The 121,911-nt window shown below is 25.9% G+C and overlaps 3 protein-coding genes across 4 annotated transcripts in view; 1 reads left to right on the top strand and 2 right to left on the bottom strand.

Moving 5' to 3' along the window:
- Positions 1-28,815: 28,815 nt before the first annotated feature.
- LOC145829620 (inhibitor of growth protein 5-like) lies at positions 28,816-67,737 on the bottom strand. Of its 2 annotated transcripts, XM_082937465.1 has the most exons (7): positions 67,620-67,737; positions 56,632-56,711; positions 50,235-50,399; positions 40,385-40,465; positions 34,736-34,829; positions 32,540-32,694; positions 28,816-29,176 (listed from the first exon to the last, which is right to left on the bottom strand). In XM_082937465.1, the coding sequence occupies exons 1-7, from the start codon at positions 67,633-67,635 to the stop codon at positions 29,087-29,089; spliced, it is 681 nt and encodes a 226-aa protein (XP_082793591.1). In that variant the 5' UTR covers positions 67,636-67,737; the 3' UTR covers positions 28,816-29,086. The 2 variants fall into 2 exon arrangements, with proteins under 2 accessions (XP_082793591.1, XP_082793592.1); XM_082937466.1 differs by lacking the exon at positions 40,385-40,465.
- A 16,781-nt stretch (positions 67,738-84,518) lies between these two features.
- Positions 84,519-99,994, top strand: LOC145829795 (transcription initiation factor TFIID subunit 10-like). The gene is made up of 4 exons (XM_082937662.1): positions 84,519-84,668; positions 88,125-88,189; positions 98,291-98,413; positions 99,338-99,994. The coding sequence occupies exons 1-4, from the start codon at positions 84,549-84,551 to the stop codon at positions 99,417-99,419; spliced, it is 390 nt and encodes a 129-aa protein (XP_082793788.1). The 5' UTR covers positions 84,519-84,548; the 3' UTR covers positions 99,420-99,994.
- Positions 99,995-109,631: 9,637 nt separating this feature from the next.
- Positions 109,632-121,911, bottom strand: part of LOC145829812 (uncharacterized) — a 20,326-nt gene continuing 8,046 nt past the window's right edge. Inside the window, exons 3-5 of the mRNA XM_082937679.1 lie at positions 113,082-113,158; positions 110,280-110,400; positions 109,632-110,226 (exon numbers count right to left, since the gene is read on the bottom strand). Of these exons, the coding sequence (XP_082793805.1) occupies positions 110,078-110,226; positions 110,280-110,400; positions 113,082-113,158 (347 nt within the window). The 3' untranslated portion in view covers positions 109,632-110,077. The remainder of the gene's footprint in view (positions 110,227-110,279; positions 110,401-113,081; positions 113,159-121,911) is intronic.

Below are 121,911 nucleotides of genomic sequence, written 5' to 3'. Positions count from 1 at the left end.
AAATATAATCTTGCTAAAACAAAACTAGATTTTTTAGGTCATTCTGTTAGCATTGAAGGACTTTATGTCTTAGACTCAAAGGTTGAGGCTATTCGAAAATACCCTATTCCGAAGACACGAAGAGACCTAAAACGTTTTTTAAGTCTAGCGAATTATTATCATCGTTTTGTTCCAAAGATTGCTGAAATAACTGCATCTCTAAATGAGTTATCTGGAGGTCCAAAATCTACTGATCGTGCTAAAATTAAACTTGTGCCACTCTAGTGGTAATTGTCTCTTTTTTACTTTCTTCTTTTCTCTCAAGCGAGTATAAATTCAACAATCGCGCGTAATTTTGACTTCGTTTTAGTTTCTACTGCATTGCAGCAGACTGAAGTCAGTGCAGCTTTTCGCTGCACTTAAGTTTTAATGGTTTCAATCTTGTTGTCGAGTTGATTTCGATTTTAGAACACTTTTTGAGTTTGGTTTAAACATTTAGTTTTTAGTTTCTTTGATTCGAGTATTGTCGTCTTTTAAAAGAATTGATAATTTGATTTATTAGTGTAATGTTGTGCAGTATTTTATCATCTTTTCGTTTCGCAAATTCATTGTAAGTATAATCATTATCACAGATTCGAACTAAGTTTAAATTAGTATAAGTAACTGATTTATTAAACCTTTAGTAAATAGTAAGTAAGTCATATTAGTTTATTTAAGTCAACTATAATTTAAGCGTTATCTTGGGGCATCTACTATACAAGTTAGAGCGCACGTTGCGTTTTAAATCAGGCCAATAACAGTGTATAAGTAGAAGCCGGCGATAGCGACAAACTCAAGGAAAGTCATGTTCAAGCCTTTAAAAACACAAAATCTATTTCAGGACATACGACTACCTTGTCTTATGAAGATCATAACAAACCGCTAATTCTATTTTCAGATGCATCTGATACCCATGTTGGCGCAGTTCTCGAGCAGGAAGGCGAAAATGGGGAGATGCGCCTTTTAGCATTTTTTTCAAAAAAATTTCCACCACTTAAGACTGTTAGGTCAATTTTTTATAAGGAACTTCGTGCTCTTTATTTAAGCTTGAAACATTTTCAATATAGAATTCTTGGCAGGAGGTTGTTAATAAGGTCAGATAACAAAGCATTGGTTGGGGCCATGAACAATAAACTAAAAGATCAGTCACCTATGGAACAACGATACATCATGTTAATAAAAGAGTTTGATCCAGAAGTAGCACACATAGCCGGATCCAACAACACAGTTGCAGATGCTCTAAGCAGGCCACCTCAGATTACAGCCATGCATGTGAGAGCACACTAAGAGGATCCGGATTACTCGTGTAGTTCGGAATCTGAGTCTAGTGACAGCGAGCTGGACATAGATGTTTTCGATAACATAGAGCATTTAATTACTCCAGAAGTTTATGATTTGGATATGTCAAGCTCATATGTACAATCTGTTAGCCCTAAAACTTTGGATAGGGAGGCAATTGCAATTTTCCAAAGAAGGGAGCCAGGGCTTATTGACCAAGCACGCTTCTTAAAGAAAAAAGTCCAGTTCACAACAGACAAAAACATGGCCTTCTTTACAGAGGATGAAATTAAACGTGTGAAATTGCCTAAGCCGTTGCGTCTGACTGCGTACAACGCAGTCCATAACAGGCTTCACTGGGTATTGAGAAGTCGATAGAAGCCATAGCGAGAACTTTCTGGTGGCCTAAGTTAAGGGACGACGTCAGCTACTGAGTCAATAACTGTGCCACGTGTCAGCAGACAAAAGTTTCTAGACATAACAGGCCAAATATAGTTTTTTTTCCCAATAACACCCAATGTTTTCAACTTTTTACATTTAGACCTTATAGGTCCATTGGATAAGTCAATTGACTATCAATGTGTTCTAATAATAAAAGATAGAGCAACTGGGTTGTTGGTAACGGCTCCCATACCAGATAAAACAGCGATAACTGTTAGGAAGGCCTTTATACAAAACTAAGTAGATCATTATGGAGTACCTCAGGTTGTTCTGTCAGATAACGGCAAATAGTTAAAAAAAAGTTATTGAAAGAGGCGTGTAAACAATTGGGAATTGAGCAAAGGTTTACCTCTTCAAGAACGCCACAGACAAATGGTTATGTCCAAAGACAGAATAGAACAATCATTGTGGCTTTTCGGCCACTTGAAGACAAAACAAATTGGGCTCTCCACCTTCCATTAATTACTAGCCCTATTAACAACTAATTTATTGAAGGTTCCCCCTACACCCCGGCCCAGTATGCATTTAGATGTTCTTTAAATTTAATTGGCCGAGTTATTTTTGATAAAGTTGATGAAATTCATCAGATAAACAGACCATCTACTTTAGAATGTGCTGTCTTCCATGGCTGATATCAGCCGCAAGTTCAAAAAAACTAAAAATGATGCACCATTTTATCAGCCATGTTTTTTTAATTGTAAATAAATTTGGCTGAAAAAACATAACAGGAAAAAGTTAGACAAGTTGTATGAAGGACCATACAAAGTGGTAAGAAATAAATCAACAGAACATTCTTTGCACATAATAAAAAATTGCTATGTTGTTAAAGTATCAATTAGAAATGTTAAAGCTAAAGTTGGCCCTTTAAATCTTATTGATGAAGTGGAAGGTAATAATAGTTATAATTTAAGACCACATGGACCAGTTAATTATGCAGAGACCCATAGTTCAGAAGAGTAAGACATGTTTAATGGCATGGTGGATTATTTTGGGTTTGGACTGTAAAGATTTTTTGTTTTTATTAATATCCATTATTGTTGTTTTTTTTTGAGCTATTTTATCCTTATAATTATTTTTAATTTTTTAAAATCAATTATATCTATGTTGGGATAAAATTAATTATTTATTTTTGTTTTTTCTGTGTTTTAAAAAAGATTTGTTTTTGAGTTGATTTGTTTATCTAAATATAAACTAACTTAAAAAAAGTTAAAAAAACTTTATGGCCAGCAGCATATATCAAATTATCTTTCATATTTTTACTTTTATTTAATTTATTTATGTTTTTTGTATCTAAGTTGAAATTTTATTTAATTGTTGCTTATTAAATTTAAGACAAGTTTTGAAACAAATACTAAAATTTTGTTTGAAGGTTATTTTATTAACACACGAAAAATAATAAACACATCAATGAATCAAAATTTCTTCTAACATTTTATTTCATAAGAAAACTAATTTATGAATTTTGATAATTATTTGAATTTTGTGTTGGTTTTAAACATGAAGTTTAAATAACTAATAAAATCTTTCTTTTGTAATTTACCGTAACCAAGCAAATTTAACAATAATTGTAAACATTAAAGAAAATTCCCTAAAACACAACTCAATAAATGAATAGACTATTAATTGCTGTTCTATTGAACTGTTATTGATTTCTGTTCAGAGATTTGACAATTTACATAACTGTAATGTTACATGGAACTATATATGATATTTTAATGGGTTTTTTCGCCATGATTATTATTACTATTTAATTTTTTTTTTCAATAATTTATAACAGTTTATAAAATCTTATTGAATTTTTTAAACCTGAGTTTTTTTTTTATTGTAATTTTTGTCTAGTTTTAGCTACTTTATTAATTTTAAGTTTTTTATATTTTATTGCAAATTGGGTTATTTTTGAGTTTTAAGTATATAAATTTATCCCAACTGATTTGTATTTTATGTTATTAAACAGTTTGTGTTTTAGTAAATTTAAGTTATGTCTCGAGTCAGTCCAAATCCAAAGTGTCTTCCAGACACTATGGTTCAAACTCGGGCTAAGAGTGCTCGCATTCAGAGCCAAAGGCCTCTTAGCTATGAGTCAATCTTTAAACCCCCTTCCCTTCTAAACAAACCCTTGGAAGTTGGTGTGCCAACAACCTGTGGTTTTAAGTACTTAGTTTCTTATGTATAAAATATTTCGTTATTCATGTTAGCTTAACAATGAGATTTTTACATTGCCAACAAAAAAAGGACTTAGGTTGATTAAAACTCCAATAAGAAAGTCTAGACACGCCTCTAGAACCAAGATTTGCCAAGATAAACGGAAGGTACGGAAAACCGCTTGGCCTTCAAATTGAAGGGCCATAGCATAGACCTTTTTGACTTTTTTTTTTGCAGAGGCAAAATAATACAAAGTCAGCAATATAAAAGATACTTTTAAAAAACTTCGTTAGTATAAACATTGTATACGATTCATTGAATTTTCTAATAAATAAAAAACTAACCAAATTTAGATCATACAACAGTATTTAATTTAATGACTTAATAATTTTTAACTAAATTTACTTCTGCAACAATGGCCACTTTCATTTCCCATAAACTTTATGAAACTATAAATTTTTGAATTAAACTTAGTAAATCTTCACCATTTTAGTAACTAGTTTGTTTCGGTGGCTAATTAAAAACTCTGATAATACTTTAGTTATCGTTTAAAATGCTCTCTACTATACTTTGAAAACTTTTTTGCAATGTATTGGTTAATATTATCTGTAATTCTATTTTTATATGATACAACGTGATCTTTTCATAGTGTCGAAACTTGCGATAAGCCTTATCATGCTTGAAAACATCTTTAGTTCAACCAAACTCCATATTATTGAACTCTCCAGAGATGACAAATTAGGTATCGTAAAACAAAAGTTATTGAAACAACGATATCCACTTAAAGAAGATATAATAAAGGTCTTTAGCTATGTAGGTTTTGATATCATTATACACACAGGTCTAACCAAAATTAACTTTCTTTATGTTTCTATTAACCAACCGCCACCATATGTTTTCCAAGCCTAACACCAAGATAACCTACATCATTTAATACTCAAACCATCCATTATCTATAAAAAAGGAAACACCAAAGTTTGTTTGTAAGAAAAAGTTTGGTTAAAATTATAATTCCACTAGCACCAAAAGATGAAAAAGCAATTAACTTAAATAGAGCATCTTTCAAACTGCACTAAACAAACCCAAATATGGAATTTAGTTTATCAAAACTGATGACAACAACAACAACAGAAAACGAAATTGTATCTACTTTATCTCTCCGTACAACCAAACAGTTAAATGAAGTTAGCGCAAAATACCTCCAATCAATATAAAGCACGTTGGCAATAATACTGTTTATGAAAATATAATCAATAAAAAAACGTTAAGATTTTATATTGTTCAAACATTTAGAATTTAAGACCATTATTAATAGACTTTACAAAACATATTAGTCGATAATACAGAATCAAACTACAATTGCGGAGTCCCAAACGACTGGCTATAATAATGCAAATTTTCAATTGAAAAGTTAGGACTATGAACAATTATATAAATATCATTTTAAGTTGTTGAATTATATTTATTTACTTCATAAATGAAACTTAATATATATAAATATATAGCTTTTACCATACTTTATCTCTTATTCTATAATCTGTTTGTCTCCCTTTTATCTCATACCATAATGTTTCCGTATGTTAACTTTTAAATATAATTGAAAAACGTATCAGTTCCTGATTTTAGAGCCTGTATTCCAATTCCCACCAGAATCAATTATGTACATAATTTTTTACACAGAGAGTAGTTTTTGCATAGATGTCTATTTTCCACGACTCATCACTCTTCTATGAATTCACTTTTGCACAAAGCGTTATGTTTGCATAGCGTGAATTTTTATTAGGTGTAATTTTTTTCGCCAGTTGCCACTTTCGCACGGTTGACTTTTTTAAAGTTAAGATAAAATTAAGTTGATGAAATTTATCTAAACACAATTATTAAAAAAAACTATAATTAAATTAAAATTATATTATAGTTAAATCTAACCTGTTTAAAATTTTATTACGTTTTAACGTAAAACTAACCTTCAATGAAAGTTTAACTATGTTTGACATAAAATTAAACCTTAATATATTTGAAAGACTAAGCAGGAAGACCATAATTAAAAACTAAAATTGGCCTAATTCTCAAAAAATATTAAGTTTATATAAAAACAAGGACACTGACCAATATAGTTATATCAGTAAACTAAATTTGAAAAAAAAAATAGTTAAAAAGTATATGTATTTTCTGAGATAAGTTCCGAAAACGTCCCACGTTTTTAAGGGCTCTGGTACTAACCCAATAAACTCAAACTTTAAAAAAATATTTTGTTTTAGCTTATACCATTTAGCTACTAATTCTGTAAAAAATATAATTTATGAACAAAGAAGTTGTTGTGTTTTAAGTCAAGGAAAAAGAACTAAAATTTTCTCTTATTTTAAAATGATTGTCATAAAATTGAATGATTAACTACCATTTTATTTTAATCGTTTTAAATAAATTAGTTTTTTTTTTGTTTAACAAAAAAATCTACAAATTTATTAGTATTCGTTATATTGCCTAAAGTACTTTCAAATTCTTCTTCAGTAGGCAATTAGAACTGAATTATGTAATTCAAAATTTTCTTAAATATAAAAAGTTTAAAAAAAGGATATTATGACGTAACTATAAATCAAGTTTTAAAGTAAACTTTGTTTTAAAATGCCTGTCTTTGAAAAGTTTTTCAAATAGTGAATCTTATTAATATCTCTAGTTTAAACTCGCAAAAACTAAATGAAATAAAATAATAAAATATGAAATCAAATCAAAGACAAAGGACTAAATGAAATTAAATTGTTAAATTTTGATGTGTTTGATTTAATGCTTTATAATACTTAAAAATGTAAAAAGAAAATAAAAACAGTAATAAAAATAGTAATCGAGCTTATTGTTGGTTAAAGTTAAAAAATCAAAAATAAATAGAACAAATAATCATAATAAATAAGTCGATAAAAGTAGTAGTGCGTATTACCTTAACCTGTTAAGATATTTAGAAATGTATAATCAAAAAACTTTATAAACATTAAAACATGTTAGATAATAGTAACCTAGTCAATTATCTGTAAAGTGGTAATATAATTTTGTTTATATTTATTGTTGCTTCGAGTTTATTGAAACATTTACTTTCTAAAAAATCTAAGTCTGAATAATTATTAGTGGTGTCTACAAAGATAATTGAAAAAGCTTCTTTTAAATCTTTTTTTGATTTTTTGTGTTTTTTGGCGTAATGTAGTTTAAGTGCTGCTCTATCACTATCATCATCTGTGATTGTACTCTTCCAGATGTGTCTGTGAGAGCACCACCTTTGCGAAAAGGACGTGATTGTCTGGCCGACATAGAACTCTTCGCATTCACTACATTTCGCCGCATATATCCCAAAATTTTTGCAATTTAAGTTTTTTTTCAATTTTATCGTTTTTCTGTTTTTTAACTTTACTAAGCTTGTTTTTTTTACCATTATATCTTTGCAAAGCAAACATTTACCACAAGGGGATGAAATTCCTTCTTCATTATTAACTTCATGAGCTAATTTCTTGTAGTTAGTTAGTAAAGTTGCAATAGTCTGCGGTCGTTTGTATGTTATCATCACGTTTTGATTCAATTGTTTTTCTCTTTCTGTTAATTTAAGCAAGTTTGGAAATATTGTCGTCCAAATGCTTATGTTTTTGTTACTTTCCTTCGTTCTTTTTGTTGGTGGTCTGAACCGATCTTTCCATTTTTCTGTTTTTTCCATCATCTCTACAACTAAACCCTCGCAAAAGTATGATTTTATGCACTTATCTTTCAATAGTTTCAAAGCTTCCAAATATTCACAATCCCGTTCACACAACCTTCTTAATCTTATAGATTCGCTAAATACAATAGATTTGTAAATTGAGCGAGGATGATAAGATCTTCCATTGATGTAAACCCTATTAATAGCGGTAGGCTTTATGTAATTTCTTACATAAAACCCACCTTTTTCTTCTTCAACTATGATGTGATTGACATCTAAAAACTCCAACTCTTTGTTTTTATTTTGGTGAGAAATTTCTCTAAAAATAAGTTTTAAATCATACTTTTGAAACACAAGTTTAAGTTTGTCTTTGATATTATCTGTGGCTGTTCTTGTTTGGGTAAAAAAGATAATGTCATCAATATAACGCTAGAAAAGTATTGATGTTTGTAAAATGTTTTAACTTGTAATATTATATGATGTAGCGCAATATTGGCAATTGAAACAGAATTGTTATCTCCGGTAACAATTCCGTTTACTTGCGAATAGAATGATGTTCCGTTTTGCACTACTACATTTTCTAAACAAAACATTGTAAGATCGACTAAAGTTTTATTTACTTGTTTTGAATAGTTTGTGCACTTTTCGATTGCATTTGACAAACTAATTTTAACTAATTCTCAACTTATGTTAGGCCGTTAGGGTATAAGCCTTGTACATCTGCAGCGACTAAAATTATTTTTTGTTTATTTTATTACTATTTTTATTTTCTTTTTACATTTTAAAGTATTATAAAACATTAAATCGAATACATCAAAATTTAACAATTTATTTTCATTTAGTCCTTTGTCTTTGATTTGATTTCATATTTTTTAATTTCATTTAGTTTTTGCGAGTTTAAACTAGAGATACTAATAAGATTTACTATTTGAAAAACTTTTCAAAGACAGGCATTTTAAAACAAAGTTTACTTAAAAACTTGATTTATAGTTACGTCATAGTATCCTTTTTTTAAACTTTTTATATGCAAGAAAATTTTGAACTACATAATTCAGTTCTAATTCGCGTTTAGCCACCAAATCCTTCGCTCTACTGAGCACGAAAGATAGCTTTTATCAAGAGAGTATTCAACGTTTTTAAAAAGCTAACTGTTACCTAATATGAAAGTTCATTATCGTAAATACTTAAATAACGATGAAACCAATGCGAGTTGGATAAATTAAATTTAAAAATCTTTTGAACGGGCTAATTTTAAAGTGTTTTTACTGTATTTTTACACTATACTTTATCTAACTTTCACTATTTATACAAATTAGTTTTGTTGTTTCTTAGGTTACAATAACTAAATAAAAATAGTTTTATTACAAAATTTCATGTTAAAACCAACGTTATCTATTAAAAAATTAATTTATAAATAAATAAGATATTAAGATAAAATGAATGTGGTAAAATAAAACTTATAAGAATAATTGAAAGTTTTAAACAAGCAACTTTTATAATTTTTGTACATTTAACGTAAACAAAATTAGACGATTTAAAAAAATATTTTGGTAAAAGCATAATTTAAAATTTTATATTTAAAAATGAATCTACTTACACAAAGGGATGATGAATTAATTTATTAATTGTATCTATTTCAATATAAAATAATAAAAAGTAGCATTTACTTACTTATAGTATGATAACAAATTGCATATGGAAAGAATTTAGAATTTAAGATATAAATTTGATTAAAACTGGTAAACGAATATACTTTTACTCTTAAAACTAAAAAGAAACTGTTGAAAAGAAATAAAACAAAATTATAGATTAAAAGGTTGGATTTGATCAGTTTTAACTAAAAAATAACATTAATAAAATTTATTTTAAAACCAAACAAAAAGTCTTTTTAAACGTAATAACTATAACTCATTTTTAGTTTTTATAAGTGATAACTTTAAAAGTTTCAACTAAATGTTTTCAATACTTATTCTTTCAATTAAAACAAACACAAAAAACCATTAAAATGTCCTTATTAGAAGTGTAGAACCCTTTTTGTACATAATAAACGTTAGTAATTTGTCGAGGCATGGCTTTATAGTCAATTTAAATAGATAATATGAGAATAAATGTACTTTTAAGGTTTAATAGACACGAAAACAAAGTTATAGCATTCGAAATATTGTTTTTGTACATAAATTAGATAGACAGTTTCAATGGTAAGTTAATAGTTTTATTAAAAATATAAATAAATTTTATTTCATTAACAAAAAACATAAAAACGCTTTTAGGACAAAATTACATAAAATAATAAAAATGTAGTTTAAGCAGGTATACTATATAAACTTACAATAAATAAACTTTTTAACAGAAACAAAAACACAATTAAAGCGTCTTTGAAGATATTTTAAACAGGGCTTTAAAAAAAAAATTAATTGCTGTATTTAAAAGAAGCTAAACTTTTATAAAAATTTCTGTATACAATCCTTATTGACAACATACATAACAATTCAGATAGTTTCATAATCCGTTCGGCAGTTAAACTTCGTAACAGTTTGTATAGGTAGTATAATTTCGACAATAAACAATTTAAAATTGTTTGGTAAGCAGTTAAAAAAATAAGTCTTATAAAAAACAAACTTTTTGGTAAAAAAAATAAGAAAAAGTTTTTAGTAGAAAAATAAAAAAGAGTTTTTGGTAAAAAAAATACTAAAAACTTTCAAAACAGTAAGTAGAGGTTTTCATCACATAAATTAGAAAAATAGTTAAAAAATGTAAGTTGAGCATGTTTAATAAAAAAATTTACAATAAATGAACTTATAGGTTTAAGAAACCACAAAAGAATATATAAAACGACTTTAAAGTTGTTGTAAACAATTTATTTTAAAAATAAACAAGTCTGTACTGTATCTTATCTTATATTTGTTTGATGAATTAATTAATTTTTTTTTATAATATTAGCAAAATAAATTTGTAGTTAATTGTTTTATCATAAATTTATTAAACTTACATTTAAGAATATAACTGCAGTGCAGAAATTTTTGAAAAATTTCTTTAGTTATGAAATTTATAAAAGCTAAATATGAAAATCATAGCAAAGTCCAATGGCCGAGCAGTTGAGGCGCCAGGCTTATAATTATCACAACCTCACATGTCTAGGTTTAGAACCCATCACGACCAAATTTTTCATCATTAATTGGTGATCCGCTGGACCTACTTTTTAGCATCCGACCTGGATCCTAAACATTTTATGTTTAATGTAATTTTGATAGAAAAAAAAAACTTATAAAAATTAACTATAAAAATTGTTCTATATATATAGTATCTTATAGTATATATATACTCTAATTTTACAAAGAAGTTCAATGTTAAATAAAAAAATAAAAATAATAACTCCCTATGGCCTTAAAAAATAAATAGTTTGGTCATAAGCTTCTTAATTTTTTTATCAAACTGTCTTAATAGGATTTTCTCTACTAGTGCATTAATTACTTCCTGAAAATATGAGGTTAGTTTATTAAAAAACTAAGAAGACTGAATTTCAGTAATTTTCTTTTTTAATTTAGAGGAAATCACCAATGAAAAATTGTTCTTCTATATTTCTATGAAGTTTTTTATACAAAAGAGATCATCACAAAAATTAATTAGCTATTTTTTATTCTGTGAAAATTATCTTATGGCATATAATTTTAGCTTTTATAAACATAAAAAATGGATAAAGGGTTAAAAAAGCATAAGAGTGGTTTCGGATTCATAAAAAAAGTTAGTATGTACTCACCTTTAGATTCAAAAAGTTTTGAGTTTCTTAAGTTGTTTCTAAAAAAAGTCAGTATAGAAATCACATTAGCTCTGCTGATATAAAACAGGGCTGATTGAAATTACCTTATTAAAATTTTAAGATACTAATAATAATGTATAAGTTCTTCCCAATAAATGATTTTATTTTTATTTATGTGATAAGTCAGAATGTAAGCGTTTACAACAGTGTTTAAAAAATAAACAAAGTTATAAAAACTACAATCCTGAGTTTCCATGAATTGAAAAAAAACTTTCAAAAAATACAGATGGACTTAAAATACTATAATATTTACATTATTATAACATTCTGAGATTAGGCTAACATCAGTTTTATTTATTTATGTGCTGTTAACTGTGTCACCATTACTACTGTCTATAACAGGGGTCGGCAAACTGCGGCCCGCGGGCCAATTGCGGCCCGCGGAGGGTAAATCTGCGGCCCGCGAGCACGTTATTTTTTTGAATGGAATGCGGCCCGCGAAAGAAAATTTTGTGGCCCGCGAGCATGTAAAAGTGGCCCGCTGAGCAAAAATATATTTCAAGCAAATTTTTTTTCGGTAGTTCGTTTTAATTTGTTTAGTTTGGTTTTAAGTCTCTGTATAACATTTAAAAATAATTAGAAAAAGTTACTACTTTAATTTAAAAATGTGAAAAAGACAGATTAGCATTCTAACAGAATGTTTTTCTGAGTTTCATAATAACTTCTATTTTACAACAGCAAGTAATTATCTGAAAAAAGAGTGCTTGAATTTAATAAGTTAGTTATATTATACCTATTTATCAAATAAACTAAATGCAAATGTTTTCCATTTTGTACAAAAGTAATGCACAGTAATTAACTAAAGTGTCACTTATTTATAGCTTAGATATTCTTTCCAATATTTTTTATACCTAAGCTTCTTTTATATATCTTTTATTTGTAAATGTTATGTTTTAGTGTAAAAACATTTAAAATAACATAATAATAAGAAAAAAAGGTTTATTTAAATTATGTTTTGAAACCTATTAATTTAAAAAAATTTTTTTTTGCACTTGAACTAATTTATATGAACACCAACTTAAAAAAATGCTCATATTTTAAACCACTTTTTTTGTAATACTTTAGTTAGTTTAAGTTTAGTTTATGCATAATTTTCTAAGTTTGTTTTTTCTACATGTAATATCTAAATTTGTAGAGACACAATTAAAACAATATATATGACATAAACTAAAATAGTTTTTGTTAGGTATACATTTTCATTTTTCAAACATTGATTTTGTCAAACTAAGTTAACTTTTATGCTTTGCATATCAATACACACATTTGCTGTTTTTTGAAGCTCCTATTTAATATAAACTAGACTTAGAGATAGACTCAGACTATCACTATTTGAAGACTTCAAATCTCAGGCCAACTAAGTCATTTTATAAGTTTTTGGCTAGAATTGTTTTTTGCATACAAAAATATCAGGAATGTTTCGTTAATTCAGGCTGGCTTTTTTGCTTTAAAAAGTGGCAAATTAAATTTATGATGTAAGTTTTGCTTAACCCAAAGTGTTAGTTTCAGTTATAATATATGTTATAATATATCAAGTTCAAGCCATCAAGTTCATTTATGCTTAAAACTTTTGGAAAAAAACTTGAATTTGGGAATTTTTGAAAAAGCCTGGAGTTTCAAACAATTTTTACATTTAAAGTAGTGAATTTTCGATTTGACACAAAAAATTTAGCAAATAAACACTTATTTCTTAAAAAATATACTAAAGTAGCTTAACAGTGTTTTTTGATATACTTTATAAGACACTTTTTAAACTTTAATTAAACTTTATACTAAAAATAAAAAAATGAATTGTACTTCTAAAAACTTTTGGTGCATTGCACCTTTACTTGTAAAACTTCACCGATTGTTGTGCTTCGTGTTTGAACTAAACCAAGAAATTATACTAAAGTGTCAAAGTTAAAAAAACAACTCTAGAAAAAATTCTCAAATGAGCAATAGTTTTTCTATCAGTGCTCTCATCTTAACATATTGATTAAAGTCATAATTTGATTTGTGCGACTTTATAACCTTAATGCATTTCCTAAATAGGGCTTTTTGTTGTCATTGAAGAAATAAACAAAAGTTTTTCATTACTGCTAACAAAAATTCTTTAAAAAAGTTTTCAATTTTAAACGGTATCTCATTACTAATAATAAACTTTTTACTTTATAACTTGCCTTAACAACTTTTTTGTGATAATTCTGTAGTTACTGAAGATAATCATGTGCTTTGTTGGAACTGACTTTGGTGATTTGTTTTTTTATTGTTTCTCGCAATAACTCCTAACTAACGTTTTTTTTTTTTGTTGCTCGTCTTTTATTTTACAACTAATATATTTAAATTCTTGTTGCACATAAAGAATTGCTGTAATGCTTAAATAAAAAGAGGTTTTTCTCTTCGCTAATGACTCAATTAAGTTTTATACTTTTGTTAAAAATCTTTAAGAAAGTTAATTGTCCATTCCAGCTGACTTATATTTTTTTGGCATGTAATTTGTTTACTGTTAATAAGTTTCGTTATTTCTTTATGTTGTGAACTTTGTTTTATCTGGGTTGCTACACAAAAAGGCTATTTTAAAAGCTTGTAAACTCAGATGTGTGTAAAACTTTTATTTCAAACACTTTAAATAAATCTTAGAATTCCCAGAATAGGTTTTATGACTGTAGTGTAGTTTACTAATTGCAGTTTTTTTTTGTTTTTTTACACTTTGTGTACTTTTTAATGATGATGATATTTTTACTAGGTACTAGCTTGATTTACAACGATTTACTAGCTTTTTAAACTTTTAATGAACTTCGGCTGGTTTGATACAACTCAGACGTTTTTGCTTTTTAAGTGACAACCATGTAAAAGACTAGTTACTAATAAGATATTTTATTTAAGTATTCGAGAATTAATTATGTTTAAGAATTTGTTCTAGCTTTCTATAATAATAAAAGGTATTAACTTTATTAAATTAAGTAATTACTAATTTTTTTAATGAATGTAAACTATTTAACACGTAAAAACTTTTTTTTGAAGTTAATATTCTTAGAAATATGAAAAAAGGGGTTGATAATATAACAAATATATAAAAGTAACTAATAAATTGTCTTTCAAGTTTGGTTTTTATAGAAAGTTAAATTGTGTGTAAAATTACAAAAGTATTAAATTTAACTTAGTAAGTGCTTATGAAAGTACTCAGTTTATTAACACTTCAGTATATTATTCAATGTAAATTTTATTCTAATTTCATTTAATTTAATTTAAATAGTCATTCTATGTATAGCTTAAAGTTATTTAAAATGACAAGGTGAACAAAAGTAAAACTTTTCTCTAGTGTGACTAAAACTAAAACCAAAAGATTATTCAAATGTCACTAAAACTAAAACTGCGGCCCGCGAAAACTTTGTAAACTTGAAATTTGGCCCGCGACCACCAACTGCATGCCGACCCCTGGTCTATAACTTCAAATATTATAAGATTCTATTGTTTCATTCAAAAAATTTTATGTTTCACTGTTTAGCTCTTAGCATCAACTTATACTGTTGAATGACTTTACCTCATTGAAAAAAGCTATCTTTCGTGCTCAGTAGAGCGAAGGATTTGGTGGCTAAACGCGAAGCCACCCCTAATTGCCTACTGAAGAAGAACTTGAAAGTACTTTAGGCAATATAACGAATACTAATAAATTTGTAGATTTTTTTGTTAAAAAAAAAACTTTTTTATTTTAAACGATTTTGATAAAGACAAAAAAATCACGAAGAACAACACACAACCAAGGGAAGATTTGAGATACTTAAAACTATAATATTCTTACATTTTATTTTAAGTTAGTTATTTGTAAAGCTTTTTTGATTGGAGTATATTTAGTTTTAATGTTATTGTAATTTTTAGTTTCTTTTGTAGTGATCTACCGTATCCAAGATTCAGACTCAGATTTGGCCGAATCCTAATTTCAAATTGTGATTCGGATTCGGCCGAATCTTAAATTTTAAAACAAGACTCGGTTCCGGCCGAACCCTAATTTAACAAAAAGTTTCTAAAATTTTGTTTTGGTAGACTACTTTAAACTTTTTGAGTTTTACTCAATTGTTTGTCGAAAGTTAAACGAAATGTAAAACTAATTAATGATTTCACGCTTAAGTTGACAAAATAGTGCTTTTTCACACTTATAAAAGCCTTCTCAACCAGACTTGTCAAATGAAAATTTTACAATTCATTTTTTACAGTATATGAATATCTCTCGTAGGGGAATACCCTATTTTTAAAAATATATGAATGACATTTGCTTGGATACAAAATCAAACAATTAATAAAATAAGAAGGAGATAATAAATCAAAACAACCATGTAAGTTTTTCATTTATGAGGTTTTTGTAGATAAATAAAAAATGGTAAACTAATCTTTACTAAAGAATTGAACAAAACACTTCAATTTTAGAAAATACTTTAAATGAATGGTGTTGTGTAGTTTAAGTCTAATGTAAAGTTATGGTTCCATTTTAGCAAATTAAATAAAGTTCAGAACTTTTTTTCCTGTTTTGTCTTTTTATTAAAAAATTAAATGTATTTTGCTTGAAATAATATATATTTCCTATTGTTAGTTTTGATAACAAAAGTATTTTTATAGTAACTTGAATCTACTTCTATTTTTATACTCAAAGTTTATGATTGTTTTCAAATATACTTATAACACCAAATATTTTTTTAAATATTTGGTTATTTTTTATTAATTAAATTATGTAGTTGTCATTTTGGTTTTTAAGTTTAAAAGAAGGATAAGGGTTTTAGTCTATTCATAATAAATGTAATATGATAACATTAGTTCATTAGATATGTTATAAATTTTTATCTTTCCATATTATTTTGAAGTTACCACATATCTAAGGTAATAAAAAAATTCAGTTAGACTACTATGTGAAAAAATAAAAAAGATGGAAGGGTGGGGTAGTTAAACATATTTTATTGATACTGATAAAAGTAGTTTTTTACTAAAATTAAATCTATTATGATTATAGAGACTTAGGCTGCTGTTAAGTAGTAAATGTTTTGAGAACTTATCTACTGCAATATGTTAAAAAAATAAAAAGCTTAAAGTCATTTTCAGTGCACTGCTTAATCAGCAGCTTGATCTTGTAAATTTATAGAATAAAAACCAACAAGAAACTTTGACTACTTTTAATTTAATAAACTTGTTTATAAAACTAGAATTTGCTAGTCTTTATACAATTTTTAATAACCATTTTAAACATGTATCTCTACACATTTAAACTATTAATTACCAATATACTTTTTATTTTCAAATAATATGAAGTAAAACTCTAATACACATTTAAATGAAATATTCCAAAATTAAATACTAATATTTTCCGATCAACTTGCAAAGCCATGGAGTTTTATTGCTGAAAATTTTCTATTACTTAAAGTATGATAAAAGAGGTTGGAAGAGAGTTCAAGCTTTTTCAACCCGAAAAACAAAAACTGTTTTTGTGGAAATCAATCAATGTTTAAATTTAACACATTATTATGTAGAACAGTGTTACAATAGAACTAAACAAGCTATATTATAAGGGTAATAATGTTTATTTTCATATGTTTTTATTTTGTCAAAGCTGTTAAAAGGGTTAACGTTTTAGATATTGTTTAAGAATGTTTTAAATTTTTCCTGTTCATATTTAAAAATTATTACTTCAAGTTAAAAATATTAACAAACAGTAATTATGTTTTAGATTTTTTTTAATCAATATCATACAGAACAATTCTTGAAGCAAAAGTCATAAATTAATTTTGTTAAAATTTTAAGTTTTAATGTGAATATTACAGTTTTATTATATATTAAACTTTTTGTGCTTTGTAAAATGTTTATTAAGTTATAGTAATTAAGATGAAAAATGCATTAGTTTAAAGCTGATAGATATGAAAGTTTTTTAATTGAAACATTTACCCCTTATATGTTAGTTTGTAAATTTATAGTTTTATATTGTTTAAAAAAAAAACTATGACTAAATTTAAATGACATCACTTATTTATTCTTGTTAATAATTAATAGTCATAAGTTAATTTTGTTAAAGTTTTTAGTTTTCACTATAAAGTGTTCCTTTAAAATTTTTTTCAACTATTTTGTTTCATTAATTAAAAAAACTTAATTTTTTGTAAGTTTAAAGGTGAATATTACAGTTTTATTATATTTTAAACTTTTTGTGCTTTGTAAAATGTTTAATTAAGTTACAGTAAATAAGATGAAAAATGCATTTACTTTAACTTTAAAATTGTAAACATTTATCCTTTATATGTTAGTTAGTAAATTTATAGTTTTATATTGTTTAAAAAAAAACCATGACTAAATTTAAATTACATCACTTATTTATTCTTGTTTATAACTAATAGTCATAAATTAATTTTACTAAAGTTTTCAGTTTTTACTGTAAAGTGTAAACCTTTAATTTACTTACCTTTAAAAAGTTTTTCAATTCTTTTGTTTCATTAAATAAAAAACTTATTTTTTTGTAAGTTTAAATGTGAATATTACAGTTTTATTATATTTTAAACTTTTTTTTGTGAAATGTTTATCAAGCTATAATAAATAAGATTTAAAATACATTAGTTTTAAGCTTATAGATATGAAAGTTATTTAATGTAAAAATTTATGTCTAAAATTTGATTAAAAATACTTATATATTCTTGTTAAAAAAACTGTTTTGTAGAAATAAACCAATTTAAGCACCTTTTAAATTTATCCTTCATAATAATAATAAAATTTAGTTTGAAGTTGGTCAACAAATGTTAAGAATCGCGCTTAGTAGAATAAAATTATTTATAAGTAGGTTAACTTTAAATCAAAGCAAATTAGTTATAACTCAATTTAAGCAAGCATCTTAAAATGAAAATGTTAAATTTCCGAAAAAAAAAAAATTAATCCATAAAAAGTATTTCATTTTAAATGTTTCAATTATATTCAAGTACATTTTATTATTGAAATTAATAAATTTTTTATTTAATAAAAGGAATCATAAATAACAAAAGAGAACATTTTAATACACAAAAAGTTATTCAAACATTTTAAACCCCTAAACGTAAGGAAAAATATAGTTGAGAACTGCATGAAAGTGCATTGCAAACTTTTTCTTTAGCTTATTCTCTCACTTTTTAAACTTCTTTTTTCTTTAATTTTTACTACAACGCATGCTTGACAACTCTCGTTTAAACAGCTTTAATCAAGTTAAAAACAACTTATGAAAAGTCTGTTCTCAACTTTGATTTAAAGTTTTGCACACAGTGTAAAAACTATGATAAATTATTTTTGTTTGATTCTAAAATAAAATTGTATACATAGTTAAGTCGTTTAATATCAGATTTTTGGATAACCGCTCTAAGCGTTAACTTAGCTCGATAGGCAATTTTGGCAATTAAAAAATATGTCCAAACTTTAGATCTAAATATTTTCCTTACATTTAAAGTTAACGTAGATTTTCTTATTCTAGAGAACGCTCCTTTGCCTTTAATTTAAAAAAGAAATCCATTGGATTTGGGTTGAAATTTTCTTCGGCATTTCTTTTATGAGGGATTTCATATTCAAATAATGATAATTTTAGTAAAACGTGCATGGTATTGTCTTACATAAAAACAGTCTAGATAAAAAAAGCGTGGATCATTTAAAATAGTCATAATTAAGTGTATTAAAGTAAGTTAATAATTTTTTTGCTACAGTGACTGTTAGAAAATTGAAGGATTTTGAAATTTATAATCGGGCATATTTGTATATATTATTTAAATATTAGAAATTTGAAAAAAAAACGACTCTTGAGAACACAGCAATATAAGTAGAGTAAAAAAATATATATTTTGGCTTAAACATCCGTTGGAGTAAAAATTATAATAAAAAAAAACTTTTTTTTAAGGGGCCATCTCAAAAATTCAAACTCCAATTTAATGGATTTTTATTTAAATTAAAGGCAAAGAAGCGTTCTCTAGAAAAAAATCTAAGTTAGCTTTCAAGACAAGGAAAATAATTGGATCTAAAGTTTGGAAGTTTTTTAAAAATTGCAAAAAATAATTAATTGAGCTAAGTTAACACTCGTTCTTACTTATTCATCTTATGTTATTTCTTTATGTTTGCTCGTGAACCTATTTCGGTTTAAATAACATTTTCGCTTTTCTATTACGAGAATATAAAAATAAATATACTTGTAGGTAATTTAATTTATTTCATTTTAACAAGGTTTTCCTCAGGTCACTTGTTTCAGTGTAATTTTATCTGCATAGCTCAGGCCTTACAAGGATTATTTTCTAGGCATCTCTATCAAGTATATCTTTAAAACTTATGACATATACTTTATGAAGTTTTCAGTGAGGAAGTCTAGTTTACAAAGACCATGTAATCTATTAAAATATCTTTTGTTTTCTTAATATGGTTTTCAGTCTCCATCTAGATGTTATTTATTAAATTGTGTCATAAATGACTTGTGACAAGGATTGTAGGACTTATATATTCTATTTTACTTTTTTCTTAATTAAAATTCTTTAAATCATATACTTCTTTAACCGCGCATTGGTTGGTTGAAAAATTTGAGTGCAAATATCTTGTTTTATTTTTCATTGCCGGGAAATGGAGTGTGAGCACACTGGCAAAAACATTTGAATTATATCAGGATATGCTTAGTAATTGGAATATTACCTTAAATCATGTTCACAATTTTTTGTGAGACAATGCAAAAAAAAGTTGGTATGTAAAGTTAAAACCAGAGGAGGTTGGCACGCCAACTTCCAAGGGTTTGTTTAGAAGAGTAGGGGGTTAATGATTGACTCATGGCTAAGAGGTCTTCGGCTCTGAATGCGAGCACTCTTAGTCCGAGTTTGAATCATAGTGTCTGGAAGACACTCTGGATTTGGACTGACTCGTGACATAGTTTAAATTTACTTTAACAAAAACTATTTAGTAATATAAAATACAAAGCAGTTGGGATAAATTCATATACTAAAAACTTAAAAGTAAACCAATTTGTAACAAAATATAAAAAACTAAAATGAATAAAGTAGTTAAAATTAGACAAAAATTACAATAAAAAACTCAGGTTTGAAAAAATTAAGAAAATTTTATAAACTGTTATAAAATGTTAAACAATATTAACAAAAATCAAGAAAACACTTATATTTGTCTAAAGACAATTTAAGTAACTTGTTTATAAAAAAACTCAATAAAATTAGTAACTAGCACACAGGAAAAGGTGGATGATCCACTGGTGGATCTACTGGACGAAAATCAAATCCACTCCAACTTTTTTCCTCAGAACTCAGACTACTGTCTCTAACAATAATCCTAAGCTCACAGTAGTGATTTCTCTGAGTAATGACAGTTGTTATTGCAACAATTTCAAACTTCTTGTAGTATAACTTGTCAACATCTCATTTGTTGTTGCTTATAGCTTGCCCAACAACAAAGTGTTTCCAATTTAAAAATGGAAAATTGTAAATAAATAACGTATTGTACAAAGTCTTGCTTTTTGTTCAAGATGTGTATACAAGGTGGAACTCCACATATCTTATGCTGAAGAGACTGAAAAAGTTAAAACCAGGTGTAGGGTACTATGTGGCTAACTATAAAAACTATTAAGATTCGATTATTTATTATCAGCTAAAGAATGGCAACTGGTTATCACTTTATTCTACTACCCCAACCCTCTTTTTGTAACTAAGGAGTGTAGTAAAAACAATGCATTGGTCTCAAGCGTGATCCTGCATGCAAAATCACTGACGAAGTTTGTTAACACTAATGAAAATTCAGAAGACTATCAAATATTTGTAAAACTTTAGCCAAGACTATAGGAGAGGCTTGCGAAAGAAGATTCTATACTAGGGGTGGGCAACGTTTTTAATCGGGACGGATCCGGAAAACTTTTGTCTTTGGTATGCCGGAGCATTTCGAATTAGTGATTTACCAGATAATGCCTTTTTTAATCCGGATCCTAATTTAAAACATTATTTGGATCCAGTCGGATTCTAACTTAAAGTTTGGTATTTGATCGGAATATAGTTTTATAGATACGGTTGATCACTTTTCTGAATCCTTCTAATTAACAAAAAAATCTCAAATGACAACTTAAGATATAGATTGAAACATGTCAGATGTTTACGTAAAATCTACAAATAGAATTGACATGGTATTTGACAAAGGTTGGTATGTAAGATTTTAAAATTACTTTACTTTGGGTAATTTGACAAAAAGGTATTCCAACTAAGTTGGTACAACACAAAATGGTTTTATCATTTGACATCAATTTGAAAAGCCATTTTTAAGTTAAAATCTTACAGTTTTGTTTTGTTAAAATTTGCGGGCCAGATTCCATTGTATTTCAAAAAACGGTCGGGAGCTAGACATTGCCCACCCCTATTCTATACCAATAACAACAACTTAAACATAATTGACAACAAATTATACTACTCACAACAGCTGTTGATCCATGATATCGACTTCCGCCTTCCATTCTTACCTCAAAAATAATGTCAAAGAGCAGCTAAAATTTAATGTTAAAAAACATATCTCTCTCGAGGCTGATTCTCTTATATTGCCGCCAGAGAAACAAAAAGTCTCGGTAGATTTTGATCCGGAGAAGTTTCCAACCTACTAAGTATTTGTTTTAAATAGAATCAAACAGAGCTACACAGGAGGACGAGCAACAGGATTATATCGATGAAGAAATTGAAGCAGAAATAAAGAGCTTTTTTTTTTTTTGCTATGGAGAATTTGAATGCAGAAACTGAAGAGGAAAAAGTTTTAAACTGGCGGAACTTGAACAAGACAAAATACCCACATCTTGCCAGCTTTGCAAGGAAATATCTTGTTGCACAATCATCTTCTTTGTATTCTGAAAGATTATTTTCTGAATATGGTAATTTGTACGAAAAAAAGCGTAATTGATTGCTTCCAAAGACCGGCAAAGAACTTTATTTGTTACCACAACTTAAAAGAAAACAAGAATAGTCTTTTGTAGTATGAAAAAGATATCTTTTCCAATTGTAGTTCCTTTTATATTTATAAACAGTTGTTAAGGTTAGTTTATATTTCTTTCTTGAAATGGTTTAAAGTGTAACCCTAAGTGGAATTTAATAACGTTTTTTTAAAATTGTAATTCCTTTTCTTTTTTAGGCCTTTACTATAGTTGGTATTATATATATAAATTATTTCAAATTATTACAGCTTCATGTTGTTTTAAATTGCACTTTGTTTTATAAATATGAACACTTGCAAAAGTTTAAGTTCTAATTCGTTTATGGTCCCAAAAAACCAACTCTCAAGTTAAACGTGAAATGTTTTAATTTTGTTTTGTGCTTTAAGCATTTATAAAAGTCAATGATTTATTAATTTTTTATAACAAAAATACAAGTTAACTGTTAATGTTGCTTGCATGGATATCAAAATATTGAAATTAAGTTCTGGTGTATGTAGCTTGATTTTTTTTAGCGAGACATTCGTATTTTGTTTGCTTTTAAAATGATTAATCATAAATAAAAAATTATTTACTTATTAATACCTTAAAAATTTTGTTCAAACTTAATTTACCAATTAAGTATTAATATATTAAGTATTTATTATTAATAAACTTGTATTGTATTTACATAACAAGCAGCTTAAATCTTTAGGATTATAATTATTAAAGTATTGAGATTCGGCCGAATCCAAATTTCAAAATTGAGATTCGGATCCTAATTTGAAATAAGACACGTATTCGGTATATCACTAATTTTTTTATTAAAACTTTTATTTATTATTTCAAATCTTAACAGCTTTTAAGTTGTTTTAATATGTAACATATAACTTTTTATAGCACTATAGTTATATTCATTACTTGATTATTAATTTTACTTACATATTCTCCATTTTTGCACTGTAAATTTATATATGTTTTGTAATTACTATTAGTTATCTATATACAATGCTTATGTTTAATAAATACACATACTCATCTTCTTTATCTTTTAATTCTTGTTTGCAGTACTTATTTTTTTAGAAGTCCGTTGAGCTGTGTCAATCTTTTAACACACAGAGACGTGCGGCAGTTTAATAAAGCAAGTACTGTGAAAATTTTTGTTTACTCCAACAAAATTGTTTTGTTATCTTTGTTAGCAACTAACTTTTGAGGGAACGTGTCAAATATGCACAAAGGGACACTTTAGCACAAAAAAAAACATTTTGGAACGAGAGTGAAAAAAAGTAAATAAAGTTAAAACAAAAAATAAATTTATAAAACTAAACTAAAAAAAAGTTACCGACCGAGGGTAAGGGGTAAAAGTGATAGTAAAAATAAAAATTGTTAATAAAATAATAACAATTAATAAAAAAAACGAAAAAGTTACCGACCAAGGGTATGGGGTAAAAATAGTATAAATGAAAATTACCAAATAAAACTATTATTAAGAAATAAGTAATAAAAAATTTAAAAAAAGATTAAAAAATCAAAAAAGAAGATAAAAAATGTAACAAGCAAGGGTAATGCAGGGTTGCCACAGATCAAGCTGAGAAAACTTTCTTAACTTTTTACAACAATTTTTCTGACTTTTTTAAATCAACCTCTTAATTTAAACTTATTCTAAAATACACAATCTAACACTTGAAACTATATAAAGCTTCAATCTAATTTTAATACAGGTTAAAACAAGTTTTTAGTTGAATTCAATCATCAAACTTCCATTATATCACTTGAACCATCTGTGTATGATTGATGTATTGCAATAAACAGTTCTATCAGCAAAATACTTGTATTATTACCTTATAAACATAGCTTGTCTGAAAAAAGACACAATTTTTTAGCATTTCCAAACATAAATGTTTCTAAACAAGCTAAACGATAAATAAGGAAATTTTACAATTAAAACCTTAAATTAGTTACGAACTTTCACAACTAAAACCTTAAAACAATAAAGAACTTGTACAATTAAAACCTTAAAAAATAAAGAACTTAATCAAACACTGTTTTTTTCTTATATGTACTTCTTTTTTTTCTCCGTTTTATTATTTGCTCTTCAACCTCTTCATCTAATGAATATATGGTTTCCTTCATTTGGTCTGCATCCCACTTCATTTTCTTGGCAGTTAAAACCATTTGCCTCATTTTATTCAAATCGCTCTCATCTGCTGCCCCTACACTTGTCGAAGAAAATCTTTTCTTTAAATCAAGCCACAATTTGTGGGCTTCATTTCTTTTATTTTTGCACTCATTTATTTTTACCTCCAATTTTGCTGCCTCTGATTCCTCCTCATCCTCCATCTCTTCCTGCCTTTGTTCTTTAAAAAAAAAAATTATACCTGTATAAATAAAACACTTGCTATATTAAAAGTATGCTAACGCTAAAACGTAACACTCTAAAAAATACAACGTAACTGGATCTTGCGGCGGCTACCGACATCTGCATATCTTTCGAGACGTTGACTTGATATGGTTCTAGTTTGTAAGCATACGTGTAATCTTTAATTTTTCTGGATGTATTAGTTTCTCTTTTCATGCTATTTTCAAGCAGAGCTTTCTTAATACTAAATCCTCGTTCGACCTCAGCCTGGCCATTGTGCAACACAAATAATGATTGCAACAACTTTCCAAAAGAAAAATTGGTAGGAACTACCAATGTTTCAAAATAAAACTGGTTCAAACGATGTTGACTTCGGTTGAAGCTCTTGAACTCTAATGCATTCATTGGAAAATTTATCAAATTCTAAATTGATCAATGCTAGCATCACATTCAGTGTTGAAGCACATTTTTTGCTTTGTTAAGGAGTGCAAAATATTGGCAAAACGCTTAACAAAAATTGTAACTCCTAATTTTCCAAGGCTATGCGGATTTCGGCTTAACATATATTTTACAAATGTAGTTCCAATAGCCATTCTGCTCCGGAGATTTTCAACTGCTTTTATAACAAATACTCTACATTCTTTATTGAAATTTAAGACCTTTTGTTCCTCAACTAGGTCTTTTTTCCTCAAATTTGCAAGCAAATTGGTTGCATCACAACCAAGATCAAAGCACAGTGGGCTGAAAACGGGGATCAAGCGGTCATTGACATAAAACTGTCATAAAAAGCAGTATAATACAATTTAAAGTTACACTTAGTGTTACAATATGAATAATTTTTGTTTTTAATTAAAAAATAGTTAAAATTTTAATTTCTAATAAAACTTTAATGAAAGAAACTTAAAAAAAAGAAAATAATAATTGGCTACCTCAAGAGAGTAACATTTACTCCCATTTTAGTTTAAATATGAATGAATTTTCATGTCAAGCCGGGTGAAACTATACTCTAAATACAGTTTATTTTTAATTTAAGGCTGTTCTCTGTATGTCAAAGTTTGTATTATTAATAACGTTACGTTTGTACTAGTCTATCAAAAGAAAAAAAAATCGTAAACATTTTGAACAATAAAAACATTTATTCGTTGCAAAACAGTGCAAAAAACAAAATAGTTTAGCCTATGATTAAAAAAAAAGTACTTTAAATTTACTAGAAAATATAAGTCAAACAGTAAGTTCTTAAAACTTCTTTAAAATTAAGTTTCTAAAATAAATAAAACACTCTATTCAGTAGCACAAAGCATATGTAACAACGTTTCCCATTCTGAACTACATGATGAAATTTTTTCATCTAGCTTCAAACAACTTTGCGCAGTATGTCCAACTTCTTTACAATAAGTGCAATTCAGTCTGTCTAAAGTGTTGTTAACATCGTAGTCACTCTTGTTCCATAATTGATTTAAACAATCTGTTAAATTTTCATACTGAGAAGTTTTTCTTGAAAAGTTCATTCTGTACTGTCTTAGAAACTTGTTGTTAGCTTCCAATCCACTTTCGGTGTAATTTAGCAAACCTCTACCGTTGTTTTGGTCAATTAGTTCAGCACTATGTGCAAGAACAGTATGCGCAGTTGGTGTAAAGCGAATCCATTTAACCGAAATGACCAGCATAATTGTTTTTTGACATAAAACTGAGTATTTCTCTACATTAATCTTTCTGTTAGAATTTATGAGGAATAAAATAATGAAAACATACAAAATAATTTTTTCAATGTTGTCTTTTAAACTAACATCAGAAATATGCTTCGTCAGCAGAGTCCTATTATTGGTTTTTAGTAAAGTTTTGACTACGTTACCTGTTGTAGAAGTTCCACCATGGCCTGTTGGATCCGGTTTTTCGAGAGCAACATTAATTTATCTATTTTCTCGACTACATTTCTATCTGTGCTATGTAATTTTTTATTGTTTTTTTGGATAGTTTTGTATTCTTTGAATAGCTTATCAAGATCTTCTTTAACTTTAGATTTGCTAGATTTTGAAAGTTCAAGCTTGTCTATCACTTCATCAGCAACAGCGTCAAAGTTAGGCTTAGTTTGAAATTGTGGTTTGTGGTTTTTGAACAGTTTGTATATTTCGATGTTAGTTAAACTATCCATATTACTGCTAGGTTTAAATAAGTTATAGTAATAAATCTACAAAAAATATATTAGTTTTAATCAGATGCAATACACTGGCTATCTTGTATCATAAATAAAAACACTACTTTTACAAAAACTACTATAATAACTTCAGTACTACAAAACCTTAAATTTGCTAAAATAGTAAAAAAAAACTATTTCAATAGCTAAAACATATGCTAAGCTACCATGTTTTTACCAATACTAACTGTTGTCATCATTATTGGAGCTTAAATGATCTGTAAACAAAAGTAAGTGAATCTATACACATTAAGAACCTTCTAGAACATACAAAATGGTCTTTTTTGTCATAGTGAAAAACCAGGGATAGAATATTATATCAAATTTTTTAACAGAAATATCGCTTGTAAAAACCTAAAAAATAGTTATATTCCACATGATAGATTTGTCTGTAAATTTGTATATAGAATCCTTGTCATTTTTACTAAATTATAAAAAAAAAAAATTTGTTGGTTGTACGGTGCCGAATTGAGAAAATTAACCCTAAAGAATACCCTAAATTGCAAGAAAAACATCGATGAATTTTCGACGAAAATAGAAGATTTTTTAAATGAGAAATAATATACTTTTACTTTTAAAATTCAAAGAATTTTGACTTTTTTCAATTAACACCAAACCAAAGAAATGAAAAAACTTAAAAAAAAGTATTTGTATAAAAGCTTTTAAGGTGTTTTTTAATAGTAGATGTAGACCTTAATTTTGAAAAAAATTTAAGCATTTTTCGAGGCATTTTTAAACTTAAAAAAAGCAAACTTTGGCTACATTTAAGCTTACATAACTTTTAGTATACTTTAAGTAGAACAGAAATAAACCCAGTTTTTAAAAGACGAAACCCCGCTCTAAACAATTAAATAAAAATCTTGCTTTAACTGTTTAGTCGCAGAAATAGTCAATGGCCACTTGCCAGCCCACTGTGCAAAGGCAGGTTTTAGGGAAGCTTGATCATTCAGTTCAATCTTGAATAACTGAGGAAAGCTGAGGTTTGAAACTATACCGTCTTTCATAAAGATTCACAGCAATTCAATTACCAAGCACAAAATGTCCTCATGCATAAAGGCAACAATAGGCTGGGTACTATGGTACAATGTCAAAAAAGGTTAAATGAAAGATGCTACCTAACTTAAGAAATGCATCTTCACTAAGAAAAGATCATCAACCACAGCATCCCTTACAACTTAAAGTTTACAAAAACTGCTGTACAAAAAAGTAGGGTACTTGTTCAATATGTTAATAGAAAATTTTTGCGGTTTTATAAAGGATATTTTATTAATTTATACCAGATGAAGGCATTAGAAATTAAATAATTTTGTAAATTTCTAGGAAAATTTTGCAATTTTTTCTGACTTAAAAGGATTTCTAATAAACTTTTTACTACTTAAAGGCTTTGAAAAACAAGGAAATTTGTAAACTTGAACTGACATAATCTGATTTTTTTTTTGTCAAATTTCCTGACTTTTTTTTCAAAAATCCCCATTTTTCCTTGACTTTTGTATTTTTTTTAGTTTTTCCTGACCTTGTGGTAACCCTGGTAGTGTTAGGGATAACAGTGATAGTAAAAGTAAAACAAAAAAAATTATTTTAAATAATATAAAATAGAATAAATCAAAAAAGTTTCAACCCGTGCAAAACTGATCCTTCGTACAAAAATGTCCCTTCGTGCACATTTGACACCTACCAAAAACTTGAACATTTACATACAATATATTTTTCCTACGTTAAAACTCATTAATACACTTCGTTGTACTAATTACTACAATTTTTGTAAACTTCGTAAAACTTATGTTCTATTATCTATGTTTTAGTTTATTTTGTGGTCAATTATAACCATTGCCATCTGTGATTTTATTGCAGCTTTTCACACTTAAATTGGTGCGTAGCACCAAAAATTAGTTGTTCATAGCCAGAAATTTATTCCTTTTTTAAGAACAGATTTGTTCCTGATTAAATACTTTTTACTGCAATATTTAATATGTGAAAAAAATATCTTCTAAGTGAAATGGTAGTAATTACAGTTTATTTCAAAATGAATGAAAACTAATTTTATTAAATTCAAGAAAAATATGCTTATTTTAATAGTTGCGTATTATAATATCCGAAATCTCATTAAAACTAATGTAACAACCTTATAGATAGAAAGTTAATTTTTTTAAGACTCATTTTATAAATATTGTTTTTTTAAGCTATTTAGAAAAATTTTTAACTGTTTTTCTTTTAAAATTAAAATGAATTCAGTAAAAAATATTGAACTAATAAGAGTTTTATCTTCTAAACAATTCATACTACTTTTTTGTACACTTGGGACAAAACCATTTACCTTCAGGTTGGGCTTCTAAACCAACGCATCCAAAGTGAAACCATTCTATAGGACACTGTAAATAAAGTCAACTATTTTTTTATACACTAAAGTTTTAAAAAAACTAAACATGGTGTTTATTTTAATTGATAGCTAGTTATGTGTTTAAAAATTTAAGAGATTTTAAATTGCACATTATTCTCTATCATTAGTGATTTGAATACTATAAGTTGTTTTGAATTTGACTATATTTATCTAATTGTTTTGCATTTGATTATTTTTGCCTTTAATATATTGCAACTCTTGAAGAATTATAATCAAAATAAGTAGTTTTATCTACATATGAGTTGTACAACATTTAACCAATAATTAAAGATTTTATTAACAAAAAAAAACATTTTATAACTTATTCTATATGGAAAGGTACTTTGTTACTTGATTTGTAAAATTTGTTGAAGTTGTTAATCCTGGATATTGATCTTAGTTACAAAATACTTATGTAAATTGGTATATACTCGATACATCGAGATATAAAGAATTCAAGTTGGGAAGTTCAATAGGTTCTCTGTATATGGAATGAATAAATCTAAAAAGGATAAAGACAACTTCATTGAAGTCTATATTCTTCCTTATTAATTAAAATTATACTGTCTAGTATTTGTTTTTTCATTCAAAATAAGAAAAAATTACGCATAATTTTCAAGAATTCATCAAGATATTTTTATTTAATATTTACTTTTAAACTTTAATTTAGTATATCAAAAGGTCCTTAGCTTTAAATTATTTTAATAAAATAAATTTTATAGAGATATAAAAACAAAGAAAAAATACGATTAAAAGTTGCCTTACATATACATATTGCGGTTACATAAGATTTTTAAATTCTTATAAAATCATTATGGGGTCACATCACAAAAAGTTAATAAAATCTCTAAAAATTGAAAAATTGCTTTGAAGATTTTGTTTATAGTAATAACTGATAGTAAAAAACTATAAAAGAGAATATTTATATACAATATAAAATTCTTACTATATTATTATTAATATTTAACATAAAAGTTTAAAATCAAATGAAGGTACATTTGTAAAAATTTCAAAGCTTGCATGTAATTTTAGTAGTGATAAACTTTTTTGTTATTTTGAAAAAATATTTCTTTTAAATCTTTTTGTAAAACATTTCTATAAACTTATATAGTATTCTAATACTTAGGTATCAATTAAATCACTAATGAGGGTTAAATATATTTTGCTTTTTATTTTGCAATAGTTTTATTTCAATAAATATATGTAAATTTATATGTATATTTAGTTTTATATTTTATGCTAATATTTGTTTTTAAAAAAGTAGCAAAGATACTAACTCTTCAATACAAAAGAGTTTTTTTTTTAATTAATTATTCTAAGGAAAACATCGGCGAAAGTCTACCAAAGCATAAGCCTGGGCTAACGCATATCGTAAGATAAGCTCAAGTTAACATAGAGGTTTGATCAAAGCGTTATGATCAAGCTTTTATGCTATTTTAATTATTACAAGTATTATTTATTATTATTCAATTTTTTTATAATATTAATATCCTATAGGTACAAAACCATCGTAAATTGATTTTATCGTTTGAGTTTAAGAGAAGTATTTTCATAAAATATATTTAAAAACAGAATTTATATTCAAATACACAATATTTACACAAGTGTAGATATTTAAAAAAATATTTTTTTGTTATTACAACTTTCACTAAGATGGTGATATTTTAAGATTACAATGACTTTGTAGTAATAAATTTCAAATTCATACTTTATTACAATAATCTATTTTATTTGATATACTGCAGAACTCTAAATATTCATAACTTAAAAGGTATTAACAAAGATTTTTAAATGTAGGTTTAAAAAGGTTTGGTTTGTGCAAAATCACGCTCAAAAAACTGCTTTAAAAAGACGCTTGAAGCAAAAAAAAGAAGATAAAAACGGTGCAAAAATGACGCTCGGTGATAAAGCGACGCCGTGCAAAAGTGAACCATCGTGCTAAAGTGACGCAGTGCAAAAGACACCCGCTGTGCTAAAATGACGTCTCGCAAAAATGACCCAACGTAATAAAGTGACCCATCGTGCTAAATTGACTCATTGTGCTAAAATGACGCCGAATAAAATGACACACTGTGCTAAAGTGACGCTGTGCAAATGTGACGCACCGTGCTAAAATGACGCCGTGCCTAAGTGTCGCAGTCCAAAAGTGACCCACCGTGCTATTTTGGCCCGCTCGCAAAAACAATCTTAAAATTTTAGTGATAATAGGTGAATAAAATTCTAAGACTCTAATCAACTTAGAGCTTCAAACGAATTATAATAAACTCCATCTACAACAAATCTATGCCAGTTTGCGCGAGGTCGTTAAGCGGGTTTTTGCTTAATAAAATAAGAATCACTCAGAAATTGAACCATGAAAAAAAAAACAATTTAAAAGAATACTTTGACATACAAATATTTTGTTCTTTGTTTTATAGCTTTGGAAAAATATTTTTTATTGTATTTTAACAAAGTTTTAACTTTTTTAGAAAAAAAAGTGATTATGATAGTTTTGCATTTTTTATGGTTCCTAAGCTGGTAAACCCTATAAGTTTTTGATAAAACAGCAAATAAAGAGCCTAATATTAAAAAGTTTTGATATAATAGATTTTAATAATGTTGACAGATAATGCTCCAAACATGTTTTTTTTAAACATTTTTTTGTTTTTTTATAGCAGATATAACTGTATACATATAAAAAACAAACAAATTAAGAAAGATTAAAATATCCTAGAACTAATTTACGTGACAATTTTTTTTATAAAGAGAGAAAATAATAAACTTCAGTGATTTTTTTGAAGAACTAATAAGTTTTTTAAAGGAAGAACTGAAGATAGAGCAAATAACTCAAAAGTATATTAGTGTTAGCGTTAAATGTGATGACTTTTTATGTAACCTATTGTTTCAAGTCTAATAAGTTTGGTTATAAATAAATTTTTCTCCTAACTATTCTTAACTTTAGTTAAGGTCGTTTTTGGCCCACTATGTGTGCACAGTAGTACTGTTAAAAAGCAAAATTTAAAAAAACTATCAAAAATTAACTTATTCCACTGTATTTATATTTAAACTATATTTTTCGTACTAATTGGTCGTTTAAAGTTTAATTTATATCAATAGAAATAGATAAACAATAATTTTTAAAATATTAAATACATGTGTTGAAACCTAGTAATCACAGAATTTTGAAAAGTTTGGGAACCACTGCAAGTCAATATCTAAACGTACAGGGGTCAGCAAACTGCGGCCAAAGAGTGGTGTTATATTTTAAAATAGAAAAAATAATCAAATTAAAAACACTTTTTTTTTAGCTTTCGTATAACTTAAGTATTATAAATAACTTTATAGCAAATAACTTCATTAAATTTAATCAACTAACTTCACTATTGTCACACATAACCATTTGTCCAAACGAAACCTGCCTACATACACAATATGTTGGCTCGTTAGGATCAACTGGCATATCCATTACATCTGGTCCAATAGAAGAAACAAAAGGTGACTGCCCAACATACGGTTGTTGAACACATGATTCTAAGTTATAATAGTGAGTTTTCTTATTTATATTTTTCAAACTGATTAATACTAGGTTATTTATATAGCTGATTTAAATTGGATTGTACACAAACTAATGAAGAAAAAAACAAAAAAATTTAGTAATACAATACTAATAAACTTTCTCAAGAAAATTTTATTATTATTCTTACTAAGATCCCAGTAGTACAACTTTGACTTAGTCATCAACTTGTAATACTAACAATTACATTTGCTTACTCCATACCTTTTAAAATAAATCAGATAGTTTTATTAACTTTTATAACAACTTATTGAACTAGTTATTTATGAAAATCATCATTTTAATTTATTTTATTAAGATTTACTTAACAAGAGTGATTAAACCATTCATTTTTGCATATTTTTTTACTTATTTCTTGACATGATTCTTTTAATTTAGTAAATTTAATTTCAATTATTCATGGTGTGGATTAAATTAAAAAATTATACAACTTGTTCTTGTATTTATACATTACTTTTATGCAATAAGAGCTACAAGCTTAAATAAAATAGTTCTAAATATACCAGTCATGGTCTAATATAAAATTTGACTATATTTATTTTACTTTCTCACATTTAAATTGTTTCTATTTAACAGAAGCTAGTTATATAAAACATACACCTTATGACACTTAAAAATTAAAAAAACAAACTCAACGATCTTATTAATAATCAATTAGTATCATATAATTTTTTACAAACATGTCATATGACTAAATGTAAACAAATGACTTAATGAAAATTTCTGGCAAAATGTTACAAAGAGTTCTGTAATTAAAATTTGTCGTTAAAGTATGTTAACTAGTTGAGTTTCAACATAACTATTCAAAAATTACTAGCTACTATTTTTTTAAAATAGATTCTAACAAACAAGTTCGTTGCAATAGACAATAAAAACAATTTCCACAGTACTTTATTAATTTAACTGGCATGTTTCTTGGTAATAAACAATTAATGTCATAGGAATTCCACCTTGATTTTTACAAGTTAATCTTATTTTGTAGAGTTTTATCTGAGCTGTTAGACATTTTTAACCATTAATAAAAACTTAAAGTAACATTTGAGATATAAGCGGTCAAAGTCGGGCTCAATAGGTTTCTAATTAAAGGCGCAACCAAAAACGCAAAAAAAAAATGACAATTTCACTAAAAATATATATAATTTCCTTCATTTTTTAAACAAACTTCTTCAAACTTTCACAGAAAATCTATTACTAGTATTTAAATCAATTTAAGGCATGAATTTTTTTTCAGTTTTCGATAATTTCAAAATCTCAACATTCAAAGTTTTTCTAACCATAAAAAGAATATTTCCTGAAAGTTTTAGGTCTCTAGCTTAAAAAATAAAGAGAAGATAGATTTTTAGTTACTTTTTAAATTTCCTAGAAAATTGACCCTGAAAAATTTTTGGTCCATACGTTTGTATCGGAAACTTTACAAATGTTACAATACAAAAATTAAACATATTTTTTTCATTCTATAAGACTGGCTTGTTGTTTATGTTGAAGAGCCAATGTTATTTTTTGTATAAAAAAAAATGTTGGACCACCCAACACTTTTCACTTTTTTTCTTTAACACAGTTCCACGGAGTTCTATAAAATATAAGAACTGAAAAAAATAAAAGGAGATAGAAAAAATAAATATATTTATTTACTATAATACAAGACATAATCATAATATATTAACACTAACAGTAGATACAATACATGTTAATTACTCACATTGTAAAATAAGTAATTCAATAAACAATAATTAACTAATTTAAACTATACTACTATGAAAAGCTATATGTTCATTACTTTATACAACCAAATAAATTTTAATTATAGTGCCTCAAAAAATATTATGTTTATTATTTAATACAACGTAAAACAATTAATTATGATATTTAAAGCCATATAAATTAGAAGTTATACAAAAAATATAATATTTAGAAGAATTAAAGTTAAACTACAATAAAAGTGAAAAAAAGATATTTTTAATTTTAAACATAATTTTTTTGTTAATTCAAAAAATTAACCTTCAACTATTTTTCTTTTCTTCCTTATTTTTTTAATGTTTTCGGTTGAAAGAGAATGCTTTCTACCTTTCTTTTTCTTTGAGTTAGTAAGTTTCTAGTAAAAAAAAATAATTTAAAATGCAAAACTTAAGACAAATTTAGATTCAAATTAAACGAAAATATAAAAAATATCCGTTGTAATAAAAAAATGAGTTACAGTAATTTTCAGCTGTATCAAACCTTTAAATTCATTCCCGTAGAGGGTGATATATATTTAAGAAAAAAAAAGTGACGACTATAAATGAGCGGGTTTTTTTTTTGGTTTATCAAAACCATAATTCGAATTTTATTTTCTCAGGTAAGTTTTAGAAAGACTCGCACTATAGTTATTTCTCTTAACTAAAAAATATTGCTCAATTTAATGTAATGTAAAGAGATTATTTAACAACACTATACATAAACAACATTGTTAAGTGCAGTTTACTATTTTATTATTCTTGACAAGGTCGTTCTTTTTTGCCATGGTAACTTGGTAGTAAATAAAATATTTAATTTGCACTAATATTATTATTTTAAAAAATTGCCGCAAAATAAAACAAAATGGTTATTACTTTACCAGTAATTTCTAAAAAACTAGTAAATTATTCCACAAGTATATGTTTTTAAATATTGTTTTTTATTATAACAGGGATGCCAAAAATTTTTTGAAATTTTTTTTAAGGCTTTTTAAACTTCTTCTAGATTATTGAAAGCACAAGTTTTTTGTTCATTTGTAGTAAAAAGATATTTTATATATTTAAATATATTTAACGTATATAATATTTAAAAAAATTCTAGTCTATATCACCAACAAAATTCTTAAAAGCGTAACACAAGCATTAAATTTTTACTCAAGTTTAGTACATTTAAGTTTTATTTTTGTTGTTAAACCATTAGCTCAATATTTTGTTTTTAATTTTGCTTTATTCATTTGATTTGTTTAAAAAACTTTCCAGATTTGTTTACAACAACTGAGGATCTCCTATATACTAGGAGTGAATCATTGGTTTGTTAGTAATAAACTGTTAAAATAAATATAGATAAAAATCTCCTTAAAGACATTTAAGTCGAGAACTTTAAATTGTTTGATTTAAAACAAGTTACGATATTATGTAAAAATTGTCTAAAATTCAAGGTTTTTTACTGATTTTTGTTCAAAATTCCAGTTTTTAGAAATTTTATAAAATTCTAGGGTTTTCATGATTTTAGGTATTTTGGCAACCCTGTTGTAAAAAATGTATCAGGTATTAGTCATTTAAAATCAAAAAGTTATAATAAATTCAATTAAATGTCATCTGAAGCAGATATTATTAGAATAATTAAGTCTTTTAAAATTTGAAAAACTTCAACAAAAGCTAGTATTATTTTGAAAAAGAAGGACAGAAAGTTTTAATTCACTTAAAACTGATACACTTAAACTAAAACAATTAACATGTAAAAAAAGTCATCAACCTAAACAAAGTTTTGTAAAGTTACACAAAGAAAATGTAAGTGTCATAAAAATTTGACACATAACAGCAAAGTCAATGCTTTTGAAGAAAAATTAAAATTTACAATATTTTTTATGAATTCAAAAATCAATTTACTTCTTAATAGTACTAAAACAATATTCTCAATTTTTGCTAAAGTAGGGCATTCAAACAAGTCAAAAGAACTTACAACAGACATAAATACTAAGCTGATGCAGTGGCTAAAAAATTAAAGCTGAGAATGAACAGAAGCTTGAAAATAAGCTCTTAATATTACAGTACCCAACATATCTAAAAACAATGGAAATTCTTCTAAAATTTTACTTGAAGCTAGTAAAATAGGTTTTGAAATTTTTCAAGAAGTTTTAGGAGAAAAAAAGTTGAAAAACTTTAACTTAATACACTTTATCAAGTTGGTTAGACTAAAAGGGACTAAATAAGACCCACTACAGTTTAATTATAAGAAACAGCCGCAAAAAGCAAACTATTGAAATTGAAAAACCTAAAAGTGCTGTATAGCTGAAAATAAACAAATATATTCATTAATCACGATAGAACTATGTTAAAAATAAAAATTTATAGAAGAATAAGAGGAGAAATAAAAGAAAGCACGCCATAGCAGAACAGAAAAGCTCAATTATCAGATACGTCAAAGGAGGCAACTAAATTGTAGAAAGGACAACTAACCTTTTTGTTGAACTCTGGGATTAATGTAAATTGTAAGTTTAAGTTATAAAGTAAAACTAATTCTTTTTGCAAAAAATCTTTTTTTAGTTCATCTTTAATAATAACAGCCGTACGATTTCTATAAGTAAGAGTTGTTTAAAATTGAACAAACTAATATCAGATCTATTTTAAATAAAGATTAATTTTAAGAAAAAGAAATATACATCATTTGTAACTTAGTATGAGTATATTTTTCTTTTTTATTTATAAACTTACAGCATTGCAAATCTACTTCATTCCTTTTCAAAAGTTAAATGAAAAGGAAAACAGTTTTAAAGATAGATAAATATTTTTAACTTAAATTAACTATAAAGTAGTTGTACAAAGTTATAAGAATATGCTATTCAAATTAAAAATGAACATTAAGTTAATATATTGTCAGTAGGGCTATCTTTCCATTTGAAGATACCTACAGAGTTGCCACTGGTTTTTGGCAAAATTTCTGTAGGTTTTCAAAAATTCTTCTAGGTTTTTGAAACTACACGTTTTTGGGTCTATTTTTATTTCAAAATTAAGTTAAAGGCAAAAGTTGTATAACACCATTGAAAAGATACTGCAAAACTTCTTAAAATGTGTTTATTATTAATAAATTTTTTTACTGATGAAAAAAAAAAGTTATCTATACGAAAGATTTTTTTTTTTATCAAATCGAAATTTTATTACTTTCGAAGTAAAAGTTGCTTAAGTTCTAGGTTTTTTACTGATTTTGTTAATAATTCCAGTGTTTTCTAGTTTCTTTTTTACAAAATTTCTCAAACTCCAGGTTTTTCCAGGTTTTGTGGCAACCAAATACATATGTATTTAATCGTTAATTTTAATTTGAATACCATATTTTTATAAAATTTTATAACTACGTCATAATCAATTTACATTATTTATCAATGTTCAAAACTTTTTTATATTTCATTTAACTTTTGGAAAAGAACCAAGTAGATTTTAGAAGCTTTAGGTTTTTAAAATAAAATTAAAATACAAAGCATACTCATATTAAACGACAAATGTTATTCTAATAAAACAAAAGTTCTTTCGACAATAGTATATCAAAATGTCGTTTAGATCTCTCAACTCAAACATGGCTGACTCCAAAAGTTAGTGATGCAACAGTTTGTTTCTCTGACTATAATATCATCCGAAAGGATATATTGAGCAGGGATGGTGTTGCTGTCCTTCACAAAAGCTCTTTAAAGGTTATATAAACTACATTTAAAAAATTCTTAAATAAAAACTTAAACTTTGAGGATTCATGTTTAAACTTTTTTTTAATAAATCTAAGGTTTATCTGTATCTCTCTTCTTCCACAATTAGCAAAATATTCATCAAAATTAAAAAACCATTGTTTACTCTACTAAACATTTTTCCCCAAAACCTGTACTTTTTATGTTCTTTGAGACTTAAATTAACCACGTATAGATTTTACAATTTCCAGCACAACCTACAACTTATCCTAAAAAAATTACTTAAATTCTGTACTGACATTTTTATAGTTCAGATAATTAAATTTCCAACAATGAAAATTTCTTCGTCTTAAAATCTGCAACCATCTTGATTCAGATAGAATCATATTCCATTCAGTTATTCCCCTCTAACAGACACATGACAAGTTATTTTCACTTAAAATTGTAATTGGAAAAACGTAGTACTAAACCTAAAATAACTCAATACAATTTTTAAAATTTAACAGTATCCTTCTTTTATAACACTGACATATGTTTCATTGTGTTAAACGGGTCAACACACTTCAACTGAGCTCTGTAAAAAAAAAATACTGTAAGGAAAGAATAGAAGCTATAGTAGGTATACACATGTGTCTATTAAAAATAAAAATAATTGCTTTAGGTTTTTATAGGTCTACTTTAGCTTCTATTCTTTCCTTACAGTATTTATTTTTTACAGAACTCAGTTGAAGTGTGTTCAACGAAAAACGTCTATCAAAGTATTACTTAGATTAAACAAAAAAAATATGAAAAAATAATAAAAAATTGAAATTATGTGTAGGATGAAAAATAAAAATGTGGTAAAAAATAAATTAAAACTTATACTAAAAATATCATTCACAGAACACAATTAAAATCATTATGTTTTAAAGTAACCAAAAATTTAATTTCTTATTAGTATTTTAATAACTTTATTAAGACTAGTTAGTTTTGGCATGAAATCCAGATTAAAAAATAGAAATAAAACAAACAAGTAAAATGGGTTAGAAACGTTCAGGCTAGAAGTGATTGGGTTAGATATGATTGGGTTAAATCGGGTTAGAAATGATCTTGTTAGAAATAATCGGGTTAGAAGCGATCGAATTAGAAGTGATCGGGTTAGAATTGATCGGGTTAGAAGCGATCGAGTTAGAAGTGATCGGGTTAGAAGTGGTCGGGTTAGAAGTGAACGGGTTAGAAATGGACGGGTTAGAAATGATTGGGTTAGAAATGATCAAGTTAGAAATGATTGGGTTAGAAGTGATCGGTTTAGAAGTGATCAGGTTAGATATGATCGGGTTAGAAATTACCGAGTTAGAAATGATCAGGTTAGAAATGATCAGGTTAGAAATGATCGGGTTAGAAGTGATCAGGTTAGATATGATTGGGTTAGAAATGATCGGGTTAGAAATGAACAGCTCCGCCTTTCATAGCAACAGAACAAAAATAAAGTTTTTATTGGCATATTTTTAAAAAGTTTACAAATGCGTATTATGACGTATCAAATAAATTTGTATAAATTTAGATAGTCTATTAAACGTTTTAATTCATTTTAATTTAACACTAAAATTCATAATAATAAGAAAATACCTGTAACTGTATCTTTTTTGTTTATAAGTAAATTTTTACAAATATATAATTGTTTTTAGCAAATTGTCTTTTTTGAATGTTTAGCTTGACTCACTAACATTGATCCTATATATCTCAAAAGTTAGTCTGTACTTTCTTAATTTATAGAAGGTGAATGAAAACCGAGATTATTTATTTTTTAATAGAATCAAATTGTAAAAAATAATGTTGATTCCCTATGTCCTTAACAAGTTTGAATGCTTTAAATAAATATTAGGACTTAATAACTAGAAGAAAAAAACAAAGTTTTTGAGTAAAATTAAACTTAAGTCATTAAAATTAGTTAAGGATTTAAGAAAAAGTTCTAATAAGTCAAACTTTTCCAAACAAATTTTTAAACAAGATGGAGTCTTTTAAATAACTAGAACTAATTTTAGCTAGATTGGGTGGATCTTTTCTCTTTATACTAACTAGCCTGATTTCAGTATATGGCAACCCTGTTATAATTAAACATTAGCTACAACTGAATCATAAAATGAACTTGATAGTAAGCATGAAGGTTATAACTAAAAAATAAAACATTTTACAAATGTACATTTTATAGTTTCAATATTTAACTTCTGCATTTCTTTATCTGAGTGGTACAACTTAATTTTGGTAAATAAACAAATTACCAGTACATTTCCATCAATTCTTTTCTTTCTAGATTCAGAAATGTCTAATGAATTATCAAGCTGTCGAACTTGTTTATCCACCTACGTCAACAATATAATTTATTACTTGAAAATATAATTATCAATTTTCATACCAGTTTTTTAGTGATTTTTATTAAATATTTAATGGCAAAAATTATTTTAATTTAATATTTTAAGGTATAAATGATTTTAATTGAATATTTTACAGTGAAAATGATATACTTATTTATTAAAACTACAAGTAATACATTAAAGAAATATTTTTTGTTAAGTCTAATATTTCACTGATACTTTTCATAACTTTGAAACTATTGTCTGGTTTTAATCTTAAGTATACTAAAAAGTACTATTAACAGTATAAAAACTTGTTATCGGCAACATATTTTATTTAGACAAAAGTAATACAATTAGTTTCACAGTTTGTAAAGTAAGGTTGTAATCTTATTTTGTTAATTTAATAACTAAGCTAATGTTGTTGTTTTTTAATACTTTTTTTAAATTAAAAAAAGTTTTGATAAATAACTAGCAGCAATCAAAAATAGAGTTCAATGGGTTCCTTATGGAAAGCAACAATTACAAAGAGAAAAAAACTATTTAGCTAATAACTTTTTTGTCCTACAGTTTTTGAGCAACTGTTTTTAAACTTTCTTAGCCTAGTCTTTAAAAAATCATGACATATTGCAATTAAAGTACCTTTTTTTACAAACAAACAAAAAATTGATTTAAAAATGATAACATCAAAATTAAAACTTTTAAGTTTTCTTCTAACTTCTTGAATTGATTTATTTATATCAATTTATAAACTTTACTTTCTACAGGATTCTTAATTAACTTTAAAAATGCAATTTGAGGGCATATACGCTCAAAATATTTGGTCGTAGGACCTAGTACACGAAAAAACCTTTCGGTTATCAAGTCGCACACAAGGGATACCTTATAACGTCTTATTCAGGACGTTATAAGTGTGTCAACTTTTTTACATATTTGTCTAAACTTTTTTACAAAATTTAAGGCCATAGGACGGTAAGGATGTTTTTACAAAATTCAAAATTAGCTCAAATACAGAAGCCAAGAGTATAAGCCAGGTTTTATAGAATATTAATCTTAACTAATTGTTTATTAAAATTTTGAGATATAGTAATTTTTGTAATAACTTTCTGATAAAAACGTAAGAACCGAAAATTTTTGATTGTAATTTTCCTGCAAAATTTTGAATTTTTTTAAATCTATCAATATTAATATTTTTATTGGCTAAATATCTAAAACTTTCAGGAAAAATTCCGAAAATATTTTAAATAAAATAGTATGTTAGAATTTATAAAATACTAAATGTCAAATTTTATAATAAAAGAATCAAAACAAGGAGTGAAGATATTGGTGCCTGATTTTCAATTTCAGACTATTCAAATTCTCAAAGAAAAAAAAAATAAAGGCCCACCAATTAAAAAGTTATATATATTTCAAAAATATAAAAAAGCAGCAGTGGGTATTATTATCTGGTGGAAAGGAATTATTATCAAAATTGCAGAAAGACAAAATTTCACGAGGGGACTAAATTGCACGAGGACAATTTTGCACCAAGGGTCAATTTTGCAGGAGTTACAATTTTGCTCGGAAGGTCATTTTTGCACAAAAGTAAAAAGAGAAAAAAACTAAAAGATAAACTAATAAAAAAACAAAAAGATAAAAAAGTTTACTGACCGAGGGTAAAGGGTAACAGCGATAGTAAAATAAAAACTAATAAAAATTATTTAAAAAAAAAAAAAAAAATAAAAACAAGTTAATTAAAAAGAAAAAAAAAGCTACCAATCGAGGGTAAGAGTTAGGGGTAACAGTTATAGTAAAAAAAAATAACAAATAAATTATACAATAAAAATTTAACCCGTGCAAAAATGTCTTCTCGCAAAATTGTTTGGTCGTGCAAAATTGTCTTCGTGCTATTTTGTCTTTTTGCAAAAGTGTCTTCGTGTAATTTTGTCTTTGTGCAAATTTGACACCTACCCCTTATTATCACCTCCAAAAACTTTATTTTTATTTTCACAAAACTTCAAAACTTTTAAGCTATGGCTATAAAAAAGGTTTTAAATATAGTAATTTTTAGTAATTTATAAAATTATCTTCAAATACTTTATATTTAACTTCTTATAATATTTTAATTATTTCAGTTAGACCTAAAACCCTTTTTCTTTTTTATTTTAAGTATATACACTTTATAAGTTATGGTCCTTTAAAAAATTAAAAAAATTAACTTTTTGGAATTTTAATTATCATGTAATCTGTAAAATATTTTTTATTTCAAAATTATAAAACTCTATCTCTTAAATTATTATAATATTAGAAACGAATTTGAAAGTTATTGGTAAAAAAATGAAGAATTTATATTACTAATGAAATAGTTTATTTTGCTTTTTTAGTTTGGGCTTTCCATAAAAGCCTTTTGGGCTCACCGAATTTAATTACATATATTTAAAAGTTACTTCGAAATTTTTTAGGCGGATTTAAGTGTTTAGTAGCTAACTTAAAACTCTATATAACAAAATCAATTAAAAAACAAAGTGGACCTATGGCCTTAACATTGGCTCTTAAATGAAAGCTTGAAGTATGAACTATAAGTCAGTTAATCAGGGTTGCCAAAAGTTTTTGGCAAATTTTCTTTAGGTTTTCTAAATTTCTTCCAGGTTTTTAAGGTTACACGTTTTAGGGTCTATTATTAGTTTAAAATTAAGTTTAAGGTAAAAACTGTGTTAAATAGTATAACGACATTAAAAAGATATTTTGAAGTTTCTTTAAATGTGTTTTTTAATAAATAAAAAAGACTGATGATGACAAAAACATTTTATCTATACGGTGGTTTTTTTGTTTCAAGTCGAAATTTTACTACTTAACATGTAAAAGTTATTTAAAATTCCAGGTTTTTTAGTGATTTTTGTTTAAAAATCTAGACTTTTTTCAAAATTTCTCAAATTCCAGGTTTTTCTAGCCTAAATTGTCAAATTCCAGGTTTTTTAACGACCCTGGTTAATATAAAATTCTAGATAATATCTTATAATAAAGTAATTTTTGTAAAAAGTTTCCGCTGTAGACCAAAACTTTTATAATGTAGTTTTTTAAGAAACTTAAGTAATATTAACTTTTTTTTTTATTAAAATAAATCAGGGTTGCAACTCTTGGAGTAAAAATAAATGCTTTAAGTGACCAAAAACTGCCCCAAGTCATCCTGAGTTTTATTCAAATTTTTAAAAAATGTGTCCCCTCTCGCGCAAACTACTTATACTGCATGTTCTTTTTTCTTCTTAATAATTAAAAGGAAGGTTGTATGTGTAGTCTACTGCATTAGATGTTTACAAACTGAAAAGAAATACTTATTTTGAATATTAGACAACACTAGTCTATAATATCTTTTTAGCTTTTTTTACTGAAAACAAGTATTTATAAGTTATAACAAACAAATTTATCTATGAAATAAGGATTTACAAAACAGAATAGCTTTACTAAACTATATAATTAACTAATTTATGTATATTAAATTTCTGTTGTTGTATTGCTAAACTTTTATGTCTCTTACTGTTTTGTTTAATATAACTCAAATCATGAAAAATATTAATTTTAGATTAAAAACAAAAACCACAATGTTATTTCTAAGTATAATGATGAACTAGCAGCACGGCTAAGAAATTTTTAAATAAGTATTTCAAAATCAATAAAAATTGTGTCCTTGAACGAAATTAGTTGTATTTTACAACAAAATAATGAAACTCGATCAACTAAATTTCATTCTAGATTTAGAAAAAAATTTGTCTAGATATTTTTTAAAACATCAAAAAACTATCCTGAAATTTTTATAAAAATCATAAGCGCTTTAGACATGCTAAGTTTAAAAAAAAATCAAAATATCCTGATTTAACCAGAGTCTCTCTGAGATTTTCTAAAATTTCAAAACATCCTTAGTTTCCCTGGGTACTTTGAATGCGTGGCAACCCTAATAAGTAAACAAACAAAAGTACTTTTCGTCCATGCTCATCAGTGGTTAACTCGTAGTTGAAAATTGCTGTAATAATATTCAAATAAAAAGTTTAACTCTTTAACAAGTTAATAAAATTAGGGTTAAGGGGGGGGGGGGGTCCAGCACATTTTTTGGCCATATTGTAAAATTCACACTTGGACATGATTTGGATGTGTTTTGGCTTCAATAAAAAAAATCTTAAAAATAAAAACTCATTTGCAAAAAAAATATCTGCCCAAAAAACCAATTTCAATCCCAAAATTACATTTGTTTTGATTTTTCGACTTAAGTAGTAATTAATTCACTTATATATGTCCTAGACTTATAATTTATATCTTAAATGAAGGCTTATAACTATAGACATACATTTAAAAATATATTAACTGCTTTTAATATATTTTGACGACATAATTACAAAAATATGCAAATTTTGTCTGTAAAATTGTACTTTTTTTAGTTTCTTTGATTTTGAATGTAAAATGTGTAGAGTCAGTCAGCAAGAAAAATATTACTAATATAATGTCATTTCAATTGCATGTTTTATATATAAAATACATTTAATTTTTTTTCAGTTATTAGATATTATGAGTAGTGAGACCACCCGACTAAGAGTATAAGAATTAGACCTATATATCATAAAAACTGCATGTAAATCTATTAAAATTAGTGTAATTTTACTATCGAAATAAAAAGAATTTTTATTTAATTCAAGAATAACTATTTATTTGTTTCTTTTTAAGCTAGCTTTAATATGGTATTGTTTTCACCAAACTATTAGTTAGTTAGTAACTAACAAGTTTTGTTGAGTATTTTACATTTAATTTGTTAGTTTGTTAAAATGTTTTAATTCCCTAATTTAAAAGATTTGCACCAAATATTTTTAACTTTAAGCTCAAAGAGGTTTATCATCATATTTACTTTGTATTAAGGGCATAAGAGATTCTACCTTGATTTTTATGAGTTGATTATACTTTATAGAGTTTTATCTGAGGTATCAGACATTTTTAACCGTTTGAAAAAACTCAAAGTGATTTTTGAGATATGAGCGATCAAAGTTGGTGACCTCAATAGGTTCCTGATGGAAGGCACAAACTAAAAATGCAAAAAAAAAAGACCATTTCAATAAAAATCTATCTCCTCCTTCATTTTTTAAGCAATCTTCTTCAAATTTTTACAGAAAGTGTATTATTAAATTTTAAAAAGATGCAATTCAGGCGTTTTCTGATTTTAAAAAATCAAATTTTATTAAAAAACAACCTTTTTTTTTTGTTTTTTAATCTAAAATTTTAATTTTTTAATATTTTTAAAATTCTAACATTTAGAGTCTTTTAAACTATAAAAAAAAATTCCTGAAATTGAGGTATCTAGCTTAAAAAATGAAGGAGATAATAGATTTTTAATTTTTTTTTTAATTCCAAGAAAATTGACCCTAAACAATTTACGGTCCATACGTTTGAATCTCAAACTTTTTATAAAAATTACAATATCTCAAAAGTTAAATGATATTTTTGAATTCTATAAAAACTAGCTTGTAGTTTGTACTTTAAGCTTTCATATAAGATATAATGTTATTTTAAGTAGAAAAAAAATGTTGGACCCTTCTATGCCCTTAATGTTATTTACAAGACCTAGCACTTAGCAAGGGGAACGGGTCTAATTTGCGCGAAGACAAAATTGCACGAGGTTACTAAATTGCACGTGGGGACTAAATTGCACGAGAACAAAATTGCACGAGTGTACAAATTTGCACGAAGATACTTTTGCACGAAGACTAGTTTGCACGCGGGCACAAATTTGCACGAGGGGACAAAATTGCACGAAGACTATTTTGCAAGGAAGCTCAATTTTGCACGAGTTACAATTTTGCACGACAGACAGTTTTGCACGGAGGGTCAATTTTGCACAAAAAAATAACAACCTAAAATAACTAAAAATATATATATTAAACCTTTATATTTAAAAATAATAATAATAAAAATGTATTAGTGTAAATAATTTTAATTTATGTAGGTTTATATTAATATTATTTATAAATTGTATTTTAATTTTTTAGTTTTTTTTGAATTGAAACTAAATTATTGTTTTTAAAAACTATTATTAATTAAAAAATTTCTTAATAAAAATTAAACAAAATTTTATTTTAATAAAAATATCCCTCATTAAAGAATAAACATGTATTGATGTAAACTTAAATTAAACTAAAGTTATACTATACTTCAACATGAAATAAAACAAATTCAAAAATAAAAATAAATAAATAATATTTACATGGGTAGGTGTTAAAATTGCACGAGCGTACAAAAATGCACGAGGGGACAAAATTGCACGAAGATACTTTTGCACAGAAAAAAATGAGCATGCAAAATAGTGAGACAACTAAATAAATTTAGAAAGGAGAAAATCCGTCTGATGAAATTTTATTGTGCATTGTACAGAAAGATCTGTTATGGCTGTGTACTTCAATAAGTTATACTTAATTTTTTTTTTGTTTTATATAAAAGTTTTAAACATAGTTTATATATCATTATTTTCTATTTGTCTAAATTTAATCTTAGTTGCATCACTATTTGCACGCGTTTTATTCTAATTAGCTCTTAAATTTCTCCTACTCTGTTTTTCCTCTTTATCTAACCCAGACTTGCAAAAAACACTGTCAGAAGCAATTTTCTTCTTACTTTTTTAGAAGAAAAAGGAGATACAAGCTTTTGACTAAAATAAAACAAACAAAATAATACAACAGCTACAATTAGTTAATTTCTATTATTAATAAAAAATAAATTATTAATATAAACAAAACTCTTTTTGGTAATTATATTCTAGTAACGGTTATAATCTCATTTTATAACCTGATTTTATTTTTATTTATATAAAAAAAAATTTAATTGATTTTTGTTTACTCTTTAAATAGTTAATTTTGACTTTTTTAATTATTATAGTTTCTTTTAAATGTATTTTATTATTTATTTCATATATTTTGACTTTTTTTTTATGTTTATTTTTATATATTTTTTAACTTTTATTTAATTTAATTATTTTTCAATTTATTAATTTTAAAAAATCATATTTATTTTTTGATTTTTTTAAAGTTTATTTATTATTTAGTTATTTGATTTTTTAAGTTTTGACTTTTTGTATTATGTATTTTAATCTATTCAACATTTAATTTCTATTTTTTATTTGATTTTTTTTTTCTGGAAAATATTACACACTTTTTTTCTATTTAGTTAATAAAATTTTTCTATAGTTTGATTTGTTATTTTTTACTTAATATTTACTTATTTATCTATTTTTTATTGATTTTTTATTTTTTACTTAAAATATTTTACTAGTTTTTTTTTTTTCTAATTTTTATTATTTAGTTATTAAATTTTATATTTCAGATTTTTTTTTAAATATTATATAATTTTTTACGTATTTTCTTTTATTTAGTTATTAAATTTTTTAATTTTGAATTTTTATGTTTAAAATATTATATAAATTTTTTCGTGCAAAAGAGAGTCTACTGGTGCAATTTTGTCCCCACGTGCAAAAATGTCTACGCGCAATTTTGACCCGTCCCTGGGAAGGAAATTAAACCAGTGCAAAATTGACCCTCCGTGCTAAAATGTCACTCGTGCAAAAATGACCCTTCGTGCAAAAGTGTCTGCGTGCAAAAGTGTCTGCGTGCAAAATTGTCTGCTCGTGCAAAAGTGTCTTCGTGCAAAAGTGTCTTCGTGCAAAAGTGAACCTTTGTGCAATTTTGTCTACGTGCAGTTTTATCTTTGAGCAATTTTGCACTGTTGTGCAAATTAGTCTTCGTGCAAAAGTATCTTCGTGCAATTTTATGTTTTCGTGCAATTTTGTCCCCTCGTGCAATTTTGTACGCTCGCGCAATTTAGACAGCTACCCCTTAGCAAGGTATAAACTTTTATCTGTACAATAGAAAAAAGCTTATACCTTGCTAACAGCTATATTACACACATAGTAAAATTTAATTTTACTATGTATTGAGATGATATAAAACATAATCTAATTTATTAATAACTAATAAAAAAATTTAAGGCCTTGGGGGGTCCAACACTTTTTTTTACAAAAATAAATTTTGGTTTTTAAATGAAAGCTTTAAGTACAAACTACAAGCCAGTTTTTATAGAATTCTAAAATATCATTTAGCTTTTGAGATATTTTAAATTTTGTAAAAAGTTTCTGATACAAACGTATGGACCGCAAAATTTTTGGGGTCAATTTTCTCAGAAATTTTAAAATTAACTAAATATTTATCTCTTCCTTCATTTTTTAAGCAATCTTCTTAAAATTTTTAGGAAATGTTTCTTATATTATAAAAAAATTTACTTATGAATTTAAATAATTTTAATAAATAAAAAATTTTATGACAGATATTAAAAAAAAAAGTATTTTTTTAAAGAGGTATTTTTACTTAAAAATTTTTAAAGTTCAAAGTAAGGTTTTTTTTTTGTTATTGCAAAAAGATTAGACTGTGAAATTTTGAAGAAGATTGCTTGAAAAATGTAGGAGGAGATAGATTTTAAATAAAGTAGTCTTTTTTTGCTATTTTAATTTCCCTTTCTAAAAGAAACCTATTATGCGGCCCGACTTTGACCAGTCATATCTCAAAAAATAGTTCGAATTTTTTAAAGCGGTAAAAAGCAACTTGAAGCTTATTAAAAACTGTATAAAATATGATTAACTTGTAAAAAACATGGTATACCCCCTATGACCTTAACTAAAAGCATATCATAGTAGAAAAACATTATAAGATATCTGAGTTGATAGTAGATGAAATTTACTTTTTTGTTAATATAGTATTATACTGTTTCTTGGGACACCCTTTATTTTTTTGGAATTGCTCCAAGTGCACTTTATTAAAGTCATTTGAAATCATTTACTACTACTAACAAGTTTCGTTTTACTTTGTTTTTTGATATAAAATATCCTTAACCAAATGCTTTGGATCTTGGCTATTAATATCTTCAGCATTTGTTGTACGCCAAAATCAAAAGAGATGCAAAATTGTGTTTCTGCATGTTTATAGGCCCTCAATTTACATTAAACACAATAATCTAAATCATAAAACTGAAAGAAGCTGATTGCAAAAAGCCAAGATTTAAAATAAACTGAATCCGGATCCAACCGGACTCAGATCGTGATCTATATTAAAATTTAGAATCTAGTCGTATCCCTATAGATTTTGAAATTTGGATCCAGATCTTGAATCTAGCCAGACCTGGTAGATCACTTATTTTAATACAATAAAACTTAAAATTTAACTATTATAAGTACAATAAAAATAGTTGCTCAATTCAGGCTTATTAAAAAAGCATATGTCCATTTTATTTTTTTTTAATTTTAAAGTTTCAACACTTAAACATTGTTATGTAATTGATAATTTTTTTGCATTACAATCATTTTTTAAGATAAAAACTTAAATGGTGTATCTATAACTATAAATTTTGTGCATATTTTTTACTTTAAAGGTGGCAATCAAAGTTCTCAACTTAAATAAGAGGAGAATGATCAATAATAAGTTTTAAATTTTATTAACAATAAAATGTTTCACTTGTTTGAAAACGAGATCTTCAGTTGTTTAAAATCTTATTAAAATAAAATCTTCTATTTGAATAAGATTTTAAACAACTGAAGATCTCGTTTTCAAACGAGTGCAACATTGTATTGTTAATAAAATTTCAAATTTATTATCGACTATAAATTTAGTAATAAAAGAAGCTAAGTTTTAACAAAAACTAAAAACAATATTTCTAATTTTGTAAACAAACTTTTTTAAAGTGACGTAAGTAATATGAATAAAAAATAATAAAATATACATACCGATTCATACACTTGTTTTGCTATATTTATTTTGCTTTCTCCTAAATCTTTCTTTGCTTGAAATATATTTGCGATACTAGCAAGTAAATCATAATACTCATCATGGTCTCTTTTAGGGTCATCCATGACTTTTTTGCATTTTTCTACTTTTTTTTTTAACTCGATCTGATTAATAAAAATATATCAAGTAAAAAGTAATGTGATAAAATTACTTAAAAACAATTATGATTACAAACTAAACTTCATAAATAAAGTTTTATAAACCTATAATTACAAGTTAAAAATGATAAACATTATAGTTAAATCTTTTGAAATAAATATTAGGGTATCAGCTTCATTCAACAATAAAAACTTTTTATTTGATATGAAATATTTAGAAAAAAATTGTTTATAATTTATATTATAAGCAAAATAATTATCATTGATTAGATGTAATTATCATAGTTGTACAAAACAAAGGTTTAAAATAATAACATATTGGGATTATTTAAAAAAATTTAAATAAAATTGATATGCAAAAGCATTTTGTAACATTTGAAACCGAAAAAAAAAAACTTCTTGGATATATATTAAAACAATTTGTTGTTTTTTTTTTCCAAAAAGAAAAATGTTCTTTTAAATTTGTAAAGCTAAATGATAATTTTAAAATTCAAAATTTTTTAAATATTCAATAATAATTTCAACAAATATGAAATTCAACAATTATAAAAGATAATTTTATAACTATTCTAATTATTTAAGCTGCAGAGTTTAAGACGATTTTAAAAAGCTTAATGGAGATCTTTCCTGATTATATGCAATTTTTATCACTTTTCGTAAGTTTTATTGAATTTTTGGTCTTTTTTTTTAATCAAGAATTGCCTCCATAAAGCTTTCTTTAACTTGTTGTAAATTGTTCAGAACGTGTTTTCATTATAATTGTACATATAAACTAATTTTCAACTAAAAACTTTAAGGTTGCATATTTTAGGTCCATAACAATTTGCTTTGGGTGGTTTTCATAAAATCATCACAAGTTTTGCAAACAATATATTTAAGATATTTGCCAAACGTAAAAAAAATTGAGCAAAAAACTCAAAGGTTGTCATTTTTATAGGTACCCTACATACTACTGTTCATACTCTACTCTAACTAAATTATTATATCATTTTATATGTTTATATTACTGTATTTTTATCATCAGATGTTTTGCAGCACATCTAATGACAACTTTTCGTTTGAACTAACTATCTTTATTAAAATCTACTTTGTAACTACCATCAAGATTGAGGTAAATTACTTTAAACTTTAGAGCAGGGTAAACAAACTGCGGCCACAGGCCAAATACCACCCTCAAATTCAACATCTGCGGCTTCAGGTACTTTTAAGCTAAAAAGATACCTTTTCAAAATAATAAAAACAAAAGTTTTTATGGTAAAAACTTACAATTAAGCTCTTAATATATTTAGTTTAAAACAGCGTTAATTTATTACGGTATACTATCAAAATCCACCCGCGTTCAAAATCCACCCGATCAAAATCCACCCGCATTCAAAATCCACCCGATCAAAATCCACCCGGTTCAAAATCCACCCGGGTCAAAATCCACCCGGGTCAAAATCCACCCGATCAAAATCCACCCGAGTCAAAATCTACCCGATCAAAATCAACCCGAGTCAAAATCCACCCGATCAAAATCAACCCGGTTCAAAATCCATCCGATCAAAATCCACCCGATCAAAATCCACCCGAGTTAAAATCCACCCGATTAAAATCCACCCGATCAAAATCAACCCGACTCTAAATCCACCCGTTTCAAAATCCACCCGATCAAAATCCACCCGATCAAAATCCACCCGGTTCAAAATCCACCCGATCAAAATCCACCCGGTTCAAAATCCACCCGATCAAAATCAACCCAACTCTAAATCCACCCGTTTCAAAATCCACCGGATCAAAATCCACCCGGTTTAAAATCCACCCGATCAAAATCAACCCGAGTCAAAATCCACCCGATCAAAATCCACCCGAGTCAAAATCCACCCGATTAAAATTCATCCGAGTTAAAATCAACCCGAGTCAAAATCCTACCGACACAAAATCAACCAAAGTCAAAATCCAACCGAATCGAAACAAGCACCTTGTTTATTTATTTCTTTTTAAATCAAGTATCATTTAAACAAATCTCACCACTCTAAAGTACCAATCTTAAACAAGTTTTATTTAAAAAACACTTATAAAATCTTGTATTTTTGTCCCTTATAAATTGACTTAAGAATATAAAAACTGTACTACAGATTAAACTTCCTTTGTGAGGTTTTTTGAGTTGTTATTTGGTATTTTTGCTTATTATAAGGAATTTTTGACAAAAATATTTTTGTTTTTTTGATTACTGAATATAATTTTGAATAGCTACAGCCGGCAAGCAGCTTTTAAAAGTACTGTTGTTTTTGATATAAGTATAACTATAAGAGCTAATAAAAGTTTAACAACGTCAGGATAAATAAATTAAAGTTTTACTATAAAATATGACTATGTTAAAACTTTTAGAAAACTAAAAGATGTGCCAGAAAAAATAATCTTGTATTATCTCAATCACAATTACACGACAAACTGTTTCTAGGTATAAAATTTAATAATTTAGAACTTTTAAGTAATTTTTAAACAAGTACGTCACACGATATAATTTTTATAAAAACTGAGTATTACAAGTGAAAGCTACCATTTATACTACAAATTAATCCATTTAATTTAGGGGTCAGCAAACTGCGGCCCTCGAAGTGTAAATATGTGGCCCTCGAGCATGTAAATTTGGTCAACTAAACAAAACAAAATTTAAATTGAAATTTTCAAAAAAGAAAAAGAAATTATAATAGTTTGTTTTTAAGTTTCTGAATATCATTTAAAAATCATTTATTATGCTTAAGCCTTAGATGTGAAAAAAGACAGATAGTAAATCTAGAAGTTTTTCTTTAAAGTTTAGACTTTACTTTTCCTTTTAAACAACAAAAGCTTACGTACTTTGATAAATTACTTATATAATATTGCAAAGTTTTTTTAATTGGCAATTTTACATGTTTTTAACTTTTAAAAACACGGTGACTGTTTCTATGAATTAAAAAATATCAATTAACAATATAATATTGAACAGTAAATAATAATTTATCTTACTTAATTACAATTTCTATGCAACTTTATATTTATAAAAAAACATAAAACGTTTACAACTAATTAATTAAAAACATGCAGTTATAGCTTTTAACTTAAATTGTCGGAAATTAATTCAAGAAAATTTATCGCATGTAAATTAAAAGTTTTAGATTAGAAAATTTTAAATTTAAAATTTAAACGTTAACCAAAAGAGATTAAATTTTAAAAAACCACTCAATTAATTACTTTCAAAACTGGCCTTAACCTATTAATAAAATTAATAATACGATTGTTTAAGTTGATACAGTCTGGTACAAAAATTCATAAAAATGACTTATACTTGAATTTAAACTCTCTTGTCTGAAATACATACTTTTTTTAATGAACCTATGTAAAAATAGAACATTTTAATAATAAATTAAAAATGTTATAAGTTTTTTTTTCGTAATATTTGTTATAAATATAGTGTCATTTCTAAAAAACTCAACTTATTTGTTTACTACTACAATTCTAAAGTATATAATTTCCCTAGCTCAAGTCTAACTACTAACTTTTTTAGTTGCAATTTACAAGCTATTTGAGCAAACTCAATGAATTGTAGAGTCGATATTTGTTTTATGTAAAGGACTTTAGAATTCATAGAAAAATGTTTAGCTTTTTAATTTGTACTATTAGTTAAAAACTAGCAAATTAAGTTGTTATCTAATTAAAAATAACTTATAACTTTAGTTACTTTAGACGAAACAATTTTTAGTTATTTTCAAAAATAGATGGTTTATAAAATAAACATTTAATAAAATAAAATTCAATTAACTTAAGCACTTTGAAAAAACGATAATAGCAGCTAAAATTATTGTATAAATTAAAAAAAATAACTAAAAAATATTTGTAACAAAAATTAGATAGAAAACAATAAAATTGTTTTAAAACAGTTATTGATTTCTTACATATTCCTCATTTATATTTTTAGTAAATTAGTTTTCGTATTTTTATATTAAAATTTATGTTCTGTTTTTAAAAATTACTAATAAAAGAAACGTCAATAAATTGTTTACTAAACGACAAATAAAAGCGCTCAAAATATTTGGTCCTAAGTCCTCTTGCACGAACATACCTTAAAGTTATCGAGTCGCACACCAAAAATATCTTTTAACGTCTTTTCCACGTCGAAAACAATAATGTTTAAAATATAATTAATAGGTGATAGTTTTTCCAAATTTAACAAAGGATTTTTATTTTATTATCACGTAGCAATTTTATATTATTCTTTATCTATATTTTATTTTTTATAAACACTGTTAGTTGAAATTTTTTATATAATAAAATATTGTATGTAATACTATTGTGAAATTTAAGTAAAGCACAAAACACAAAACTTTTTCCATCAAAAAAAAAAGCTCAAAAATTTTAGATTAATATTTTAATTTTCTTTTTGTAACATTTAATTAACATTTTCCATAAATTTACATTATTTGGTATTTGATTTTTGTAATTTTCTTTAGCTTAATAAATGTTATTAAAGATTCTTCTAATTTATAAACTTCTATAGTTTTGATATTTTAATTTACTATGAGTTATCCTTAGTAAATATTTTTATTTAATTATGATTGACTTTGAAAAATTAAATTAGAAGGAAGTTTAAATGGATTGAAACTGAGCGTAATTCTTTTTTTATTTTTTTTTAACTTCTTTTTTTAAAAGTAACACCAACACTACTAACATTAATAAATTATAAACATTTTAAATACTTGTAAAGCTACTATGAATTTTTTTTTTAATGCTGTTTAATTATATTGTTTAACTTATTTTTTTAATTATTTTATTAAATAAATTAAAATTTCTTTCTTTATAAATACTTACTCTTTTTTATACCAATAGTTGTTTAAACATATAACTTTATTCAATATTACAAAATTCTATTAGAAATTAATTCTTATTTCGAAAAAAAATGAACTCGGGTTGATTTTGATCGGGTGGATTTTGAACCGGGTGGATTTTGAACCGGGTGGAATTTGATCGGGTGGATTTTGACTCGGGTTGATTTTGAACCGGGTTGATTTTGATCGGGTGGATTTTGAACCGGGTTGATTTTGAACGGGTGGATTTTGACTCGGGTGGATTTTGACTCGGATGGATTTTGATCGGGTGGATTTTGACCCGGGTGGATTTTGATCGGGTGGATTTTGAACCGGGTAGATTTTGATCGGGTGGATTTTGACCCGGGTGGATTTTGATCGGGTGGATTTTGACTCGGGTGGATTTTGATCGGGTGGATTTTGATCGGGTGGATTTTGATCGGGTGGATTTTGATCGCGGGTGGATTTTGATTGCGGGTGGATTTTGAACGTGTCCCTTATATTACTTACTACAACCATTTTAAAACAACTGTGGCTTTTGCAGAAGACATTTTTCTATTAAGTCCGGCCTAAACTTAATAAGGCTGCTAACCCCTGATTAAAAGCAAAACTTCACCTTTAAACGAAAACAGTATTTAACCAAAGTTCAAGAATAAAGAACTGTTTACAAAGTGTAAAATTACAAAATTTTACATAATTAAATACTTAAGCTTTAATTCATTTTTTACTCACACAAAATAAAATGAGCCCTAACAAAAATTTTCATGAAAATACTATGTAATAATCTGCTAGTTTTATTATAGTTTTAAAACTCTAGTTGTATTAAAGTTATAACAAGTGAACTAAAGTTTAAGTTTATAAAATAAAACAAAAAATATACATTACATAACGACCAAAATTTCAATTACCAAGCAAAAAAGAAGTAATATCTAGGGAAATCTAAGGATTTTCGCAATTTTTCAATTTTCGCTAAGCAGGGTTGCCACTCGCTTTTTCAAAAATTTTTCCAGGTTTTCCCAATTTCTTTCAGGTTTTTAAAAATACACACTTTTTGGTCTATTTTTAGTTTAAAGGTAAGTATAAGGTAAGAAAACTGTGTCAACTAGTATAGAAACATTAAAAAGATACTGCAAAGCTATTTCAATTTTTTTTATATAAAAATTTTTTTGATAATGACAAAAAATGTTTATCTATGCGATAGATTTTTTGTGTCAAATCAAAATTTTGCTACTAAACATGTTAAATTTGTTAAAAATTCCAGATTTTTTGTTCAAAATCAAAGTTTTTTCTGGGTTTCCAGGTTAAGTGACAACCCTGTCTAAGGAAATCTAGAAAGATTATCAGATGGATTAAAATTATAATTACTCTGTACTGTTTTAAACAACCCAAAAAAAACTTTACTTAAAACATACTGCATAGTTTTCAGACTGTTGGTCTAACTTTTTCATCAATGCAAAATTTCTTACAATCTCTGAAGGTAAAGTGTCCAAACCTGTTTGGATAAAATTTAAAAAATTATAGTTGTTATTTATAAACATTATTATGTAAAATATCTAGAGCTGCCATACACTTCAATTTTGCTTATACATACTCACTTTTGAAAAAGTATTAATATACCTAACCAAACTATGACTCATAAATATTTAGCTATCAAGCAGGTTTTTTTAAATTAATGTAACAAATCAGCTTAATTACATAGTTTTATTAGTTAATGTTGTTTGGGTCAAGCTCTAATTAATTCTAAACACGTCAAGGTTACTTAAGTTTAAATAATTGCTTGAAGTGTAAAACTTTTGTTAATTTATTGACAAAAGCGTATATCAAAACTGATGCTTCTTATTTATGCATTTTAAGACAGATATGTATTATAGTTTTCATTAAGAATAAGAAATGTCCTTCTAGTATTTTAATATTTTAGCTTTAAAATTAGCTGAGCCAAAGTCATAGTTTGACCTCCATAAAGTAGTTTGCTAACTATTTTTTCCTAAACAAAATGTATTCAAGGGCATATAAAATACATCTTGGTTTTTAGAAGTTGACCTTATTTTGTAGTTTTATCTTAGCTATCACACAGTTTTACCACCTAAACAAATTCGTAGCATTTATGGTATAAGTGATCAAAGTCGGTGATATTGATAGGTTCCTAATAGAAGGCAAAACCAAAAACACAAAAATAGACTGTTGCACCTAAAAATATATCCCCTCCTTCATTTTTTAACCAATCTTCATTAAGTTTTCACAATAAGACCATTACTAATGTTTAAATGTTTTCAATGCACATTTTCTTTTAATTTTGAAATATTATTTAATTTTAATTTTTTGATATATTTTTTATATGTATTGTGAATTTTAACATTTTTAAAATTCCAATATGTCTTACAGACTATACAGAGAATGATTCTTGAAAATTAAAGAGAAAATATTTTTAGATTTTTTTTTTAAGAAAATTGGAATATTAGTGGACTATAATAATGAATCAAAACTTTTTACAAATAAATACATATTTTTATATTAATGGTTTTATAAAAAGTTCTGGTCGATAGTTCTTGACAAATTAAATTGGAGCTAAATATTTATCTTATTATATAAAAACTATAATTTATACAGCTGTTTCACACATGAAATGTAAAATTTCATGTGATCCTCAGTAAGTTACAGTTTATTATAATAGTAAACAGAAATTTAGATTTTAAAACTTTTATAATAATTAAAACATGATAATGGTACAGTTTATTGTACAATTAGCTGAATTTTAAATAATACGCTGTGCTTGTTAATTTATGCTTTTTTAGGAAAGTTTAGAAAGGTTATTTTGGAAAAATGTTTTAAGCTGTTAGAAAAAAATTTTTAGACTGTTGGAAAAATGTTATAAAATAAAATACTTGTGTTTGCAGCTTCAATTTTATTTTGTTTTAATATTCAGTTGGTTTTAATTTTGCTAAAAAAGTATTTTTGATAATGGATGCATATGTTTTGTCTTTTGCTTTTCTTGTTTAGTGTTACGTTCTTATCTGATTTTTCAATTTCTATTTTTTCGAAGTTAAAAAGTTTGCAGCCGAATTTGGTATTGAATTTTGATTTTGTCCTGTTTAATATTTCTCATTTAATTTTGTAGTCTGTATTGTTATCTTTTAAGTTCCATAAGTAGTTCGCTAGTTCTGTTGTGTGTCTTTTGCATGGTTGCCATTGATCAAGCAGAGAAAAATTTCCTGACTTTTCCTGACTTTTTCCTGCCTTTTTAAAAAAAATTTTATGACTTTTCTAAATCAAACTTTTGAATTAAACTTATTCTAAAATACATAATATAGCACTTGAAACTATATAAAGCTTTCAATCTAATTTTAATACAGGTTAAAAAAAAACAGTTTTTTGCTGAATTCTATCATCAAACTTCCAGTACATCACTTAAACCATCTGTGTGTGATTGATGTTTGTAATAAACAGCTCTATCAGCAAAATACTTGTATTATTACCTTATAAACACAGCTTGTCTGAATAAAGACACAAATTTTTAGCATTTCCTAGCATAAATGTATCTAGATAAACAAACGACATATGAGTAACTTTTGCATTTAAAACCTTGAATTAATAACGAACTTTCAAAACTAAAATCCTAAAACAATAACAAATTTTTACAGTTGAAACCTTAAAACAATAAAGAACACAATTTTTTAGAATTTCCTAGCATAAATGTATCTAAATAAACGAAACGACATATAAGGAACTTTTACAATTAAAATTTTAAATCAACAAGGAACTTTCACAACTCAAACCTTAAAACAATAACAAACTTTTACAGTTAAAACATAAAAACAATAAAGAACTTTATCAAAAATTGTTTTTTTTAAAGTATGTACTAAAATTTATTTTCACCGTTTTTTTATTAGCACTTCAACCTCTTCATCTGATGAAGATATGGTGTCCATCATCTGATCTGCATTCTGCTTCAGTATACACATTTACTTGTTACATGAAATATTTAACTAACTGACTATGGAAGTGTCCTTGCTACAGATCATCAATACTAAAAATCTTACAAAATCTGCTTGTTCAAGTAGGGTACTTGTTCAATATGTTAATAGAAAATTTTTGCAGTTTTATAAAGGATATTCTACTAATTTATATCAGATGAAGGCATTGAAAATAAAATTAAATATCATTGTAAATTTCTAGGAAAATTTTAAAATTTTTTTCTGACTTTAAAGGACTTTTAATTAATTTTTACCTTTTGAAGGCTTTGGAAAATGAGGAATTTTGTAAATTTAAAATGACAAAATCTAATTTTTTTTTTTAATTTTATCAAATTTCCTGACTTTTGTCATTTTTTTTAATTTTTCCTGATTTCCTGACTTTTCCTGACCGAGTAGCAACCCTGCTTTTGTTAATATTGTTGAATGATGATTTGTGGTTTCTGTATCTTTGTTTAAAAAGTATTTCCTGTGGATCCTATATACTGCTTTGTTGTTTTATTTGATGTTACTGTTGCTTTATATATTATATTTGACACTAGGCATTCGTTATTTAAAGGGCAAGGTTCTTTACAGCAATTACAAAGTTTATCTTTTATGGTGCTTTTATCGTCTATATTGCTTTTGTTTAATATTTTGTTGTTGTGAGCTATTATTTTACTTCTGAAATTATTTGTGCAACTGAAAGATATTTTAATTGTGTTTCTCTTGAATATTTTATGGAATGGGTGGTTTTCGTCAAATGATGTGGTAATCAGGTTTAAGAATTGTTTCCCTATTTTAGAACTTACATTTAGACTAAATGGTGGGTTGAAATATATTATGTATTAAATATTTAATTAATTTATTCAAACAAAACGGCTTTAAAATAACAATAGAATCCAGATTATTCCAAACAGACTTCTTAGATGTATCCTTCAACATATCAAACTCAAATTACCAACCATACAACAAACCAAACTCACCAATTTTATACGTAAACTACAACTCCAATCATCCCTGACAAGTACTAAAACAACTACCCGAAACAATAAACAAAAGACTAATAAAACTATCTAATAACAAAGAATCCTTCAACAACGTAAAAAATGAATACCAAAAAGCATTAAATTTGGCCAACTATAAAAACACCTTAAAATACAATAAGACTAATTTACTAGAAAGAAATAAAAAACAATGAATTAAATTGAATAATTTAATTAAATATTTAATACATAATATATTTCAACCCACCATTTAGTCTAAATGTAAGTTCTAAAATAGGGAAACAATTTTTAAACCTGATTACCACATCATTTGACAAAAACCACTCATTCCATAAAATATTCAAGAGAAACACAATTAAAATATCTTACAGTTGCACAAATAATTTCAGAAGTAAAATAATAGCTCACAACAACAAAAAATTAAACAAAAGCAATATAGACAATAAAAGCACCATAAAAGATAAACTTTGTAATTGCCGTAAAGAACCTTGCCCTTTAAATAACAAAAGCCTAATGTCAAATATAACATAGAAAGCAACAGTAACATCAAATAAAACAACAAAGCATAAACACTATACATAATTATACATGCTTTTTCTGCTTTTTTTTCTGATGTGTGTTAATATTTTATAGACTCAGTATATCTGTTCTTAAATTTATTTGAGAGCAGTGAAACGCCAGTAGTTGAAATAAAGTTTTAACACAAGAACATCTGTGGTATATATTCCGATGAGCTTAGCTTATCAGGATCTCCAGGATTTAACGTCTTTTAACGTTACATCTTATATATATACATATATATATGTCAAAAGTTAAAGGCATAGTTTTTTTCCAACATTTTTTTTTCTAAACATTAACATTAGCACTTATTTCAAAGCTTAAGAGTATAAATTATAAGATACTCTCTATTGGTTAGTGTCACTTTTTCACAAGGTGACACTTTTTCATGAAGTGACACTTTTGCACATAGGCACTTTTGCACCGGTTGAAAAATACTTTATCTTTTTTTTCACATTTTTTTTTGCTTTCACTATTACCCCATACCCTTAAGCAATAATTTGTTTTTTGTTTTTTATAAAAAAAAATTATAATCCTATTTTTGATTTGATTAATAATTTTTATTAGGTATATAATATTTTTTTCTATTATTGTTACTCCTAACACTTACCCTTGGTCAATAACTGTTTTTAATAGCTTTCTGTATTTTATTTTTCTAGTTCTCACTTATAATTTATTTTTGCAATTTTCTATTTCTTCTTTTTTATTTTTACTATCACTGTTACTACTAACCCTTAACCCTTGGTCGGTAGCTTTTTTTTAATTAATTATTATTTTTATATTTTTTCTTGTTTTTTTTACACTTTTTTTATTTTATTTGATATACTTATTTAACTTTTGTGAAAAATGGACCTTTGTACAAAAATGACCCTTTTTGCACAAGTGACCCCTTCCCACTTTTTATAGAACAGAAAAGTATAAAGCTGTGTTTCAATATTGAAATATACAATGAAAAAACACTTTATTGGAAATGTCACTAAACAACAAAAATAAGGAAGAGACTCTCTAAATAAGACCTTCAAGAATGCAAGTGTAAAGTTTCATTGTTGTCAGTAAAAAATAAGTAAAATTTTTTCTATAATTTTAAGTATAAAGCTGTGTTTAAACATTGAATTATACAATAAAAATTCATTGTATTAAAAATGTCACTTCTTTTATAGCTTTAATATTTTTACAATTTTTTATACCCTAATTCAATCTTTAAACAGGGTTGCCACTCTTTGAGTCAATAAACCTTCCCTGAGTTTTTTTCAAATCCTAAAAAAAAAAAATTATAGCTCTTAAAGAAGCTGTAGAAGAAAAATAATAGTGAAGAACTAGCCGCAAGGCAAGAAGTTTTTCAAATATGCCCTTATAAATAAATAAAATTAATTTTTTGGAACAAAAAATTTAAACTGGATTAACTAAATCTCATTCTAGATCTAGAAAATATTTTCCCACAAGCTTTTAGAAAAAATCAAAACTGCCCAGTTTCCCTGAGTTTAAAAAAAAATCAAAATTTCCTGCATTTCCCTGAGATTTTCTATAATTTGAAAATTCCCTGAGTTTCTCTGAGTTCCCTAAGTGTGTGGCGACCCTGTTTAAAGTTTCTTTTTCTTTTGTCTTTAAAACATTACGGCTAAGTTTGAGTTAGGTATTTAAAGTATTAATGATTTTAGAGTAATAATAATTAAATTTTAATGGCCATAACAATACTTAAGTTTATTTTATTACATAAGCTGTAACATTAGAATATAACTTTAATTTTTTTTTTTTTTTTGGTTTGTTTTGTTAAAAATTGTTGGTCCTAAAAAAACTTAACCTGCTTAAAATAGCATATTTACCAGTTTTTAAGCTAAAAAAAAAGTTAGCCTTAAGAAAAGTTAGCCTGCATAAAATAGCTTATTTACCAATATTTAAGCTAAAAAAGATAGCCTGCTGAACAACAATAATTTATTTGTTTATCTTTTGATTATATCAAAAAATATTATATGTTTAGATGACTTCTTTAAAACTTAAATTAGATAAATTAATAAATTTAGAATGTGTTTGCAGGGTGTGTCGAAATGACTTTGAACCCCCAAATGTGGATTCTATTTGTTGTGACAATTGTGAGAGATGGTTACATGTCCAATGTTTTGATTTAAATAATTATGAGTATAATTTTTATAGATCTAATAAAGATCATTTTTATTGTAAAGACTGTGTAAGTGAGTATGAATTAGTTAACGTGGGAAATGATGAATATTGTAAAAATTGTTATAGAAAATTTTCTTCAGATGAGTGCTTGTATTGTGATGGTTGCTTTATGTGGATGCATCATAAATGTTCCACTGCATGTAACAAGAGTTTAATTAAAATAAGTGAAAATGGTTTACCTTTTTTTTGTAAAAATTGTGAAAAAAAAAACTGTATGTTATAAATGTAAATTGCCTTGTAAAAATTTAAAAAATCTTCTAACTTGCTTTTTATGTTCTAAAAGATGCCATGTTGAGTGTACTACTGAAAAAAATATAAAACTTTGTGAATATAAAATAGGTATTTGTAAATTTTATTGTTATGATTGTGAAAATTCTATCTTTCCTTTTCAGAGTGTGTTAATTTAGATTATGATTGTTTTTCTAAACTTAATAAATCTGCTTCTTCTAAAAGAAAAGATGAATGATGTTAAATTTGGTAATAAATATAGCATTAGTATTGTTTACATGAATATAAGAAGACTAAATGCAAATTTATATAAAATTGAAGAATTTTTGAATTCTGTTGAGGGTTTGCCTGATGTAATTTGTGTATGTTAAACTTGGCTGACTAGTATGAGACCTTTTATTGGTAAATTGGAGGGTTATGAGTTTGTGAACAGAACTTCTAACAGTAATCAATCTGGAGGTGTTGCTTTCTTTGTGAAAAATTGTCTTGACTACGAGGTTGTAGAAGATATGTCTTTAAACCAATGTGATGTGGATGATGTGTGGATTAATGTTAAACTTGGAAACAGTAAATGTGTTATAGTTGATAATTTGTATAGACATCCGAGTTCTGTATTTGCTCTTTAAAAAAAAAAAATTCTTCGTGCTTTAGATTGTTTGTATGAGAGAAAAAAGGACTATGCTATTGGTGGTGATGTGAATATTAATTTGCTAATATTTAATCATCATACTGTTGGCTATTTAAACTGTATTTCTAGTGTAGGTGTAAAACAATTTGTTGTCTCTACAACAAGGTAATCTGCTGATTTTTCCTCTAATTCATTAATTGACCATGTGTACTCTAACTTTGATTGCAAAGTTCTGAATGTTGGTGTGTTGAACTATAATGTCTTCGATCATATGCCTGTTGTGTGTGAAATTATTTGTGAGAAGCCTAAAACTGTAACTTTTAACTAGAAATATGTTCAAGATTTTAGTTCATTTGATGTTGGGGTGTTTTTGAATAGCCTTAGAATAAAATTGCAAAATATGAGGTTGTATGCAGAATGTTGTGAAGGTGTGAATAATGATGGGATGAGTTTGAAGCTATTTTTAGTGGGACAGTTTATCATCATGCTCCAATTAAAGTATTAAATAAAAAAGAACAAAAATTAAAAGCCAAACCGTGGTTAACAAAGGGTATAATTAATTCAATTAATAATAAAAACTTAATGTTTAAATTTTCAATAAAAGACAAACAAAAAAAAATCTGTTTCATTTAAAAAATACAGAAATTTACTTAATAGACTTATAGAATTAGCCAAAAGACTTTACTTTAAACAATTAGTTAAGTATAATTAAGGTAATAGTAAAAAGTTATGGAAAATTGTTAATAATATTGTCTCCAATAAATCTACTTTGAGCTGTAAAATAAATGGTGTACTTGACGAGAGTGGTAAGATTTTGAGTGACCTGAAAAGAGTAATTGATTTAATGAATAAAAATGTTGTTAATATAGCTGACAAGTTGTTAAATGAGAGAAAGAATGATTTTCATAATAATCTTGAGTTTTGTATTAGTTCAGTATGTAATGATTTTGTATTCAAAGAATTTACCAATAGTGAAATTGAGATGTACATTAGGAATATGAGACCAAATAAAAGTGTGCGATACGATGTGCTGAGTATACGATTTGAAAAACTAAGTGCAAAAGTTATTGCTCCTTATTTATGTAAACTGTTTAACAAATGTGTAGAGTATGGTGTGTTTCCTGAGTCACTTAAATATGCTGAAGTGGTACCAATTTACAAGTCTGGTAAAAAAAGTGATATTAATAACTATAGACCTATTTCTCTTTTGTCTCCTTTTTCAAAAATTTTTGAGTCCTTAGTGTGTGAGAGGTTGAATATTTTTTTTTGTCTAATGATGTTTTGCATAAAAAGCAGTATGGTTTTAGGAAAAATAGTACAACTGAGCTGACTGTGAATCAGATTGTGGATGAGTTGATTGAGGCAGGTGAGAAAAAAATAGTTAATTGTTCTGTTTTTTTAGATTTAGCAAAAGCATTCAATACGGTAAATCATGAAATACTCTTGTCAAAATTAAATAGTTGTAAAGTTAAAGGATCTATGTTAAATTTACTACAAAGCTACTTAAATAATAGAAGCCAATCGACTACTGAGCGTGAAGTTGTGAATGTTGGTATACCGCAAGGTTCTTGTTTGGGTCTGTTGTTGTTTCTTGTGTATATAAATGATATTTTTCTTCTACTGAGATTTGCATGAGATTGTTTGCTGATGATGCCTGCTTAAGCTACCAACATAGTGATTCTATTAATGAAGAACTGAGAAAAGTTGATGTACAGTTGTGTGCTAATAAACTTTTTATTAACTATTCTAAAACTAAATTCTTGCTTTTTAACAATACTTCTAAAAAATGGTAAACATAAATAGATTTGCTCTTGAACAGACTGAAAGTATAAAATATTTAGGTGTAGTTTTGGATGAAAAACTGAATTGGATGGCTCACTTAAGATCTCTCAAATCAAAGCTGTCTAAAAGTTGTTTTGTGTTGTCAAAATTGAGGTAATATTTGGATGTGAGTACACTTAAAATGGTGTATTATAGTTTGTTTTATCCGCATAAAAAATATTGTATATCTGTTTGGGGTGGTGCTGCTCAATTTATTTGAAACAAATTGTTACTATGCAAATAAGGATAGTGAGGTATGAATGATGTGTTTAAATTGCAAGTTTGTAAATTGATGCAGAATAGTATGACTGGATTTGATGTTGAGCATAAAAGTTTTACTCTTTCTAGTTCTCTTTACTCACATAATACAAGGTTTTATAAAAAATTAAATTTCATAACTGAAAATTATGACCTAGAACAAGACTTGGCCTAAACTTTATTAAGTATCTGGGTCCAAGGTTTTGGTCTAGTGTCCCAGAAAATTTAAAAAAAAAATAAAAAAGATAAGTTTAAATACGGTTATAAAAATTTTCTATTAACTTTCTACAAGAAGTGAAACTTGAGTGCTTATAATCATATGCCTGAGTATATTGTTTTATTGTCTTATTTTTTTGACTTTGTGTATAAACTAGATTGATTATATATTTTGTTTTCCTTGTTGATTTCTGCATAAATTTAAGTTAAATATTTATGTTATTTACCTTATCTTTATTATATAAAGGAACATTTCTGTTGAGATTTTCTACTTTTTCTAATATAAGTTTGTTAAGAGAGAAATTATTTGTGAAGTTTTTAAATATTAATCAAGATTTATGTTAACTTAATGCTAGCAATAAATTAAATAAGTTTTTCTTTTAGAAGTTTGTTGTTTTGTAGTTATTGTTTTTAAATTAAACTGCTTAATGGTATATTGCTACTTAAATTTTAAACGGCTAATTGTGGAACCACTTGGTGGCAATGATATCATAATTGGATTGTTGTTTTGTTCAGAACGTAAGCAGCACTTGCTTGGGGATTTGAGCTTCAGGATTTCCCCACACTTTGTGTTTTTAATGTTGAAATTTTAACCTTGTGAGTGTTTGCCAAATGACGTGTCACAGGGTTTTTTTCAATAAAGGGTAAGAATAAGTTTTTTTTTTGTTAGTTAAAAGTAGTTTTTTTCTTTGTTTATAGATAGATTTAGTTTTATTTTTTTAATTAAAAGGTAAAAATTTTTCTTAGTAAATTTAAAGATAGGGCAGGTGGAATAACACGTGATGAGCACAAACTCACTTGCTTGACCTTCAGAAAACGTTTATCATTGCAGAGGGGAGATTGAGTTTCTTCTGATGTTTTTCTAACTTAAAAAAAAAAAACTACCAAGTAAGTCAAAATTATGACCTAGAGTAACCTATATTTAAAACTTAGTCTGAAAAGATGACAATGTACTCAAACTACCAGGTCCAAAACAATAAATACTTTTAAATTTGAAAGATAAACAGGTAAATAAAATTTTAGGGCAGACTTTACAGCTATGTACTTTATCATGTCAATACTTTACTTTGTTAATTAATGTCTTTACTTTACAAAAATCACATTCTAGAAATTTGGACCCTGTAGTAAATAAAAATAGAATATCAATATTGTTGAATTTCAGCTTGATATTGGTGCCATATCATGCTAAGTAATTACCAATAATGATAATGATAATGATAATGATAATGATAATGATAATGATAATGATAATGATAATGATAATGATAATGATAATGATAATAATAATAATAATAATAATAATAATAATAATAATAATAATAATAATAATAATAATAATAATAATAATAATAATAATAATAATAATAATAATAATAATAATAATAATTTTAAGCTTTAAAACATATTAAATTTTAAAATATAATGTTAACTTGTAGGTACATATGACAGCTCTTACTTAAACTCACACTTAAGAGTTTTTAAGCCTAAATTATAAATAATTGGCTGATATCCTTATTTTAACTAAAACAAAGACAATTTTATATTAGACAATTACTTACCATCATAACAGCTCATTTTTTGTGTACTTGATCAATCATCTAATAAATAATAAACTAACATAGATAATAATTTTTTTATTACAGTTTGTTTAGGATAAAATTATATAAAATCGAAAATCTAACGTTCCGCATGAGTAAGTATGCTACTAAAATAGGTTAATTTCGCGTTTGATTAAAAAAGCATTTTAAACATACTTTTTTTAGACCTCAAAGTTTGGCTTATTTTTTCATAAATTTTCTAAACAAAAGTACACTTTTGTGACGATTGGACTTTAATCAATGTAAAATTAGATAAAACATATATCATTACATTTCTTAGGCTTTGTAGTTACTGAAAATTGCGTTAGTTTAAAAAAAATTAAATATACTTTTTTAAGACCTCAAAGTTCGGCCAATTTTTTTCATAAATTTTCTAAACAAATGAACACTTAAGTGACAATTGAACTTTAATCAAGATTAAACTTTATTTAAACTAACTAAAACACATACCTATACGTTTCTTAGGCTTTGTAGTTACTAAACATTGCGTTTGTTTCTAAAAAAAAATAATAAACTTACTATTTTAAGACCTCAAAGTTTGGCTTATTTTTTCATAAATTTTATAAACAAAAGTACACTTGTTTGACGATTGGACTTTAATCAATGTAAAACTAGATAAAACATATATCATTACATTTCTTAGGTTTTTTAGTTACTGAAAATTGCGTTAGTTTAAAAAAATATTAAATATACTTTTTTAAGTCCTCAAAGTTCGGCCAGTTTTTTTCATAAATTTTCTAAACAAAAGAACACTTGTGTGACGATTGGACTTTAGTCGTTTTTAAACTCTATTTAAACTAACTAAAACACATATCAATACGTTTAATAGACTTTGTAGTTACTGAAAATTGCGTTAGTTTAAAAAAAAATTTAAACATACTTTTTTAAGACCTCAAAGATCGGCTAATTTTTTCTTAAATTTTCTAAACAAAAGTACACTTATGTGACGATAGGACTTTAATTAATATTAAACTAGATAAAACACATTTCTTAGGCTTTGTAGTAACTGAAAATTGCGTTTATTTAATACAAAAAATTCAAATAAACTTTTTTAAGATCTCAATGTTCGGCAAATTTTTTTGATAAATTTTCTAAACAAAAGCACACTTGAGTGACGATTGGACTTTAATCAACATTAAAATTTATTTAAACTAGCTAAAACACATATCAATATATTTCTTAGGCATTTTAGTTACTATTAAACCCTGTCCTGTGTTAAGGGGTTACTTTTAGATAGAGAGATAAAGCTCCTCTTATTTTTATTGTTGATTTTTTAACAGCCAAACGCTTAGAGCGTTTGGTGCTGGGGGCCTGACCTACATTTCCCTGCTCCGTATTAAATAAATAAATACAAAAAATTTAGAATAGCTAAATAGTCTTAAAAACTTTATTTTACAACTTTAATTTAAATTTAAAACTTTATAAATTTAAAACAACCAGTTTTCAATTTTTAAATAGTTTAACATTTTAATGAAGTAACAGAACCAATAAATAAATTTTCAAAAACAAGGTTTGCACTATATATATAAAAACAGCTTACATTAACAACAACTTAAAAAACAATATAAACATAAACCGCTAACACGAGTCATTTTGTAGAAATTCCGGAAATCCCCTACTATCATTAGTTGATTAAAATTTAATATCAGGGACAAAACAAGCTCAAAAAATTAAAATCAGTGACAAAACTTCAAATGTTTAAATAGTAAATTATAACTGAACAATCAGAGACAAAAAAATAATTATTATCTATTGCAATTTTTACCATAATATTGCAAAATCTAATCTGAAAAACGCTTATCGACCGAGAAAAAATAAATTCGAAAGGTTAAATATACAAACCGATAGTACACTCAGTTTGCATATTTCACCTATATCAGGGTTAATATTATGATACAAAAATATTTACTATTTTTTTAGGGTTAAATTTTTAAAATAAGTTTAACTTAAATTAAAAAAATATATATATAACTAAACAAAATTATATATTAATAGTTTGATCAGATAATAAGGATGAGTAAAAATTATATTTTAGTTTTAAAGTAAAATTGCAGTTGACAAACAAATTTTAAATAAACGATATTTTTTAAAGCAAATGTTATGACATAGACTTAATATTTTTATTAAAGATATAAACTGACGTTTAGAAATTAAAATTTCGGTTATAGTACAAAATTTAGGAGAAAATTATTGGTATTTACGTTATAAAATCGATTTTCATCAATAAAAACTTTTTTATAGTAAGAACTTAAAAATTAAGATTAAATTTATTTTTAATTATAAAGCTAATTAAATCAAGTTTGTAGTAACTTAAACAAAAATCTTAAAATTTAATATACAGTCTAAAATTTTACTAAAATTTAGACTTTTATTATTATTTTACTTGTTTTTTATAACTAAAACTGTATAGTTTATGAAATAAATAGCCTAGTCAACTTAAGCATATAAAAATACAAGCAAGGCTAACTATTGAACATATAAATTATCATAAAACTACAAATTTTTAGTATTTTTTTTATAGAATTTGTAAAATTTGTTTTAATTATTTTTAAAATCGTTATAATACTTGAAATATACTTAATATTTACACTTTTTACACTATACTTTATATTTTTTACATAAACAACTTTATATAAAGTTAATTTTAACATATTAATAAAAAGAAAAATTTAGGTTTCATTTTGGCCGTAATAATTGTATAATGATTAAATTTTTTTATTTATAGCTTGCAGCTTAATAGAAAGAAAAGCATTTAATTTTTAAATAGTCCTAACCGGTTTTTTTTTTGGAAATTTGACACCAAGATCAATGGTTATCGAACGATTTACATAGTAAAAGGTTAAAATTTTGTCTTCCTCTTTTCAAAAGCTAGTATTTTGTTAACATGAAAAATTTATAACATTATTTTTGAAAGAAGTAACTAGCAAATATAAATTATTAAATTTTTTAAATGTTAAGGGCATAAGGGGTTCTAACATTTTAAATAAATAAATAAGCCTTACATTTCAAAGCTTAAGTTGTATATTATAAGATAGTTTTTATAAAAGTAATAACTAATTAATTTTGAGATATAACAATTTTTGTAAAATAATTCGGATACAACCATATAGAATTTAAAATTTTAAGGGCAAATTTCTCATAAATAAAACAAATGCATTGAAAACCTATCTCGTCCTTCATTTTAAAAGCAATATAATTTAAAATATCATGAAATGTATTTTAGAACAAACTTGGTTAAAATTTGATCAATAATTTTTTTGGTTTAATGACCTGGATAGCAAAAATACTTCTCGGTCATCGAGTTGCATACCCAAACTTAATAAAAATTAAAATGAGCTAAAAATGAAAAAGAAATTTAAACTCTAAAACGAAGAGCTCTATGAAAAATGAGACTATTAAACTTTACAACCAACATTTAATAATTTTCTCCAAAAGAAAAAAATAAAATAAAAATATTTGATTTTTTTTTTTTTTATGTGTTTAAGAATTTCGACTCTACTACCAACTTATTTTAAATTATCCAAAAATAATTAACAGTAAATTAAAGCTATAACATTAAAAAAAATAACATAAAAAATAAAGCTGCAATACTTAAAAAAAAGTAAAATAAAGCTGTTTTCATAAAAAAATGCTTAAACTAATAGTATAAAACAAATATATCATGTTTATCTTTTTTTTTACAAACTTGAATAAATGTATAAATATATGAGTTTAACTATACCAAAATAATAATGTAAACAACCACAAAAAACACTGAAAATAGTAAATAACTTTTTCCTTTTTGAAAAAAAAATAAATAAATAGTAAAAATATATAAATAACAATATTATTAAGATAAAAAACACTAATAATCATAAAATAAGTCAACCTATTACTAGTTTAAAATTTTATCAGTGATTTTAGCTCATAATTTAAATTTTTAACTTTCTTTGTTTAAAACAAAATGGCATTAAAAATTTTATGATAGAAATTATTAAAAAAAAAATATTATTTATTATTAAAAAAAAATTATAAGTTTGTTTCTAACAAGTTGTTTAAAATTTATAAAAAACTACTCTGAATCTAACTTTGGTCCCTTATATCTTCTTAGATATTTTTAATCCAACAAGCAGTAAAGTGTAAAAAGTATATTATCTGATTATAAACAAAAAAAGACAAAATTTGAAAAAAAAATTGTAGTCCCCCTATGCCCTTAAATTAGTTTATTGGAAAATTTATAAAATATTTGATAAATTTTTTTAATTTTATGAGTCTATTATACAATTCGGTTTTGTTTAACATAAAAATGTAACAAGGTTGAAAAGTACCCGTTAAAAAATATGAATCATATTTTTTAAATTAAAACAGTAGGGGTGGGGGATCCACCAATAGTTTATCAAATTTTAAGAGTTTCAACTTAGCTACCAGAAGTTTTTAAAAACTTAAGAAAATTCAAAGTAACTTTTGATTTATGAGCGATCAAAGTTAGTGAACTCAATAGGTTCTAATAGAGTTAATACCATACAACTTTAAATTAAGGAAAAAATGTAGTACTCCGATTCAAGAAAAAATATAACAAAAATCACAAAAATAATAACTTAAAAAAAAAGTAATTCATATTAAAAAAATACAGAAAATATTTTTAGTTAAATAAATATGCGCTGTAGTTTATAGTTGAATTTTGCATATTATAACCATTATTATTTTATATTAAATAAATGTTAGACTACTCTATGACCATAAGAAAAGCTTGCTTTACAAGTTTAAAAATTAAGACAAAAAATTTTATTAAATATTGTAAGTTATTAATCAAGTGTACGAGAAAAATTTCTAGAAAATAATTAACATGCACAGTCTTTTCAAATGAATATAATTTTTTGATTAAATTAAAATTAATCAAGACCATTGTTTTGATTAAAATTATGTTAAAACAAAATTGTATTTACAAAATGAATGAAAAATTTTGTTAAGTAATCTCAACTGTTCATTTGTTCAGAAAAATAACTATAAATTTTTTTTATAAATATTTGATGAACTACAACTTAGTAAGTTTTTCAAAATAAAACATAAATAAACAAAATTATAATTCTTAAACTTTTAGATAACAAACATCCTGTTTTAGTCTTTTGTACTTTAGTTGTTTCGCTGCTACAAGGAGGAGCGACCAATAGAGATGGTCAAAGATTTGCTTCTATAGGCTCCCTGCCAAATTGTGATTACAAATGCTGACTGTATTCTATATTCCTCAACTTGCTTTGGTGTTTTAGTCATGTCCATTTGTTTTATACTACAATTAATTAGTATAAATCTGAAAAACATTGAAGTAAAAATATGGTGCAAGTTATTACTTTTTTTTGAAAAATCCCATGGTGGGAACGTTATTCTGTAGATAATCCTTGGTTAAAATTTCAAAATTAAAATCTACTAAGTGTGGGAAAATCATTAAGCCCAAAACTAAAAGTCAAAATAGAATTTTGGTAGAAAAACATCAGTCTCATTGTTCCTTCTACAACGATAAACGTATTTTGAAGTAAGTTGTCATCACCTGTAATTCTACCTTCCCCTTTAAAATTAACATTAAACTAGCCAAAAAAAAAACTATCTATTAAACTGAAATAAAAATCTCTTGGTGACACGTCATTTGGCAAACACTCACAAGGTTATAAACTCACCATTAAAACCACCAAGTGTGGGAAAATCATGAAGATTAAATTCCCAAGCAAGTATATGCCGACGCTGAAACAAAAAATACATCAACAATCCAATTGTGTGGTCACTGCCACAAATGTGAACTCACAATCAGCTGTTGCAACTTTAAATCAACAAATATTTAACTAAAACTATTAAAACTCTATGCAAGAATTTTTTTTTTAATTAAATTTTTTACAAATTACTTCTCTGGTTTTTCAACATAAGAGAATTTCCAGGTTTTATAGTGATATAGTTTGAAAATTCCAGTATTCCAGGTTTTTTAGCAACTCAAATTATTTAAAATAGTATTTTTAAGTGCAGCAAATACAGGTTCTATTCTATTTGAATCAGATTTAAATATAAGGACTCAACAAATAGCTTGTACCTACTTAATTTGGACCTGAGACTTTTATTTTAAATGGACCTAGACCGCTCCTACCTAAAGCATTCAGTGGCTCAAAGACATTAGAAGAGTTGACTAAATTTTGTACCAACCCTTTCTTAACCGAAATTGGCCCTGGGACATTTATTTGACTATTTGATGTACCTAGAACCCTCTTACCCAGAATATTCAGTGGTTCAAAAACTTTAGAAGAGGTTGGAAAATTTGGTACCATCCCTTTTTTAACCAATTTTAATGGACCTGAAACATGACCACCATGTGTACTAGGTAAACTATTTGTTGAGTCCTGGTGAGGTAAAAATGAATAATCTTTAGTAAAATCTAAATGAAGTGTATTTTCAAGATTTTTAATTTTTTTTTTTTATAAAAAGAAAAGATTCATTATTTTTTAACAATAATTTTTCAAAATCATTATTTGAAATACATTCTGGAAATTTTTCTTTAATTTCAATAATAAATTTAATGAAGTTGTTGGCCATTTTTAATTCTAAACAAAATCTGAAAATAAACAAAGCTTTGATAAAATTTTCTATTTAATCATAGCTTAAAAATGTAAATGTATAATCTTGTATAGAAGATAAATAGTATGAGGGTCAATCTCACATTTATATTTGTTTGATTAGTGTTTATTTTTTAATTTTTCATTATATCACCCTGTTGTTACTAGGATAACTAGTTAATACTTCTTGTTTTTTATTTTTGTTTATATTATTTTGTTGTTACTAAGAACAATTTCTTGAAAGTTTTAAAGTTGAAAGTCGAAAGTCAGCAAAAAACTGGGAATTCCGGAACATGTACAATCGGACCATACAAAAAATACGACCATAGATTTTCAGAATACCTCGAATTTCCTCTTTTTCCATTTTAGTCTCACTTTCTCATAGCATATCTTTCTTATTATTTATTTTAAAACCAAACTTTTTTTTATGTTTAGTTGAACGTTTCTTTGACTTTCAAACAAAGTAAAAGAAAAATTTTATTGGGGCTTACTTTTGAAGCGGCGGCCCTTTGAAAAAATGGTCTTTTTAGCATTATTTTTCCGTTTGCAGTAGAAATACCAAAAAAAAAAAAATTATAACAATTTTTTTTTTTTTTAATTAAAGGTCTTTATATTATCTCAAAGTTATATATAATTTTTTTTTAAATTTCAACTTAAAATGAAAGATCTGGGCAAAAATATGTTTTTGTGTTTTAGCAGCACTTAGGACAACACTATTGTTTTGCCTTATTGAGACAAAAATATCAAAGATATTCTCTTTTTTTTTATTTATTCTTGCTAATTAAGGTTAAATTAATAGGTTATTGTTTTATTTTTTTCTTAACCTGTTGTACTTTGTTTAGTACGACCCCTAAAAATTTACCTTTTTATAAAATATCACTGTTTTTCATCTGCTGATTATTCCACAAATTAGTCACTGATTCGACAAAAGTTTGCGGCGCTAAAGAGCAAAAAAGGTTTTCTAATTTTTTCAAATTATAACGAAAGCAGGGACGAAAATATGCTATAACACTAAAAAATCAAAGAAATGTTAACTAAAAATCTTAAATAACTTTATTTAAAAATACACTTGCGAATTTCGAATGTTAGAAGGATTTTAAAAATATTTGTGCGCTTTTATGCAGATTAATGAACTGATTTAAGTTATAATTTTGTTAGTTCTTTTTTTTGTATTTTGAATAAAAACCGATAAGTGTTATTGATTTTTTTCATAAATACTAATAAAAAACAAATTTTTAAACAAGTAATTAAAAAGGAACGTACTCTTAGTTAAAAAATTATATAAAAATCAATAGTGAATGATCTTTAATACTTAAACTCAGAAAAAAAATAAGAAAAAAAAATAAATTAAAGATATAGAATAAGACATTATAACTTAATTATTTTCACCTAAAATAATTACATTAAATATAGTTTGTACTTAAAATGAACATAAAAACATCGTTAATACGTCAAACAAATATCAACTTTTTATATGTAAATATCAAAATTTTTTTATCAGATATTATTCTCTAACAATTTTTTTTCATTTATAAGTTAAGCTGTTTTCATGGAAAAAACTTAGCGATAACAAAAAATTTTAGTATAAATTAGGACAACAACGTTTAAAAAAAAAATTGAATTGAGGTCTTTTTACATAAAAAACAAAAAAATAAAAATCAATCAGGTTTTTCATATAAACGTACGTTTAATACACTTTTTTGACGAAAAAAACGCATAAGTAAATTTGTATAACAAAATAGGTGAATAAAATAGCGTGAATTATACTTGAATAAACGTAATAACTAAATAAATTCATTTGTCTATTTAGACTTTTTATTATGTTTACAAAATAGATTCATAATTGATTATACTAACATATTTTTATTGATTTAACAATTAAGAATATATTTCAATTTATGTTCTTCATTTTAGTTTTGTTATCCTTTGTTATTATATCCTAATAAATGTTAGTCATATAATAACAAGTATATATACGTTTTTAGTTTAACTTTGAATAAATTAAAATACATAAATTTAAAAAAACTTTATAATATTAAATCTATAAAAATTGGTAAATTTTAGTTTATGTTCTTTATTTTTTTTATATTATCCTTAGTTACTATATCCTAATTAATGTTAGTCGTATATTAACAAATGAAATTAATTTTTTAATACAAATTAATGCTTTGAAATAGTTATTGAAGCTAATAAAAATATAATAGAGGTCTTTATACTAAAACATTTATAGTATATTACATTTAGTGAGAAGAACAACAAAATTATTTAATAAACCAGCCTCTTCAAATTTTGTATCATAATTAATGTTTGTCCTATGATAACAAGTATATATACTTTTTTAGTTTAGTTATAAATAAAATTCAATACATAAATTTTAAAACATAAAAAACATAAAAACATAAAAAATTGGTAAATTTGTAGTTTATGTTCTTGGTTTTATTTTTATTATCCATATTTATTATTTCCTAATTAATGTTAGTCCTATATTAACAAGTATATACACTTTTTTAATATCAATTAATGCTTTGAAATAGTTATTGAAGCTAATAAAACTGTTATATAGGTCTTTCTTTGAGAAGTACAACAAAATTATTTAACAAACCAGCCGCTTCAAGTTTTGCAAAACACAAATTATTGATTAGGGAATTTCCTATCCAGTTTCTAATGACACTTTTTCAAATTTAAAATGTCATAGTGGCTGTATTTAACTTATCAAAAGGCATTAAAATTATTATCATTTTTCATATTATTATTACAATTAATTCAATCACAGCTGCTTTAAAATTTATTCTTTTTAGTTAATTTACTTTTACTTACATTAAATTATTTAAAAAATGCCATTTCAAAAGATAAAGAGAGGAAGAAAAGGAGAAAGTCCAATTGAGTTAGAGAAAATATGCAAATCCCTTATTGAAACTAAATATTTTAATAATTTAAAAACCCTTCCTGTGGGTGAATGTTATAAGCTAGTAGCCTTTAATTATTATAATTTGGATTTAAATGTACAACCCTCAAAATTAAAAATACTAATTAATAGAGTAAAATCTTTTTTATACAATAAAAATAAAGAAGTCTTTGCTGAACTCAGCAAAGACTTTGATGGTCCGAACTTAGTTATTCCTAAAAGTTTTAATATTAAATTTTAAAGTTGTTTGTTTTGTTACTTGCAGTTGCCATTTAAAAAAAAATTATTTTTAAATGTTTTGTTACTATAACTTGCTTGTTAGCATTTGTTAAAAATTGAAATAATAAGTTTAGATTAATGTGTTTTGTTACTATCAGTTAAAATAATAGATCTTATTAAAAAAAAAAAAAGTTTATGGTTATTTGTTTTATTATTTGCATGTGTTTTTGTTTAGTTACTGCATGATCAATGTCAAGGATGCTTAACCTCTGCGTTGGTGACATTGACTAGTAGGTTGAATAATATTAATTGTATTATTCAGCTGAAGCTAATAAGCATCACTGTTATTTTGGTTTGTTGTTTATAAAATTGTTAACAAACTTTGTTGTATGCACATGACTAAGTTGTCTAAATGGTGATATAACACCATTAGAGTCTTATTCAGGAGTATGCTAACAAATAAATCAAGCTTGACAAGTATGATAGACCATAGGCTGGGGGGGGGGGGGGGTTTAACAAATTTTTTGATAAAAAATAATTTTGTCAAATATATCATAACTTTGAGTAAAAACGGCAAGCCAGTTTATATAGAATTCAAAAATTTCATTCAAATTTATTATTAATTACTGATGATAAAAACTAAATTATATAACAATTGAAATTATGTATTATTATTCAAATTTATTGATATAATTTTAAAATGAATAATAATATAATTATATGTTTATAAAATTGTTAACAAACTTTGTTGTATGCACATGACTAAGTTGTCTAAATGGTGATATAACACCATTAGAGTCTTATTCAGGAGTATGCTAACAAATAAATCAAGCTTGACAAGTATGATAACCAAATAATAAATACTTATGTCTATAATTTTATAAAGGCCATAGGCTTGGGGGGGGAATAAACATATTTTTTGATAAAAATTAATTTGGGCATATATCATAGCTTTGAGTAAAAACGGCAAGTAAATTTCATGTAATTTTAGGTTTTGTAATAAAATTTATTTAAATTGTGGTTGTGATGTGACAAAACAAAATGTTTGTACTCTAACAATGTTTTACATAAAAAAACAAAGTTATGAACACAATGAATCCTGAATTATCTAGTAATCTAACCAAAAAAAAATATATCTCATTTTAAATCTTAAGGTCAAAGGGGGAGAGGTATTATTTAGTCTTGATATTGGTCATAAATCATTAGTCTTTTAGAAAGTATTACCAGTGTAACAAACTAATGTAAACTAATAGAATAATTTTTCATGGATTTAATTATTTTAACTTTTAACAATTACAACCAAAGTCCATTTTTAATTTAATAGGATGATGTCCACAATATCAAGCTACTAAACAAAGTACAACAGGTTAAGAAAAAAAATAAAACAATAACCTATTAATTTAACCTTAATTAGCAAGAATAAATAAAAAAAAAGAGAATATCTTTGATATTTTTGTCTCAATAAAGCAAAACAATAGTGTTGTCCTAAGTGCTGCTAAAACACAAAAACATATTTTTGCCCAGATCTTTCATTTTAAGTTGAAATTTAAAAAAAAATTATATATAACTTTGAGATAATATAAAGACCTTTAATTTAAAAAAAAAAAAATTTTTAATTTTTTTTTTTTTTTGGTATTTCTACTGCAAAGGGAAAAATAATGCTAAAATGACCATTTTTTCAAAGGGCCGCTGCTTCAAAAGTAAGCCCCAATAAAATTTTTCTTTTACTTTGTTTGAAAGTCAAAGAAACGTTCAACTAAACATAAAAAAAAGTTTGGTTTTAAAATAAATAATAAGAAAGATGTGCTATGAGAAAGTGAGGCTAAAATGGAAAAAGAGGAAATTTGAGGTATTCTGAAAATCTATGCTCGTACAAAAAATCGGAAAAAACAATAAAAACATAAACCGCTAACACATAACGAAAATGGCCGAAAGCTTAAGTATAATTTAATAACAAAGGGCGAATTTGTTACAACTGAACATTGCGATTGTTTAAAAAATAAAACATTTTAAACATACTTTTTTAAAGGGAATGGGTCTAAATTGCACGAATGCACAAAATTTTACGAAGCCAAATTTGCACGATGGCACAAAATTGCACAAGGGAACAAAATTGCACGACGACAACTTTGCACCAAGGGTCAATTATGCATGAGCAGACATTTTTGCACGAGAGTAAAAAAAAACAGCGTTAACTTGGCTCAAATAGCCATTTTTGGTATTTTTCTAAAGCTCCCAACATAAAGCTTAGTTTAAGAAACATGTTAAAAAAAATTATATATTAACAGTTTAATTTTCGTGAAATATTTTACTTATAAAGTAAAAAAAAAAAAAAAAAAGCGTTATTTTTTAAAGGGGCCCCAATAAAAATTCAAACTTCAACTCGATGTAAATTATTTTGCAAAGCAAAGCAAAAGAACGTTTTTTAGAATGAAAAAAAAATCTGTTTGACTTTTGTAGTAGGGGCCCTTTTGAAAATTACGATTTTTTTTGCGTGTTTTTTACTCTCGGCGACTTTAGTGCAAATATAAATTAAACTTATACTTATTTCTTTTAACTTACTGACTAACGTATTCTTTAAGGGTAACTTTTTTTTGGTTCAGTTATTTTTAAATTATACGATAGTAACAAAGTTTTTATAAAGCAAATAATATTACAATTTTTCTCAAAATTAGTTTTCAGTTAAATCTGTTTTAAACGAATATTTATAAAAATATCAAATATCTACAAAACAAAAAGCAAACGAAAGTTATTTGTTTTTAAAATTTATATATAAAGTAGGCTGAAGAACCTGAAGCAAATTTAATACATATCTATTTCTATATTTTATTTTCATATGGCTTATTTCTAATTAACTAAAATGAATTTTATTATCATTCCTTTTATGTTACAATTTTTACGGTTTTTACTTAAGTTCTTTAATTTCAAAAGGCAGAAGCTTCTTTAATTTTGGTTCTAAAATAATGTTCCATCTAATAACAATAATAAAAGGCCCGCTATCAGCTGAGATCGGCTATGAGTAGTTGTGCTTAGAGAATATAATAAATGATAATAATAAATATAAAGCACGATGATGCAATAAATTAAAACAAACAGTCAATAAATAAGAATGCAAATAACTAAAAATAAAAATAAACAAAATTCAATCTGCTTCTCATTTCATATTCTTCAGTTTATTAAAGTATTTTTCCCTTTTTTTTCAGTCTTTTTGTACAGTAGACCTCTATTTGGCGCAGTCATGTGCAAGCAACACCACTTATCAGTTCTCATATTCAAGCTTTTTAGGTCGCGCATGCATACGTCTTTAAAATTTAATTTTTGACGACCTCGGTTGCGTTTGCCAAACGACCAACTCGCCATATAACAGAGACTTTGGGATTTGTTTAGCACCCATCCTCAGAACATAACCGAGCCAGCGAAGCCTGCGTTGACTGAGGGTAAAGTACATGGTTGTAAGCAGTGGCGTCGCGTGGTATTTTTTTTAGGTGGTGCAGAAAAAATCTGAGTTGCAGGTGCTTTCATTGCCCCTACTCCAGTTGTCCCTGCTCGAGTTTTCCATGCTCGAATTGCCTTTGCTCGAGTTTCTTCTACTCGAGTTGCCTCTGCTTGAGTTGCTTTCGCTCGAGTTGCCCCTGATCGAGTTGTCTCTGCTTGAGTTTCCTCTGCTCGAGTTGTCCCTGCTCGAGTTGCCTCTGCTCGAGTTGCCTCTGCTCGAGTTGCCTCTGCTCGACTTGCTTCTGCTCGAGTTACCTCTGTTTGAGTTGCCTCTGCTCGAGTTGCCTCTACTTTAGCACCGGCGTCACTTTAACACGGTGGGTAACCAAAGCTTTTAAAAGTGCTTTTTAAGGTAGGAGGATTTATAAGACTTTCTATTCAAATGATTAAGAAATAAATGTTAATAGTTTGTAGGAAAATTAAGCTTGTATTAAAACTATTTTTTTAAGTTTGCTTATTAGTTTTAACAAAAAGAAAACTAAGTTTTATAATTTTCAGCACTTTGTAGCTGTAATAGCATTATTTTTAACATTTTTAAACATACTTAAACATAAAATGTTAAAGTTTGTTACTAAATAATCATATAGATTTTAAACTAATTAAATAGTACGATAAGTTAATGACTAATAAGTACGATAATATATAAAAAATCAAAGGTAAAAAATTTCAAAACTTTGTAAAACAACTCAAGAATACAAAGTAGCAAAATTGTTTTAAATACAAATTAAAGTCTACTTTTAGAGAGTTTTAGTGTATTATTATTTACTGCTTTTATAATTAGTGTATAATTAAAAAAAAATCTTTATACCAAAAGGTATTATAATATTTCTTATATTCTAATGTTTAAACTTTTTTAGGCTAGAAAGTTTAGTAAATCTAAGAAAGCCTTCAATTGTTAATCTTAATAAAGTTAACTAAGTTTACCAAAAAACTTGAAAATTTTATACTATATTTTTGAAGCAACTTTTTTTTTTCAATTGTTGAATGATTTCATACAACATTTACTTGTTTTAGATTATATTTAGTCTGTGTTTTTCAACGTAAAAACAAATTGTTAAACTTATATTTCTAAGTAACTTCATAAAAAACGTATTGATTTGTAGAAATTTTGCACTCATTTAATAAGGCTTATAATTTCATAATAAAAAGAACATCTTGTTTTTATAAGCGTTTTGTTGAACAAAAACTAAAAATTCCTAAATATTTTTTGGTTCAAGGACCTGGATACGCAAAAAGACCTCTCGATCATCGAGTTGCATACCCAACATAGTCTATAAAATTAATATTTTAAGAACAACGGAATTTGTAAGGTTATTTGTTTACTCCAACTTAATTAGCTTTGTTATGCTTAGAAAAGTCATTTTTAAGTATTTAAAAAAGTTTTTTGGTAAATAGGGTTAAAAGTTTTTAATAGTATAGGACTAACTTTGTAAAAATTATAACAAAGAAAGAATATCCTAATGTCAGCAATCGGAGAGTGAACGTGATTAGCTTTTCTTATACGTCTGAAATTTTAAACAAGGATAATGTAAAAAATAAAAAAAATTGTATATGAGTATTATAAGTACCATTTGGTTTCTAAAAGAAACCACAGAATATTTTTTTTATTAACAAAATACTATATATTTGAAAAGTTATAACTAGTATATTCTAAAATATGTTCTAAAATTAATTTTATTTACTTTTCAAAGACATTTCTTTGGGTAAAGAGCCATTTCCTGGCAACAGTATTTGATGTTGACAAGCTTTTTAGGATTTGCACTTGAAACTAACACTAAGATAAAGAAAAATTAGATTCGGAACAAATTATATAAAGATAAATACTTAAAAACTTAAAATAAAATTTTTATAAAAGCCAACAACTAAAGATAAACTACAAAATCTGATATTTTCAAATTAGCTCTCAGAGTAAATTACACTAGAAACTCCAGAGTTGATGACGATGAGCAAAAAAATAAAGATTTAGGAGCTTTTAACTGTAGTTTTAAAACTTACAATTATATTTTCTGGAATTGATAATGAAGAGCATTTAACTTACTATACAAAGGTGGGCTACTTAAATTTATAATCTAACATGTTTATAATATAGATTGCATCCACACTATAAACTAAAATTAAACTTTATCTTCACTAATAACTGGATGGTGCTTTATATAAACTAGGTATAGCAATAAGTGGATACATTTTGCCTTAGAAATTGTTAAAAATAATATCATACCCTAAAAACAAAGTTTTTATATCAGAGAACGAAATTAAAGACTGTATAAATTAAAAAGTATTCAACTACTTATAATTCATAATATATAGTTTAAATCGAAAAATATTTATAATAAATAAAGAACGTTTAACAAAAACTTAGCATTGAAAAATATAGTACATTCAGAAACTACATGTTGATTCTAGCCTGCTGCAGCAATGTTGCATGTGAAATGTCTAATACCAAAAAAATTATGAGTATTTATATATATGACTGTACAATGAGCAGAAATTGTTGCATCAAGACTCTTAATTTTCTTTTAACTGTTGCTTTATTTTATTTGCGATAGTATTACACGAGTATTATTCTGATTAACTTGTTTTGTGAGACTAAAAATTCAAATAATAACATCCAAACATTTTAGATTCTACATTAAAGAAGTAGTTAAACTATTAGCAAAAACTACTATTAAAATTTTATGCTTCGCACATTTTATTTATTTTTATTATCTAGCCAATTGACTACAAAAGCAGCTTAGTTCTGTATTATTGAAAAACTACTGTTAAAACACGCATGACTTAATTTTACAACCAGTATTTATTTCAGCCATCATCAACAAAGTAGAGATGTTTTATGCCATCGATAATAAACAATTAACTTCACCGCACAACCAACAACAACAGCATCCGAGACAACATACGACCGGTTTCGTCCTTTTTAGGACTCAGAAGGTAGGTTTTGTTGCGTTAGTAAAGTTCATTGTTAATTATCGATGGCGTAAAACATCTCAACTTTGTTGATGATGGCCGAAATAATTACTGGTTGTAAAATCAAGTCATGCGTGTTTTAACTATAGTTTTTCTCGCCTGACGTGGGAATAAAGTTATTTTATTTTAGTGCTAAAGTGACGCCGTGAAAAAGTGACGCACCGTGCAATATTGACGCCGTAAAATTCTGACACTCTCCTAATATTTGTACCTGGTAAAGTATAAAATAAATAGTACGAGCATAAAGTTAATTTTACAGGCAGATTTATAATTTTTTCAAAAAACATAAAACTTTAATGTCCATTATTTTCCTTATCTTAAAAGGTATCTAAAAATTTTGTTTTTGTTTTAGAGAACGCACCTTTGTCTTTAATTTAGAAAAAAAAATTGGTTTGAATTATTTCAATTATTTGAATTATTTCATGGGGTCCCTCCAAAAATAAAGGTTTTTTTTTTTTCGTTAAATTAAAGACAACGGTGCGTTCTCTAAAGTAAAAATAAAAAATTTTAGATAGATTTTAAGATGAGAAAAATAATTGACATTAAAGTTTTATGTTTTTTGAAAAATTTATAAATTTACCTATAAAATTAACTTTATGCTCGTTCTTAGTAGTTATGTTATATCTAATAATAAGTTCCTTTGAAAAGAACCTTATTTATCTAATTCTAAGTTGTAAATAAGCTATTATATAAGTTCATCATTTATATGTATAAGAAGCATTTAAAAAATTCATAATGAATGGACACAACCATGCAGTACCTTCAACAGAAATGGAAAGTAGTGTACAAGTAGATAAATTTGATGAAAACAAACTTTTAACATTGCTTCAACAACTTGAAACACAAACACCTTCTGTAAGTGTTTAAAAAGTAACTAAATAGATATCAGAATGATTTAAAACATAACTCTTAAATAAATTAGATTTCTAATATATTATATAGTATATTTAATAGTACTTTAATTTGTAATTGTGAATTGTATTAAACTTTTTAAAATTTTTACTAATCCTTTGCTACTATCTCAATAAAAGATGATTATTTTATCTAGAAACCTCAAAGACTTTGAACTTTAATTAGTTCTTATATTATAATAATTAAATATTTATTAGTTTACAAGTATTTTTATGTATTTTATATTTGTGAAAGTACACAAAAACATAGTTTTATTCTTCCCACTCTAATAGCAAATGTTTCTTGAAGTTAAGTTTTTTGTATATCTGTCAGCCATTAGTTTTGATCTTGCAACGTTTAACTCAAAAAAGAAATTTAAAAGCCACAATTATGATCCTTATGCTATCAGGTTACATCATGTTATAGTTCTACATGTCCCTTGAAAAATTGTATTAAATTAAGCAACAACCAAAATAATTTATAAAAAAAAATACTAAAACCTTTTGTGACAAGTCATTTAGCAAATACTCACAAGGTTAAAATATCAACACCAAAAACCACAAAAATTGGTAAAATTGTGAAGTTCAAATCCACAAGAAAGTACATGCCCATGCTTAAAAAAAAAGCAAAAATCTAATTACTAAACTACAAAGCATAAGTATTGTTTTGATATGTATTTCATTGCAAATAGATAATAATTAGTAGTAGTCTATGCACTGCGCATTGGAATAAGGTATACTATTTTACAAAAAAAAAAAAAGGAAAATAAAAATAAATTTAAAGGTAAAAAAAGCTTGTTAAAAGTTTTTAATATATAATTACTCAATTAAAAAGTATAAGCATTGTTTTGATATGGTTTTATTGTAAAAACAATAATTAGTAGTAGTTTATGTGCATTGGAAAAAAGTTTGTACTCATACTCTTACATTTGTTCTAAAATATATCAAACTTTAGTTGTGTAATCACTCAAGCATAATGTAGTAAGCATATATAAGCTTAGTTCAAACATAAAAAAATAAATTATTAAAAGTCAAACGTACTTTATACTTTAAAGGTGGCAATTAAAGTTCTCAACTTAAATAAAATAAAAGGAGATTGATCAATAATAAATTTTAAATTTTATTAAACAAAACAATGTTTCACTCGTTTGAAGACAAGATCTTCAGTTGTTTAAAATATTATTCAAATAGAATTTATTAACAATTTATATATTTCTATTTGTATGATTTTAAACAACTATAGATCTCATCTTCAAGTGAGTGAAACATTGTTTTGTTTAATAATATTTTAAAATTTATTATTAAAAGTCTATTACAGTAAAATAACTCAAAATTAAAATAAATATGAAATAATAAAATATATAAAAACTAATATTAATAATTAATCCAGTTAATTTCAATAATTATATCACAATCTCACTCTTTCATTAATCAAACAATCACAAAATAAGAAAAACCCAACACAGTATGGTGTTTGTAATATGTTTCAAAGTTCATAATGTTCAAAGTTCACATATCTTACTTGCATCAAAAAATACTCTAAATTTACTCTTTATAGTGTGATGATAAAAAACTTTATTTAAAACTATCCTTTTGGGAGCAGGGTTGCCACAGACTCTAGATATTCTAAAACTTATTTAATCTTAGGATGACTCTAGCCAGTTTAGTTTAAAAAAATCAAGGATAGCTTTTAGGTTTTTGAAAGTTTCAGGCTTTTTACAAAAAATAACTTGGATTTTATTTGAAAGCTTGGAGTACACACTATAGTATAGGATATATTTTATAGAACAAAAATTTTCAATTAACTTTTGAGATACAACCAGTTGTGTATAAAAGATCTAATCCAACCCTATGGAATCAAAATTTACAAGGCCAATTTTCTTTTAATTTTGAAAAATTCACTAAAATTTTATCTCCTCCAATTTCAGGAAATGTTCCTTGCATTTTACAAAAAAATCCTATAGAATCAATTATGAAAAAAAAAAAAGATTATGACCTAAGTAAGAAAAAAAAAACAATATTTATCAAGAAAAAAAATTTAACGCAACATTTTTGAATTTCTTACAACAGGATTGTTTATTCTTGAGTAAATATTAAACTGAGAAAGTTTAAGAAAGATTGCTTAAAAACTGTAGTAGAAGATAGATTTTAAATGAAATAGTTTTTTTTTGCTTTTGTAGCTTCACTCCACCATTAAGAATCCTATTCAACTCTCCAAATTGGTCCCCTTATATCTCAAAAAATAGTTTATGTTATAAGAAACGGTAAAAAGCAACTGTTAGCTAAGTTGAAGATCTTTAAGTAAGATCTACATGTAAAAAGTTTGGGACACATTCAAAATCTACCCGCGTTCAAAATCCACCCAGTCAAATTTGAGAACCGCTTACCAATCAAGGGTAAGGGTTAGAGGTAACAGTGATAGTGAAAAATTAATTAGAAATAAATAAAAAAATGCAGAAAATATATAAAATAAATTGATAAATTAAGAAAATATAAAAAAAAGGGTTGATTTTGATCGGATGGATTATGATAGTATACCAAAAGTTCTTATCCCCTATGTTCTTAATTAAAAATTTATTAAACATCCGGGTTGCCACACACTTAGGGTACTCATGGACTTAAAGTATTTTGGAATTCTAGAAAATCTCAGGGTAACTCAGGATAAATCAGAAAATTTTACCTTTTTTTTTTTAAACTCTAGATGACTCATGGCGCGTTTGATTTTTTATTAAAATTTCAGGAATGTTTTTAAATTAAAAAAAAAATCTCAGGGCAAATTTAGAAAATATATAATGAGATTTAGTTGATTGAGTTCCGATTATTTGTTATTTTATATACACAATTTTGTTCAAGAATATGGTTTTTATTGATTTTGAAATGCTTATGTAATTTTTTTTTAGCCTTGCTGCTTGCTCTTTACTATTAGAGAAATAATGTTATAGTTTTTGTTTCAAACCTGAAATTAATAATATCAATATTTGAGTTTATATTAAACAGAAGCAGTTAAATGTTTACCAATGCATCAAAATGTTATAGTATAATTTATTATTTTATTTACTTATGTAGTTTAGTAAAATTATATTATTTTATATGTCCTTAAATCATAGATAAAGTTGTTTGTTATAACTTATAAATACTAGTTTTCAGTAAAAAAAAGATGATATACTAGTGTTGTCTAATCTTAAAAACAATATTTCTCATAAGTTAAGTGAATTATAATGCAGAAGCATACACACCTTCCTATTAATTATTAAGAAGAAAAATAAACAGGAGGTATACAGAGTTTGCCCCAGAGGCAAACTTTTTTTAAGGATTTAAAAAAAAATACACAGGGCAGTTTTTTTTTTGACTCAAATAGTGGTAAACCTGTGTTATTTTAACTATTAAATAAGTCAGTAAAATAAGGAAACCAATTTTTTAGATATCAGACAAAGTCCTAGAAGAGATAATGAGCTCGAAAGGTATGAGGTCTGATGATGTAAGAATGTAAGTTAAAAAAATATTTAATTCTATTATGCATTAAAAACAAGAATATATGTTAAGTTAACAAAAAGTTAAATGTTTTAAGTCTATTATATTTTACTATGCTTTAAGAAAGGGGTTTACGGTAGACTATCTAAAAACTCTCTTGCCTCAAACTATTTACAAAACACTTAATAAAAAAGCCTTTCACCATATTGGTGTTTAGTAAAGTTTATTTGGTACAAATATATAAACAATGATCTAAAAAAAAATTTCATGAACTTTTTTCATAAAGGGTCCTTTTGAAGAAATTAGAATTGCAATGACCCCCTACAATAAGATTTCTTATATAACTACCCTTAAGTACAAATAAACCTTTTTTTTTTGCTCTTCATCATTAATTTCATAATATCTAGTGTAAGTTTCAATATATAACCTTATAGCCCTTTTACTAGTCATGGCCCCCTCTTTGGCTTCTTGCACCTTATGGCCTACTTTAGGAAACCATAGTCTAAATCCAGGGGTCGGCAAACTGGCACAGGCCACATTAAAATTTTTATTCAACTAGTTTAATATATTTGATATAATATTAATATTCTTGAAAACACAAAAATAAAATTTTACTGTTATCTTTAAAGGATAATCTATTGCCTATTTTTTTTTTGTTTAAAAAAACTGTTTTTAAATATGTTTTTTAAAGCGCATAAAAAACGTTCCTTTTTTGACCTGCAGGTCCCTGGTCTAAATCATTTTATATACAAGATAGATTTATAATTAGTATTAATTAGTAATGAAAAACAATAGTATGTATTACGACAAAATTAAATTAAATTGAATTAGGCGTATAGCATAAAAACTAACAAATATTAGAAAAACACTAAATCAATAAAATAACAATAGCAATATCACAGTAAAGTAAGTAAGAAATAGGACAAGTTGAAATAGGGACATAAAATAGTGAGTTTTGTTTTAAAGTTTAATGATTTTTCTTTGTAATGACTCTGTAATGGCAAAAAGTTATGCTTAACAACAATTAACTCAGTTTATTTATTACCTTTTATCATCTTATGCTTAAATTTACAAATAATTTTATCCTGTTTTAAATGAGTCTTTCTGTTTTGTTTACCTTATTTCCACAATGATTTAACAAAATAATTAAACAAACATATCTTTGTAATTCCTACTTAATTGCAACTACTCTTTTAATGCTTAATTAAAGATTAAATGCATACTTAACTAAACTCTATGGTTTTTTGTTTCATGATTATTATCTGTATATAACAAAGATATTAAACAATAAGAAAAAAAGACTCAAAATAACATTGGCTCTTATATGAATGATTCAGGTACAAACTACAAGCCATCTTTTATAGAATCAAAAAATCTTATTTAACTTTTGAATTATTGTAGTTTTATTAAAAAGTTTTGGATACAATTGTATGGACCAAAAATTTTTAGGGTCAATAACTCAGAAATTAAGGGCATAGGGGGAGGGGGTAAATACACCTTTTTTTGGTTTTTGATCTTATTTTATATAGTTTTTACTAAGCTACAAGATGCTTTTTACAGAATTTAAAAATTCAAAATAATTTTTGAGATATAGCCGGTCAAAGTCGGAGGCAACAATAGAATCCTTATGGGAGGCGTAAACTAAAACTGCAAATAACTAGAAATCACTAAAAATCATTCTCCTCCTACGTTTTTTGAGATAACTACCTCAAATTTTCAGGAAATGTACCTTGCAATATTTAAAAATTCTGTCCAAACAGAATTTAAAAAAAAAAAAAAAATATAACAAAAAAACTAAAAAAAAAACTGTTTTTTGTTTATTTTTTAAATAAATTTTTTATTTTTAAACTTTTTAAAAATTCTTTCAAACAGAATTTTCTAAATATACTAAGGAACATTTCCTGAAAATTTGAGGTAGTTATCTCAAAAAAGGTAAAAGAAGATAGATTTTTAGTGAAATAGTTTTTTTTTACCGTTTTAGTTAGCCTCCCATAAGGAAGCTATTGTTGCCTCTGACTTTGACGGGCTTTATCTCAAAAATTATTTTGAATTTTTTAAATCTTGAAAAAGCATCCTGAGCTTTGTAAAAACTTTATAAAATAAGATTAAAAAAAAAAAAAAGGGTGTTTTAACCCCCCTATGCCCGTAAAAAAATCATTAAGAAATTGTTATTTTCTTCATATTTTGAGCTAAAGACCTTAAACTTTTAGGAAACGTTCCTTTTACAGTATAAGAGACTTAAATGTTGTGATTTTGAAAATATCAAAAAATGAAAATTTTAGATAAAAAATATTAAAAAATAGGTCTTTTTTATTTTGATACAAGTTTTATTTTTCAAAATTAAAAAAGTTCCTGCATTATATATTTTTTAAATTTAATAAAAGACTTTCTGTGAAAATTTTGACAAAGATTGATTAAAGAATGAAGGAAAAGATAGATATTCAATGAAGTACTCTTTTTATTGCATTTTTTGTTTGTGCCTTCCACTAAGAACCTATTGAATTCAAAGTTATTTTTGAAATATAAGTCATCAAAGTTAGTGACCTCAATAGGTTCATAAAGGAAGGTGCAAACAAAAAAGGCGACAAAAGACTATTTCATTAAAAATCTATTTTCTCCTTTATTTTTTAATCAATCTTTGTCAAAGTTTTCTCAGAAAGTCTATTATTAAAAAAAGAAGAAAATTAATGCAGAAATTTTTTAATTTAAAAAAACCAAATTTTCATTTTTTGATATTTTCAAAATCACAACATTAAAGTTTCTTGAACTATAAAAAGGAACGTTTCCTAAAAGTTTAAGGTCTCTAGCTAGTGGTAGGGACAGCATATTTTTTTGGTCATATTGTGAAATTCTCATGAGGGGATATAATTTGGATGTGTTTTGGATTCATTAAGAAGAATTTAATAAAATTTAAATAAAATTTTGCAAAAAAAAAGTTGCTGCCCAAAAAACTAATTTCAACCCCAAATGTCGCATATTTTTTTAATTTCTTGACTTAAACAGTAATAAAAATCACTTATACATGTCCTAGACTTATAATTTATATCTTAAATGAAAGCTTATAATTGTAGGCATAAATCAGAGACTTTTCGACTGCTTTTGATGAATTATGACGTCATTATTATAAAAATATGCAAATTTTGTCTGTAAAATTGTACTTTTTTCTAATATAAAAGGCAAATTCTTCTGCTGTTTTTACTTTTTTTTTTTTTGATTTTGAATGTAAAATGTGTGGAGTGAGCTAGCCAGAAAGATATTACTGATGTAATGCCATTTCAATTGCATGTTGATATAGATATTAAATACATTTTAAATCACTTTCCGCTATTAGAAATCATGATTATTGAGAGCATCTGTCTAAGAGTAAAAAATCTAGACCTATATATCATAAAAACTGAATGTAAATTTATTAAAATTAGTCAAATTTTATTTTTTAATAGAAAGAGTTTTTATTTAAAACAATAACTATTTATCTGTATTAAGTTTTTTTTTTTGCTCTAAGTATGTCATTGTTTTCACATTACTGTTAGTTTAAATTTATAAAGAGTTATACATTTAATTTAATTAGAACTTAGTTTGTTAGTTTGTTTAAATATTTTTATTCTCTAATTTAAATGCATAGTGTCAAATCCTTTTTAGTTTTAAACTTATAGCAGTTTATCGTTACTGTGTTTAATTGTATAAATGCTATCTACAAGACTGAGCACTTAGCAAGGTATAAACTTTTATCTTTATAATATATAAAAGCTTATACCTTGATAAGAGCTATATTATTCTGCACTTAATAAAATTCCTTCTTATTAGGTACTGAGTTGATATTAACTATTAATTAATTATTGTTAATTGATAAAAATAAAATTAAATTAATGCATATTCATAGTAGAAAAGTATTATAAGAAATCTGATTTGGTAGTAGATGTGATTTACTCTTTTGTTAAAATAGTATAATATTTATTCTTGGGATACCTTTTTTTTCTCTCGGAATTGTTCTAGATGCACTTATTTACAGTAATCAATTCAGTTACCAGGGTTGCCACTTTACAAGACCTGGAAAAACCTGGAATTTGACAATTTAGGTAAAAATAACCTGGAAAAACCTGGAATTTGAGATTTTTTTGATAAAAACCTGGAAAAACCTGGAATTTTGATTAAAAAACCTGAAAAAACCTGGAATTTTTAATAATTTTAACATTTTCAGTAGTAAAATTCCGATTTGACACAAAAAATCTATCATATAAATAAGATTTTTTTGTCATCATCAAAAACTTTTTTTGTTAAAAAACACATTAAAGTAAATTTACAGTATCTTTTCAATGTTTTTATACTATATAATACAGTTTCTTATACAAAAATTAACTTAAAACTAAAAATAGACCCAAAAATGTGTACTTTTAAAAACCTGGAAGAAATTTGGAAAACCTAAAAAAAAATTTTGAAAAACGAGTGGCAATTCTGAATTACTAACAAGTTTCAATTTGGTTTTTGAAACAACCAGGGTTCGTGCGCGTCAGGCTAAATCAGTTTTTTTGAAAAAAGTTGAAAAACGTCAGGCTAAATCAGTTTTTTTATTTTAAAATTTGAGAATCACAGTTTTTCTCAATTCATGCTTGAATATTTTTGATAAAAAAAAAGAGAAATCTTTTTAAGATCAAATTGAGATGTAAATTTATTTTAAATAAAGATTTAGTTATTAAAGACAAACTCAGTCAGTATTTGTAAAAAGAAATGCTTAAAACCTTTTGTAGAATCTCTAAAAAAATTTAAGAATTTTCATTATTTGTTTTAAGTAGATTATTAACGTCATAATTATGAAAATTCATTAGAAAAATACAGTTTAAACATTACAGTTTAGTTCAACAACTTTGCTGTTTGTTTGAATTTTAATACTCGTGTAAGCGTTTTATTTTAGATTTAATAAAACACGACAATGCACTTCTTTTTAATATAAATCTTATGGTTATAATATTTTTACTTAGTGCTCAATTAAATTAAAGAATTGTGTTAATAATATACATTAAATTTTTACACTAGAAATATATTAGATATAGTACTTATTTTAAAAATTATCACAGAATTTGCTATGTTAAGGGCATAGGGGGGTAATCAGCTTTTTCACAATTTCGTATTATTTTATTGATTTGTAACTAAGCTATGAGTTGCTTTTTGCAGATTTTTAAAGCTCAAAATATTTTTAAGATAAAGCTGGTTGAAGTCGGAGACTATAAAAGTTCTAATGAAGACCCCCCAAATACCTAAAATGACTTCTAAAGGGAATTTTCTTTACTTTGAAAAAATGTCAGGCTAAATTGGTCTCAGTCAGGCTAAATGAAAAAAATTTCGAGCACGAACCCTGAACAACATATCTTTCACCAAATGCTTGGTGCACTTTGCTATTAATATCTTATGCATTTGTTGTACGCCTAAATCAAAAAAGGTGCAAGACTGTGTTTCTGCGTATTCGAAAGCCTTCAATTTACATTAGACCAAAGCATTTGGTGAAAGATACGTTGTATCAAAAAATAAAGTAAAACGAAACTTGTTAGTGATTGTAATTGATTACTTTAAATAAGTGCATCTAGAGCAATTCCGAGAGAAAAAAAGATGTCCCAAGAAACAATATTATATTATTTTAACAAAAGAGTAAATCACATATACTATCAAATCAGATTTATCATAATACTTTTCTACTATGAATATGCTTTATTTTTTTATTTTTATCAATTAACAAAAATTAATTAATAGTTAATATCAACTCAATATCTAATAAAAAGGAATTTTACTTTGTTTATAATAGAGCCCTTAGCAAGATATAAGCTTTTATATTATTTGTAGATAAAAGTTTATACCTTGCTAATCGCTCAGTCTTGTAAATAGCATTTATACAAGTAAATACAATAATGATAAACTGCTATGAGTTTAAAACTAAAAAGGATTTGATACTAAGCATTTAAATTAGAGAATAAAAACATTTAAACAAACTAACAAACTAAGTTCTAATTAAATTAAATGTATAACTCTTTATAAATTTAAACTAACAGTAATGTGAAAACAATGACATACTTAGAGCAAAAAAAAAAAACTTAATACAGATAAATAGTTATTGTTTTAAATAAAAACTCTTTCTATTAAAAAATAAAATTTGACTAATTTTAATAAATTTACATTCAGTTTTTATGATATATAGGTCTAGATTTTTTACTCTTAGACAGATGCTCTCAATAATCATGATTTCTAATAGCGGAAAGTGATTTAAAATGTATTTAAATATCTATATCAACATGCAATTGAAATGGCATTACATCAGTAATATCTTTCTGGCTAGCTCACTCCACACATTTTACATTCAAAAAAAAAAAAAAAAAAAGTAAAAACAGCAGAAGAATTTGCCTTTTATATTAGAAAAAAGTACAATTTTACAGACAAAATTTGCATATTTTTATAATAATGGCGTCATAATTCATCAAAAGCAGTCAAAAAGTCTCTGATTTATGTCTACAATTATAAGCTTTCTTTTAAGATATAAATTATAAGTCTATTATTATTTTTTATTATTTTTTTTATTTTTTTTAAATTTTTTTTAAAGTTCCTACCGACAGAATTTTCTAAATATATCAAGGAACATTTCCTGAAAGTTTGAGGTAGTTATCTCAAAAAACAACGTAGGAGAATATAGATTTTTAGTGAAATAATCTATTTTTGCTGTTTTAGTTTGCGCCTCACAAAAGAATCCTATTTTTGCCTCCGACTTTGACCTGCTATATCTCAAAAATTATTTTGAATTTTTTAAATCTGTAAAAAGCATCTTATAACTTAGTAAAAACTATATAAAATAAGATCAAAAACTAAAAAAGGGTGTTTACCCCCTTATGCCCTTAATAAAAATGTTTTTGAGTGAATCATGTCTCAAATTTTCGTTTAAATTTGTAGTACAAAAAAGTTATTTAATTGATTAATAAATTACATTGCTTCATCTTTTTTATATGCCCAACTGGGCGCTGACCACTAAAGGTTAGGGAAAATGTTTGTCTCTATCGAACTAAATCGAGTAATGTCAGTCAAAAGTTTCAAAATTTTGGGTATGAACCCTTTTATAAGAAACTGCAATTTAGTTTGATTATGTTTTTTCCTGAGATAGGAAAAGGTTCTTCAAGCTTTTTTAGTTGGTGGACCAGATCTGGTAAAATTTAGTTTTAGGCTGCCGGAGCATAATTCACAGTATTACTCAATTATTTAATTTATTATATAAAAAATAGTAACTGTATGTGAACATTTTTACTTTAGTTTTCATCCTCAAAAATTTTACCTGATACCTTTTTATTATTTTTGCTATTCATTCAAATCCCAGAATATCAAGTATAAGTTTCAAAAATTTGTTTAGTAGGCTAGATTTACATGCTCGCAGGCAGCAGTTATACATTTCGCGCATCGGATTTAACATAAATATGTAAACATTGACGACTTGCCATTTTTACCCCGTGGACTGTACTCTGCCCATCTCTACTCTTTGCTTTTCCAAGTCATATTTAAGTTTTGAAACTTTTTAAATAAACATCATACAGATAACTTAATTTAAACTTTAGGTTTCTGAGTTTTTGTTTGAAAAAATTGTACGCTATAATATTTTCTAAAAGAAAGTTTTACCATAATATAGGTTTGATTGTTGAAAAAACTATTAGAGGTCTCTATTTTATAAAAGGGGGAACAAATATACTTATTTTTTTGGCAAGCTTTGTTAAAAGAGCTTGTCAATGCTTAATTAAAATTTTTACAATTTGATCTTATTTTATAGAGTTTTATCTGAGCTATCAGACATTTTTAACCGCTTGAAAAAATTCAAAGTAATTTTTTAGATATGAGAGATCAAAGTCTGTGACCTTGATAGGTTCTTGATGGAAGGCGCAAACTAAAAACGCGAAAAAAGACCATTTCAATGAGATCCATCTCCTCCTTCATTTTTTAAGCAATCTTCAAATTATAACAGAAAGTGTAATATTAAATTTTAAAAAGATTTAATGCAGGAATTTTGAAACTTTTGAAAATAAAATTTTTATTAAAAAAAAATCACCTATTTTTCTTGATTTTTTAATCTAAAATTATTATTTAAATATTTTTAAAATTCCAACATTTAAAGTCTATTAAAATATAAAAGAAACGTTTCCTGAAAGTTTGACGTCTCTAGCTCAAAAAATGAAGGAGAAGATAGATTTTTAGTGATTTTTTAAACTACCAAGAATACTGACCTCGAAAAATTTGCGGTCAATACGTTTGTATCGGAAACCTTTTATAAAAATTACAGTATCTCAAAAGTTGAATAATATTTTTTAATTCTATAAAAGCTGGCTTGTAGTTTGTACTTAAAGCTTTCATATGAAATCAAATGTTATTTTTAGTAAAAAAATGTCAGACCCCCCTATGCCCTTAATGTATATTTTAGTTTTCTAAAACATTGATTTTCTTTAACTTTACATTTATATATTCGTTTAAATAATATCTAGACTAATAGACACAATTAAATTAAAAAAATAATGGTATTTGTTAATGTGTCTGTGAAAACTATAGATATTTAAAATGGTTGCGGTTTATTGCTCACAAAAAATATTTTGGAAAAACGTTTAGACTGAGGTAGCTTTATAACTACAGGCTTTTGTTAATTTTACTTATTAAAAACATTTTAATAAACCTATAAAAGCCTTGAATCTTTACATTTTAATATACTTTAGAACCTTCTAGAAAATCATCTAGAAATTGAATTGTTTCTTATTTTCATCAAGTTACCAATTTTTTAACTTTTAAAGCTCTTTTCGAATGAATTTGTTAGTTTAGATGTATTTATGTAATTGGTTTTTATTATTTTTTTTGATATGTTTTTTTTAAGCTGTTCGATAATTGTCTTTCTAGCCAAACACAGGGTTCCCACTTCCCTATAAATCTCTATAATTCTCTATAAATACCTAGAAATTTGCAATACTCTGTATAATCCCTATAAACTAATTGAAAAAATATTGAAAATCCCTATAAATTACGTTTTTTTGCTAGGTGATTTAAATTTGAAATCCAAAACAGGGACGCCGAGTTGTGAAAAACTAGAAAAAAAATATTTTTTTTTAAATCAAAATTTTTGCAATCCCAGTGAACTGATCACACGATAATGTTACTTAATTGTATACGCGGGCCTGGCGATTACTGAATATAACGTGCTATTATAACAATATCCTGGGTAGTTTCTTAAGCTAATGTTTAGAAGACTTGCTAATTTATAAAGTCGACTTATTAAATGTGAATTAGTCTTAAACTATTACTCTTATATATTATAAGTCTGATTGAACCTAAGCTGCTGTTTATTGAAATAGGTTTACGAGCAGTTAGCTTACTTAAACTACTATTTATTGAAGAAGTAAGGTTGTTAGAAAACTTAAGCTACTTGTATAATGAAATCGAGTCTAACGTATGAAAATGTATTTACAATGTATTAAAGTACGAAAAATACAACATACTACTAAAAAAAATAACACAAAATCAACCTACTTTGACTTAAAAGTCCAGATGAAAAACAGTCGCCATCGCTAGTATCAATGAGAAATACATCACGTTTTATACAGAAATATCAAAACTGAAAGCAACTAAAGCCATTCTCAAACCCTTTCGTTAAATTTATAGTAAGCTTGAGGGATGAGAAGGAAAGAAATAAGATGACTCAACCGCTACAGAGTACACCAGTACCAAACTGTGACTCCGTAGCGCGAAGTAGCGGATAAATTTTTCATTATTTATATAAACACAATTTATAAAAAGTTTGCTTATTTAACTAAAATTAGAGCTCTAAAACCTTCGAACTTTCGTAAATTTCTTATTAAGACTGTGCTTATAAATGGTTAATGACATGTTTTACTTTATGTACCTTTAAAATATGGTGGTAACGTATGAAATTTTTTAATTTTTAATAAATTTCACTATAAATTTTAGATTTTAGTGGGAACCTTGCAAATAAATATTATTTTTTAAAATTTTGATTTGAATATTGCTTAATTAAAAAAGTATATATTTATTTTACTTTTACCAGTATGTTAGTACTTAGTTATATACATGCTTTATTAATAACAAAAATTTAAATATTAGTACAAGATTGGTTGCATTGGCTGGACAAAAATTTTTGTCTGATATTTTGGATGATGTATGGAGACTTAACAAGCTAAAAGGTTCTGCTCAAAACTCAAGGTCATCAAAAAACAAAGATAAAAAGTAAGAGCTTAAATTTTTCTTATTTTTAGGTGAAAATATATGTTTTTTTTGATGATGGCAGTTTAAACAGTTTATTTTTGTATATAATAATAACAAATTATATATTCCAGTGAACTTGTTTCGCTAGGATCTTTTGTTAACAAACGCTTAAATTTATATTTTTTATTTTTAGTTATTTAGTTATTTTTAGTTATTTTTGTATCCATATTTAATATATTTTTGTGTGTATTTTTTTGAAAAAATTGAAGCATATAAACGAAAAAAGGTATTGTAAAGAAGTTCTATTGTATTTAATTTTAGCACAATACAGGGTGCCAAAAAACCTGGAATCCTGTATAAACCTGGAATTTGACAATTTAGGTTTAAAAAAACCTGGAATTTTGAACAAAAATCACTAAAAAACCTGGAAACGTTGGAATTTTAAACAATTTTTACATGTAAAATAACAAAAGTCAGACTAGACACGAAAAATCTATCATATAAATTATTTTTTCTCTATTATTTAGATTTTTTAATAAGTATAGAATAGCATTGCAGTATCTTTTTAGTACTTATACAATATAAAAAAAATCTAAATTTAATAAAATTTAAGTAAATTTTTATTGTATGATTTTGAGTTTTTTCCATTTTAGAACACATTTAAAACTGCATTACAATATCTTATCAATATTTTATACCATAATAAGAAAGTACTTTTACCTTAAAGTCAATTTTTATACTTAAAGTAGACTAATAAACTTCTATTTTTAGAATCCTGGAAGTTATGAAAACCTTTGGCCACCCTGAAAAAATATTAAGAAAAAAATAATTTGTTTTTTCTCATACTTGATAAATTTAAATTCATTTATTAAACCTATGCACAGCTTATGACTTAAAAGTTTTTTAGATATAAAATTTTTATAAAATTTATTAAAATTTTTTTAGAGCCACTTTAACAACTGAAGATATAAAGTCGGCGTTAGGACAAAGAAGTATACAAGTGAATAAACCGCCATATTACGTTTGATTTATTGCGTAACACAAAATTGAATAGTTTTCTTATTATAAACTAAAAGTTTTTGTAGTAGTCTCTTGGAGTTAAATATTTTTACTTTGCTTTAAGTTTCCTACAATTTTACCTTATATTATCAAGTTTATAAAAATTGTGTGTTTATAAAAAAAAGTTTATGGTTTTATCCAGATGTTTACAGTACATATTTTTAAGTTATTACTTTTAAATAAACATACATTTTTTAATTGTGGTATACTTATTTTAGAAAGTAAAATAATCAGAAATAATTATTACCATTGTTATAAAAGTGTCCAAAATGTACTTAAATATAGGTATAGTTTTTCGAGCAACAGTCATTTTAACTGTTTAATGTTCTTTTCGAGTTAGTGAATAGTTTTACCTACCCAAAAATTTTATAAAGTTGTTTGAATTTGTAATAGTAAAAAATAAAAAACAAATGTATTAAAATCTTTAACTTTGAGGTTTAAAAATCTAAGTAAGTAATAATATTATAATCGATAAGTTTTTAAATCGTCCTTTTTGTATGTCAACCGTTTTTTTTGATTTTTGGCCTTTTTCATTTAATATATATGTACTAAATTATATTAAAAAAATAAACAATGCTTTTATTCTAAACCTATTATTGTTGCTTAATGTATTTTGAAATGCGTTGTAGGCAAAAATCTATTATTTTTTATAGTATAATTGTTTATAAATATTAATTAATGTTTTTCATATATGGTATTGATAACTACAATAATTTTTAGAATAATTTTTAAATTTAGTTAGGATTTTTGGTATTTAGATTAAGTGTTAATTCATAAGTAGAGGGATTTTTTTTTAGTACACACTTATTCTTAATAATGTGTTAATAAATTAGTGGAATTTAAAGATGTTGTAAATGCTCAAATTAATTTATGTGTTTTTTTATTTTGATCAGACTAGGTAACAACAACTTGTCATAAATTTAAACAATGACTTTTTTATAGTCAACAAATATTTTTAAACTGTACGATAAACAGTTAAAGTATAAACAAAATCAGGCTTTCCAAAAAGCCTTGAATCCTGTAAAAACCTTGAATTTGACAATTTAAGCAATATAAAAAACCTGGAATTGGAGAAAATTTGAAAAAACTTAAAATTTCGAACAAAAATCATTTAAAAATCTGAAAAACCTTAAACTTTTTACATGTTAAGTAACGAAATTTCGACCACAAACATCTATCCTAAAGTCAAAGAATTTTCGTATTAATTAGATATATTTTCATTAAAAAACATATTTAACATAGCTTTACAGTTGTTTTTCAATGTTGTTATACTATACAAGACAGTTTTTTTCTACTCTAAGTTTAGCTTTATATTAAAAATAGACCAAAAAACTTATTTATTTGAAACCTGAAAGAAATTGAAAAAAAAACTTTAGGTAACCTGAAGGTACTGAGTTTGTGATTTTGTACATTAAAAAAAAAGCTGTGTAATAAAAAAATAGAGTCTTAAAATATAACAATCAATATTTTGTCTTTTTGTCATTATATCAAATTTAACTGTTCGAAATATATATTTAATCGTTTGCTAACAAAAGATCCTAGTGAATACAAGTTCACCCGAATATAAATAAAAACAAATTATACAGTAATCTTCCTTTATTGTACCAACATATGTTTCTGTGTGTTAACTAATCAACACACTTCAACTGGGTTATTAATGTATTTCTTTCCATTAATAACCCAGTTGAAGTATGTTGATTAGTTAACACACAGAAACATATGTTGGTACAATAAAGGAAGATTTCTGTATAACTTGTTTTTATTTATATCAAATTTATAAACTTTGCTATAAGAAAATAATTATTTTAAACTTATTCAAATTCTTTTGCTACTTATAATTATAATTCAAAAAATTAAGTTTAAAACTAAGTTCAATATACAGTAAGTTATCACTGTTAGTTTATGAAAAGTAATGCTATGACAGTATTTAAATAGCAAATGTATATTAAAGTAGCTTGAAACTGAAACTAATTTGCTTAATAAACTTTAACTGAACAATTTTACTTTTGAAAAGCTTGTATTTTAGATTTATAGTAGGGTGAATCCGGTGTCTCTCAAAAATAAAAGTTAGTATTAGCGTCAAGTTTTTTTTCGTGTGACAAATTTTATTAAAGAATAACACAATTATTTGAATAACTTCTTTACACTTCAGTAAATCAAGCAATATTTTTTAGTTAAGATAAATAACTATATTAAAAAAATGTTACAAACAAATTAAGTCCTTAGCTTTTTACAAAATCGATCTAATATAGTTTGTAAATTTTCTTAAATCGATATTTAACTGGGGGGGTATAAATTGTATTTTATAATGTGTTCACTTTGTTTTCAATTGCAAGCTTACAATTACTTAAAATAAATTGTTTTAATGTTTTTATAAGAATATATTTAACATTTGTTTATAATTTTTTCTCATTAAAACAATACATTAAGTACAAATCACGCTCAGTTCCAACAAACGCACAATTCTTGCCCAAATCAATCGTAACCAGAATCAAATCCCAACCGATCAGTTGCAACCCGAACCTATTCCCATCCAATCAATTCCCAACCGGATCAAATGTGCACCGAGTGTCATTTTTGCATATGTGTCAATTTTCTAAGAAACATCATTTTTATGACTGCACTATTGCACAAAGCGTTATGTTTGCACGGTGTCAACTTTTCACCGATGCCTTTTTTTGCCTCAGCCTTCGTTTTGTATGAGTGATAGTTTTGTACTGTTAACTTTTTTAAATTTAAGTTGTAACTAATTTAAAAATAGTTAATATAAATACACTGATAAACAAAATTAGAATTAAGCTAAAATTCTATTATAATTATTCTAACCTGTTTAAAAATCAATTACTTATTTGTGTAAAACTACATTTAAACGTAAACTAAACTAAGGTTGACATAGAATTAAAGTTGAATACAACTAAAAGCTGATTGAAACTTGTCATTAGAAGCATGGAAATATATTAATAAAATAATTGTTATATTTGTTATCTAAAAAAATTTAGACAATTCCGGGAACAAATTATTTATTTATATTTTTTAAAACTAATATTTACTTTAATTCATTATTTTTTCTACCACATCCGAATATGTTCACTTAGTTATGTGTATTAAAGCAACATCTTTTTGAAAAGAGAGTCTGATAGCATCATAACTTTAACACAATTTAACAGCTGACAATACAAGCAATACAAAATTTTTAAAGAATACTCCTTAAAAAAAAATCATAAATTTTCAAATGTTTTTTTTTTTATACGTATTAAACATTAATCATTTCAAAGTTAGTACCGACTTTTATAACAAAAATATTGAAAAGAAAACTAGAAAATGAATAAGTAAATACATTATAAGACGAATAACTTCTATGTTGTATGGCAGATTAAAAAAAAAATATGAGCTATTAAATTCATTTTTGTTGGTCCATTTTGTTTAAATAAAAAATAAAAAAAACACTTGCACGCAAGGAGGTTATAGTTCATTAAATTAAATATTAAAAATAGATTTCATAAAGATTCTAGGGAAAAATTTTTTTTTTGCATGTTTAGCTTGCTTCTTACCTCAAAAACTAATTGAATATTTAAATGTTGACCATTCATATCTTAGAAAACAAGAATAAAATAACTGTTATAAGGAATTTATAGCTAAGATAAAACTGTACAAAATAAAACTAATAAGAAAAAAAGACTTTTAAAATACATATAACAATGAAACTTTAAATGTCATTTGTTTAATATTTGTAAAAGCTAGTAAGCTTTTTTCGTGCTGCTTTTTTACATGACTTACTCCGCTGAAAATATTTAATCCCACGAAACTCCAAGGTCGCAGCAGCAGATGTAGAGTAGGTACCAGACTTGGTTAAAGCAGTGATACTAGTGTTAAAAAATCACCGTTTGTAGGATTTGATTATTGTTTAAATTAGTTTAATTCCTACTGCCGGGGATTCTATAACACTTATTACACTGCTTTTTACCAAGTCTGGTAGGGACACATCTATAAGGTACAAGCCAAATCAGAAAAAAAACTAGTAGAATTTAACAACTTTGATGTATTTATTAAATGAACAAAAATGATCTTAATATGGTCAATGCAAATACAACAAAAGTGTTTATCTAAAATTTTCAAAAATATATTAAAAAAATTCGTATCTTTATCAAAAACAACAATATTTAAGCTATATCTTATGTCAAACGGGTAAGATTTGTCTTAAAACTGTTAGGTATCATTTTTACGTACGCTATGCACTTTTGTCTTGGTTTAACGTTTACCATGTCGATGTCCTTACTATATTTAAACTGAAAAAAATTAGCTTGATATTGAAAATAAATAAATTTTTAGTTTTATTTATATAAAACGTTTTAAAATTCAATAAACTCTAATACTAACTATTTAAACAGTTTAACATATTCTTTGTTATTTTCGATGCTTATTAATTTAAAATAAGCGTTTTCTACATTTTATAAAACTTATGTAAGTGTAAATTACTTTAGTTAAGACATAATTAAAAAGCAAACATTTTTGCTTTTAAAAACAACACAACTAAAGCTAGTCTAGCATATTGAAACTATAGAATATTTTCATTGTAAACGAAGTATTTTACAGAATAGCCGGTTATCAAGCTATTTTTTTTGTTAACCCAATACAGAATAAAAAAAAAATTAGTAACTTTTTAGTGATCTACCGGATCCAAGATCTGAAACCGGCCATTTTTTGCATTGATCCGGACTCGGCTGTTTCCTAATTAAAAATGAAATCCGAAACCGTATCCGGCCGGATCCTAGTTGAGATTTTCCCGGATCTAGTTAGCTTTGAAAGACTTTGTTTTCCACGATCAGTTTCTTTCAGTTTTATATACTTATATTATTGTGTTATGAATATTTAATACATAATAATAATAATAATAACAAATTATACAGTATCCTTTCTTTATTATGTTGGACATTTATGTGAAATTATACTTATTTCACTTCAACTGTCCAAGTATCGATGCATGAATTAGAATAAATTTTAAAACTTTTTTAATTAAAAGTTCTTTTTAAAAGACAAGTTTCAAATGAATAATAACAACAGTTCTTTAACTTATATTTTAAATTCTACTCGATATTTTTTGATTGACAAAGGCAAAATAAATACAATTTTGTATACATTAATTGCCGTGTGCGAAGCCAGGTGAGTATGTAAGCTGGCTATTTATAAACCGTCCCGAGACACCTGCAGATTCCAACATGCATATTCCAACATGCCGAAACACTTGCAGCTTCCAACATGCCAAGACACCTGCAATTGTCAACATGTCAAGCCACCTGCAAAAGAAAGAGTAAAAATGTATATAAACGATGAAGCACATCTACAAACAGGTTATTATACCTCAACTACCCTACGGAGCGGACCTAGGCCGCTTCAACGGGGCGACTCTTCCTTCGTGGAAGTAGTTGCAGCTTTTCACGTGAGACTTCGAGGCCGGAGACGTGAATGGCAGTACGATACAAAATAGTTGGCTTGGGACTGCGCGGCCGCAGAGCTTAACCATAGAACGATATAAAACAGCTTACGTGAGACTTCGTGGTCGAAGACGTAAGCTGTGGTACGATATGGAACTATTTGATAGGATTTCTACGTTCATAAATATCGTCTTTTCCACCTTTATCGATATTGAAGTTCGTATAAGATTAATGTGTAGAAAACTCAAGCGTCGCGCACCATTTTGAATCGTTTGTTTGTGAAGGCAATAAATTGTACATAGATTTTGTTGTTTATTTTATAACTAAATTAAGTTGCTATACCTATTTATACCCTTTAAAGATCGAGATACTTTAATATCACTTTATTTTACATATAAATTAATATAGTATGCAATAATTACACTAACACATGTTTTTGTGTGTTAACGGATTAACACACTTCAACGGAGCTGTAAAAAAATAAATACTATAATGAAAGAATAGAAGCTAAAGTAGGTATATACATGTGTCAATTAAAAATAAAAATAACTGCTCTAAACTTTTATAGGTTGATGGTTAATAATAGATAAAAGGATTAACTGTCCTGGACATGACGTTAAACTGTTCTGGTGTATAACTCGATAACCGAAAGATTTTTTGTACACCAGGTCCTTGGACCAAACCTTTTGAGCGTATTTTTTTGTCGTTCAATAAACAGTACTGTATAATTTGTTATTATTATATATTCCAGTGAACTTGTTTCGCTAGGATCTTTTGTTAACAAACGCTTAAATTTATACTTTTGAATTATTATTTATGTATACAAATTTTGTCAAGCAAAACATTCTTAATACTTAAGCAAAACAGCAAAACTTAAAAATAGTCAAGCAAAACAACAAAGTCAAGTGAAAGTTTAAACAATTCAATTATTTTTTTAAAACATACATGTACATTCATTCATAAGAGAAAATATAGTGATTTCTTAATTTTAAGTTTCTTGCAGATTAGATTCTTCCACTGACACTATAATTTAGTTCTATTTATAAACTTAAAACATTTTCTTTTGTTAACATAAAACATATACTTAAATTTTGATGTATTTAAGTTTTTTAAAGTCTTTACAATTTTAAGCTAACTATTTTATTCTCATTTAATTGTATTAAGTGATGTAAAAACTCTACAAATACAGCTCATTAGATATTTGATTGCTATAACTTTTGGAGGCAGCAATTGTTCAACAAAATTTCTTGCGCGACAATGCATTAAAATGAAGGCTGGTATGTTGCTCTTAGGATCATCTTCAACTGATAATTTAAGATTCACTGTTTTCAGAAAATAACATAAAAGTATAATAGCCAAGGCTCGTCAAACTGTTGGAAACTTTAACCATTCTTCTACAGCGTGTGGGAAGCTAAAAAAATTTAGGTCACTTTAGGTGCATCAGTGTCGATGCAAAAAACCTTGCTACTTGTGTAAGATGTTGAAACAAGGTGGAACTCACCTTACCTTATGCTGAAAAGACTATAAAAATTAAAAATAACCGTCCTGAACTAAGTGGCTAACAACAAATTTAAACACAAAAATATTCTTATAGCTGATAAGTGGAAACTTCTTAGCCTTCTTAATGAAATGCTCGAACCTTTTTACATAGCAGCGCAGCAGTGTAGTAAAAACAACGCATTGCTGTCAAATGTAAAGTACTAACGAAATTGAGCAACAAGATTCAGTTGATCAAGAGATTGAGACAGAATTTATTTTTTTGGCTGAAAAAAAAATTTGTTGAAGAACTTAAAGAAGCTGAATTCTTGTCTTAGTGATACTCAAAAAAAAAACATCTTGCCAGGTTTGCAAGAAGGTATCTTTTGGCACCATCATCTTCTGCTTATTTTGAAAGGTTAATTTTAGAAGCTGGTAACTTGTAATAACAAAAGCGAATCGATTGCTTCCAAAAACTTTTATATCTTCAAAGCGACTTGAAAAAACAAGATAAGGTTAATTTGTAGCTTAATGGCGTAGATATGAGCAAATGTTATTTACTAAATTACTTACTTTTATATATATAAGTAAACATAAACAATTGCTAAATAAGTTACTGTTCATCTTTTAGTTCGAACTTTTATAAATAAAGTTATAATGTAAAGCATTGTTAAATTTAATTAATTTTTTTACGTCATACAAAGTACGAAATTAAAATTTAGTCGTGTAAGTAGCTTGAAATTTAACATTAAAAATGAGATTTCATATAGGTAGATTTATTTTTACAACGTTCTTTTTCCTAGTGTTAAAATACAATATTTAGACAATAATATAGTGTTTTTTTTAACAAAATATTTCTATTAAACAATTTTACTAATTCATGCTATTATAATAATAAAATTTTATAAATTTGTTCACTATTGTAACTACACAAAAATTAAAAAAAGGATCTGGAACTGGATCCGGCCAGATCTTAAACTAAAAAATATATCCGGAACCGCATCTTAATTTAAATTATCCGGTACCTTGTTCTAGCCGGATCTTAAATTAGAAAAAAGAGCCGGATCCGGATCCGGCTGGATCTTAAATAGTGGATCCGGTAGATAACTAGTAAATTTATATCTAAGAATTTGAAGAAAATTTAATTGATTCGTTTTCAATGTTTTGCAAAAGCTTTTACTTATTTGTTCCGGACAAGACGTTAAAAGGTATCCGTGGTGTGCGACTCGATAACCGAAAGGTTTTTCGTGCACAAGTTCCTAGAACCAAACATTTTAACCGTGTTTGTTAACTTATGTTATACAATTTAACAGGGCTGTTACACACTAAGATTAGTATAAAAATTTTAAATCTCCGGATGGTTTGAACTTTTTTTGTTTAAAGTTCAGACAAGTTTTTTTTAGACTTCTAATGAGTCTGAGTTTATGCAGTTTGTAATTTTTCGACAATATATACTTAACTTATGTTATAACACTATTTAAATTTTGTTAGTAATTACGGTTTTGACATTAATTATTAGTAGAAGTTTTCCGCTTTGCGGCTAGTTTTACCAAAACTAACGCTTTTTTAGTATCATGTTGTAAACATAAATTGTGAAGTAATTATTAGAGTTTTTCTTTTAGTCATTTAGAAACAAAGTAAAAATATTTAAAGTATCTGAAAAAACTGTGCACAAAGAATCATTAAAAAATTTGGTCAGTAAATACTTAATTGTTATTTTTTTATAGTTAAGGACAGTTTTTAAAGATTTAGTTACCTTTATAGTATTATTGAAGCTGGTTTATAGTTAAAAGAATTAGGTTTAATAACAAAACCAGACTTTCAAAAAATATTTTTAAGCTCAAATTATTTTTGTACATACTTTGATATATTGTATGCAGATTTCCTGTAAGACTTTTTGAGGCTTTTTTAATTAGCTCATGTTGGTTTTTTTATTGCCTTTAAAAGTTGCAATAATTATTTAAATTTAGTAATTTTTTTACTGTTCACTTCAAATATTGAACGAAACTTTCTGCTTCGCGAAAAGCTTTATTTTGGTATAACATTTAAAGTACTAATTTAAGTACTGCTGGTAATAAGAGTATAACGATAACATTTACACTTTAAATTTAAAAAATAGTATATATTAAGAAGTTGTTGTAGCTTATTTCAGATAGTGATTTATTCTTTAAGATAAACAAAATTAAAGTTATTAATAATTTTGTACATATCGATCAGGGACGTAGCGTGGGGAGGGACACTGGCGCATGCGTGCCACCCAAAAAAAAAAAAAGAAGTAAAAAAGAAAAAGTAATATCTTTATCCTTTTGTTTTTTATTTTTTCTGCTTTATTTGTCTTTTTTGAACTATTTTAATCTAGTATTCAAAAAGTTAAACGAAATTTTGAATACCAATTAGTGAAAAGTTAAGAAAATTACCCAGTATACTGATTCAGTGCGCAAACGAAAGTGCGCACCGAAGTTGATGAAAAACTCCATAAGGAAAAAAATTATAACTTCATTAACTTCATAAGAATTTAGACTCAAAAATCACGCAATTAATGTAATGCACCGCTGTAGTATAACCTTATGGCATTTGCTATTGGCTGCGTTCTTTTTATCACCACCCAAGTTAATTTAAAATCAATGTTTTCGCGTTTTAGGCCGCAAGCAGATGGTAATAACCCTGTTTTTACGCTATGCTTAAAAGAATCAACAGCCGTTATGTATGCTTTAAAAAAGGAAGGTTGTTTAAATAAGAGGAGTGAATTCATATCGTCTGGTCGACATATGAAAACGCTCCTCTTAAAATACAATAAATTTTAAAGTATTTTATTGTCACTTAACTGTTTTTTTTGTTAATTTTAGTTGTTTGATTGGTTAGATGGTAGATCGATTTTTGTAATGCACAATATTACGTCATACTGTTTTTGTTTTAGTGCATAACTTTTGCATCTATGTTTAGCAAAGTGCATTTTATTTTATGTTAAACTGGCTGATGATTAAGGCGTCTAGTCTTATGAAACATATGTACCAGTATTTTAAAAATCGTACTTTTCCAATAAATTATTTAAAAGCCATTCAAGTGGGTTCAGTAGAAGGTGTTCAAGTTTGAATAATAACCTTAATATATATTTATATATATATATTTATTTATTTATATAGTTTTATATAGCCAAGAAATGTACGAAATAGAAAAAAATTAAAAAAGAGTTATTGTTAAAAAAAAGAAAGACAGCAACCCTGTCTTCACAACCAAAATATGTATTTCGTAAAAGAGCAAAAAATACATCAATAACAAAAATAGCAGCAAAAGAAAACTAAAAATAAGAACAAATAAGATAAAACAAAACTTAACTTGTACAGAAGTTGTTTTTAACATTAGCTAACTAAAGTTATTCAAATTTATTTAAAACGTCACAATGTTTAAAAATTTTGATCCCTTAAAATATTTGCAGTTATCTTTAAAATTATTCTGATGAAAGCAAAATTCGTAGAAACCATAGTAAACAAAAAGAAGATTAGTTGTTTTTTGTATTATAAATACAGTTTTATATATATAGGTATTTTGTTGTTTTATCAAAAATTGGTATATAGTGCCCATTATGTTGTATAAAAAGTAGAGCGAATTACATTTATTGTAAAAACATTAAAGTTTGTTTTCTTTTACAACAAATATAAATGTACACAAATATATATATGCATTTCAATTAAATATTTTTGATATATGTTTTTATGGTTCAATCATCAAGTTTAGAAGGATCGTTAATGAAATTAGCCATTTTTTCCATTACATCTGTTAATTCAGTTATTGCATCTGATAAAACTCCTGGCTGTTGCTTGTTTATCAAAATATTATGCATTTCAAAACTTGGATTTTTAACCTCGTCTGTAAAAAACACTATAAAAAGAAATACTTTGAATAAAAACTAATAAAAATACTTTCGAAAGAAGTTTCCTGTGGTATAATCGTTTCCGCAGAACTTTTATTTAGTAGATTAAAAGTGTTTTCATCAGGTGGTGGTGGTGGAGAAACAAAAATAGGATTTCCTTTTTCATCGCTCTAATAAATTCAAAAACTTACTTAAACTATTACATTTAGTTTCAAAAATACATACCTAAAAAGTACTTGACATATCATAAACTTACTCATCTAGAACTTTATTCCTTAGTGACTTTAACAGAAGAGTTTTGTTTGGTAATATAATCAAACAGTCACTTTAAAAAAATTGTTAAGTGAATATGAAATACTTAAAATTATTAAAAAATTTTCGAATATAGTTGTATAAAAAAACTCTACTTGAAGCTTCTAAACTTAGTTCTTTTAGAAGAATAGATAAGTGAAAAAAAAAACCTCTATTGCTTAATTTTACTAAGTTTCACTTGTATAAAAATGGTATTAAAAGTACTATTTTTTGTTGATTGGCTATATAGAGCAATGTGGTAACATAATTGTTTGTCATCAATTTATAAAACAAAATTATTACTTTTTTATTAAAAGTAATCTTTCAGGTAGATGTAATTGATAAAGTTAAAACTTTCAATATTTCCAAGTGCTATACACATTTCGATATCAATTCAAACCTTTAAAAAAAACATAACACAAAATCTGTTTATTTTACATTTTCTTGGACAACTGATTATTACTAGAATTATGAGCATATAAATTTTTTGTATAACGAATAAGAATACACTAACGTATTTAATAATTAATTAATTAAAATAATTTGAAATAGCTTTTTTTTTTTAATTAATAGATATATTTTATTTTAATAAGCATTGTATTTTGAAAATTCGTTAAGCGATGAAAACCAGCAATTACTAAAATTACTAAAAAATATTTTTTATGTATTAAGTGTTTTAAAAAATATTTATATAGCTTCTACACTGTAGAGCATCTAAAATACTAAAAATGAAATTTTCATATATCATTTATATAAATTATGGTTAGTAATGCATTTAAATATTGATTTTTAAAACTATGCATTACTAAAAGTATAATATAAAAATGCTAAAATTTGATAGATACTAACTTTTAATTATCTAAAACATAGTCTGATTATATAGCCTGTTTTAAAGCTATATAATCTAATCCTATATAATAATCCTTAGACGTGGTTTACGACTCGATAACCGAAAGGTTCCTTTGTACACCAGGTCATTAGACCAAAATTTTTGAGCGCTTATTTTTTCGTTTAATAAACAATATATTTATGTATGTTTGATAAGTCAATTGTGGACTAAAAAATAATTGCCTATGATTTTTGTAAATTTGCGTTTAGAGATTTCAACACTATTTATTTTATTTATAGTAGTTTTAATGTAACTCTAGGTTTAAAATTTTGACTAATCAAATATATTTCTTATTAAACTAGTTTTTTACAGTATTAATATGAATATAGTTTAAATTGTATACAACTCTAATACTACAACTTCAGTTCTATTCATATAATTGTACTTAATGAGGCATTAAAGTAACAAAACAAAAGATAAAAACTAAAACTACTCATAACTAAATTGTAATTACTACAAATTATTACAAAATTTTAGACTTAAATTAAAAAACTGTAAAGGAGCAAAACTTTAATTTTGGAATTAGTTAAAATTATTTTTAATTGTAAGTTTGAGAATAATTAAAAAAAAGACAAAGTTTTATTTTATATGTTATTAATTATAAAAAACTACCACCTTGTTTTAGCCTATTACTTTCTTAAGCATTTTTCCCTTAATTTACTTTTTATAATTAAGGGTTCGGCAAACTTTCTAGTCGACGGGACAGATTTATTAGAAAAGTTTTTAGAGACTGGACTTGTTAACAAACAAGTTTTCACGAGCAAAGTAATTTTGAAAATTTACAAAAATAATATTAAAAGCACTTTTCAAAGTTTTTGTATATTGAAAAATATTACATTTTAAACGATATAAAACACGTCCTGGCTAGAAATTTTGTTTAGCGGGCCGTACGTTGCCCACCCTAGTTCTAATTTATTAAGTTCTTGTAAGTTACTATGCTTCAAAATAATATACAACTTAAATCAGAGTAAAGTATCACTTATGATTTAATTTTCTATTAAGTCTTTATTAACTCTATCTAAACTAGAGTTTCCACAACTTGCCCATTTCAGAAATTTAGGGGGCCATAAGCTGCAAGGGGGGGGTGAGTAGTAAAGGGGCCATAGGGAGATCAAGAGGCCATAATTTAAAAGTTGCATTAGATATTAGATATTCTGTAGTTGATTATAAACGCGAAAAAACAAGTCTTAGGTGTATTTAAGAGTAGAAAGCTTGTCGAAGGGGATTGTATAACATTTTTTATTTCTTTAAAGGGCATAAAAAAATAATTTGGAAATTTCTGATCTGTATTCTATTAAGCATACGAAGCGAAATGCATGTTCTTTTTTCTTAGTTTATCTTGTATAACTATCTTTAACAACTTTTATATTTTTAGTTTGTATAAAAATCGTACTATTATAATACTTTTTACTTTACGAGATAAAGCTTCTTTAGTTACACTTGTGAGTTTTGAAATATAACAAGTTTGTTATAGTCATTTATAGTTTCTTACGTTGAAATTTTGTATTAAAAACTATTTAAAAATTTATAAATTTCACAACTTATTTAAATTGAATAAAAATAATCAAGATTTTTTTTTTCATAAAGAACGTCATATTTTTATCTCTTATATTTAAGTTAGATTTAGGATTATTTAGTTCTTTTTAGATTTTACTTATTAAAAAAAGTTACCTGTATAACTGGGTTGTAGTGCGCAAACATTGAAGAGTAAGCAGAAAGTGTTTGAATGTCTATCATGCCTGATAAATCTGATACAATATTCTTTAGATTAAAAAAAAGTTAACTAATTTTTATACATAAGTATCTATAATAAAGTTTTATTACAATATAGCTAAATTAAGGTTTATAAAAACAAATCAAAATAAGCGGCTCTTTAATCGACATATATTGTTAAGCACTGCGTAAAGTAAAAGTTTTATTTTTCTGGAGCACAAATATCCTTCTTTTTTTAAAGTGCACGATATTTGAGTCTAATCTAAAAAAAAGTGGCTTTGTTGAATTTATATTCTTGGAATAACAAGTTTTTAAAGACAGAAGAAAAAAAAAACAAAACTCTTAAAAACAATCAGTCTAAGAACCTGGTGTATAAAAAGTACTCTCGGTCATCGAGTCATACACCATATGCATAATTAAAATTATAATGAGCTATAATCGTAATTTATATTAGTAAAAACTTAAACTCTCGAAAAAGAAAAAAGTTCCAATAAAGATTATAAAAGAAGATAAATAAAGTAAATGCGACAACGAATTTAGTAAAAAACCTACATTAGTAAAACAAAAACTAATCAAAATATAGAAACTCAGTCATCTTTACTTTAAATAAATCAAAAAAAAATCTACAATAATTTAGATTGCAACACTTAAAACTATGGGTTTAGTGAAAACAAATATTAAAAACCAAATAAATAAAAACTTTAGCGACTTTATCCAAACCGTTAATAAAAGTCTACAAACTAGATTTAACTTATTGCGAAAAAAGGCATTAATAATAGACATATAGATGTACAAAATGTTTTTTAGACTACTTATAAGATGTAGTAATAAAAACTGATTTAAATAAATTAAATTTTATCTTTTATCAGCAATTACATCTATCTAAGTAATTGGTAACTTTACATTACTAAGAAAATTTAATGAAATTTATAAACAAAATCTGTCGAAAAATAAAACTTCAAACATATTAAATTTGTTTTAATTTTCAAGAAACAGACATAATTTTAATATTTAAAGTCATATATAAAAAAAAAAGTATACATATTATTTAAAATAGTAAATTTTACAATTGTGAATATTTTTCTAAACGAAAAACGTTAAAAAAATATATAATTAAAGTAAAATATTTGTCAAAAACTAATAATTTGATATATAGTATATTAAGCAAGGTTATCTGACTTTAAACAAACATAGAATATGTGCTGAAATCGGTATCAAAAAGCCCAATTGTAATCATCAATTTTTACAGGTTTAAGTTTTATCAGTATTTTCAGCAAGTAATTCAACTTGTTATTACTTTTACATGTAAAATATTTTTAAGTAGTAAACAAAAGTGTGTTTAAAACCTTGAGCTAAACTATAAACTTGTTTTAAATTTAAAATAAAATAAAACTGTAGCATTAAAAAACTATACGTATCTTTAACAAATCTTTAACTTATAATTACCATTTCTTACAATTTTAAATAAACATATAAGTCAAAAAATTTAAGTATAACCAAAATGTTAATTCAAACGGACACAAAGAACACTTAAAACATTATATAAGTATTCTTTGAAGATTAAAAACCAAATAATGACCTACGACAAGTTATTATCATTTTTTCATTTATTTATGAAATGAAGTATTTACCATTTTGAAAATGACAATTTATTACCATTTTAATTTAAGGTTACTATATACTTAACTTTATTGTTAAAATATTTAAAGAGCTTAGTAAGCTTATTTACACGAAAGAAATTTCAGCTATACAATGAAATGAATTACTAATAAACTTAAATTAATAAATAAAAACATATTACAAATTTCTACAATCAAGGCCTGAAACCAATTAATACACTCAAAATCTAATATTTTTAGATAAAAAGTAAATATTAATCTAGTAAACATATAACATGAATATATAAAAATATTATCGCTTCACATCTTATATAATTTTTTTTTCAGTTAGTTGACCGTTTAATAAATTATCCTTTAGTTTAACCTTGAACCTTCTAAGATTGCTTTGGTATTTTATAGTGATTTTTAAATTTTTTTAAGTATTTTTTTAATAGTGATTTTGTTCATAGCATACTACCTTAATAAGCTAGTGGTTTATGACCATATTTATTGTTAGATCTTGATACTAAAAATGTTTGTTTTTGAGGATCTTGTTAAATATCTATAAATTTAGTTATACTTCAAATTAACACTTAAAATTTACCGGTTGAAAACTATTTTAAATTTAAACATGAAAACACTCAACTCGTCTTTGAACAAACTTTTAAATTTTACTCGTTTATTATTTTTCACTTACTTACACTTTCGTAGTTTTTTTTTATAATGAATGCACCTAAGTGCTTTATTTTTGAAAACGTTGACTTATTAACTTTAGTTTGATTAATTCTGCCCAAACACAACAAACCGTACCTTATATGATTTATGAAAAACGAATAAAAAATATGTATATAGATTTCTCATTTAAAATGTACCTTGTTTTATAAGGAACACTAACTAATTTTAATCTTTTTCTTTTTACTGTTTAAATATTTCCTAAACAATTCTTATTTAAAAAATTATACCTTTCCAAAAAAAACTTTAGGTGGATGAAATAGTTTTTACTGTGCTTAATTGAAGCTTTTATTTATCTAAGACAAATTGAGTCTTTTTGATGTTCCAAACTAAGGTTGTCACTGTCTTGTGAATTTGTGTTTTTAATGTTTTATATAGTAAGGTATCATCTGCGAAACTTAAAACTCTTATGTACTGTTCTCTAAATCATTAATGAGTATTGAAAACAATAGAAGTCCTAAAACTAAACCTTGTGGTGCTCCTACGTCAATTATTTTACATGTTGATTTATACCAGGCAAGTTTATCAAACTGTTTTCTTCAAGCTAAATATGATCTAATTAACAAATACATTTCCCTCGCTTTCTATAGTATACTAATTTGTTTAGCAAAACTCTTCTACAAATTCTGTCATAAAATTTACTGAAATAAAGTAAAACGCATATACTACTTCCCCCTTACCAAATCTCTTCAGAACACCATCTACAAACTCAGTCAAAGCCATGGTGGTAGAACAGTACTGTCTGAAACCTAATAGAAAATTGTTTTAAACATCATTTTTAGTAAAAAAACTACAAAAAGTAAGGTTGTATATTAACACTTAAATTATTATACTCAAATTCGGTAGTATTGAAATTAGCCTATAGTTTTCTGGTATTGTTTTTTATCTTGATTTTTAAATTGGTCTTACTTTTAAATATTTACATTCACAATACTAATTAACTATTTTTTATTGATAAATCAGATATTAGATTGTTAGTTTTATAATAAATTTTAACTAAGTTAACATCATTATGTTTGGCTTTAACTTTAACTAGTCTAATAATACTATTTTTGCAATATATATATATATATATATATATATATATATAGTTTTCTAGTATTTTCTTAATCTTGACTTTAAAATTGGTCTTAATTTTGAATATTTACATTCACAATACTAATTAACTATTTTCTATTGATTAATCAGATATTAGATTGTTTATTTTATTGGAAATTTTAACTGAGTTAACATCATCATGTTTGGCTTTAAATTTAACTAATCTAATAATATTATTCGTGCAATATATATATAGTTTTCTGGTATTGTTTTTAATCTTGGCTTTAAAATTGGTCTTACTTTTGAATATTTACATTCACAATACTAACTATATTTTATAATTAATCAGATATTAGATTGCTTGTTTTATTAGAAATTTTTACTGAATTAACATCATCATGTTGGGCTTTAACTTTAACTAATCTAATAATATTATTTTTGCAAAGACTTTAGTATAATGTTTGAAGAGTTTAGTTATGGCTTTTGGACACGCTCAATTACAACCCAGATAATTTCCTACAGAATCAATTCTTATCCGTCAATTCTTACCCGACCAATTCCAATTAAAATCAGTTCCAAATCTATTAATTCCAACCCGAGTCGATTCATCAACAAAATTAATTACCGTCCGATCATTTCCCATCGAAGTAAACCGTCACTTTTGAAAAGACCTTTACTTTTGCAGGATTTGTTTTTTCACTAATTTTTTATTCATGAAGCGTCAGTTTTACAAGAGTATCACCTTTTTCATCGCGTCACTTTTTCACGAGTCGTCAATTTAGCTCTAGTTCACATTTTTCACTGGTGACACTTTTCAACAGGTCTCTTTTTTGTACAAAAAGTCACTTGTGCACGTGTAACACTTTAACAGTGTTTTTCGCAGTCGAAAGTGGCTTTCATTCTTTCTTTTCTCTCAAATTTATTTACCTAAAATTCAGTAAACGCGCTTGTTTTTTGAGTTAGTTTTCAGTGTTTTAGTTGATAACGCTTCTATTTCTTGCAAAGTGTTGTGTTCCCATCGTACACTTGCACGATGGCGACTGTTTTTATATGAACTTTTGAATTAAAGTAGTTTATTTGTACAGTTTACTATATTTTGTTTAGTCGTTCATTATAATACACCTTTTTGTTCATAGACTCGATTTATATATTTAAGTGCTTAAGCATTCTAACAATCTTACTACTAAATTAGGCTAAGCTTAAATGATAGTCTAAGTTATTTAGTTAAATTAATTCTAAACATTTAAGTAACCGTCACCGATATTGTTATAATGCGTTAAATTAGTTATCGCTAGGTCCGCGTAAATATAAGTAACAAATTCGGTCGATCGGTAAATGGTGACCTGGTTATTTGAGCACGCGCCTTAATTAAGTCCGTAACCTTCTTCTTTTTTTAATTTCTGCGTTTTGTAGATGGTGACCCAAAATTAGTTTAAAAGTTTATTAAGACTTTAATAGTAGGACAGAAAGAAAGTCTACTAGTATTATGGACATACTTTATTTTAGGCCTAATAGCTGCCAACTTTTAGGGACTGGGAGAAATTTAAAAGAGACAAATATAATACATTAATAGCAGAATTTCCCTTGTCTAATCTCCCCGAACCAGTAGCCTACATATATCTAAACTGTAAGTACAATCACAATCAGATTAACTGCTTAGAAAGAACCCCATTGCATTGGTTGATGTCATGTCTAGATAACGACCTTTACCAACTTATATTATTGGAAAAGCGTGTAGCTAACACTTAAAATGTCTCCCTTGGTTCTTGTTAGACCATATAGATTACGAATGGGGTAGGTATAGGAGCATCGAAGTAACCGATGAAGCCCGCGAAAATCTCGAAGATATTACAACAGCCTGTAACAAAATTATAGATTTTAACATTGAAATTGATTTGTTAAGAGCAGAGTTTAACAAAAGACAAAGTAGGCGCATATTCGAGAAAACGCAGTTCGAGAAAAATGTATGGTTAGACTACCAAGGTTTTAGCAACAATCGGTAACAATTTGTATTAAGGGAAACATTTAACAATCTTAATATTATAGAGAGTGTTTTGAAATATCTCCCTTTATTAAACATAGTCCATAAAATATTTGATGTTGAGACAGTAATTGACATGTTCATAAAATTTGTAGGTACAACGGTATCGACGAACTTGACAATAATGAAAGAATAAAATTTTTCTTATGGTCCAATGTTTTACCTTCTAAAAATATGTCAATTTTTTTCAATTCGAATACAACAGACTATAGAAATCTCATCAACTTAAAACTATTTTTACGTAACTCATATACGAAAAATCGTGATATACTTATGCGCGAATCTTTGCAAAAACTACGCAAATTAGAAGCCGAATTAGCCGAACTCGATCGCAAGCACGCTGTCAAAATAGCTGCTAGAGAAACATCACGCAATCGCGCTAACGCCATACCGAATTATAACGTCACAAGTACAGCGTCACGTAATGCAGCAAAAAAACCTGATGAGAACCAACGTTATGAACAACCACGGCCAGCATCACCAGGGCCAGCGTCAACGGTCAGCGCCGACGAAGCCAGCACCTCTACGACCAGCGCCAACGATCCAAGCCATCTTAGCCAGCACCACAACGGGCAGTCCCAACGGTCAGCGCAACCGCAGCCAGCACCAGAACAATTAGAGCCAACGGCCAGTCAGAAATTTCTTCCGTCAAACCGACAGACGCACGGAAATTATCCTCGTCTACTACCGGAAGCGCAGCAGCGACGCCAGAAACTTATTCCGTCAAACGCACGGAAATTATCCTCGTCTACGACCGGAAGCAAAGCAGCGACGCCAAAAAACGACGAAACTAAAATAAATGTTAAGCCCGATCGCGAAATCTTAACAAAAAAACAGATTTCTTACTTAAAACGGAAAACGATTGCAAATAAAAAAATCTTTAAAAATTAGCATAGAGCAAATTTTTAAGACAAACCGCGAATTAGTTTGATTTATATTTCACAATTGGCGATATAAAACCGAAAAAACTCTAAACAATATCGAAGCACGCATTTTTAAAACTAATCACGAATTATTTTGGTAAATTTTTCATCGATGGCGCTTTAAACATTTTAAAATCGAAAAACTTGTTAGTCAGAAAATAAACCGTTGTGAAACTTTATGTATATGTTCGGACGCGATTTTTCACCGCTAGAAAATTAAATTAAGATGTTATTGAAACTTTACAATTAATTAACTCTTAGAACAAAAAGTTAAGACCGCCAAAAGAGTAATTTGTTTTTATTTAAGTATAGCAGACAACTAGTCTAAGAAGCTTTTTGACCAAAGCTTATTACGAAATCGAGTCGTAAGAAACTAAAGAAGTATTTTTAAAGTGTTAAACTAAATTAAATTTTATGTCGAGCTCTTACTAATAGTAAAAAAAAGCCTTAATTTTTTAAACTTAATTTCATTTTGTTTTTTAGCAACAATTTTATGTTCAAACTTTGAACTATAATATTTACAGTTGTACTATAATAACCTTAGTAATTGCTGGTAACAAACTTTATTACCATGTTTTTTGTTGTTGTACATCTCAGCGTACTAATAAAACACATTTTTCATAAGGTCATTCAAGCTATTTAAAAACTTATTCAGTATTTAAACTCTAACAAACAACTTTGTTTTTAACTTTCCTAGAATATTAAAGTTATAAAAATAAGTGCAAAGTTCACCAGCTATATACTTTACGAAAACAAGTTTAAAATTTTGAAATGCATGCAATTGCTTGTTTTGTAAACTAAATCGTCTTAAATGTGAAATGTTTTTAACATGATAAAAGTTTGTAGAAAATATTTCGTTTAAACTGAAGCTATAAATGTTTTTAAACTAATTAAAAACATACTTGAAAGTACTTAAAAATACTTGAAAAAGTGTCTTCTATATATTTTTACTTGTTGTTAATTTAATTCAAGTACATAGTTACTTACCCTCTATTTGCACTTTCGCACGAAAACGACTCGAGAACCGCAAGTCATAAACGAGTCAGCGAAGGAGAGGCAGAGATCTGATGTACCATCAGCGAGGAACAGGTACGGTGGCCGAGGTGGAGAACAGATGAGGAAACCAAACATGTACGAGGAGCATGTACGAGGAGCGTGTACGGGAAAACAACGGGGAGCGAGTACAATCAGTGAAAAATTTTTGAAAATTCTTTCAGTTTTTTTGTCATTTTGTAAGTTGCTCAAAATTTTTAACTAATTCGCACATCATCAACGGATTTTATAGCATTTTTAAAGTAAAGTAATGTTTTTTACTAAACAAGATAAAAGTCGACGACAGTTGGCGGTCATTTTCATTTATGTTTCTTTACTAGAGGTGGTTTAATGATTTTTACAAGTTAAAACAAAATAAATATACTTTTTTTATCAAATCTAAGTAGTAATTCTAAATTGGTAAAAGTAGTAGACAAAGTGTAACACTTTAACAGTGTTTTTCGCAGTCGAAAGTGGCTTTCTTTCTTTCTTTTCTCTCAAATTTATTTACTTAAAATTCAGTAAACGCGCTTGTTTTTTGAGTTAGTTTTCAGTGTTTTAGTTGATAACGCTTCTATTTCTTGCAAAGTTTTGTGTTCCCATCGTACACTTGTACGATGGCGACTGTTTTTTATATGAACTTTTGAATTAAAGTAGTTTATTTGTACATTTTGCCATATTTTTTTAGTCGTATTTCTATTCATACACTTTTTTGTTCAGAGACTCGATTTATATATATAAGTATTTAAGCATTCTAACAATCTTACTATTTAATTAGGCTAAGCTTAAATGATAGTCTAAGTTATTTAGCTAAATCAGTTCTAAACATTTAAGTAACCGTCACCGATATTGTTATAACGCGTTGAGTCATTTAATCGCAAGGTCCGCGTAAATATAAGTAACAAATTCGGTCGATCGGTAAACACGGCATAATTTTTAGCTTATAAAAAAAATCTAAGCCAAAATTAAAGTTTAAAAAATTGTTTGTTACTAATTTAAATTTGTTTATAAGTAGAATAAAAGCGTTATTTGGTTGAAATTACTTTGAAAAAGCAATTATAGTTAAACTGTTCAAAATATAGACTTAAGTATTTGTAACAAAAGGTCCTAGTGAAACAAATTCACTGGAAAATAAGTAAAAACAAATTATACAGTAATCTTCCTTTAGTAATCTTCGTACTATTAACCATTAACCTCTATTAATATGTAAAAATTATTTTATTTTAATTTTAATAAACACATGTATACACATACTTTAGCTTCTATTCTTTCATTACAGTATTTATTTCTTTACAGAACCCAGTTGAAGTGTGTTGATTCGTTAACACACAGAAACTTATGTTGGTACAATAAAGGAAGATTACTGTATAATTTGCTTTGATCAATTATAATTTGTTAACTTAATTAAAAGAACTTATCTAAAA

The sequence above is a fragment of the Thalia democratica genome, chromosome 2, assembly GCF_965202585.1.
Source record: "Thalia democratica chromosome 2, ktThaDemo2.hap1.1, whole genome shotgun sequence".
Classification (NCBI taxonomy): Eukaryota; Metazoa; Chordata; class Thaliacea; order Salpida; family Salpidae; genus Thalia; species Thalia democratica.
The sequence above is the reverse complement of the archived record's forward strand: the minus strand, read 5'-3'. Positions and strand labels throughout refer to the sequence as shown.

Excerpts from the sequence above, each read along its gene's own strand:
- LOC145829620 (XM_082937465.1), bottom strand. Across the intron at positions 34,830-40,384 it reads GAATTGATGGAAATGTACTG|AAACTTACTAACTCAAAGAA; the intron begins GTAATTTGTTTA and ends TTTTTTTACTAG. Across the intron at positions 29,177-32,539 it reads TTATGTGTGACAATAGTGAA|TGTCCTATAGAATGGTTTCA; the intron begins GTTAGTTGATTA and ends CTTTATTTACAG.
- LOC145829795 (XM_082937662.1), top strand. The coding sequence starts at position 84,549 with ATGAATGGACACAACCATGCAGTACCTTCAACAGAAATGGAAAGTAGT. Across the intron at positions 84,669-88,124 it reads TTGAAACACAAACACCTTCT|ATATCAGACAAAGTCCTAGA; the intron begins GTAAGTGTTTAA and ends CCAATTTTTTAG. Across the intron at positions 88,190-98,290 it reads AGGTCTGATGATGTAAGAAT|TACAAGATTGGTTGCATTGG; the intron begins GTAAGTTAAAAA and ends TTTAAATATTAG.